At 37.8% G+C, this 131,935-nt stretch overlaps 8 protein-coding genes across 14 annotated transcripts in view; 3 read left to right on the forward strand and 5 right to left on the reverse strand.

Annotated features, from left to right (window-relative positions):
- Nucleotides 1-56,225: 56,225 nt before the first annotated feature.
- trip10a (thyroid hormone receptor interactor 10a) lies at nt 56,226-79,545 on the reverse strand. 4 transcript variants are annotated; one of them, XM_038287887.1, is made up of 16 exons: nt 79,220-79,545; nt 74,849-74,964; nt 74,264-74,320; nt 73,860-74,007; nt 70,840-70,902; nt 68,841-68,945; nt 68,629-68,757; nt 67,658-67,804; nt 67,323-67,508; nt 61,458-61,622; nt 61,170-61,193; nt 59,632-59,741; nt 59,284-59,416; nt 59,056-59,144; nt 58,835-58,968; nt 56,226-57,294 (listed from the first exon to the last, which is right to left on the reverse strand). In XM_038287887.1, the coding sequence occupies exons 1-16, from the start codon at nt 79,241-79,243 to the stop codon at nt 57,143-57,145; spliced, it is 1,782 nt and encodes a 593-aa protein (XP_038143815.1). In that variant the 5' UTR covers nt 79,244-79,545; the 3' UTR covers nt 56,226-57,142. The 4 variants fall into 4 exon arrangements, with proteins under 4 accessions (XP_038143815.1, XP_038143817.1, XP_038143816.1 ...); XM_038287889.1 differs by lacking the exon at nt 61,458-61,622; XM_038287888.1 differs by lacking the exon at nt 61,170-61,193 and having other exon boundaries at nt 79,220-79,544.
- Nucleotides 79,546-80,651: 1,106 nt separating this feature from the next.
- On the reverse strand, nt 80,652-85,042 carry icam5 (intercellular adhesion molecule 5). The gene is made up of 10 exons (XM_038287970.1): nt 84,778-85,042; nt 83,783-84,046; nt 83,399-83,701; nt 83,010-83,285; nt 82,665-82,916; nt 82,196-82,546; nt 81,896-82,126; nt 81,584-81,808; nt 81,210-81,467; nt 80,652-81,097 (listed from the first exon to the last, which is right to left on the reverse strand). Exons 1-10 carry the CDS (start codon nt 84,812-84,814, stop codon nt 80,892-80,894), a joined length of 2,403 nt encoding a protein of 800 aa, XP_038143898.1. The 5' UTR covers nt 84,815-85,042; the 3' UTR covers nt 80,652-80,891.
- A 404-nt stretch (nt 85,043-85,446) lies between these two features.
- angptl6 (angiopoietin-like 6) lies at nt 85,447-90,041 on the reverse strand. Its single transcript, XM_038287800.1, has 7 exons — nt 89,790-90,041; nt 88,321-88,815; nt 88,090-88,227; nt 87,775-87,985; nt 86,725-86,918; nt 86,273-86,543; nt 85,447-86,179 (listed from the first exon to the last, which is right to left on the reverse strand). The coding sequence occupies exons 2-7, from the start codon at nt 88,783-88,785 to the stop codon at nt 85,995-85,997; spliced, it is 1,464 nt and encodes a 487-aa protein (XP_038143728.1). The 5' UTR covers nt 88,786-88,815; nt 89,790-90,041; the 3' UTR covers nt 85,447-85,994.
- Nucleotides 90,042-91,782: 1,741 nt separating this feature from the next.
- Nucleotides 91,783-96,275, forward strand: ppan (peter pan homolog). The gene is made up of 12 exons (XM_038287977.1): nt 91,783-91,999; nt 92,275-92,445; nt 93,457-93,558; nt 93,648-93,698; nt 93,888-94,058; nt 94,253-94,329; nt 94,515-94,622; nt 94,726-94,849; nt 94,931-95,009; nt 95,205-95,334; nt 95,416-95,570; nt 95,655-96,275. The coding sequence occupies exons 1-12, from the start codon at nt 91,985-91,987 to the stop codon at nt 96,074-96,076; spliced, it is 1,605 nt and encodes a 534-aa protein (XP_038143905.1). The 5' UTR covers nt 91,783-91,984; the 3' UTR covers nt 96,077-96,275.
- A 1,421-nt stretch (nt 96,276-97,696) lies between these two features.
- p2ry11 (purinergic receptor P2Y11) lies at nt 97,697-99,058 on the forward strand. The gene is made up of 2 exons (XM_038287978.1): nt 97,697-97,833; nt 97,927-99,058. The coding sequence occupies exon 2, from the start codon at nt 97,950-97,952 to the stop codon at nt 98,868-98,870; it is 921 nt and encodes a 306-aa protein (XP_038143906.1). The 5' UTR covers nt 97,697-97,833; nt 97,927-97,949; the 3' UTR covers nt 98,871-99,058.
- Nucleotides 99,059-100,364: 1,306 nt separating this feature from the next.
- Nucleotides 100,365-103,034, forward strand: eif3g (eukaryotic translation initiation factor 3, subunit G). The gene is made up of 10 exons (XM_038287801.1): nt 100,365-100,476; nt 100,566-100,609; nt 101,113-101,204; nt 101,396-101,455; nt 101,546-101,650; nt 101,980-102,175; nt 102,297-102,407; nt 102,476-102,612; nt 102,759-102,865; nt 102,942-103,034. The coding sequence occupies exons 1-10, from the start codon at nt 100,454-100,456 to the stop codon at nt 102,955-102,957; spliced, it is 891 nt and encodes a 296-aa protein (XP_038143729.1). The 5' UTR covers nt 100,365-100,453; the 3' UTR covers nt 102,958-103,034.
- A 1,064-nt stretch (nt 103,035-104,098) lies between these two features.
- On the reverse strand, nt 104,099-119,115 carry dnmt1 (DNA (cytosine-5-)-methyltransferase 1). Of its 2 annotated transcripts, XM_038287895.1 has the most exons (35): nt 118,887-119,115; nt 118,464-118,500; nt 118,256-118,363; nt 114,656-114,890; nt 114,447-114,519; nt 114,261-114,342; nt 114,135-114,175; nt 114,009-114,063; nt 113,826-113,909; nt 113,631-113,740; nt 113,431-113,549; nt 113,260-113,352; nt 113,029-113,180; nt 112,762-112,949; nt 112,607-112,621; nt 111,647-111,827; nt 111,451-111,548; nt 111,179-111,326; nt 109,277-109,392; nt 108,998-109,199; nt 108,787-108,920; nt 108,336-108,515; nt 107,274-107,498; nt 106,993-107,185; nt 106,807-106,897; nt 106,583-106,717; nt 106,219-106,501; nt 105,994-106,135; nt 105,739-105,905; nt 105,488-105,665; nt 105,212-105,407; nt 104,954-105,117; nt 104,669-104,785; nt 104,436-104,532; nt 104,099-104,346 (listed from the first exon to the last, which is right to left on the reverse strand). In XM_038287895.1, exons 1-35 carry the CDS (start codon nt 118,931-118,933, stop codon nt 104,312-104,314), a joined length of 4,521 nt encoding a protein of 1,506 aa, XP_038143823.1. In that variant the 5' UTR covers nt 118,934-119,115; the 3' UTR covers nt 104,099-104,311. The 2 variants fall into 2 exon arrangements, with proteins under 2 accessions (XP_038143823.1, XP_038143824.1); XM_038287896.1 differs by lacking the exon at nt 112,607-112,621 and having other exon boundaries at nt 118,887-119,114.
- Nucleotides 119,116-125,240: 6,125 nt separating this feature from the next.
- The window catches only part of s1pr2 (sphingosine-1-phosphate receptor 2), an 18,114-nt gene continuing 11,419 nt past the window's right edge, over nt 125,241-131,935 (reverse strand). For all 3 annotated transcript variants that reach the window (XM_038287880.1, XM_038287881.1, XM_038287882.1), the window contains exon 2: nt 125,241-128,374. In XM_038287880.1, coding sequence (XP_038143808.1) covers nt 127,107-128,222 — 1,116 coding nt within the window. In that variant the 5' untranslated portion in view covers nt 128,223-128,374 and the 3' untranslated portion in view covers nt 125,241-127,106. The remainder of the gene's footprint in view (nt 128,375-131,935) is intronic.

Below are 131,935 nucleotides of genomic sequence, written 5' to 3' on the forward strand. Positions count from 1 at the left end.
TGAGAGGTCATCTGCCTCGGCAGATTATGTGTTATTCAAGGTCATTGGGCTGGTAGGGCGGTGCCCTAGCGTCCTCTATTGGCCAGCCGCCACTGTTGAGGAGTATACAGAAGCAACTTAAGGTCAAGATAAGAAAAAGCAAGGAGGAATACAGGAAGTCTATGGAAAGCAAGCTCCAGCAAAACTAAATCAGAGAGGTGTGGTTAGGGATAAATAAGATAAAACACTTCAAGCTAAGACAGGATAAAATGGCTGAAGGAGTGGAAAGAGCCAATTAATTGAACACATTGTTTAACAGATTCAGTTAAGGAACAAGCTAAACATCCTTCTCTCCTGCCCACAGTTAAACCAAAATTCTGGCCTTATTTGACCGAAAGCTTCCCTCTCACACAAACAAATGTTTAATCTTTTACCTTTACTTTGGATGTTTACCTTTTTTTAACCAAATCGAAGATTGTGCTGTCCCCCAACTGTCTGTCTCTAGAAGTCAAGTGAAGAGGCAACTGGAGAGATGGAATCATAATACCCCTTTCCCACTGTCTGAAAAACCAGTTTAAACCTGGGAACAATCAGAATTTAGTGGCAGTGGGAACGGCTAACTGATGCGTCTAGTGGAGACGCATGTCCTGTCAAGGCCGCGCTGCCGGCATTTAACAATAAAAGCACAGGTGAAACTTAACATCAAGACTGATGCTAAATTGTTCCTTATGATAAACTTTTGAATAGCTTTGGGGAGACCACCAGGTTGGGTAACTACCCGGAACAAACGACTCGACAAGTGTCCTGTGTTAAAATCACCTTGGCTGTGATCGGCATCTTTTGGGAACACCAGAGCCGGGTTGACCCGGTCAATGTTACATACGGACATCAGCACATCGCACCAGTTGCTTCTGATCTAACAAGCTAAAACAACTCTGGTTACATTTGTTAAACATGCTGCAGCACTGGTGAGAGAGATTTGGAAAGATACTAGAGTGAAACAATAAAGCACACTTACTACGTCTTGGCTTCCTTACATGTTGCTCTCCATTGATTACTTTCCTGATTTATGTTGCACTGGTGACATCAACAATGCTAACAGAGCATGATGGTGTCACCAGATACACAGCGAGGGGTCAGACCCAGCTTTTTTGTCAATGGGAAGGGAGCCAAATGCTGACTGTTAGACCCATGTTTGATAAACATGTGTAAACCTGGTATTTTCAGTTGGAAAGAGCTATAGTTATCCTGTTCAGATGGTGTCAGCCACAGAGCTCTACAAGCCTGTGTAGAACAACTCTATAAGATTCTACAGCACCTGTGAAGGTATGTTAATACCAAACGCGTATTGGGTATAAAAGCATCTGATTTATTTGCAAAGGTCTATGGGGGCCACCTTCAAACAGTGTCGAAAGGTCCCGCGCCATGTCCGAGCATCAGGAAGAGCAGACCTGGCGTCACAGTGTCGAAGTGTCTGAGCGTTCGACTCTAGAGTTCAGAAATCTGAACTTTTGCAGCCTGACATGGAGCATCAACAAATCTGAAAAAAGGTAATATAGGAGCATTTTGGGAGACAGACACTGTAAGTAGGCTGTAATCACTTCTGTAGAGCTGTCTGCATATGAAAATTAATAAATATAAGGAGTTGAACTCTACAAGTTTCAAAGAAAAGAATGCAGGGAGAATGAATTATGTAGGAAAAGAGAGCGAGCTCTGATCATTCTTTCTCCACTAAAACTTTTTTTTTTTTTTACATAACCTGTAGGGAAAAGTTTATAAATACGTAAATTTACAAAAATGTTAAAACCTGCCATAGATTAAGAGCCAACCTGGTATTCTGGTACTTGCAGTTTTTACTACAAACCTTAAAAACACTTCATATTCACTTAATCTGGAAATCCACAACAGCCTGACCAGCTTTAACAAGCTTTCACTGGGGAGTCCCAGTTTCGTTGCACACTGGTGTGCAGGGGATCTACCACTCCAAACAAGAAACGCCTATTTTAGTTGGATCATAATCCTGATGAACTGACTGCACAAATTATGTTTTGAGGTGTACTTTCTTGTTAAATACTTGTTAAATGTATTTTTCCAAGTCATCAAAGTAAATAAAGACAAGCTCTCTTGCTTGTGACGATATAACAGAGCAGATAAACAACCACAGCACAGAGCATCCAAAATGTTGAAGTGCCAAAGCATCTTGATCCACATTTTACTTAGTGTCCAAATTTTGGCTTTAAAGCATTTTTGGCAATATACATTACGATGTGAACGCACCATTGGCCTGACCCAGAAACCATTCCAGTGTTTTAGAATTCTTATATCTTGTTACAATACCAAAAAAGGCTCAGCTAACAATCCTCAGTGACTATAGACCTGTTGCCCTGATATCCCACGTCATCAAGCCCTAGAGAGACTCCCGTTGGTTCTAACATAGCAAAAAGCAAGCATCTATAGGGACCCCCTGCAATTTGCTAATCATAGTGGAGTTGGAGTTGATTATTCCATCATTCACCTGCTTCGAAAAACCCACTGTCATTTAGAAAAGGTAGACAGCACTGTGAGGATCATGTTCTTTGATTTCTCCATTGCATTTAATACAATTCAGCCTAATTTACTTTGTGAGAAACTTCAGAAGACCCGGGTGAACCCATCAACCTTTACATGGATGAAAGCCCTCCTGACAAACACACCATAGTTAGACTGAATGGTGAGCCTGTCTAATCAAGTAGTCAGAACCACAGGAGACAGTACTCTCACCATTGTTTTTCACTATGTATACCTTTGACTTCCAGTACCAGACAGAGTCCTGTACTGCAGAATTACTAAGATGACTCTGCAGTCATTGGGTGCATCAAAGATCGACAAGAAGTTGAGTACAGGGAGCTGGTGAACCGCTTTGTGGCATGGTGTGGAAACAATCATCTGATCATTAACGTCAACAATACCAGGGAGATTATTGTAGATTTTAGAAGTTACAGGAACTTTCCTGTTCACATCAAAGGAGAAGAAGTGGGGGTGGTTGGGGACTATAAATACCTTAGTTATCGCCTGGACAACAAACTAGACAGGAGATGCGACAGGAGAAGCGATCTACAAGAAGGGACAGAGCAGATTGTACTTCCAAAGGAAGCTTAGGTCATTGGGCATTTGCGGAAACATGCTACATATATTTTATAAATCTATTGTGGAGACTGAGATTATTTCACAAAGGAGAATTCCTCAGAAAGTGAAAAACCTTATAGACAACAGTGAGCATCCTCTTCAGCTGATTTTTAAACAGAGTGCCTTCAGTGATAAGAGGCTTCTCCAGATCTGGTGCAAGACAGGGCAATCCAGAGGTTCCTTCCTTCCTACAGCTATCAACACCCACAACACAATACCTGGATAAAAAATAACCTATGAGTTACTGCAACATTTAATTTCCCTTTTTGTTAATGCAGTATTTTTTTCATTTAATTTAATTAAATTGAATTGAATATGTCCTATAATCTCTCTCTCTTTTTTTGTTTTTCATGGAGGTCAGAAGGTTTCTCTATTGTCAAATTGGAGTCCAAGATAAAATAGTGAGAAATCCTTTCAATAAATAGGCAAAGTTTTATTTGGAGGATGCACCGATCTTTTGAAAATACTCAGCCATTACAGACTTCATTAATTCAAAGCAGAATCCCAAGAGAAACAAGTGACAATTTAGTGTCTTTATCAAGTTGATTTACTCAAAGTGGCCATGGACATGCATTAAAAGTTCAGAAGGACTGGTGGAGTGCAGGTGAAATCAATAGAACTGCTTTAATGGAGTGTGCTGGCTTTATATTAGATTTAAATATAGATAGCAGCTTAAAAAAATAATAAGTAAACCCAGTTTGCATTTTAATGCTGGAGCTATCCTCTTTAGGAGAACATTATCGCGATGGGCATGTCGGTGGGGTGCAATCTTTCAAGTATTATTTCTTTATATGGTTTTGCATCATTCAAAGAAACATAATTTACTTGTCAGTGTCCTTCCAAGGATCTCATGTCTGATTTGAAAATGCTCTATCTTGGACAGTGTTGATACTAATGAGTTAACCAAAAGCAACATAAGAATAAGAATACGGTGATGACAATATGCCTACAATCGCTTCAACGTCTTCCAATTGGCTATACTCCCACTATTTTGGTTAAGTCACCAAAATGGAGAAGTGCATTAAAGCAAGATACACCTTGTGTACTGGTGGACAGGCTAAAGAATGGTCTACTGCTTAAAAATAGCCAAAGAATCCTCAAGAAACACCTGGAGAGAGTACACAGCAACCTAAAGCTAGAGGCTAACGACCTCTTACAGCGAAGAAGTCGGAAGACGATGAAGTGAGCAAATCTAAACAACGAAAGCTGGATTTCTCCAGACAAAAGGTGAAGATGTTTGACCCAGGAGAGGTGAGAAGGCTGGTGGCTGAGTATGTTGTAGAGGATGCACTACCTCTTTCTACAGCTGAGTCAACAACATTTCAAAAGCTTGTTAAAGAATCACTGTTCGACAGAGTGACACGGTAAGATAATCTCTAATCTAGTCTTTAAAAGTATAAACATGCATCTATGTGTACTTCATTTAATTAAAAATATATTCTTTAAGTTGTTGCCAAACTAAAGTGTCATGTTGTGTTAAGGTTGTTGTTGTTTAATTATTCTTTATAATTACATTTTTGTGATATGGCTATTCATGAAAAAAATATTTTGACATATATTGGTAATATTGTAAAGACATATATTACGTTCTGGCAAAGGTTCAGTTGTGACATGAAATACATTACACTTTGGAAGTAACTTTCCCATTTCTGCTATCCATTGAGAATATCTGGTAAGAACCATTGTAGGCAAGGTACGAAATGCAAACTCTATGCAGAAAGACCTAAGGTCGGAAGCAAAAAACCAAAAGCTTACTTTCTGTTATGCTTTAGTATTTGCTATTCTATTTCTAATTTTCTGTACCTTTTTGCATCACTTTCCTCATTAATTGCGGCCTCCCAGCACTTTTTTTTGCACAATACTTCCTGTTCTTCTGATTCACAATAGAGCATCTTTTCTCCCTACCCCTTGAGGTGAAATAGCACTGCATGGAAGGCTTTGAATTGTTTCCTCATGATTAAACATAACTTACTTTTTCCCTAAGATAATTGATATTCATGTTAAAACTCAAAAGAGCTGTGAAGGATGCTGAAATTGAATCACAAGTTTGCAAAAAGACATTTACTCAGCATGTCGGGGAACCTTGCTTATTAACTGCTTCCTTAATTATATTTTGAACCTTTAGTCATTCGTCCTTCGCATCTTTAATCTCTTTGTTGTTTAGAGCCCAACAGTAAACCTGTTCTTGGCTCCAGTCATGGGTAATGGCATTTTGTAACCCCAATGTCCAGAATTTGCACGCCTCACTGATGCAGTGGTGATTTACCAGGAAGCTCTAAACTGAGTGCTTTCTTGGAACCTTCTCTATCCTGTTAGTGCTGTAAGATACCAAAGGAGTAAATAGATGATGTTTCACTTGTGGTGTGGCTGTAGATAAAAGGCTCCGGAAACATAAAACAAACATTAAATTCTCAAAAAAACAAAAAAGAAAAGTGCAATAGCCATCTAAGTCAATAGACCAAACACTTTGAGAGAAACTCCTAACCGTGCCGTGCAGTACAGGAAACTGCACAGGCACTTGGATTAGTTGTTCCTTTAATATTTGCTAGTAATTCAGGTCCTTAAACACCAAAACATATACTGATTATCATACAACCATTACCATGTTTGACTGTTTGTTATGTGCTCTTTTTCTAAATAGAGACATGTCTTTTTAAAAAAGTTTCCTTTTCATCTCATCAGTAGGCATTGCCCTTATTGTCCAGTTCCGGTCTTGCTCTTGAATTTCAAACTCACCTCTGATGAGGCAAGTAAGGTCTATGTTGTTGTTGTTGTTTTTTTTTTTGTTCTGGATTCTTTCATTAACCCATGAGTGAATTGATCCATTCTTGAACAAGTTTTAAAGATCATTGACTCCTGGTAAGGCTCACAACTGCTTTCTCATTTTTTGTCTAATGACTTTCATTGTGACTTGCTGCAGTCTGAATATCTAGTAATGGTTTTTTAAAACTCTTTCCAGTTTACTTTTTTTGTGAATTTCTGCATATTGGATCAGAATCTTGTAGTGCTTTTGAAGATAACATTATGCTGTCAGAGATTGATTTTTATGTGATTCTTAATGCTTTGGGTTTGCCAGTAATCAGGTCTGGATGTACTGTAGCTTGTGAAATTGAATTTTGTTTTCTGAAGAAATAAAACAAGAGTAATCACAATTGTGTATGATAGGAGCAACTGATTATAAAAGTAAATTAATCAAGTTTGTGGACAGACTCAAGAAAATCAATGTTTTTTCTAGAATCGGAGGAGGATTCCAGGGTGACTCCGAGAAAGAGATGTCAATTGTTGAAGGAAATGACTTCAGATGACTCATGCGGAATGTAGAGAAGAGCTGCAATCTTACTGCTGTTGCAGGGATATAAATTCTAGGGAGAAGCTGAGAGGTAAAGGTCACCAGGTTGGCCAGTGCTGCATAGCTTCATAATGAAGTTTGTGCTGCTTTCTAGGCAAGACAGAGATGACGGTCGACCCACAGGTAAGTGATAATCCTGGATTGTGGACATGTCCACACAGTGGATTTGGAGGAGTGGTCAGAAGACTGTACTGTAGAGAAGATTTGTGTCGGGATTCCTGTAATGAGTTTTCCAGTGAACTTGAGAGAAGAGGAGGTAGAAGCCTGGATATGTGGAAATATATGTTTTCAGTAATGGCTCCTTGATAGCAGAACAACACCAAGGCAAGCATGTAACATAACAAAAAATGTAATCACAAGTAACGAGGAGGCTAGCTCAGCCCTTAATAAATTTCAAGAACAATCAGGCATCTGCCTCAGGGGATCTGCTCCTCTACAAGCTTCTCCTGATTGAACCATAACAAGCGTAAACTGTAAGGATGCACCTGCACATCACAGCCTGTAATAACAAGTGCCAATGTGTATCTGCACACACAAACAAACCTGTATACAGCCCTGTGGAGATGATACTGTTAGTTTACTAAAGGTGTGTAATCTTAGAATCTAGAACCTCTTCCTGTTGCAAACATCAAGTTTATTTTCATTTAGGTCCAAAGTACAAGAAATTGCCCTGTATTTCACCTCTTAACTAAAAGATACATTGGTTTAAGGTGAAGTACATTTAGCAATTTTTTTGTGAGCACAGTCTCTGCAAATGTCTGGAGGGACCTGCACACAATCAATACAACTCTTTACTGCCAAAGGTAATTCCTCAAAGTCAGAGTCTGCTGAGTCTATGATGGCAGGAGCCTACTGACAGCAGCAAATCTGAATGACTGTAACTCAGACTTAATGCCAAATTAAAATAAAGTGCCAATTTCTTAAAAGGAATAAACTTCATATGACTCAAAGTGACCTAAAATCTAAATCATTTAGAATTGGTAAAGGTGAACACAAGGTGGATTAAATATAAGGAAAGTAATGCTTTCCTGGGACTGATTTAAAATTAAGCCTAGTAAAATAATGAATCACCTTTTTTGCAAATGAGACATCCTCTCACTACTCTCAGCTGGATGAGAAAAATGCTGCAAAAGCTTCATTAGTCTTACAAAGTTTTTTGCTCTTTTTTACAGTATATTGTGCATGATCAAAAGAAAGGCAGTTCACACTTTTAAAGAAGTAAATTTTCAAAGAAGATGCATAAGAGGTTGATGCTTGGAATCAACATTCTCTTGGATGAGTAACTTTGGAAAAGCCTGGATGCTGGTGGTGGAATAAGCCAGATGGGCCAGAGGTGGGTGAAAGTCTGCTGGCATGTGGGAGGGAAGCTTGGCCAGGAGCTAAACAAAGGGGATCTTGAAAGATGATTGGCTTCGGAAGGGGTGCGATCCCGACGTTTATTGGCTGAGGCTTGAACAAGGGACATCACAGGTGGTCTATGTGAAGTTGATAAGAGTCTTCCAGATAGAATGTTCGCTTAAGATTCATTAAGGAGCAAAGGTGTTTTTTTTTATTTAAAAAACTGTTTATGTTGTCAATATACAGGTGCTGGTCATAAAATTAGAATATCATGAAAAAGTAGATTGATTTCAGTAATTCCATTTAAAAAGTGAAACTTGTATATTATATTCATACATTAGATACAAACTCATATATTTCAGATGTTTATTTTGTTTAATTTTGATGATTACAAATGACAACAAATGAAAATCTCAAATTCATCATATCAGAAAATTAGAATATTACTGAAGACCAATAAAAACAAAGGATTTATAGAAATGTTGGCCAACTGAAAAGTATGAACATGAAAAGTATGAGCATGTACAGCACTCAGTATTTAGTTGGGCCTCCTTTGGCCTGTATTACTGCAGCAATGCGGCGTGGCATGGAGTCGATCAGTCTGTGGCACTGCTCAGGTGTTATGATAGCCCAGGTTGCTCTAATAGTGGCTTTTAGCTCTTCTGAATTGTTGGGTCTGGTGTATTGCATCTTCTTCTTCACAATACCCCATAGATTTTCTATGGGGTTAAGGTCAGGAGAGTTTGCTGGCCAATTAAGAACAGGGATACCATGGTCCTTCAACCAGGTACTGGTAGCTTTGGCACTGTGTGCAGGTGCCAAGTCCTGTTGGAAAATGAAATCTGCATCTCCAAAAAGTTGGTCAGCTGCAGGAAGCATGAAGTGCTCTAAAACTTCCTGGTATGTGGCTGCGTTGACCCTGGACCTCAGAAAACACAATGGACCAACACCAGCAGATGACATGGCACCCCCAACCATCACTGACTGTGGAAACTTTACACTGGACTTCAAGCAACGTGGATGAAGTGCCTCTCTTCTTTTCCTCCAGACTCTGGGACCTTGATTTCCAAAGGAAATGCAAAATTTACTTTCGTCAGAGAACATGACTTTGGACCACTCACCAGCAGTCCAGTTCTGTTTCTCTTTAGCCCAGGCAAGACGCTTCTGACGCTGTCTGTGGTTCAAGAGTGGCTTGACACAAGGAATGCGACAGCAGAAACCCATGTCTTTCATACGTCTGTGTGTGGTGGTTCTTGAAGCACTCACTCCAGCTGCAGTCCACTCTTTGTGAATCTCCCCCACATTTTTGAATGGGTTTTGTTTCACAATCCTCTCCAGGGTGCGGTTATCTCTCTTGCTTGTACACTTTTTTCGACCACATCTTTTCCTTCCCTTCGCCTCTCTATTAATGTGCTTGGACACTGAGCTCTGTGAACAGCCAGCCTCTTTAGCGATGACCTTTTGTGTCTTGCCCTCCTTGTGCAAGGTGTCGATGGTCGTCTTTTGGACAACTGTCAAGTCAGCAGTCTTCCCCATGATTGTGTAGCCTATAGAACTAGACTGAAAGACCATTTAAAGGCTTTTGCAGGTGGTTTGAGTTAATTAGCTGATTAGAGTGTGGCACCAGGGGCCATCAATTTTGAACCTTTTCACAATATTCTAATTTTCTGATATGATGAATTTGAGATTTTCATTTGTTGTCATTTGTAATCATCAAAATTAAACAAAATAAACATCTGAAATATATGAGTTTGTATGTAATGTATGAATATAATATACAAGTTTCACTTTTTAAATTGAATTACTGAAATCAATCTACTTTTTCATGATATTCTAATTTTATGACCAGCACCTGTATGTTTTATGAATAAAATGTGTTTATTTGCAATTGATTAATTACAGATCGATCAGAAATTTGAATCAAGTTCCACCACTAATTGTAATACGTATCTCCCCTATGTCTTTTGAGTATTTCGGTCATCAATTCAATAGTTTCACAAGGTTTTGTTGTATTATACTACCAACCAGTCTTTCTGTTGTTGTTTGTTCTGTTTTACCAAAACCTATGCATGTAAATAAATCCAAGTGGTTAATGTCTTGAAACAGTTTCCTTGCCTCTTGTGGCTTGGCACTAAAAGAATAATCTCATGTGGGGGCACTGACCAATTATGTTTTTCAGGTTGTTGTTTCCCTCCAGAATAAGTGTTCTCATGGATGAGACATTTGAATGAATTGATAATGAAGGTATTCGCAACAATATGTTGTGGGATGATTCTAAAGTTGGCATATCTCCAATGTGCTCCTTCTTACAAAAATCTTAACAGACTTAGAAGTACCGAACACTTAAATATAAGGCAGAAAAGAAAAGTTTCCTTAAGTGTAAATAACTTAATGAGTTTTCTTACAAGCTATGGTTCTTTAAACAGCGATTTAGCAAACACTATAGTCCCTCAACCTTGAGCATTTACAGTTAAATTGCAAAATATTTTGGAATTAAATGAGTAAATAAGGTCCTCAGAAAAAAATAGTTCAACTGGGAGGAATTCATGATTTATAATAGATAGGGTTTTCTAAAAATGGGGAAATGACTATAGGCTCCACTGTTAAGGTGGAAGACCTGTTATTTGATGAGCAAGCTTTAGGGCAAATGTATCAAAAGAACAGTTAAATTAGAAAAGGTAAATTAGAAAAAGAGCTCCCAGATATTACATTACTTGCAGACAATGAAGGGGATTTACAAAAAAATGCTAAATACTTTGAGTGCATGACGTTAAAAATGGAGACTACATCTTAATGACAACCACAAGTGCACAAAGCACCAGGATTAACTTGATGTGTGAACAGATTTATTCAGCATAATGCAGAACCTGAGGCAGAAATGATTTCTTGTAGATTTAAGTCCTAATTTTAACATCCAAGGAACATGGGAACCAGAACAGAGTTAACAGGACATGAGTGACCGGAACTGATGAAGACATGACATAATGCCAATGATCCAGCAAAGACAAACTGCAGAGGAAGGGTATATATACACTGAGGAGGAGACTAACAGCACAAAGATTGGAGTAATGATCTGAGGAACAGGTGTGCAGAGAAAGAACTAGAAGAAACCCAATGGGAAGGAAAGGTGACACTAGGGGGCAATGAAGAGTAACTGGGATATATACCCTTAAGATACCTGTAAACAATGAATGACAAAAATAAAACTTGAGCAAAGACTATGAAATGCTGAGGAGGAGTTACTAAAGGAACTCCCAACAGGATCAGTAAGACTAACGTATAATTTAAAAAAGATATAACTCCTAACAGCATTAATCCAAGCCTAACTGAAAACACAAAGTAAAAACTAAACAGAACCAAAAATCCTAAAATGGCAGATCAAAACAAACATAAGTTCTTAGAAATACCTAATGAATTCATGTGCTTTACCTGAGGGAAAGGAAACATCTATTGAAATCAGCTGGCAGAGCTCTGGGATCCATAAAGTGTAAAATAAATAATCTTTTTCTAGAGCTTTTCTGTTTTTACAAAGCTTTTCTATAGTCAGTTCTATCCAATTATATGCTGTTGGGATATGAAGACATCAAACATATCAAGCTCTCAGAGCCTCACCATTAGTTCAGTTCTGCTAAACTAGTTCCCTCTTAAACTAGGTGTTGAGTGTAATATTGGTTGGGAGCCTTGCATCATAAAGCAAAGAGAGAAGATGCTGCATTTATCGTTCCACCTTTCTCAACTGCCAGATGGTGTAAGGCGTCAGAATGAGGACCCAAAATTCAAACAGACAGAGTGGTAGGCGGTTAAATTATTCATTTACTGAGCCCTTCTGGAAAAGCAGGGAACTTATCAGCAACAGGTGCAGGAACCTCTTGAGAGGAGAGATCAGGCTAGTAACTGTCCTTAGGTTTCAATGGATCAATAAGAAAATAAGCCACTAACCTTCTCAATGTCCCAAGGGAGGAAAGGGGATTAGATATGGGCTCCTCTGTTAGTCAGAGAGAGGCTTTTTCCGGCGGTGATGTCACAGTGAGGTTGGATCCCTTTGAGAGAAAAAGTAACAATATTCAGAGGAAACTGAAGCTCAGAGACTCACTCAATAAAAGGTTAGCTGACCTATTGTCATCTTGTCTGTTGAGTGTCTGCCTCCTTGTGCGCTTGTGCTTTCCCTGCCCTCACTGGCTTCTTATCAGCTTCTGTTTCTGTGTCTGCTTCTGACGTGTACGGCTTCTGCCTGCCACCAGCCTGTTCAGTCTTCATCCACCTTCTGAAGCCTGCCACAAGCCTGTTAACCCACCAGCCAGCTCCACCATCATTCACCTTTTTAAGCCTGCTACCAGCCTGTTCTATTTGCAAACATCCTGTTCCAACTACCACCAGCCTGTCTGCCTCCATCTCCAGTTGAGTATAATGTCTCCCTGGCATTGAGTCTAATTCTTTTAGCACAACAAAGTGTCTGGCTGAATTAATAGGTTATCTCACAGATTCAGATTAGTAATGGAAATTGTGCTAACATAAAAAAAAAAAAAAGTTTAGTTACTGCTCAAACATTTCCTTAGTTTCCGGAGGAAGTCTTCGAAAGGGATCAATAAAATACTGTCTAAGACTAAGTCTAACAAGCTCAAAGAAGAATGCTATTCAGTTCTTTAATCTGCTTTTTTGTCCAGGTGCAGTGCTGATTTGTGACAAACCTGTACGGGACAACCCTGGCCAGGTATGTTTTTCTTTGCCACTGTGTCTTTTCTTCCTTTCTAATTTTTAATTTTCTCGTCAAATTGCTTCATAGTTCAGACCAAGACTGACCAGTACTCTACCTTGGTGGAGACAATGCAGGCACAGTTATGTAAATTGCAAGCAGACTGCTCAGCCCTGTTAACCCCAAACAGATGTAAATGAAAAGCCTTAATCTGATCCACTTTTGCGTTTTATTGGATGTTACATCAGAATGGTGTGTGTTGGGGTTACAGCCTTGTTCCTGTTAACTGAAATTAGTTTTGCCTGAGCACCTACGTGCACCACAACATTGGGTTTTTTGGGGAACTGAAGGAATGAGGAAACTCTGGTAATACCAAATGCAAAGGCAAGCTGTGTTCTTAATTGAATAATGTGTTTGGAGCTTTTTGAGTGCAATTACTATAAGTCTCATGATTTGACTTTTATGTCTATCCACTGACTTCTTACTCATCATGAAAGTTGATTTTATCTAAAGCACTAAGTAAGGAATACATTATATATATATATATATATATATATATATATATATATATATATATATATATATATATATTCCTTAAGTATATATACTTCAGGAAACTGAAAATCTGATAATTTACTCTTTAGTTTCATCAAAGGTTCTAAATTGAAACTTATAAATATGTGATGAAGGCTTGAAAATTTTGTGAATTGCACTTTTACAATTCTTTATTTGCATTTTCATTGCTGTATGGTTGCAAAACTGTAACTTTGTAACTTGTATTTGAAAACTCAGAACTTCTATTTTCACAGACAAAATATATAATTTCACATGAATATATGATTCAAAAACAAGTATCAAGTGAAAAACTTAAATATGCTTATATTTGTGACTAACATTTAAACAGTGAGACATTGATGAAAATTTTTCATTAGTTAAAAAATGTATTTAGCCTTTTTTTTTTTGATTTTGTAATGTTGGTTTGCACCTCCTGGCTACCGTGGCTCAGATGGTGAATGCATCAGCCAAATTAGAAAATGACTATGTCTCAAAAAACAAAGCAGTATAAACAATTGCTTTGCCTACAAAAAACTGCATTAATGTAGCACTAACCATTCAGTCTATTTGGTGAGTTTTTTTCACATGAGTGGGGTGTCAGCTTCACGTACTTCAAGCTCCTCCTATTTGAAAGAGTTCACAATGTAAACACAGTACATCTGAAATGCACAGTTGTGAACTCCCCGTGTTGCTCACTGAAATCACTGCATACAACGCATTTTGGTGTAAATGCACCTTACGTCTTCCTGTTACTTTTCTAAAGTTTCTTTTTGATTACTAAAAGCCATCATTATAGATTTTAAACATTTTTTAAAATCATTTCTTTATATTTATGCCATTTTGTTGCTTAGCTCACATTCATTAACATTGAATATTGAATACAAATCAACAGAATCACTGCATATTAATCTGTCTAGGGAATCACTTAAGTTTTGGTCTCTGGCTTTATAAGATTTTCACACCTCAAATTTAAACATAGCCAGGTGTTTGTTAGTTTTTTATTTATTTTTTGTAATAGCATGCCGTTGCTGCAGAACTGGAGATCTATAAATAAGTTCCAGATTTTTTGTAACCTTCCAATCTTAACACCTTCCGAACAGTTTCACATTCTCAGCTGTGACTCAGATACCTTCCGAAGCTCCTACAGTTATTTTTCCACTTTGATGCCTCTGCTTGTTACTTTCTCTCGCTTGCTCCAAACTAAGGTGAATGTACACTCGGAATGCAACAAAAAAGATGTTGCATATACTGTTTTAAACATCATGCTAACACATTCAATAAAAATGTTTCCGATGTGTTGCACATATCATGAAATGAGCAAGTTTGACACTTGAACTGTTTAAATGAAATATGTGTAGATCTGTATTGCATATATTTTATTGTAATATGCATTAGGTAGAAAACGTTTCAAAGAAAGGCTAAGTCAAAACATTAAACACATTAAAACCCTGGCATCACCTGGTGCAACCACAATATTGGGGGGAAAAAGCCCCCGCCCTGACACTTACTGAGTAGCACTAAGTAAAGATAATTAAAAAACAGTCGCCTCAGCCCCACTAGTCCATAAACATTGCAGGCTGTGCTCACCGTGCCACATTAACATGCAAATTGGTGCAAGTGCTGCGATCAGGACGCCTCACACATCCAGTTATTAAATTAATTTTCCCCAAAACAAGCAGCAGGAGCTGCTGAGGTAGTCAATAGTTTTCCCCTTTATCTGTGCATATTAATAGCTCTTTATCAATTTTGAATTCATCACTGCAAGGGAGATCGAGGAGGTGGGGGTGCAAGATGACACCGGCTCCCCTGTGGCAGGCCACCCGGCTCTGCAGTCACAGGGTCATCCATCACCACAGCAGCGCCAACACGCAGGGGAGCCAGGATCTTTATATCATCCCTCTACCTTGCTGTCGCAATGTGTCTGAAGCTTCACACCAAGATGTTATGATTGAGTTTCGCTGTGACGGCAACAGGTGATGTCACACAGCAGCCCAGTGCTGCAGTCTCAGAGGAGCAGCTCTGTCACAGCACTAAATTTCTTGATAGCAGCAGATATATCCACAGCTTGCTGTATGTGAAAGGACACTGACACACTCAGGAGGAAAATAGGTCTCAGAGCTGGGACGTCTTGCAAAACAAAATAAAAAGAGACAGGCTGCTGCTGTAGTTTGTTGTTTTTTCTGGCACGTATACACAAAGACACACAAAAATGTCGACATCAAAACAGTTTCCTTCAAAATGACAACATATTTTTTTTCTTCCAATTAAATCAGTAAAGAAAAGAACCAGGGAAATAATGTTTTGCTCTAGAGAGATGAGCAAGAACAACTGGGTTGCTGATTTTATTTGCTTGCTTTTGTTTGTATCCAAAGTAACCTTGGGCACAGAATCAAAAAGGGGAACATTAGCAAACCAGCTAGCATCATTATAGGAATTACTTGGAAATCGAAGGGCCACAGGGAGCAATTATGAGCTTTATGTTTACAATCTAACATGGAAGAGAAGTGGAAGAAAAAGCTGGAGAATGAGCAGTGAAGAAAATGAGCTGCAGGCAAGTTGGAGGAAGTGGAGCAAGAGAGTAGGTAGGATAAGGAGATGATGAGAGAGAGGAGCCAGCAGATGAAAAGACCAGCAGCCAGGTGTGTGAGAGGAGAGCAGGAAGGAAGTGGCTTTGAAAGGAAGAAAAGTGGAGTCAAGATTAATCAAGTGAATAATAGCAAGAAACCATTGTGGGGAAAAAAGTCTGTATGCAAAAACGTTGATTTCTAATGCAGCAGTGTGGTTCTCCGAGGCATGTGTTTAAATGCTTTTATGTCTGGACCATTGTTGTTCAGACTGGGACATGAAGTCAGAGAAAAACTGGCCTGCCAGCATGGCCAGACTGAGTCTGGGCCTCAGCTGATAGGAAAAAGGTGACAAAGGTCAATGAGCTCACTGCATCGAGGTACAACTGCTGGTCAATTCAATTTCCTTAAGGACACAGATGTCCAAACCACAATCAAGACATCATATTACTCAAAGGATCCTTTTGACCTTTTCCAAATCCCTAGAAGATGAAATCAGGAGTAAGGTTGAAATGAGAGTAGAAGGCCTAACAATAGAGAAGGAAAGTGTCAAAAGATAATTGTGATTAGGGTTGGAAAAACTGCAGAGGTCGTTGCCGTGATGCAGAAAATCTAAATTTTCTTTCAAAGTTATTGTTACGAGTGATTAAACCCTAGCTGATCTCGAGGGGGGAAAGATGAGTGAAAGCATATGACAGATTCAGTAAAGCAGTAGAGCTCAAACAAACTGGCTATCACTGCGGGGAGGTCAGATTCAGTAGAAGAAAAGAAATCATTCTCTCTGTGGCTCTTTAATAATTCATATCAGTGTGTTCTTGGATTTCACATGAGAGAAGGAACAGTATACATACAGGCCACCAGAAAGATCAAACATAACAAGTGTTGGACAGAATCTAGCAGAAAAGACATCAAACTGCCCTCTGATACAGAAAAAAATATTGGTGGAATTATAGAGTCAATAACAAGAGAATATAAGATTGACATGAATATGTAAATATTTAAAACCTTAGAGAAAAAATACACTCTTAGCTCTCAAGTGAATTAACTTAGCAATCTTTGTCCTAGAAATTATATTATCAAAAAGTTAAAAACTCTATTTAATGAATTAACAAACACCTCTCATACACACACCTCTCACACACACACACCCACACACAAACACCTCTCACACACACACACACACACACACACACACACATACACTGTACCAGAGATTGCACCTTACCTGCACTACCTCAGCCTGGAATAAACTATTGCTGCTGTTTTATTGCTTTTATTGTAATGTCTATACTTTATATTTATCTTATCACTGTTACCTGTCATGTCCAGCACTTTATGTCAGTTTTTAAATGTCAGTCTTTTATATTTCTTGTATATTTGTATATTTCTAGAGAGTAAACGTAATTTCATTTCCCTTGTATGTAAGAAAAAAAAAGTCAAAATTACATTAAAACAACAGCAGCTGTTGTTGGCAGCAAATTACCATTAGAAAAAGGGGAATCTGTACAAAACAAAAAAGTCCATTGTTTTGGCAACCTTAAATTTTACAGTTGAAACCTTTTTTTTTTTTTTTTTTTTTTTTTTACCATAAACCCTTAAACTGTAATGTCCTGTGAAAAAATAGCCCTTTCCATAGTTTTACATTTAGCTGCTGTAAAACTTTAGATACGTTACAGTTCTTTTTACAGTGATTTCTTGTTTATTTTACAATGGGGAATAAACACTATTACGGTAAAAAGTCTTTTAAAACAACTAAAATGTGGTAAACCTTTTTAAAGGCTAAGTTTAAAAAAAAAAACACAGTAAAGTTGGAAAACATTTTATTTTGACCAGGTAAATTTCACGGTAAATTCCTGGCAACCACAGCTATCAGTATTTTACGGCTAAAAATAAAGTACAATACAAATTGAATTTCATTGCTTTAAATACTATGTTTTACTAATGTAATTTCAGTATTATTTTATTTCTTTTCCTGTGTCATGTATTTGGGTGTACCTGGGAATAGCCCCTGGGTGCTATTCCCAGGTTTTTCTAGAACATCAAGTTAAATTATTTAAAGTCTAATGAGTTTAATGAAGCATTTATGAGCAAGCAGGATATCATTAACTATTTCAAATGGTGTTACGTAACACTGCTTCAGCCAAAAGTGTAATTTCAAACGTTTAACCCAATGTTACAAGTAGGTCAGTGAATCTGTGATGATTACCTACTTCTTCATGGACCCTGATATGCGACATAAAAACAGGAAACTAGTAAACCTATCAACAAAATCATCACCCTGTGCAGGGGAATAGATTCAATGTTTGCACTCTGCAGCATTGTTCAGTGACAACAGTGTAAATAATTTACAATCTACCCAGTAAATGCTTTACCAACAGCTATGATCTCAGCAAAAAGATTTTTCATAAGGAACATCACATCATCATTATCGTCATATTGCAAAGTTTTGGAGAGCATGAAAATCGACAGATTGCAGGATTTTACAGGCAGTGCAGATGAGCTGTTTTCAAAAGTGGATGGCTCAGAATTAAAGCTGCAATAAAGAAACCAGATGCCAAATAAAGTGCAAACAAGGCCTTTGTTGTAGCAGAGAATTCATCAGCATTGGAAATGCAGAGTTAAGTTGAGAGGGGGATGAAGAGGTTCTAATGAGCAGCTGAGCAAAAGAAGAGAGGCTGATGAAATTATTAAGAGATTTGAGAAGCATAAAAGGCAGGAAAAAACAGGAGCATAATGTTTACCCAAAGAGCCAAATGTGCATTTAGTCATAATTTTTGTACATTTTTTGTATTTTACTCAGCTTTTGGTGGGAAACATTCAGATGTTTCCTAGTAATGGGAAAGTTCAAACCTTTCCTCAACTTTGCTTCAAATAGATGTTCTTCAACAGAATACTACAGCAACATTTAATATCAAAACCATTTAGGGGGAGAGAAGCTGTGCTTCACAGTACTACAGAAATGTCAGAAATATAACCTGCCTGTGAAACAAAAAGGTTTAACACAAATTAGGTTTAAAATGTATTTCCTAGCACATTATAAACAGTAATGTTTTGGTGTATTTCAGGCTTTTGTCAAGAACAATGTTAAGGCACTGTGAGGTGAATCTCTAGAGCTCTATTACTATTTTTTTTAAAAGCAACATTCAACCATTGTACAAAAAAAACTGATTGTGCAGGTTATTGTCGTCCAATTTTCCTTCTCCTACTCGACCGAGCTACCTGCTCTATTCTTATCTTATGCTATATGTGACTCCCTACACCCCATTTCATCTCGGATTTGCCTATCCTGAAAAGTCTGACAGCCTTATTTGTTCTCCAGTGTTGTCAGCAAAGCACCAACCCCTGTGTGGGTCACAGCCTCATGGTTGAACTTCTGCTTCACTGTCTGGCTGTCAGAGAAAAGGGGGCCGGAACAGAAAGCATAGAAAGAAATGGTGGCCTTTTTCATGCTCAACAAAAAAAATAGTCAGAGGAGGCACAGAGGTGGAAGAACTGGAGGAAGTCTTATAGCCCTTTACTGTTTCTAGGTCTGTGCAAGAAAGAAGTCAATACAGCCAGCTGTGGAATAATCATGCACTTCCACAGCAGGTTCCCCACTCTTTCCCAAACATCAGTCTCACTAAAACACAGTACCTGACAGCAGCTGACAGCTTCTACATCAGGAAGCACTGCAAAGGAACACAGAACATATGTTTTCTGTGCAAATGTCTAACATGTGCACATCCATGCATAAAACAAGGCTGACAGCTAGAAACCACTGCACTAGAGCCTTTGTATAATTAGAGTCCAGGTGTAGTTGAAACTAACTTAGCATTCACGTTTGTTTAAATCTGGCTCCCAAATGCCCTTCAGTACATGCAAATCATCGTACTTTGTTGTGCTACTAAAAGAACCTGCTCAACACACTTAAAACAACCTACTTTGCACAAAATATATGATAATATAATATAACTGTAGCATGCAGGGGGTTGAATGAAAGAGTGAATGTTTTTATGATAGAAGGTTTGAGTTCATCCTGCAGCTTGATCATCACCACACTGAAAAAGTGACTTTTTGGTGCAGTAAGCTCTATTAGAGAATTTGTCATAATATATACTCTGTATTTTAAGCTTCAGTAAAAACTAGAGTTTCTGAAGTAAAAATATACCTTTTTTAATGTAATACAGGAATTTTGGAGAAAGAGCAAGTTTCACTTAGATTTCCTTATACTATTTAATTTTTTAATAGCAGTATGTACATAAACCTAACAATACTACATAAACTTTGCTTTAAAAATTTAACGTTTTGAAACGCATGCACGGCGCATGCGCACTGTAGCTCACAGACTCAAAACTGGCAATGATTACCTAATATTTGTGAGTAATGTAACATAATGCAACAAAGTAAATCAATATATAAAAATAATTAATATGTACTTAAACACTTCATAATAGCTAATACTACAGGGATATAAGATTTACTTAAAATTTCGAGTAAAATGCTGTTTGTGCCTATGAAAAACAAGTACACTTCACTTAATTTGTTTAAATAAATCTCACTTACTACTTGGATGTAATTAAGTAAATGTTAGTTAATATCTTCTAAACTGTTATCTCTTGGGGAAAGTAAAATTCACCTTATACTGGCAATTGAGTGTTACTTGATAATGCAGCATTGTCAACAATCGGTGGTTAGGTTGCTTAAGGACCCAGATGCAGAGCCGAGTGAAGCAAAGATAGTTCTGACAGGTTTAATTGAAGACCAAAGGTAGCAGAGGCAGAAATCCCAAAATCCAACTTAAAATATTAACCAAACCAAAACCATGGAGACATCAGGGGAAAAACGAGTCTGAAGAGCCGGGGAGAGATGAGCAGATTAGACAATACAGCAACGAGAAGGAACCAGCACTGAGTGACTGCAGAGGTGGAGTATTTAAGGGGAACAAAACAAAGGATGGACTAACGAGCTGGATGAGGAGCAGGTGTCGGTGGAACTGGCAAGAGGGAATCCAAGGGGAAAGAAAACAATCACAAGGGGGCAACAGAGAGTAACTAAAGAATGCTAGAATATTATGGAAAATAAAAACAAAACAACTGATAACAGAAAACTCAGAGTCACAACAAATGAGAACCATAACAAGCATTACATTTTACTAATATCATTGGTGTGCAAATACTTACACTATATTTTTTAAGTAAATCTTATGAGTTGTTTTTTTCATTGCAAGATGGAGAAAAAGAACATCAGTGAGAAAGGGAAACAGGCTATTTATAACCACTCTATATTTTGCATACGTTCCAAAACTGTCGGCATTATCAGAATAAAAATTCATCAGTGTACGCAAACACCACCCTGTTTATAATAGGTACTTCTGAATAATCAAAGGAAAATCTTTGGTGTATAAATTTAAATGTTTTTGAATTTCACTTTTCTTCATCTTTTGTTTCAGTTAAATAACTGTAAAATGTCGTTGACCAATAATGATGAATCACAAACCTCTAAACAATTGAGATCCACTGCAATAGATCACAATATAGTCATATTCAATAAATATGAATATTACTGAAAAAGGTTTATCTAGGTCAGCTACTCAATTCACTGGCTTCATTCATTGTTTTAATTAAACAAGGAATTTTGTTTTTGCACTTCTGTCTCTGTTAATTATGAGGATTCCCTGCTTATACTGAAAATTTAAGATTGGAATATAATATATGAGAGCAATTCAATGTAGACTCAATTAAAAATATGTCTCACATCTGCTTAAATGTTATTTTCAAAAGCTAATTTTTACCTGCAGGGGAAGGATGTAAACAATATAGCCATTACTAAAATATGACCAATAAATGGAGGAATGGAGTCCAGTGTCTTCTACAACAATTTTTACTTGATCCATTTATCACAATCCAACTGAATGTTTAAGTAGAATAATAAACAGTAGAATAATCTATTTACATATGTGCACCCGGTACTTTTGTCTTTTGGTTACTTTGTCAAAGCAACGTTTGGTCAGCTTGATTGACTTTTTTTTTTCTAAATTACATTTCGATAGCTGCATAAATGAAAAGTTGTTAAAATGTCAAAGGAAAGAACAGACTGATTATGTTAAGAAACATATGGGCTTGCACAAGCTGCAAGGCTCTCTGATATAAAGTAGGCCATTTCAAATGCAAAGCTGTTGGATAAAGAGGATTTATGCATGTGCAGACTAGAGTAGTTGTTTGAAGGAACCTGAGCAGAAATTCCATTCAGCTAAATGCTGTAAGATTTTAAGCATTTCTGTATTTCGTGTTTTTGCCATATGAAATTTGGTTATTTCCCAATTTTGTAATTTACAGACACGCTGCGCTTGCCACAGTGAGATTTTAGATAAAGTACTGTTTAGTCTCCAAGCTTTGCTCTCAGAAATTTCTGCAGGTTGCCTTCTTAATAAATGAAACCACAAATAAGTCTTTGTGTTATAAACTCAAATTTGTGAATGTTTCTAAAACTATGTTTGTCTGGGGTCTACCTCATATTATGTTCAATTTCTAATTAAATGAAGCATCATCACTCTTCAGCGTGAGTGTTCTTAGCTACACCGTGCTTACTCTTTTTCACACATTTAGATATCTGTTTATTTGGTCTAAGAAAAGAATCTTTTGAATACATGTGTGTACCACATTTAATTGATATAACTATTGTTATAAAAAAAAAAAAAAGGATTGTTTCTATAGCTATCTTAAGCTACAAGCCTAAAACAGTTGAAAAATGTTAAGTGATAAAAAAAAAAAATGAAATAACCATAAAAAAAACTATGAAACATTAACCAGAAACTCGTAGTTGTCCTCCAGGGTAACAGCTCAACACTAAGTCTAACATAAAGAGCCTATTTTAAGGCTTGCCTGTTCTTTTCTGACAGCACTTTATTTGGTATACATTTTCCAGACAATAATTAAAGCTGTATTTCACCACACCACTTGCATAACTATTTAGTATTCCATTTTTAGTGTGCCAGTGCAATCTCATATTGCTAATTTTAGACTCTTTTGATTAACATGGCCCCTTTGCAGGTTTCGGCCTACTTTTTTACTCATATAAGGCTGCTTAGCAAGTAAGATTATAGAAACTTATAGATATATGGAAAGCAGACTAGCAGAGAGACAGAAGCTAAATACATAAAAAAAATTGCGATAAAATAGGTTTCCTTTATTGTGATCGAAGAGCCAGCCCGTATGAGTAAAAATTGGCTTGTGATATATGTTGTTTAATAAACAAATATGTACCTCTGTAAATGTAATGGGAGGAGGTTTAATTCTTGCATTTAAATCAAAAGCCATTTGTACTGGAATTAGCAATGAGGTAATACCAAGATAATAGAGCAAATTACTCCTCTAAATGTTTAAACAAGAAGCCAATATAAATGTTAGGTTCCACTTTATCTTATCTTGTGTAATGTTTGTTCTAGAAGCGACGACAACATGATATGACAGACTAATATAGTGTGCTTCAGTACCACTGCAGCTTATTTGAATTTCAATTTGGCGTGGAAGGAGGCAATAAGAAACAAAAGGGAGATGGTTGGTGGGGAGGGGATGTGAGACAATGTAGAGAAATGCAGCCACAAGTCCAATCACTCATAGATTATAGTCATTTGTCTCAGTCTAAGGTGCTGTTGTTCAGTTGTTTTTCAGCTGTTTGTGTAAGAGCAAGAAATCTTTTCTCTTAACAGCAGATAAAAGGAAAACCTTTGTAATACAAGACTATTGTTTTTTATAGTCTATGTTTCATAGATGCTGCTTTTATTCTAAATGTTAGTTAAAAAAAAATAAAAGATACACATTCCGAAAGCTTAAGATAGACTTTCTAAATCGAGCGAGCCAAATTTGAACAATCGACCCTAATACAGAGAAAGGGCTGCATGAAATGAGCAGTCAGAGCAAAAAAGCACAAACTAACTGCCTTTAAACAAGAGCCATTACAGTAGTACAGAGCTTATATAAAAAAATAACTGTTCATCCTTTTAGTTTACAAGATGTGGGGCAAATAACAGGTGAACACTTGATATAAAGCAGCAAAATAAAGGATTCGGATTCCCTGGGGCTGCAAAGCTCTGCTGCTTGGAGGTTTGTTCAGCAGGACGCCTATTTGTCCACAAAATGAGTCATGCCATTAAGGCTGCAGACGACAAAAAAGAACATTGTTATGATACATTTTCCAAAAGGGACTTTTACTTCCTGCACATAGCAGATTCCAGATGTGTTTTTCAGATGTTATTGAAAGAAACTCAGGTGTGAAAATACCCACATGAGAAGGAAATAAAAGAAAAGAAAAAAGACACAAGTCAGCAAGAAAATCAGATTTAAAACAGTATACATTTTTGTTGTAAGTGCAAAGCTTAATTAAGCCACAGGAATGTTTGGTAAAAATCTCCATATTTAGAATATCAACTATCAAGATGATTCAGCTAGAGATATAGAAAGAAACATTGACCTTTATCAAGTATTAGAAGACGATTTGTTTTACGGATTTAATGGATGCTTATTCTGCTTTTTCTTTTCTTGCTTTTTTCATAATGCATTGCCTTTAGTCAGAACTCTGGTCTAAGCAACCTTAAATGCTCATTTCTTCTGCTAGTATGAGTTAAGTGATTTTTCTCAAACGGAAAAGCAAAACTTGCTGTTAATGCTCAACCACGTAATAATTTCTGGATTTTAGGTATGTTTATGCTTAAAAAAAGATGGCTAATAAAATCAGATATACACAGTAAATTGATGGGAATTTAGTTGACCTTTTTGTAAATGACAGCAAGATACTTTAAAGGAAAAGCTAGTCCTAGTTTACATCATTACTTTATTTAAAGAGGCCTAGTCACATTCTATGATCTAAAAAAACAGTTAAACATATAAAACAATATCTGCCAACCGTTTGTCCTGTTAGTGTTTACTTAGTTCTCTTAGAGCCTAAATGATCGTTGCACCCTGCATAGTCAGAAGACATAAAAAATTGCTGTGTGCTTTCACCATCTGATCGCAGTACTTATTCCCTCATCCGTCAGCTTGGTGGCTTCAGCAGCTTTAGATTCAGCTTTAATGGACCCTGACATTCATATTGTAATCTAAGTACTACTTGGCTCTTTTCCTTCTTTGCATTCAATCTTTTCTTGCACTTTTTTAAACTTTGCCTCTTTCTATTCACATCTCCGTGAAGGAAATACTGAATTGCTTCGCTCCATTACTTCCATGTTTACCCATTGCATGCATGTGCAACATTATACCCAGAGGTTTCAGTAACTGAAAATAACTACTTAGATATTATATTTAAGTCCCTTTTTTGTTATCACTTCAGTACTTTTTCTGAGTACTTTTTACTTTCACTCCCTACATTTAAACACAAAAATCTGTACTTTCTACTTTTTTCTTTTTCAATATTGTGTTGTTACTACTATAGATATTGATACATGATGGAACACGTACAACAAATTAAGGGGGAAATCAAGAGTGCAGTGCATCAGTGCATCGACTGCCTTATCAGGCAGGGGCCCGGTCTGGTCAGTCCAAACTCTTCATATATAATCTTTATGAATATTTATTTTATTGCTTTATAAAAGCCTGATAAAGAATGACTCTTATTACTATATCAATGAATATTAAAAATATACAGCATATATAATTACTATTAGTATTTCCATTTGATATTACACATTAGCAATATTATGACAATGAATGTGAGTAATGTTAATGATGAGCATCAGTTACTAGTGTCAATGAGTGCAATATAGGGCAGTTATTAAATATCTTTAGCCCTGTATGTAGGACTTAAAGTCTCTGAAAATATTTCATTATATATATATATATATATATATATATATATATATATATATATATATATATATATATATATATATATATATATATATATATATATATATATATATATATATATATATATATATATATATATATATATATATATATATATATATATATATATATATATATATATATATATATAATCCAGACTTCCTAACCAGTTGAGAAAGTAAAGTATAATTGTATTAACAGGAAGTGATCAATCTGATTATGTTAAGAGGAGGTGTCGGAATAAATCTACTTCCTTATCTAAATAGGAACAAAACTATGTCTTGACCATTGTTTGTTTCCCCCTCTCCTTTTTTAGTTTATAAGATATTTGATAAATCAAATATTTGCAAAGTAAATTTAAATATTGTTTTTATTTCATCAGATCAGGCTAAAAGCTCAGAGGACCACAACACCAATATTTCCTGTGGAAAAAAATCAAAGCTGGAGGGAATGCAATGTTAAAGCTTTTCTTCTGTTAGTGTTTTGAAGAAGGGAGTAATAAAACTGCATGTTTATATGAATTAATCAATTCCAAACAATATGCATCTAGAAAAGAGCATGGCGAAAAAACATGGGGTTTAAGTGCTTTACAAATAATACATTGTTTTGGAGCATAGTTCTTATTTTACAGTTTATGACTGGATAAAATATAGATTTAATATGGACCCACTTCAGTTCAAGAAACACAGTAACCCTAAGCACTAAGTCAGTGTTGGAGTAAATTGCCCAAGCAACAGTGCTTTATTACCAATTTGCTTTTAAATTTAAGAGGCAGACTCCACATATTGTTACTGTCACCAGAAACCTAGCCTGTGTGCAGACACCTAAGATTGAGGGAGATGTAATCTGTTAAATGAGACAAAGTTATGGGATGATACTCATTTCTATCCTTGTTGAATTTTGCTCTGTCTGCAAAAAGAAGAATTTGCAGTGGCTTCTCAGAAATTCAGGGTCATTGGTAAATAAAATAAGTTATTATCCACATTACTGTATGGTTCACGCATTCACACAAACAAATGTTTTCTAATCTTAAAGAGATCCTTTGATGTTGCAATACCTCTTTGCCCACTTGGTCCTTTATGACTCCTATAGCTCTTGGGCAGTGTGGTTAAATGAGGTACAATTCTATTTAACAGCCCATGTGCACCATAATAAAAGAAAGGTGGTTAGGGATATCTATTGCCTTAGGGGGCAACTTTGAAAGAATCTCTTCAGGACACAGTTGGTACTTCAGTTCAGAAGAGCAACTGTTAAAGTAAACCAACAAATTTCTAAATTGTACTCTGAAATATACAATTTAAAAAATCTGAAACAAATATGCCAAACTCAACTTTTAATAATTTAGTTCTTATCCATGCACTGCTTTAAACTTAAGAAGGAAAATAACAATCATTCCAATAACTACCAAAAGGAAAGTAATTAATTATTAAATCTTAATAAATAAATAGACAAGAATCAAGTTTGTAAAAGCGAGAAAATGTCATTGGAAATAAAAAAAAAAAAAAGCGGGTGGCTACCACTCCAGGGACAGCACCCTGCTGTGGGGACAATGCCCCAAAGAATATAACATTTAGTTTATGTACTTTCAAGCTACAACATTTATCAGACTCTAGTCTCACATAGAACCAAGCACATGCCAGTATTAGTTTTTAACCTTGCTAGAGGTCAGCCAGACTCTCAGAATCTTACTTGGTTTCAAGCGGATGGCCTGTAATCAGCCAATTAACTTTATAAATAAAACTCTTGCTTGTAACAGGAGAACAAACTTGTTTAGAGGTCTGCAACCAAACTTTAGAAACCAGTCTTTCTCTATTTAATAACACCACTATGGCATGCTGTACATCACATCACCCACTTATCCGATTTCAAGCTAGTGGCCTGTAATCAGACACTACTTCCACATATAACTAAACGCTTACTTTTATTTTATATTCTAAAGTATACATAACACTCACAGTACACAGAAATCCCCCTATTATGGCCTAGAGACTGACATTTTTTCGGGAATCCCACGGGTCACGGGATTCCCGTGGGATTCCCGTGGGATGGGAGTCAGTATTAGTAATGATCACGGGATTGGGACGGTACAGGATTAAACATTAACGGAGCAGACGGGAGCAGGAGCAAACCAATAGTAACTTCCGCTCTGAGTTTTTCACCCGCGCTAAAAAAAACAAGAATGGGAGTGGTGCAGGAGCGGGAGTCATTCTGAGTAATTTCACCAGGAGTGGGACGGGACAGGATTTAAATTTCTACTCTGGCCCGGGATCGGGACGGGACACCATTTTTTTCTGTGGGAGTGGGACGGGACAGGAGTGAAAATCCACTCCCGTGTCAGTCTCTATTATGGCCCTGCCCTGACCTGTAATTGCTTACCCTAGGTCACACCACGGAAAGCAAAACAGTATGACCAATCACCATACAATTTACCCAGAAGCCTCACCCATCATTCTAATATGACAGCAACTGGTGTTCGCCCCGGGGCCGGATGAAAAGAACGACTGCGGACAGATACAGGCTCCACCTGTTGGCGGCCGACCTCCTGTGCGCCCTCGCGCTTTCCTGCTGGACCGTGAGAGCGTCCGATGGCCAGTGCTTCAGAGGCTTCCAGGGGGAGCATCAGGGAGTCTACTTCGGGGTGTGGCTGCCCGTGGCCATGCTCACCACTCTCAACCTGGCCTTTGCCCCACGTCTTGTCAGAGGGCGCTTGCAGGCGCGTCTACCTGGCGGAGGGCGCTCGAGCATGGAAGGCAGGATTCGCAGGATTCGCATTGCCCAGGCCAGTGATCCTCGCTTGCTGCTGGGCCGTCGTCTCCAGGCTGTCCTCCTTCTGCACACGGTTGGGCTCCGGGGGGGAGGCCTGCAAAGGATGAAGAAGGATGCAAGGACTGGTGAACTGGTCGAAAACAACGAACCAGAGTAAAAGTAATCAGTTCAGAATGGCTAAACGTCTGTAGTGGTCCCTGAACTGACCTTAGAAGTGCAGGGTCCAGAAAATAACTGTTAAGCTCAAACAATTTTCTTCAGATGATGAAGAATATTATTTAAAATACTTTTATGAGATGTGAAAAGAATTTAGATTTTTATTTCAAGTTAAACACCCATATTTAGCTTAAACTTCATCCAAGAGTTCATTGCAGCTCTTGAAATTGCTTTGTTAGTTTATCTCCCTGAAGGTCTGCCCCTAAAACTAAAACTTTAATATAACAGCATTTGCTTATTGTTGCTAGACACAAAAAGAAGAATTACTCTCCCTGGCCAAGGAGAAAATAATATTTCTTACCGGTATATTGAACATTAAAAAGATCATGGTTTCAGTTAAACATAATTTGATACAAAGTTATAATTTAAATTTTCCTTTTAAAGAAATATAATTAGTGTTGTGCCTATGCCATTCTTTGGCCCCGATACTGATACCAGATACCTGGCTGCGCAATATTGGCTGATACCGATACCATACTGATACCATCTGTTTGAAATGGATGTGTGTGTGTATATATGAAGAACTGCATAATGCTTGGATGTTAAATGATTGGCATCATGACTTTGTCAAGCTGCTGCCTACCTTTCTGAAGCTAGGAAAATGACTAATAAAAAGTGAATCCAGTAGAACTTTTTATTGCCTACCTGGAAATGGTGAGAATAGTTGAATAAACTTTTGGCTCTCAAAGTGGTATCGGTGCCCCATTTCTTGTTACTAGCCGATACCGATACCACAGTTTTAGTTCTGGATCGGGGCATCGCCTGACACTGGTATCTGTATCGGTGCAACGCTAAATATAATTCTCATATAAACAGCGGAAGACACAAGTAGGAGTGTAACAAGCTATACAAAACTAGGCGTTTTAATTTTTACCTAAAATATAACCCTTTTCAGACACTAAACTCACCTGATGGTCATGTATTTTATACTCTGGGTCTCAACGTCTAGAAAGTCTGTCTGCTTTTCATATCAAACTTCTTCATACGCTGTCCTAGTTCTCCTTTGTGTTCTCGGTGATCATCTTTGAAGGCTCTGTCTGTTTTCATGCGAACCAGATACAAGTTATCTTGGACTTGCTATCTCAAAATTAGACAAAGCAGAAACAGTGTAACAAATACTTTAAAAAACTGGTTTGGATTGTTAGATCTGGGAATGTGAGTGTTGCGGGAACAGGATCTGACTGGAAATTGAATCACTGTGGACAGAATAACAGAGTTAGTAACAAACAACAACTCAGCGGTGTGGTAGGAAAGTCACTTACCTTTTCAAAATCAGGAGACTGAGCTAGCTCTGATGATTGATCCCCGTGGTTCCAAAGGGATCACTGATTGGCTGATTAAAATCTTGTCTACAATAGACCAATAGACCAGGCTAAGACAAGACAGGGGCAGAGTCAAACAGTCGTGGGACAAGACAAAAGGCTGATGTTAAAGCTACAGTGTGTAATAATTACAGGGATATACAGTCAGATTTCAGTTCATGTCTCAACTTGCCGTAGTTACTTTCGAGCGTAATGGGCGATGTCGCATGCTAGTTTGTTGAGCTGCCCGCTCCTATTTATTTATAAATAACGAATTCTAAGGCAACGCAAATATTAAGGTTAAGAGGCTGAGCTTGTAGATGATGATAAATAACATAGTTATGTATAATATATTACATTTCTGACTGTATATCCCTGTAATTTTTACACACTGTAGCTTTAAAAACGAAACTTAAACAGAACCAAAACCATGACAGGGAGGGCACCTCTGAGCTGCAACAACTCCCAGTAATAGGGGCTACCACAGGTGTAATGGCCCAGCCTTCATTGGCAGGGCAGCAGACGGAGCAGGGAACAACATCATGGTACTGCACACAGCAGCTACCCAGGGAGCAACAGACAGGAATCTTTACCCAGATTTAAAGTTTCTACATAAGAGTTCTCCTCTTTATTTTAATCATCTCTGGTTAAATTTCTTTTAAACATGCACATTATCTTAAGGTGTGCATTCTTTCTTTCATAATTTTTTGCCAACCATAACCATTTGAGCTGGCATATGTGTTATGACAAGAAAAGAAAAGGTTACTCAAATTCAGAGATCTACCAGTCTTTTTTTTAATAGAAATTCAGACAAACATGTTTTAAAAGAAGGTCATGGGGGTGTGTGTTGGTGGGGTTGCCTTGGTAACAAATTTTAAGGCGAAAAAAAAATCTAAGGTGAACCTTTAGAGTACATCTCCTGGAAATGATGCAACTCAAAGTAAAGCCCTCTGAGGCCAGATCACTAGGAATGTAGATGTGTGTGAATGTGCATGTGTGTGTCCACATGGATAGGAAGATGAAAATAATAATAAAAGTAAAATGGATCTTGAAAGGAGACGCATGAAACAGGAATTTTTGTCACCAGCTTATATGATCTGAAGTATTACCGGTAGTGTCAAAGAAGAGAGTGTGCCGCTTGCTGCACCATGATAAACGGTTACATTAAACTGAGCAGATGAAGAAAATAAATATTTAGATTATTAGTTTATTTCATAAAAAATGTGGGATGAACTTTGATGAAACAGGGGTCTGTTTAATTGATGTCAAGAGGCTTTGTAGATATGCTACAACAATTCAAGTGGTTTTAGAAGAACCTTTAAGGCAGGAGTCCCACTTTTTCTGTCATCTGTGTTTTTGCAGGAACAGGATAATCACAGAAGCCAGTGTAAGTTCAGATGTAAGAAAAAAAAAAGAAAAATGGAGAAAAAAAACAAGGTCATAGAAAATTTGATGAGTTGAAAACTTAAAACATTTTTGAAAACATTACATACTAATTTGTATTCCTTTTATTCTAATTTTTCCTGATATTATTTATTTAATCTTTAGTGGAACAAATAGCGAAGGCTAATGCAAATGATGACTGCTTTAAGCCCTGAACACAATTTTGCGTCCGATTTTCTGCAAAGGAGATGCACAGTGCTGATCAAGACTATTTAAAAAAAAGCTACAATGTCATAGGTATGACAGCAAGAGAGACACTGACACAAAGTAAAACGCATCTGCTTTGGGGCAATATAAGATAAATTGCTCAATGACAGGGAAAACATTTAGGTTTGTCATGCCTGGATTCACATAGAGCCCAGGCAGGGGCAGACTGAGGCATACAAAAATCAATAAGACATTTTAATAAACAGTATACATGTCATCATCGCAGTCCTGGTGGCTGATCTAATTACTCACTTCATCCACCTGCCGTACCCTCCCGGTTCTTTAGTTATCAATGATCGTATTCACCTGCTCCCTTGCTATATATACAGTTCAGCCCAGCTATCAGGGCCAGATCATTTTTCCTTAGTTTATTCGTGCATTCTTAGTTTCTTCATGTTATGTTGTTGCATCAGTACTCATGCTTGTTATATGAGTTTTATTTAAGTTCCTGATTAATGTTCCCGTCCCCGGAGGCCAGTGGATTTAGAGGCTTTATTGTTTGTCTCCTGATCGTGTCCCGACTCTTCTCCGCTGCCCTCAGGGTTTTAATTCGGCGTGAAGGGGAGCGAAGGTTTTGGTCCTTCTCCGTGGAGCCCTCAAGGTTTTGCTCGGAACATGGGAGAAATCAGTTTTAGTCCCGTAAGGCTGGCTCTTAGGAGGAGACCAGTTTAATGTTCAGCATTTATCCTGGTACCATGTCTTGTCTTTGTCCTTCAGCCACTGAGGCCGCCTGTCTCCATCTGAGCATGTCTGTCTGAGCACGATGCTTGACTCATAGAACTTTGAACCTGCCTTCAGGCTATGAGGATTCCTAGAAGCAGCAGACACAGCACGTCTGAGCAGCTGAAGCAGCATGTTGGGAGTGTTTAAGCATCTGACGCGAGCGCCGCAAACACGCAGCTGCTTGAGATGGAAAAATTGAGCTTTTGCTGCTTGACACGCCGCATCAACCAATCAGAGAAGCTGATCTGGGAGCTAACAGGGAGACATACACATCACTGATGATACATATGACTAGGATCACTCCTCTGAATCAGTTTATTAATGCCTAAATTAACTTAAATGTAGAAATCTGCCAGCAAAACATGTTCGCTTTTATTATCCTGGTGCCTGCAGTTTGGACTACTACTTGGACACTACTTTATACCCACCTATCACAGCAAATATAGCTGCAGGGTAAAAAAAGGATAGAGTAGCTCCGCCCAACGCCCGTCAGACCGACTTTTCAACCGCGCAGCCAGAGCAGCAAAGCTAGTTCAGCCACGCATCAGAACTAAACTACAAGCATCAAGAACGAAGCAGCAGAGGCGTTTTTGCTGCTCTTGCTGAGTTTGGTGTGAACGCAGCTTTAGCGTGTGTGTGACACCTCAGCTCCACTGTGATTGGAGGTGGCAGGTTGTTTTTTTTTTTATCTGTGAGTAGCTCACTATCATTGCTAAAGATGAAATTATACTTCAACTACTTCCGCAAGTACCAGCAAAGTTATAAAAGCCATTTAGGATGCATAGTAGGAGCAAGGAAAAAAGAGAGGAGTGGAAATACAAGTCATCTCTTCCGTTAGTCATTACGGACAATGTGAGATCTTTTGCAAACAAGTTATAACAGAAACTAACATTTACAACAACTCATCGAAGAAGAAGAAGAATTTTTTAATTGATTTTTAACTGAATAGTAAAAACATAAGTCTATAAGGTAAATGCATGTTGCATATTTAAATAAACAATTTACTACAGATTACAAAGTGGAAATAAGTTAAAAGCCAGGTAATCTCCTAACATCAATTTTGCTACTCTGCTGCTTCACATGCAGTTGTTTCACTGCTGTGTGCCCGAAACTCAGGCTTTGCCATCTAATGATAGCTGACATTCTTCATCTCACTGTGCTTCATCTGTCTCCAATAGTGATAGAATTATATCTTTGGAAACATCCAACTCGTCACTGTAGTCTGTGTTGTTAGCCCCTGCAGAATCAGTCAACTTATGTGTGGGGGAATCCGTTACACCTTATAAAAGAGCCAAACAAAACTGCAAAAAAATAGTCTGAAAGTGCTTTCTAGAGTTAGATTTTAACCATATTTTTCAACAACTATTTATTTCAGTTGCATGGTCTTTCAAAAATAATTTTCTACACGTGTGTGAAATTCTAATAAGAGGGGGAAGTCACAAGCACTTAATATAAATATGGTGACACTAGGCATGTGTGGATGTCTTTGTGTGTTTTAATAAATGTTTAATGTAAAATACATTCCTAATGTGGTTTTTAACATTTTGATGGACTTCTCTAGAAAAACAAAGTGACAGACACATCTAATTTCCTGCCAATGCGTAAAAGGGGATTTAGTAGATAAACACTGACATGGCTTTTCATCAACACTAAGTGTTTATGATGAACTGTCTGACACTGCAAAAAAAAACTTGACTAATGTTTGATGCAATACATAAAATATAGAAATACATGTGCTTATAATTATGTCATACACCATTTTATCCATTTTATCTGTAAGCTATCATATTCCTGATGATTTTTAGTTATAGAAGGATGGAGATAAGGTTCACACAAGGTCAACTGCCAGCCAATAACAAACTAAGTCAAAGACAATATTTTAACTTACTCCTATGATAAATTCAATTAGTTATAATAATTTTGATGTGAAAATCCCAGCCAGAAAACAATTTAAATTGGGCACTAAATGTTGGGATCCTCAGGCTTGCCCACCAGAGGGCGCCGAGGATCCTCTTCTGCTCTCTTTGTCTTTTTCTCTTAGGGCTGGAGTCACTGTCAGGTTCTGGAGATTACCCTCTGCCTCCAGCAGAGTGCGCCGTGGGTCCTCCTGAGCTGAGCCTCTCACACACCAGTGGCTGATCTACTCATCAGGAGGACCACAGTATTTAAGCTGCCTCCAGACCTAGATTCCACGCCGCAGTGTTGATCTTAGTTGGTTAGCTTCCTGAGCCTCTGTTACAGAAGATTCTTTGTTATCTCTAGTGTGAGATCAGAATCTAATTCTTCCTTGTCTCTGCCTCACAGGAATCCTGTCTCTTCGTGAAAGCTCTTGATGAGCTTAACCTCCTGTCCCCTCGTGAAAGCTCTGGATGAGCTTAACCACCTGTCTCCTCGTGAAAGCTCCGGATGAGCTTAACCACCTGTCTCCTCGTGAAAGCTCTGGATGAGCTTAACCACCTGTCTCCTCGTGAAAGCTCCGGATGAGCTTAACCCCCTGTCTCCTCGTGAAAGCTCTGGGCGAGCTTAACCACCTGTCTCCTCGTGAAAGCTCTGGATGAGCTTAACCACCCGTCTCCTTGTGAAAGCTCAGGATGAGCTTAACCTCCTGTTTCCCTGTGAAGCTCTGAAGAACTGACTCTCTGGCAACCTGTCTCTGGCCTGCAGCTCTAGGAGAGTTGCATCATAGGAAGCCAGTCCCACGCCTGACGCTCTAGGAAAGCTAACCTGCTAATCTGCCCTGGTGAGCCAACCCAAAGATTCCTACGTGGATTTCCCCTGTTGTTCCCTACGGTGAGCTGGAAGCTCAGCCTGAAAGACTCTCCGTGTTTTCCCCTGCAGTGAGCTGGAAGCTCCAACCCAGGACTGCCATTCTAACCCTAAGTTAGCTATGCTTAGCCTCACATGAACTCTGTTACCTACCATCTCCCTTTTCCAGCTCAGACCCCAGTGAACCAGCCCCCCTGCCTGAATCAGTTCCAGTATTCATGTGCTTGTGTTCTAAATAAACTCTTTTGGACTTTTACCCAGTTCTCCCGTGTGTGTTCTGCATCTTGGGCTTACTCTCTGTGACACCCATCATGACACTAAAAGCTTCAAGATGAATAACTTGATACTATCCTTAGCTCTTTGGTTATGGTTCCCACTTTGTTTTACTGTTTTCTAGTATTTCGCTTTTGCTTAATACGTACCTTACTTGCTGAATATTCTGACATTTTCACAATTTAGTGTTTTCCTTTTAGTTCCTTTTCTTTAATTTCTTACTGGAGTGTTCTGGTTTCTTTTTTTCTTCTTCTGTTTTGCAGTTGCTGCTTTTTGTTTTTCTTTTGGGGATCTGTTTTTTGTGTTTGTATTATGTAAGGTTTCTTCTCTGGTTTCTTTCTAGTCCTCATCTGCTTCATTTTCCTCCTCTCCATAGCTCATTATCTTAACACTCCTTAGCAGTTGTCCATTTCTCACCTGATTGCTCACATCTGTTTGCTTTGCCTTTTCCCCTTCACTATCCCAGTATTTAAGTGGGGGGGGGGGGGGGGGTTTCCATCGTTTTCACAAGAATTTTACATTAGTTTGCGCCCTGTCTCCATGCTGGGTTTCTTTGTTCTTCTTCTAGTTTCCTCTATGTTTATTCTGAGTTCCTCATTTTCTTTTGTTTGCCACAACATGCATTTAGGTCCTCTCACAACATGATCATGACACAACTGGCTTAACCATTGCTTTAACAACTGAAATAAAATTTTACAACATGTTACAAAAATGTCAAATACTTTAAATTATGAGAGAGAAAGATCAAAAGACTATTTTTCATAGAATAGAATTTATTTCCATATGATATTTAAAATTCATTGAATTACATAGCTTTTGCTTACAGCCAAAAAATCAGCAGGGGGCTCCAAAGACCCTTTATCATACATCATGGTTGTACCAGAGGAGTACAATCTCATATTAAACATAAGGTTTCTTGTAAATAAGGACTTCAAAGATGGGGGAGTGCCAGTCATATCATTAGACCAAAGGCAATGAGGTAAGCAAAAATGGTACGAGATGGATGTCAGAAGGATCTGAAGAGGAGAAAATATAGCTGGCAAAAAGTGGAATAGAAATACCCTTTAATGTGCCACTGTGGAAAAATGTGTCAGTGGCAAAGCAAATGAGCAAATGAAAGCATATAGGTACATGCAGCTGAACAACAACAAAAATTAAACCAAGTTTAAAAAGTCTTTAAAAGGTAATAATAAAGCATATCTCAGAAAAGAAAAATGTGTTGATTTATTTAAAGAATAACAAGCCCAGATTGAACAAAACATTTTCAACATTAAGTTTTAAAAAGCAGCTTATTTACAGACAAAAATTAAAAAAAACTGCAAATTTAAGCATTGGTGTATAAAAAAAAACCTTACTGAGCAGATAAACACTAAACTGGGCTTTAATTCTTGATACAATAAAACGCTGCAACTTGCAGCATGCTTGTTCACACTTACTGGGCCTTTTTTGGAGCTGCTGGGAGGACAAATCTGTGACAGTACTCCATTGGACATGCATACATGCAGTGGAAGACATCTGCATAAAATAGTGCTAATTTAGTTAGCATATCCAGGGGACATCCTAGGACAGAGCTGGTCTTCTTAATGAGCTTATCCAAGCACTTCCTCTCCCCTGGAGATAAACGGCTGTTCCAACATACCACACATTCAAAGATGGCTGATGCCACCACATAGTGAAAGAAGGTTTTCAGGACTGTTCCCTACATTTCAAAAAGTGTCTGTGTCAATTCAGTTTATTTCTATAGCACCAATTCACAACATATTTAATCTTAAGACCCTTTACAGAGACAATTCCATCAGATCATACTGTCAGATTGGTTCAAAGTTTTCTATCTAAGAAAAACCAGCTGATTGCATCGACTTGTTAACCCAAATGCAGTCCCTCACACCAAGCATGCATGTAGCGGCAGCGTAGAGGAAAACTCCTTTTTAACAAGAAGAAACCTCCAGCAGAACTAGGCTCAGTGTGAGCGGCCATCTACCGAGGCTGACCGTGGTTCAAGAAGACAGAAGAAGACAAACAAAAAGGTAACTGTCAACCAGCTCCACAGGCGTCCCCATCCAAGACACACACAGCCAGGCAGACGAACTCCGACCCATATCAGAGGATGAAAGAGAGCACATACAGATAGTCACTGTCAGAGAAACAGGACTGTTTGTGCATTTACCAGATGCTTGTGTCCAAAGTTACTTGCAAAGTAAATACAATGTTACAGTTATCATCAATGTGACAACAAGTTCTCTAGAGGAAAATCCCTTGTCACAATCAATAGTGACACCAAAGAGATATAGGGAAGTATAGAAAGAGTATTAGAGAACTACACTGAAAAACAGGCCAGGCTCCAATATTTATAAACAAAGTTGTTGATGGCAGCAGCACAGCTGTTATTTCTCACCAGGAAGGTGTTAAAGCAAAACAGGAACAGACCAGATGAAGCTAATATGAGAAAAAGCAGAGAGAGCATAACGTTAGGGATTGAACTAACGGAGAAGAGAGATAGAATGAAGCCGATTTGAAAAAGGGCACCTACGTCCTCCAGCAGTCTTATCATAATTATAGAGAACACTGGGTAACCCTAGCCACTCTGGATTTAACAGGAAGCCAATGAAGAGAAGGGTAGGAGAGATATGATCTCTCTTAATAATTTTCATCAGAACCCTGGATTCAGCATTTTGGATCAGCTCATGGTCTTTAACTACATTTTGTGGACTTCCTGATAGTAAAAAAATTACAATAGTCCAGCCTTGAAGTAACAAATGCATGGACTCTCTTTTAAGATCACCAGTGTTGCTATTTAGGTCAATTTTTTTGTTAAGGTAAATACTTTGTCCACTATCTTAACATCAGTTTTCTAGATATTCACCGGAACCAGTGTGGTTGATTTGTTCTTGTTAAAGTCTACCAGTTCCTTTGTTTTTCTATTACATAAGGAGGGTGTTTGGATGCCACCAGTCCACTATGTTCTCACATGAGATGAGGTTCAATACGGCAGAGTTGTCAGAGAACTTTTGAAGGTGGCAGACAAACAGTTTATGGGGATCTGCTCAACTTTTTTAAGCTGTTGAACTGTCATGTACAAGCCTGACCTATTTTGTCAGTGAGCATATAATCTGCAAATTTGTGCAATGACAGGATCTTAGCAGTTAAAACACAGAGATAGTCACATTTAGTATTGAGATGCCTGCAAAAAGGTTTGAGCAGAGAGTCCTAAACCCAAAAATACAGCCAACTCCTCTCCTACCTTCTCTTGTCAGTTCAAACAGCTCTTCAATCAATTATCGGCACAAAAATGAAACACCCCCATTTCCTCCTCCTCTTGGCACTGCATGTTCTATCCATGCATCAGAAATAAAACACCCACTTATATACACTCAAACATTTCGAAGAGGCTAAAAAAAAAAAAAGGCTGTCCGTTTCAAGTGTGTGTGGATTGTAGTTGTTGTGATCAGAGGAAGCCATTTATCCTCAGACAAAAGCAGTGGGCATACTGGAAGCAAATTGGAGAGCTTTCTGAAGCTGTTGAGAAGGACCCAAGCTGGGACACAAATTGCTCTCCTCTTTTCCTGTGCTCACCCGTAAGATGGCTGAAGCTATATATCAATTACCAGTCACCTCAGTAGAACATCTTTGCCACTGCGGTACCTTTTCTGGTCTAATGCCAAATGAGTGCAGCGTGTACTCCAGATATCAAGCTGCCCGAATGGAGAGGGCAAGTTTATAATAAATCCTGTTTCCATCTAGGGGAACTAATTAGATACTGACTGCCCCCATCTTACATTATGACAAAGAAAGCTGACAAAGGTCTGATAGCTTGAGTGGGAAGCAGCTTATAGATTTAACACTCTGCCCTGTACCAATATGTTTTCCGTTTTGTTCAGCATCCTGCTTTCAGAGCAGTAGGTGTTTTATGACTGTACTGTGTTCTCAAACAGAAGAGACCTAATACCTCCCTCCTTGCTTTGAACAAGCGTGTTTTACTCCAAACCCTCAGGGGCTGTAATAACTTAGTTCTGGGCAGTTGTCCATCAAAATAGAGCCATTTTGTCCTGCTTGCTTCTTCCAAAGCCCTTATCACATTCTTGGTTTCCTGCCAGGCAAACCAGCAGCCACCCTAGACACATGCTGGTCTGTCCTTCACAGCACTTAGACTTGAATAATGTCTGAGTGCACCATCATGACAGTAAACTATGTATAAGCAAATCATATTAGTGACACAGTTGTGACTCCTTCAGTATATAAACATCAAAATTGGACATATTACACATTCATATTGTATGAGAAAAGTGGAGCTAAGGAAGTTAATGATTGATGACTCATGCATCGTTTTATACTCACCCAAAGGCGTTATCATGGAAGAGCAGTTGGTCTGGGGCTTTAACCAGACATTTATAATACATGCTGACAGAAAAGCCAGTTATCGGTTTCAGCCGTTGCTTGTTGAAGCGGCACAATCCTGAAGCCTGTGTGAAAATACAAATGTGAGGTTGTCAGATGCAGAGTGCTTTATAAATCCCTTCACACCTGCTTTAAGGACAAGGCACCAATATAATTTTTAAAAGGTTCTACGAAGCAGAAATAACAGTCAGAGGTTTCCCAAAGAGACACCTGGAGTCTGAGCCAGTGTCTGTAGAATGGGACACAATTTATACTCAGGATAGATCAGGCTTCTCCACAAGAGGCTTGTGTTTAATTGCTGTTCGCATGGGAGCTTGCTCAGGCCTTTGGCAAATGAGAAGTGTTCACAAAATTTGTCAGGCACACAGAAAATGAAAATCCTCATACTATGATTAATTGAGCTTGCCAGCTGTCTTTCAGCACCCAAGTTTCAGAAAAGCAAAACCAAAGCTAAAATGATTTCCTGTAATCCAACCATTGATTGATGTGTGTGTGACTTTCTTCTCTTCAGTGATGTACTGTTAGTGTATGGTAGAGAGGAATTGAGACTGGAGAAAATGAACTGTGCCTGAAATACAGTGAAGCCTGCAAACAAAGAAACCAGGAGGTTACTGTGTCCAGAGCAGTGGTCAAAAGTGTGTTTAAGTAGCGATAGTATGTCTGGGACTTCTTGTCTTTTAATGTTGAAAAAAATACTTTTCATCTTGGTATTTTGCACCGCACAGTAGGTTTAACACATTTTTTAGTGAAGTTTCTATTGTAAATGCTTAAATCAAGTTTCCCTCATACTAAAGTCCTTTTTTAAGCTGCACCAGACAAAGTAAAGCCTTAGTAGTTGAGAGTCTCAGCTGAGTGATCCAATGCCTGAAGCTTGTCTTAACTCGTCCGTGTAGTATTATCTCAGGCTTTTGGCTCTGTCAGTCATTACGTCTGTTAAATCATCTTCCACTACCAAAACATGATGTTCTTCCGAGCGTGGTGCATGCACTAATTTGTCTGTCCATTTCTGGCATGAGTAGATTCACTATAGCCTCAGTGAGAGTGCATTTGCTCTGGTGCTGACATCTAAACCATGGCAATTTATCACAAATACGTTCCACCTTAGTGCTATATTACTTCAGAGCAAAACCCGTGGCGCAGACAGAACAAATCATGTTATTTTTTTTCTTTTATTGGTTTTGTTCGCTGTGCATGGGGGCTGTTTGTGTTGCATAAAGCTGTGATATGGAAATCTTATCATTTGCATAAAAAAGAAGGATGATCATAAAGGCTGCCACTGTTCTCACCTTTTAATGGATACATGGAAGCCAGCCAGCTTTACTGTTAAGCAGAGACCCAATAATGGATCCCTCTACAACCTAAGGAGGAAACAGGCTCTACAAAGTTTGCTGTGATAAAATTAGATAATCAAACAAGGCCAGGGCAGATCATGTATTTCATTTTTATGATTCAGCTCACAGCTACTGGCCAAAGTATATGCTTTTATAATGCTAAACCTGTCAGACAAAATTTTTCACTGGTATCAATATCTATATTTTAAAACATCCATTTGATCTCTTGTGATATTAAAAATACAGCAAAGATAATTCTGTCACTTGATGCATGCTGCCTGTGCCTTACTGTGATTGATTTTCAGTTAACTCTCTCCAGGAAGATGATCCAGTGTGCCCCACAAGGCAGCATGCAGTGTTTTTTCTCTGATACAAGATTATTTCAGGTCAAGGTAGCTTTCGAGCTGTCAAAGACTAATAAAAAAATCACCAAATTATTTCATATAAGCCAAAGATACCTGATGAGAAGATGTCAGCTACGAGACGAACAACATCTAAGGTCCTTTGCTGGATATATTCATCAGGTCATTTCCCCTAAATTTTTATCCACAGACAAGGACCAATCCTTAATATTATCAGCTACACATACAAATACTTCCATGTTTCTCATATTTAAGCTAGAGATTATATCCTGACCTAAATCTCTGCTCTCAAATTGAAGTCAAGGAAAATATGAATTTCCCTTCATTGTAAGTCCAAAATAAATTGTTATATAATGAAACATTGCAAAGATATTTGGTATAATGCACGTAAAAACAAAAAGGTCAAGAGACATATTTAGCTTGTATCTCTGCTCGTTGTATTAGCCCTTCCCTGATCCATCTCTTCACTCCCCCTCATAGCTTCAGGCTCTCTGAGGCTCATGACCCATCAGTCCCACCAAGACCTCTAAGGGGCTATCCATCACCAGAGCAGCATTGTAACCCGGGGATAGATTTCCTCTGCCCTTGCCCAATCATCAATCACCAGGGGCCACTGTGAATACCCAAGGAGGCTGCAGACAGCTAGAGAGGCCAGGCAATGTTATACCCTTATCTCAGAAGTAAGCTATACCATCAAAGAAACATGAATAGTTTAAGCACTAAAACAAAATTTAGCTTAAACATTTTTAGTGGGAATAAAAGAATTGTCTCAAGATGGATTTTTTAATATATAAACATATAGCCCTTTCCTTGGTATACTGACCACTCAAATCATTTTATGGTACAGCCACAATTATCCAGTCACACTCACTAACTTGTACATATTCTTGCACTGATAAGCAGATCGGTAGGCAAGTTTGGTTTAAGCATTTGATATAGGAGGCTGTCATGATCTTGGAGCTGATGTCTGGTCTGATTACTCATTCCACTCACCTGCTTATCTCAACACAGTTCTAATTACCGCTCACATGATCCACCTGCATTAGTCTCTATTTAACCAGCCTTTAGACCAGTCTTCAGTGCCAGATTATTCAAGCCTGTGGTGAGAGTTCTCTCTAGCGTACCTGTGTTTTCTGATTGCCTGATCCTGGACCTCTGAACCTGGCTGTCCCTGTTCTGATCAGATTGCCCGACCTGTCTTCGGACTCCTGCCCAATTTCTGCCTGTCTGTGAACCAAATCTGTAGCTGTTTCCACACTCCGCCCTGGATTTCCCTGCGGCACCTCTGATCTCCTGGCTCTGACTACGGAGCACATCTTTGACACCGGCTTTGGCTTCGCCCTCTGGATTATCCTGCCTACCTTTGTCTGTTCGGTTCTGATCTTCTGCCTGTCCTCCACCCTCCAGGACTTCAGTGTCTAGGGCTCTCTGGGCGGCACCCACCATGCATGTTGGCAGCTGAATGGCTGGAACCAGTGACTCACAAGTTCATTATCATCCTCTGCCAGATAGACATGGTCACTAACCTGTAATCTCCTCCTGCAGAAGTCCCTGCCTTAGACACCAATGCTAATCCCTACAGTTCTGTTTTTAATGAACTCTCTGAGTAATCTGTCTGTCTGCCTCGAATACTTGGTCCTATTGTTCTGAGCCTGACAGCAGCTGGATCGGAAATGGAAATATTATTGCAGGATGACTACTTTTTCCACTGAACTACAGTTGCTCACAGAAAGAAACCAATAGCTTTTTATTGTGATGTAAATCACCAACAAGACTTGAAAAACATTCCAGGAATTAATAGAGGGGTCATATGGTATTAATATGGTTTTTGCATTAAAAATATAGGATAAACACAAAATTTGACTTTGACACCACAAAACTTTTAATCACTGCCTGATTTAGTAGATGTATGAAAAAAACACAAATGTTTTTGTATGATTCCTATGTTGTATTTTTGCTATTCACATGTTCCAATGAACCCTTCCTAAAGAAAACAAGTTAAGGACTATAGGAAGAAGAAGGGGTATTATTAAATTGAAGATGCAACCTTCCATTTTTTTCCCAACCTAAATAGATATCGATTAATGGAATGAGCGTATTGGCCGATATCTCGACCAACCCAATACTAGTGTTAGATGAATTAACGATGTACCTTGCCAACAGTAGTAAAAAGTATAAAAAATAAATTAAATCATCACTAGCTGCTGTGTGCTCTCTGCACAATGACATAATCAGCAATGCTGTCATAAAATTCCAATAACTATATTACTGTAACTGTATTTCTGTGAATGAAAACAAGGAAAATGGAAATAGATCAAAGTAATTCGTCTGATATTCGATTCAGGTAATTAGTTAATATGAGAGGTGATATCTGATCTGAGTATCATTAAAGAGATATTATGTAAGTTTTTACTGAAAAACATCTTTAAAATAACCTTTTTGTTTGTGATTTTACGTCTAAAACTTCATTTGACGAGAAGACTAACACCTCAGCAGTTCAGCACTGAATCATCTATAAGTCTATAGCATATTTTCCTGAAATTACTTGGGGTTGGAAGTTCCCACGCTGTTCAGCAGATGTGACGTCCAGCACGTCCATGGGGATTGAGTCTAATGTGGATAGAAAACAATTGAAGCATTTTATTTAAGACAGATTTAGTGAATACGCAGAAGGTGAAAAAGTTTTTTTTTTAAAGCAGGGAATGCTGCACTTCTTAGTTTGGCCACAGGTCACAGTATCTTTCAAAAATTCTTTAATGCATCTTTAAATGTCATTGAAGTCTTATTGTTTTATTTAAATTGAATCAGTATTGAATTTTCCATTATTTCAAATGTACACAAGAGTCACTGATTGACTGATGACTTAAATTTATTTGTTTTCTCACAGCAAAAACACTAGAATTGGTCTTTGTAAGAAAAATAAGTTATGTTGTGTAATTTCCTTAGATTTATTGACATCTTCTTTACAGATATATACTATGAAGGCAAAATATATTAAATCAATTCTGTTGAAAGATGTTAACTAAACTGTGAATAATTTGGGGGGGGGCAGCCATCCAAAGCTTTCATAAATGTAACATAACATTAATTATTTATATTCTGGCTTCATAGATTTAGGAAGAACAACAACAAATAACTGACAATGTTTTTTTTTCACAAGCAGAGAAAAAAAAACAATCACTGTGTTGAGATCCAGCTAAACAATAGGAAACAACCTGTGATTATTTTCCTCATTGTTCTTGTTAAGCTTTATCAAACGCTTTTAAGCCTGTGAACATGAAATGAGCTATTTTGGTAGTAACATTAGAATGAAGGGGACTGAAATCATTCTTTGTTTTTTTTTAAGGACATAATATAGGAGAACCTCTACAGTGATGCAAAACCATGCAAGGAACAATGGCAGAGATTCAGAAGAGTTGGGAATAAATAAGGTGCCAATTATTCAAACTACAGAAGAAATAAGCTATGATGCAACTGAGCAGAAACAGCAGCAAAAGAAAGAGACTGAAAGAAATGATAAGCAACAGTTTTGGAACAGGGGGGCTGGTATCAACAGGACAATGTGTCCTCTGTCGTCAAAATCTACAAGGGGAAGATAGCAAAGAAGCAGAAGATTCTGTCTAGTCAATGTAACGGAGGCTGAGCTCAGCGGCTGGTGGCACTGAGTCAGACAACACCAGGTGTCCTTTTGACGTCTGAAATCCACTAAACAACCTGGTGAAATAAAAGAGAGTAGCACTCCCACCAACACCCTTCCAATTATAAGCAACAGTAAATCAGTGCTATATTATGTCTACATATCTCCAGAAAACAGTGTAATACACAAGAAAACAAACTAAACAAAATCTAGCTACCTGTTCTGCAGAGGTGTCAAAATTATTCATACCTATTACTCAAGTAGAAGTATAAATCTTACTGTTTAAAAACACTTTTGTAGAAGCTAGAGTATCAACTTCAGCTTTTTACTCAGTTAAAAGTGTAAAACTACCATTTTTAAAACGACCTAAAGTAAAAAATGTAAAGTAATGCAAGAAAAAGTGTTAAGAACAGATGCTTCAAACTTTATACTAGCTGAAATGAAACAAATTAACAAGTCTATTTTTAAAATGTAAGGACTAGAAAGTAGAGATAATTGCAAAAAAAATCTAAGAAGTACAAGTAAAAAGTTGTCTTTAGGGGTGTATAAAATTCGGGTGTGGGGGTGTGGTTGGGGACAGGGGGGTTGTTGGGCATTGCTCCCCCTCGGATGATTTACTTCTCATAGCACCAGCTCCTGTACTGTACAGAGGTGGAAAGAGTACAAAAATAATTCAATCAAGTAAAAGCACAGTAACTTAAATAAAAAAAATACTCAAATAAAAGTAAAGTTATCAGTGCAAAATGCTTTTCAAATGGTACCCCGCCTCTCGCCCATTGACTGCTGGAGATAGGCACCAGCACCCCTCGCAACCCCACTCGAGACAAGCGTGTTAAGAAAATGGATGGATGGATGGAATGCTTTTCAAATGACAGTATAAATTAAATAGGCAAAAATAAATCTGTCTGGTCCATTTCATAAAGGAAAAAATGTTACATTGGCCTAAAAATGTGGATCAATTATTACAGAAGCACTTTTATGAAAGAAAATGCAGCACAAAATAAAAAAAAAATGTTAACTAATTTATTTATATAGAACTAATTTACAACACCTGTTTTCTCAAGGTAATTCTCTTATGGCTTTATACATTTCTGGGAGGTATTATATGTAGCTGCTGTCTTTAGGGTTCTCTGACTGATTATTTCTCCCAATTCAGCATCATTCTCTCATAACAAACCCTCTATGTAGCCTCTGTGTGGTCTTCCCTCTAATGAGAATCTGGTGATTATCATCTTCATCCGATTGTTTGTCTAATATACCTACCATCCCTCATATCAATTAATTTTTAGATAATACCCCCCCAATTAAAGGCCTAATCCACTGTTTCTGGTTTCAGCCAATATCAATTATAATCCCAACAGCAGATAAGACTAATATTATTATTTATATTTGCTGTTAAAATATGATTAAGCATGTTTACATGGTCATACTCATAAATGTAACCAGTTACTCTCCATCCCTGATGCAAAGTAATTAAAATGGTTGTAATCAATCAACCTAACTATAGGAAGAGCTTTATTGTGTATATTAGTAAATAAGAGAGAATGAGTATCATCAATCAAAAACTGAAGAAAGAGTGGCTGGAAAGATGAAAATTAGGGAAAAATGATTTTTATAGGATCAAAAAGACAATAGGAGAGATAATTACAGAGAAGAACAGAAGGAGATTTAGGCATTAAGAGCTTAATTCTTAACTTTTCAAAATACTAAATACATAATACAGGAAAGAGAGACCAAAGTGGGGAAAATTAGGAAAAATTCTAGGAGATTTTATATAAAAACTGTAAAGACATTCACATCCTGAAAGATGCCATGTTGTGTTTTAGAATCTTTTTGTTTTTTCGTTGTTTTTAAATAATGAATTACAGAGAAAAATCTCCTTTGTGTCTAAAGTTCACATATATATATATTTACTATTTTTCGAAAATCCAAATGACCCGAGAAACAAATTCATTCTCATCTCATTTCTAAACTCTTTGGCATAGCCTTTTCCCCCTCAAAATAATAAAAAATCCAGAACCAGAGCTGGCTGCTGTTTTCTAAAGAGCTACTCTGCAGCTGTCAGATAAAAAAAAATATACAAAAACAAATGCCTCCAATGGTCACACTATCTGTATTTCTTTTCAAAATAATTTCTCCCTGTGTACATTTTAAAGAGGATGTGTACGGGGAGAAACGGGGCTTTTTGCCCTGTTGGTCACTAAAATCCTCCTCCACTGTGCAGTGCCTGTGCCATCTTTGTTATCAGTCGCAGCTGTCGAATAGCGACAGCCTCTGGCGACAGCGGGCCGCTGTGGCAGCATATCCCATAGTGCTTTGCGAGGAGAGCTCTCCGTGCAAAGCATTCTGGGATATATCTGCCTCTTCTGGTGCCTTTCTTTTCTTCTCATACACTTCGTAGACACTTTTTCTCTTACGAGCCACGGCCGTTGTCAGAGAACCACGGTGAGAAATGTATTTTAAGCCTTTGTTTCTTTATATTTTTAGATTATAACATAAAAAATACAATAACTCAAAATTCAAAATCCCTTGAAACCATAATATTGTAAAAAAAATAGTGCAATCCTATCCTATTACATCCTAATCACTCAATTAACTCAATGTGCCTTCAAAGGTTCATAAAAAGTCTCTCCCTGGATCAGTAGCTAACAAACATGGGGAAGACTGCTGACTTGACAGCAGTTGACACCATTCACAAGGAGGGTTAGCCACATTAGGCCACAATAGGTCATTGTTAAAGAAGCTGTGCCTAAGCATTTACATAGATAGTTGAGTAGCAGAAAAACTGTGGTGCAAAAAGGTGCCCCAGCAACAATATTGACAGAACCTCTTCGGAGTATCAAGCAAAATCAATTGAAGACTTTATGAGGAGCTTCACAAGGGTTTGACTGACACTGAAGTCAGTACATGGAGTGATCCTGCACACAGTCAAATTAGATACCATGACTAGAAATGTTGCATTCCTCTCGTCAATAAGCCCCTCCTGAACCAAATACTGGACTCTTTTTTCAAAATTCAAAGTCCTTTTTTCAGACATAGGGGTAAAATTAGCATTGTATTTGGAAATCAAGGACTCATAATCTAAAGAAAGATTGGAAAGGCACAAAATTATCTCTCGTTTCCATTTTCTTCCATGTAAAGATTGGATAAAATTGATGACACGGGAGATCCCATTGAACAACCATGCTTTTGTCTATAAATATTATCCCTGAATCTTGAAATAGGTTGTGAAAAGGCAAAGGTCCAGTAGGGTGCAGATCTGTTCCGGAATGAAATTAGTCCTGTTGTTTAGGTCACTGCCTTGTTGAAGATGTTTCCTGACTATTTCCACTGCCTCTGATATAGGTATGCACATCTTTTAATGTTTGACTTTGTTAGCAACGTCTTTGGAGTTTTCTATGTGATGGTGTGTTTCCCACCAAGGGGGTTAATACTATTTATAATATTTTTTTTTGTAATGAGTATAAATACATTGGTTTCCTCTGTAAAACAAACTAGACCAAAGGAAGTGCTGTGAATCTGTCTAAAATAGGGACAGAACAGACTGTACTCCTTAAGGAAGCTTTAGCCCTTCATTGTTTGAGCGATATGCTGCATAACTTCTCTAAGTCTGTGGAAAGTGTGATCTCTTCAGCCATTATCTAATATGAAGTGGTTCTGTTCTATTAACTCATCTAGAATCCCAGGAAATAATTTAACATTTCTTCGGAAACTGAGGGGGAAAAAATTATGCTCTTCCTCTGACTGTCGTTGACAACAAAGTGCCTTTATTCATAGGCTTCTTAAAATCCCCTGTAAAGGCACATTCACACCAAACTCAAAAATTGCTAATCTTCTGTGTGAGTTGCCCGACATTTCAGCTTACTGCTCTGGACGACGGATCATCAAATATGAGAAGTTTCTATCCGTTTTCTAGTGTAACACGATAATCTGTTCCCCATGGATCACAATATATGATGGGGCACGGAATATGGTGTAACACTGGTTCCTGTTGGCTGTTCAAACCACAATAGCTGAAATCAAGTCGTTATATGTAACATCACCCCCCTCAAGTCGCTATATGCAATAGTCAACTAACAATGTCAGCATCCAGGAAAAAGCATCAGGAGCTTCTCTGCTGCTGCAGGTGGACCAATCAGCTGGCTCTGGTAACTTTTTGACTGAAAAAAGTATTGTCTTCCCTGTACTATTAACCACCTGTTACAACCGCACCCAGTCCCTGCCCGACGGAGAAGTCTGGGTTTTTTTACAAGTTCTTTGCAATTTATTTTACCAGTTCACTCTGAACACACAATAAATACATTTTGCTTTGCTCAAAATATGTAATTTGCATCACCCACCATTTAGTTGCTTCTGGATGCGTCTCTACAAAGGAATAATTTGGACATATCTCACTACCTTTGCATTCGGTGTGGATGTAGACTACAGCAGCAGATCCTTCCTGTCTGCAAACATCCACATTAAAAACAACAATTGGAAGAAACTCCTATATGTGTTACAATATTTGAATTGTATTTTTGAATTGAATTGTGCTATATAAGAGTTGAATCAAGACACAGATAACTGAGACATATAGATAAGATAATGAGAAGAGGGTGAAACATCCATCCATCCATCCATTATCTGACATGCTTGTCCCAATTGGGGTCGCGAGGGGTGCCGCTGCCTATTTCCAGCTGTCTACGGGTGAGAGGTGGGGTACACCGTGGACAGGTCGCCAGTCCATCGCAGGAGAGTGAAACAATACATACTAATAAATAGTGAAGCAAATCCTACCTAAGACCAACAGAATTAAAAAATGTAATTATAAAATTGGGTCTTGGATTTTGGGCATATGTTTTTCTATTTGAAATGTCCTCTATCCATGCTTGCACACTGACTTTCTTTCATTTAAAGAACTGCATATATACACTTCTATGTGTTTCTGCTTCAACTGTTTACCCATTTGTGTCTGCAGTGTTTGTTTTATTACTCAATGTGACATGTTGGTTTCGAAGGGTCAGCCAAACACAAAAGTTATTTATATTTAACCTGGTAAACATAAATACTGTGTTTTCATTGTTCAAAGTGCACAGCAAGTGATTAGCAACAAAGGTTAAACAAAAGTAAAGGTTTAAAAAAAAAAGGAAAATATATGATATTCACTGATCTTAGTTTTGGGAGAACTGGCCTATTTCAGAGTCTGTATTCCTATTCTTACATGTGCAGCTCATCCTGGTCCAGACTTTCTAGCAATACAGTGGGGGACACATTTTGGCAGTCTGCATTTTCTTCCGGTGAAAAGAGCTCATTAGTATCTCTTGCCCTCAATTGAGCTTCTCAGATGCAGCCTCCCCTGAAGCTGAATACAAATCTTACCTCTTAATTTCAGACTGAGTTTTCCAAATCGCAACCATGGAGGGAACCCTGGGAATCAAACCCTGTTCAAAGATGGAATCATCTGATGTGTCAAATATTTAGGTAAAACTGCATAGAGACAAATTATACTTTTAATCCCTGACAATATGTCATACATTCATATATATCATTAGTAAAATTCCTCTCATCAGTTATTCAAACCTAAGAACATCAAAAGAAATGCTCATACCTGTCTTCAATTAAACTTATGATTTGTCTTCTATTGTCCAATCATATAAAATCTGAAATTTTTTTACAGCTAATATTTTTCTCAAACCAAGTAGTAATTCCAAATTCTTATATATTTAATGGGCTCTCTTTATTCTATAAATTTGATCTCTCTTGATAATGCAGCACATTTTTTTATGTAATAAAAATATTTTCTGCAGAAATGGCAACAAATAGGAAGCAGCAGTATGACACATCAGATCCGTTTTCTTTTGGATTGTTGTTTGTACAACATTATGAGGTCGTATCAGAGCTGGATCAGACACTGGAAATGTATTGCCTGAAACGGCAAGACAGAAAAAAAATTGCATCACCGTATTTGTCAAGCAACATTTAAAGAGCTCTAATCAAAGCAGGAAAACATTGTGACATCTTATTTGAAACCGACGTGTATTTAAAGATCAAGTGAGAGATGATGGATGTGTTTATATTCCATAAACCCCCAGTGGAATAAGAGCTAGACTTTCCTAGAGAAACAGGACTAAAGTCAACCTTTTTCACATTACTTTCTTCTGTTTGCTTGATTTTTGTTTTTGTTTTGTTTTTTATGCATTACTGAAAAGCATGCTTTGTTTCTTGTAGCTACAGGGTAAAATAGGTTCCACTATTGCACTATTAAGAGTATAAAACTCATGCTATCTTCAACCTTTTAATATCTATATAGCTGTCAGCAAAATTCTGATGGGTATATTCCTGCAGATGAACTTGAAAAATACATAACCTTTGTCTAGATTTATAAATTATACGGGGGTTAAAAAACAATTTACTCACATGTAAGCTTTGTTTCTCTGGTGAAAGCTGTCAATTTGTTTATCAACTGATAAACTTGTCAAAGTCCAATCAATAAAAAATGTCTTCTGAGTCCAGAAGATCTACAAAACAATTGTTTCTGTAAAACCAACTAAATGAATTAACATGAGGAAGTTAGATTGGTGATTAGTAGTATTTCATGTTTTGCTGGGTATATCCTGCCTTCTGCATCTTATACTTAAGTTTCAAAAAAACACAAATCTGTATTAGAAAGAAACTGTAAGCAAGTGAAATAATACTGTTCAACCAGTCTGCATTTTGCAGTTTTTACCCTGTGTTGATATAAGCCAAAAACAGTAAAAATTATCTTTTTTGTGTGTATTTTAGACTTTGAGCCAAATTCACCACCCAGTATTTTATTTTTTTTTACAGGAAAAATTATACTTTGATTTAGCACCAAATATGAATTGAATCAGATACAAACTTCATTACTGCACTACAATGAACATTTAGAAAATAAGACTTAGACAGACTTTATTGTCATTTTGTACACACAGAGAGTAAAAGCTATTCATTTTTTTAAAGTGGAGCAGTGATAACTGTAAACATGCGACTGTATATGAGTTAGTGTCCAAACAGTAGGGTTCTTTCTTTTAGTCTAAAGTCTAAATACATCGGATATTTAGAAAAAAAGATGGTATAACTCATTTCAGACAGAGCAGATAGATGAACTTTCCCACCAACTTCCCAATATATATATATATTTATAGATTATCTGAGAAATATTTTGAAAATGTATTTTTCCTTAAGGTACAGTTAATTCTCTTCTCGGCTCCACTGAGGCGCAAAAACCTAAAGACTTTGTGCACAATCTCTCCTTCTACAGCAACAGCTGGAAGATTTATTCTAAGCTCCTCAATCACCTCTGGCTCTGGTGCAGTAGGCAGAGAATTAATTGCTTATTTTGTAACATCGCCCCTCTCAATAAAGGTGTTCCGGTACTTAGTATAGAGACAGAGTTGGTAAATTTCTGCCTGAAAATTGTTTACAGACGCTTTTATGTCTATATTAGCTCAATATTAGAATGGGCTAAAAGCATTGCTAATTATCACCGAATAGCAGTCAATTTATCAAACAGTAACAAAAGGAATTAAGTGGAAGGTGTGGACCATTAGTTGTTTATTATTGAATTGCTTGTTATTGAAATGTATGATTATTGTTTCCAGAGAATCATGGAGTCGCACAAAAACAACCAAATTTATTATTCTACTAAACTCCACTCAAATGTCACATTTATCCACAAGAGACCTTTTCAGTGTATAAAATAATGGAAAGTGATTGTTTAAATGTTATAGCTCAGGATAACATTTATAATTTGACCTTAAACATAAAATCTTATTTGCCTAATTTGTGATATATATTCATATGTGAAAATTGGTATTTTCTATTTAACAGTTTCTATAATGTTCCTATATTTGTGCTAAACTGTTTTTTCTTAAAGGAAACGTTTTAATATTATTGATGGGTACAAGAAAGCCTATGGACCACTTAAAAATAAGCCTTTGCCGTCCCTATTTCGTTAATCTGGATGTGATCATTTTGAAGTTTCTTGATAATAACCCCACAAGGCTGGGTCGTGATGCCAGGATGCAGCATTACCTCCCTGCTGCAAGCAGGTGCAAGATATCAGCTTAGGGAAAAGCTGACCTTTAATGTCTCTAAAGGGTTAAGGCTTTGCATACAAATGTTGATCTGATTCCTCAGTCATCTGGCTGGAAATTCACTTGCACAGAATGTTACCACTGGATTCTCCCTTTCCTCAGTAAATGGATGGATTCTATTCTCTTTACAAAATATGAAGGAATGTTTGATTTAAAATTTTGTTTCAATTCATTTTTGTTTTGCTTTTTATGGATCAGCTTTTATCAAATTATGAATGTTTATTCACTGCTCAGATGAGTTTTTTTTTTTATTCTTTGTGGTGTATTTAATTGTTGAAGCATCTTTTCTTAGTGTATGATGTCCAATATATATTTCCCTGTGGAGACTATAATGCATCTATCTATCTATCTATCTATCTATCTATCTATCTATCTATCTATCTATATATCTATGCAATTCTCTTCTCTTTGCTTTCACTGTGAGTAAGATACCAATAGAGTGGCAGCTTGTGAACTTTGGATCATTTAATTACTAATTAAAAGTGTATGAACCCAATCCAATTCAATCACAAATGCAATCTTATGGAACTAGAAAAGGAAAAAAAAAAGGGGGGGGAAGAAGGAATTATGCAATATTGCCACCTAATGGCAATAAAATGTAAGACCTTTCATACCAACTCACTTCTAAGAAGTAATATTCTGCAACATTGTTGAATCTAACTCTGGATTCTGGAGATTTATCAAACATATGTTGGGCTCAGTTTTTTTTACTGGAGCTGTTAATATAGATGTGATGTCTAGACTTAAATAATGATGGCTCGAAGATAAAAAGAACACATAAAAATACTATTCATGGGATATACTGTCTTAAGAAAAACACACTATTTCTGTGTCTCTGAGTTAAATTTCCAATATGTGATGCATTTCGACCAGAGCACAAATTAACTATGGCAAATTCACGATATATAGTCTCTCCTAAAAGCAATCATATCCTTGAAATTTTTACACATTAAAACTAAAACCTTTATATTTTATTGGAGGGGGAAAAATATGATTTTCAATTTGTTTGGGTTTTTTTTTACAAATTAAAATGAAAAAAAATTGTGACTTACTTATCTATTAAGACCTATTTAACCTAATCCAGAACAATTGATCGTCTTAAAATCTGAACAAACTAGTAACTGGAGTAAAGCTGTTTCTAAATTCTCTTCAAATCTGGCTGTTTAATGAAGGCCTAATTTTTTTATTTTTTTGTTTATTTATTTTTTCTTTAACATTAATGAACAAACAGCATCATGAAGATTGTGGGGGAAAAAAGACAGGTCATTAATTTTGTGAAATAGAAATGTGAAAAAGTTTTAATCAAGTTCATGTTATAAAATATCAATATCCCCAAACGTTCTGAAACTCTCACACTCTTAAATTCATCATGTACAAATGTAAATAGTGTGACACAACTCCAAAGCTTCTAAGATATGTCTCCTAAATCGAATGGTGGGGCGATAGAACAATTTCTATTAAAGAGCCATCCAAAAAGGTCTGGAGGAGCAGTAGGAATGCACAACTGAGGCAGGTGAATCTTTTTGCTATTTGACCTAAATTCCAAAAATTTGGTCTCTATGTAAGAGTGGCAAATTTCTGGAAAGATGTCCAGAAGAAGTTAAGTCTATATGTTTTTCACAATGTATAGTACACAGCAAATGTGGAAAAAGGTATGTTGGTTATAGGAGATCAAAATAAATCCTTTAAACATGCAAAAACACTACAGGTGGCAGAAATTCACAAACCTCAAATACTATCTGCATGGCAAAACATGGTGGTGGCAGCATCATCCTGTGGAAATGTTTATTAAGAGTAGAGAGAAAAAGACAAGGGAATGGTTTAGATCAAAGCATTGACTTGGTCTAAATATAAAAATAATTTTTTACCATCACTCGATCTGCTGTCTGATTGAGCCACTTCATTTTGATTGTTAGTGAGCCATGTATGTGGGCCTTAGTCCTCAACACAGCCATCCGGGGTTCGAATCCAGCCTGTAGTCCTTTGTGGCATGTCTCTTCCCCTCTCTCATACCCGCTTTCTTTTTAGCCTACGGTCAGAAAAACGGGGCCACTAGTGCCGTAAAAACTCAAAAAATAAATAAAGAGCAAGGGTTTTCAGCGTTCAATCATGTTTTAATTCATTTGCAGTTATTAAGTGTAATATTGCCCCCTAGAAGACACTTACTGTACATCTCCAGGCTTATTCTTAGATTTTTTTCTGAAGTTATCATTCTTTAAATAACACTTTTTACTATAGCAAATGACTCCTAAACAGGAATTCAAACTTAAACACGATTTAATCCAAGTTTAGGTGGGAAATGGTATGCAGAGTTGCAGTGTCGTGGCTCATGTCTTCAGCAGCAAAGGTATGAAGATGAGAACTGAAAAACAGTTCAGACGTGTTCTTATACCTCAGTAAGATCTATCAACTATCTTTCACACCCATTTGATGTCTCTCTGATAGGCAGCGTCATTATATGATGTTGTAACTGCCATGACTACAGACATTTCAACCTTATTCAATACAATTTAAGTTCTATTCAGTTTAAAAATACTTTATTAATCACAAAAGTAAATTATATAAATGTAACAAACCTGGCACTTGAGAAGAATAACTACTACTAATACCTGTATGGGCTATTAAATCTATATAGGCTGCCCTATATCTTCTCATTCTTTCCTCTTAAGCTGGTGACTCAATGAAGATTTTAACTTTTATCCTGACATAATGAATCTCAGATGCTACTAATCCATCCAACTTTTGAGAGAGATAAAATAAATTATTAGAATTTATATATCATACTATTGGTAGAAAAAATATACTATATGGAGAGGCATTTGCTATTATATTCAACAACCTTGGTATCTTAGCATATTCTGTAAGTATTCTGTTAAAGATTTTTCCCATGAAAGAATAATCAAGTGCGGAAAACTTTCAAGAAGCATTAATCATTTTATAAGTGACCATGAAGTAATACTCACTTTACGCCATTATTTTATGTTTCACTAGTTTATTTTTCAAGTTCAAAGTGAACATAATGACTTCTACTGTTGAAATGTGTTTTACAATTAAGTGTTTTAAAAAAAGACAAAAAAAAAAGACCTCAACAGGTTTTTACACAATGCTTTCATCTGAAAGGCACCAAAGAGACAATAATTTTAAGCAGGTAAGTAATGATCTTTGCTACAGAAAAAAAAAATCTTGGACCATCCTGTGAACTTTTAGTAAATAAAAAGTATAAAGCAAAAATATCAAAACTTACTGTGTTTTTTATGACAAAACATTTTTATTTGTATAGTTAAAAAGCTAATAAGACAATAGTGGTGTTGTGATAGCTAAAATATATATTATATAAATACAATATTCTTAATGTAACATTTTGTGTGTACATTTTTCCTCCCTTTTGTGGCTACAGTCTGTCCCACTCTTTGTGCAAGGAGAAAAAAAAATAAACATCAGAATATCCTAAATACAAAGGTTTTCTTTTTTTTTTCCAAATATAAACATTTTTACTCAAACACACTTGAAATAAATTATCTCTAGTACAATATTTATTAAAAGAAAACAGCAGCAGGTTTCTATCAGCTGCTGTAAGAAAATAACATCTGCTGTATTTTCTTTGCTACTGATGCATGACTGAATATAGATGAGAATATGAATGTGATTGTCTGTATAGTTTAAACAGTTCCTGTATAGATTATTTCCATTTTATCTATTTTTATTTTTTTTACATGAGACAAATTTCCGAAAGTTAAATGTTGAAGATTCTTGCACCAATCTTGAGTAGGCAAAATGGATCCAAACGGACACTCTTGAGGCGGATGAGAACTGAAGGAGGTAAAACATAATCTGGATTCTACATCATGGATCAGTTTTTCACACAAAAAATGAAAATAAAACTATTTGTTCTTCCTAACCAAGAAAAGTGTTAATAAGAATATTTGCCCAAAGAGGTGAGCAAGAATGTTATAGTGAATTTATACTAAGGATTATGTAGTGGGTAAACTGGATCACAGCAGTATGAACTGCATGTATAGGACGCCTCGCTGTACACGAAAAAAAATATTAAAAAAATAGCACTTTTGGATGTACTGTTCATTGATGATATGGCTTAGTGATTGTAATTGTTCCAACCAGTGGTGGAAACAGCTTTGAAATGATTGTCCAATTTTCTCCTTCTCCCTCATTTGTTTAGTGTGATGGTGACGTAAGAAGTAGGTATGTAGCCCTCATCTCCATTTTGCCTCCGGACGCGGGTCCAGCCATCCCCTTTATCTTCTTCCACTACAGCAAGCACCTCTCCCTCCTCCATTGAAATTGTTCCTTCACTAGCACCTGAAACACAAAATGCATTTTTTTTTTATTATTATAGTCCAATTTAATGTTAGACAGTGAAAAACAAACCATTGTCCTCTATACGGTCTAACTACATGGATAGCATGCTTAACCCCTGCACTACTAGTACAAACTACTTTTAAAAACAGACTTAAAACTTTCCCTTTTCATACAGCTTAGAGTAAGAAGATCTTGAGTTATTTTGTACCTCTGCTAATAAAAAAAATGTTCATCACTCTCAACCTTTTACTGAAACTACTTTCTTCAAATAGTAGATTTTATATTTTTTATTTACATTTTAGTCAATATAATTTTCTAGCAAATTTGCTAAATAATTTGTAGAGAAATCAGGCAGACTTTAGAAGAAACAAGCATGTCATATTTATCTGTTCAAATAATTCTATGCAAAAATATGCCATGTGAATGTCCAGCATTGAGACTTTACAGGTATAGGGCAAGTTGTACCTGTAAAGCAGTGTTTTCCAACATTTTTTGACTGTGTTCCCCTTTGGGCATTTTTTCTTACCATGAGTATCTCTCTCATTTAAAAGTATTAATGATTGTCCAAAAGTGGAACGTACAATTATAAAATGATTATGAAATGAAAACTATTTTACTTAATCTTTTAATTTCAGCATTTAATTCATAGGTATTTTATTATTTCCAACTCAAATAAAAAAACAACAAATATGTTGCCTGGAAGTTAGTAAGGAATCGAAATAAATACAAATTAAAATTATAATCTAAACCTGAATTTATAAAACTGGAGCTCCCTTATAATAACATTTAAACTTGAGGAATTGGGAATAAAGTACAGAACAAAAATTATAGTCAGACTGAATTAATTTGTTTTACTTCATTTTCATCAAGACACATGAGCAGCTTTGAAGAGCTCTGATAGCTCAGTATGAAAAACAGCTGATACCACACTGTTCTTTACATCCAGTCTGTTCCTCTGCTTGGTGAACTCAAGAAAAAATTTACTTTTTGGTTGATAAAAGTTTGTTATATTTTCCATACATATATATATACATTTTATTTTTTTATTTTAATTTTCTATTTTAATTTTAATCTTTTATTTTAATTTGTAACCTAAGAAATTAAATACTTTCATGTACCCCTTGCAATGCACCACTAGGGATACGAGCACTCCTGGTTGGGAATCACTAAGGTAAAGTATCAACATTGCATTTGTACTTGCATTTACCTTAGAACCAATGCCTAAGATGCTCGATGAAGGTTGTAAGAGAGGGTGAGTAACCCAATGAAAGAAGTGGATGGACATGGACTAAAATGCTACTCTTGAGAAAAGGCAGCTGTTGCTACAAAAAATATATATACTTTTTTAGGACAATGTCCACTGGTCTATTGACAGCCTGTTGTTGGTTATAATGAGGGTAAGGAAGCCTATTGCCATTCCAATGAAAAAACACATCCTGGAAAAAGAAGTGAATAATAAAAAATAAGAAGAAGAACAAGAAGAATTAAACATAAAATGAAAAGAACAATTATAGATATTATGAAATAAAATGGGACATACCAGGGAAGTTATACATTGCTGTGCATTTTCCAATAGGACTTGCTGGCTCCTCATCCTCAAAGTCATCATCAAACTCTGCATATATAGCTTGTGAGGCATCAGGCGTGCTTTCATCAGAATGAGCTCCATCAGGACTGGAAAAGAAAAACCAAATCAAATACGAAATCGAACAACAACACTTTTTTTTAAATGCATATCTAATGAAAGAAAATTTCCCTTACCTAAGCACTTCATGAGCTCCGTTATTGTTAACAGAGTGAGCTCTATATCGTAGTGTGTCCCCCCGAACCCCTGCCTCAGACAGCCAAGTCTAATAAAAGGAGAAACATCCTTATTGTTAAGTTTCACTTATATGGCTGATTTACATCGTCTCACAATACAGCAGCCTAGATATAAATTAGTAAGAGGAAACTTCTGTCTAATGAATAAAGAACAGGGCAGAGAATTACCTCATACTTATTAAGCTCTCCTCTGAGCCGCTCTATATTCTGTGATGTCTGACTGATCTGGGTTGTAAGAATAGCTGGATCTCCCATTTGAGGATTTTTCTCATAAACATCTTTCATCTTTCCGAGTGCCTCACTGTGAAGGAAAACAAGGAAGAGGAAAAGAACGAGGGGGGAAGCGGAAGCAAAGTGACTTCTGGTGAAAATCATATCGCCCTTGTCTGTATCACACAAGCGACTAAGACTTAGTTACACTGCATGGATATCTAATTTGTCCTTTCAGCAGGTTTAAACAACAATGATTACGAGTGGGCAAAAAGTTGTAGTGTACATGCAGATGTACCCACACACCTCTGATCTGCTTCCTTCTGCAGTTCTTTGGAAATCTCCTCTAGTTTCTGCTGTAACCTCTTCCTGCGCTGCTCTGGGGGGAGATGGCTAAAGTCCTCTGTCACTGTAGGCTGCCAAAAAAAAGTCACAGGAAGGGTGGGTTAGCGCTGAACTCCGACCCACATTTCACACCTTCATAAACTTTCCATCCCTGTTAAAAATGGAAACAAACGAGTGAGAAGGAATGCCGCGCCTATGGTTACAGTTTAGCACAACGTTTAGGTCAATTATTGAGATCATTCCAGAGGTGTCAAAAGTATTAAAGTTTATTACTCAAGTATTATTATAAATTCTAGTGTTTAAAAATACTTTTGTAGAAGTTAGACTATCAACTTAAGCTTTTTAGTCAAGTAAAAGTGTATAAGTACCTTTTTTAAAACTATGTACTAAGTATTAAAAAAAAAGTCAAGCAGGAAAAAATGTTTAGGAGAGAAGCTCAAAAAATTATACTGGTTACTGCACTAACCTATTAAAGAACCATTTTTCTACAATTCCGAAACATAATTTTGTAAGTTTTCATTTTATTAAGTATGCCTATTAGCTGTTGCCATGGCAAACAGCTACTCTTCCTGGGTCCTGATTAAAAACATACAATACAAAGCACCAATACTGCATTTCCAAAAAATGTAATTTCTCAACACATAGTTTAGAAATGATAAGAGAATGCACAAAGGTACAAGTAAAACTATAAATTCCATGTACTTAATTTTCTTAGTTTTATAGCTAATGGTAACAGTGTCAAATTTAACTTTGCATCATCTTGATAAACTATTTATTTTAGTATGTGATGAAGAACAACTTGGTGCAGCACAGAGTCCAACCACAGAGAATTTGTCTAGATTAAAAAATGTTTAATACCTACTGGCCATAACGATAATGACCTTAAATGAAATAAAACTTACAAGTCTATTTTTAAAATGTAAGGAGTAGAAAGTAGAGATAATTGCAAAAAAAAATAGAAGGAGTAGAGGTAAAAAGTTGTCTAAAAAAAAATTACTGCAGTAAAGTAAAGATAACCAAAACTTCTGCTTAAGTATTTGTACTTTGTTACCTGACACCTCTGGATAATTTACACTTCAATTTGAAAAAAAAAAAGCCCATTACTGAGCTTGACATGAATCCACTCCCCATTTACCAACAATAACACAGTTGCACCGAGCGTGATGTGACTTTTTTTAGACAAAAAAAATGCAAAGAACAAAATAACTTGATTAAAAGAAGCAAAACACAGACATGACCAAAATGTAAAGTGACTGCTGCATTTTAAACCTGAGCCAACAAGCGTCACCACATTCCTCCACCAGATGGCCACCTTTTCAACACGACCTCCAATAAAAAAAAATGTTCCCTCATATTAGGATCACCATTAGGCACAAATACATTTTTAGTAAAGAGAAACACTTTTGTGATAAAATTGTCGTCAAGAAAAAGTGGCCACGTGTTTCAGGTGTTAAACAACAGAGACCCCCACACCAGGTTTGATGACATTGTTACAGTACCATGGTCCTGTCTGGGGTAAATTTCTGGGGGGAAAGAAAAAGAAACAGCACATCTGTAGTGAAAGCCTCACAGTAACCTTAATTGTTTCCCTGTTTAAGTATCCTCAAAAACGGTTGTATGATGTCAGGAATTCCTTTAAACAAATACAAGCAATATACTCTATGAGACATGCCTAAACTCTGTTAGTGATAAAGAATCTCTTGTTGAAGCAAAGAGCAAAGGTTTATGGCAAAATCATTAGAAGTGCTGGATGCTTTACACCCCAATCATCTCCTCTTGTCACTCACCGATCTCCTGAGTGTCCGGAATGAAGAGATTCTGGGTTTGACTGTCTTATTGATCTCCTTCAAACAGTACGACAGAGGATCCCGGCCAAACTTGGGGGAAGGGGCTCCGTTTGGAGGTGAAGGGGCAGGGGGTGTGGAAAAAGGAGTGTGTGTTGAGGGGGAGAGCTGAGGGTCAGGCAAGACCGAATGAACCAGCACCCAAAAATAAGGTGTGCAGGTATTTAATGGTGTAAAAGGGAGGAAGGGGGTAAAAGAGGATAAAACAGATGTGGGAGAGGGCAGGGAGGACAAACACACACAAAAATGGTGACAAAGGAAAGAAAAAGACACCGTCAACACCTTACAGCACACCACAATGCTTGGCAGACATTACAAACCCTGCACACAAGCCCAAAAAGCATGAAAGCATGAACATACATCGTTGGTTCTAATCAAATAAGACATTCCATGCCAACTCACTGTCGTTTCAGCAAGATAATCAATCAGGAAAACTCTAGAAACTTAAAAAAAAAAAAAACAAAGCTGTCTGGAGCTGTAAAGCATTGAAGTTTTTGAATATGTAATAACAAGAGCCTGATCATGTCTGGTTTGTGCCACATGACCAAGTCTCAGAGCTTAGTGATGTAATAGCTTGTTCTGCAATAGTCTAGTTCTGCAAAAGTGGCTGTAAACTCCGGGTAAATGAAACCCGTTTACCAAATTTTCATGTAGCTTTTCATTCCCAGATAGTTCATTTTCTGCCTTCATTTTGAATCTATAAATAAACCATTTACTCACTCATGTAGTTAACCATTTCATATCGACATACATTTGTTTTGTTTTTTTGTTTTTTCTTCCAACTATGAAAATAAATAAATATAAAACACAATTCCAGAAGTCTATGCTTTACACCGTCTCCCATCGTTTGTGGTTCTGATCCCAGTTGTGCAAGCTGATTCTAATGCAAAAAAAAGATAATGTTCTGGGTGAACCAAAACAACAGAGTAGCCTCCTGCTTTTTAAAGTGATAGAAACACAATGCCTTTAATTTGTAGTGCAGGGCTAATATAAAGAAAATCACTTTAGGCTGTTGAGCTGAAATCCAGTGGAAAAAAGGCTTGTCTAGCACCTAAAAGGCAGGGGAAAAAAGAACAAAACTGCAAAGTTAAGTGGAGAAAATAGTTAATAACAAGCATACAAGCTTGTCATCAAAGATATTGCTTAAGAAAATAAAGAATATATACCATATAAGCCATATCAAGCATAGATTGCAATAAATTGAAAAATAAGGAAGATATATCATTATTTGCAATATTTGTTCCTCCTGAAATATACTGTAAAAGCCGTTTTAACTGTTATTGTATTCAGTCAGAACAGGGGACAGGATTTCCACTTCTTAAAAATGTCTGAATCTAAAAATTTATGGGAATCCATAAATAGAGAGTACTGCAGTAAATGTGGATTTGACGAACTGCGAATTTGCATGGAATGACCAGAAGCACAAAAATGACACAGTAAGAAACCAGCGATGCCTCCACACTGGTGCTACTCTAGCCCAACACTGGTAACAAACCCCAGGTGAGGCTGCAGGGCGGAGCGAGTCCCAGTGAGGATCATGGGGCGGGTCACTGAGACTAAACCTCTGCGTTGTCACAGATTTCAAGGCCAACATTTCAGTGTCTTTATTTGCCGCTTTGTGATGAAACCGCTTACAGCTGTTTATTTACATGACAGCTTTCTCAGAGTTTGGAAGTCTGTAATTTTAATGAAAAGATTTTTAATGAAAAGTGACAAATACTGAAAAAGTAAACAGCTGGTTAACAAGGTGCAGAGTTACAACAAAAAAACAAGTATAAATGTAGGTCCTCTAGAAAATGACCTACATAAATAAAAACCAGCTTGTAAAACAGTTCAGTGGTTATAAATAGCTGACTTAATTACCACAGTGGTATGGCACATATAGATTTTAGAGGCAGAGCAAATGCCCTTTGTGAGAGAGAGGTTAAACTGATGACCTGGCAGGAGTGAACTACAAACCTCAACATCTAAGCTGAAAGGAGGTGGGGTGGGGTCCATTAGCTAAATTACACAGTATGCTGATGGCTTCTAGTCTTCAAACAGGCCTAAACTGCCCTGCGACAAGATCCCAAGAGTAAACACAGAAATCCAGAAGCAAAGGACTGTTATTATGCGAATGTCTGCTTCTTTGGTGCTATATTTCTTGAAGTTATAGAGCTTTAACTACTGGAGCTCTGTTATTAGAATAACTTAAGTCCCAGATATAAAACAAGAGCTTATTCGAACCAGTACACCCAATCTCCTATTCACACTTTAAAGGTCTAATTGGGAGGGCATGACTGATGACACAGAGCTCTGTGCCTCACACATACACAGGACAGGAAGAGTGCAAAGCAAAGCACAGCCACTAAGACATGCAGAGAAAAGAAGAGGTGCTGAACAAGCAAAACGCTGCGGGGAAGAAGGAAGGGAGCATTCAGTTTTGGGACTGGAGGAGGGGGGCCATTAGCTGGTTAGCAGTCAGCCAACCATTGCACCAGTATGGAATATTACAGCTTACTGTTTCATAGCAGTGTAAATTGCTCAGTGCTCCAAATAGATTCTTAAAGACAAATGTAACTATGTAAAAACATAAATTGATTGAGTTTTCATATCATAACAAACTGAGCTTCATTGTGACGTTGGCACATAGCATTTTTTGTGATGCACATAATGCCAGGTTCTGGGCAGGATAATAGAGCCAGTGTGTTTGTAGAGGCCCAGGGAGGAGAATTCAATGTAGTTTGGGTCTCGTGTTTATGAAACCACAAGCACAGCAAAATGCTGACTGCAAATTGACCTATAGGAAGCCAGAATGTAGAGTTACGTGTGTGTGTGCGTCGGTGGGTGGGTGTGGGTGTGTGTATGTGTGGTCGGATGGTCGAAGTTTATTCACTCACAGCCAGGGATAGAATCATGCAAAAAGGCATTTTCTAGAAGTGCTGGAGTGTTTATGCATATTCATAATGAGACAAAAGAGACTCATGCATTCATATACTGAGCTTTTGAGTTGAGAAAGTATTCACATTTTTTAGCCGCAATGTGTGTGTGTGTGTGTGTGTTGCCATAACTACAGGTTCACTAAACATGCTGTTGGGAGGATTTCCTGGTTCTGGCAAGCCAGAAGTCAACTATTATCCTAAAATAGCAACATTACCATTTTGAGTTTGTTTATTATTCCCAACAAGTATTCTGACTCAGGTTATGAAAAGCTGGAAACAGGTTCTGTATCAATGTGAAAAACAATTTTCCTGTAGAAATAAAGGCTGTGAATGTGCTCAAAGGCGTTCCATTTGCAAAGACATTTAGAACACAACAGTTTTGGCAACATTTTTACATCTGCCCAGTCATAAAACTGATGTACATAGTCTCCAAAGTCAGAAGCCTAAATCTGTAATTTCATACCTTAAACAAACTCTATAGGAACAACCGAGTCACAAATTAATCTGTCAGTTCATTAGAAATTATTTGCCTGATTTATATCCAGGGGTTCAACCACATATTTTACTTTACTAAACATTCACCTTTGTCTGTAGAAAAGGGGGGAAGTGAGAGGGAAGCAATGCAGCTGCTGTTTTCATGCTTGTTGAACCTCTAAGGCCTTATTAAAAGTTCTGGTTTTGCTTCATTGGAGATCAGGACATTTTCATAGTTTCTGAAGTCGGCTACAATATTAAAACACTCAAAAGATGAAGTCATCCTGTGTAGTCATATAAACTGCAGAACCTTGCAGAAGCTTTCATTTACATCAAAATATCAAATATTCATGTTTTCTTTTTTTTTCTTTTTCTTAGACCAATATAATGAATAAATCATCATTATTGTTCAGAAGGGAATTTGTCTTCAGTAGAAGTACTGGCTACCCTTAAAAATCAAGATTCTTACTTACATCCATTTCTTTACCGCATCTCAAAGCTAATCCAATTACAGTTATATTAACAATAAATAAATACAATAATTGGCAATAGCAATAAGGTAGGGGTAATTCTGAAGTAGATTGAAAAGAATTTGTGGTTTTTGAGTTATTGGTCTCCAAAATATGTATGTTTAACCACCTTTCACTGCAGTTTGATCTTCAAGTCTTTTAGAGACTTGCAGAAACTGCAAAAACTGCAGAATAAAAGATTGACATCTGTGCTAATTAGTGCAAAATAAATATGCATTTATCTCAAACTCTTTTAGGTTGGATGTTGAATTTCTGTGAACATCAATTTGGAAACAGTTGGATTTAGAGCTGGACTTTGACTAGGCCAGTCTAACGCAATAATATGCTTTGGGCTCTTGTCCCTCTTAAAACACAAATCTCTATCAGTTACTTTGATGATTGCCATTTATTTAGCTTCATTTATCACCCAATTAACACCAACCATTTCACCCTGCTAAAGGAAAGTGACTGTGAGCCAGGTTTTCCACCCCATACTGTTTTGCATGGGGATGTAGCTTGTGGCATACTGAAGAGGAAACTTCTTATGTTTTTTTTCCCCCCACAATGGCCCCCTTCTTGTCACTATTCTATAAATATCAATTTGCTGAATGTAGTGCTAACAGTTGTCCTCTCAACAGGTTTTCTTCTATGAAGAGATCTCTGTGACTCTTTTAGTTAACATGAGCCTCTGTTTGTAATGAACAGTTCTCTGTCAGATGTTTAAAGCTTGGGATGTGATTAAACCTTCTCAAAAACTTTTAGCTGTCAGATGTCTGATGTGTTTAATGGACTCCAAGATTCTGTTAGTTCACTCATCTCTAACAAACCTATGTGGCCTTAACATAAAAGCTGCATTTGCTTGTTTACTTGGTATATTTTAATAGCCTTTCGTTGCAACAGATATCATGAATATTGAGAAATATTGAATTAAAATGGATTCATACATACAGTCGAATTTTGAAATGATGTGTATTGTTTTCTTTCAGCTTCCCTACTGTTCAATACTTTTATTTAATGAGAAACAATACAATTTAAAATGTGATGATTTGATCTAACGAAATGCGAATAAGTTTAAGAACCATGAATGCTGCAGCAGTGCTCGGTGAATAGGAATCCCCGTTAAAAGCCTAAACTCAGCACTTAACTGTCTAAATGCAAGTAAATAATGGAGGGAAAGGGGATTTATTGACTTACACAAACAGAGTGCTGACAAAGGAGACAGTCCTAAAGTCTGAGCATAAATCCACAACATAAAAAGAGCTGCGAACAAAACTAGATGGGAACCTACAACACAATATCAGCTGTAAATTCTGCAGGGAACAAAGGAGTTTTGCAGCACACATACAGTAATGTGTGGTGGGTGAATGAGAAAACAAGTGATGACGCAGCGATGAGAAATCAAAGGTCTTGACAGAAAATAGAAGAAAACTAGACAACCTCAGACTCATATCGATCATAGTCCAAAAGTACAAACTCACACAGCAAAGTGAGGCAAACACTAAAATCCAGTGAGTGTAAAGCAGATCTTAAAAAGAAAAAGAGCGACAGTTTATTCCTTTTATGCAGCAGACGTTTTCTCCCCTTTCTCAGATCAGAAATTTTAACAACCTTGTGTCAAACAGCTGAAATCAGCCATCAAAGCCTCTTCATAGTTAAAGGCAAAAACAGAATAAAGAAAGTTCTTTGATTTGACATTTGGAGCTATGACTGAGTTCTTATAACCCATCAGTTTAAGTAACAGAAACTCACCTTTGAAACCATGCATTGATAATGGAAGACATCGATACATTTTTTTTTTTTTTGTGTGTGTTTTTAAATTAAAGATTGAAGGGAATATAAAACTAATTCAAATCTTACAAAGTCAGATCATATCACTGCCAGCTTGTAAGAATAAAATGTCCTACCTTACTCCTCTTGAAAAGCCAAAAGTTTTTACTTTTGTTCTTCCCCAGTAGGTCCAGAGGGCCTTTAGGTGTACTGAGGCTGCTGTCAGAAGAGGCTCGATTAATGCCCTGGCTGTAATCTTCAAACTCCAGATCTCCAGGACGTTCAAATCCCGACTTATTCTGCTCTATTATAACCATTGTGTCCTGCAGTAAACGAGGTTATGGAGAGAAGCTGGATTAATGCTTATTTATGGAAGAAAGCTCAATTCATTATGAATAATAATTTCCAAGAACTAACTACTGAATGGATGCATCCTGCTGAATAAAAAGGTCAGTGTCTAAAACCAACTCACATTTTTCTCATTAACATTAGTGCCAGCTTTAGTAATGCCTTCTAGGCACTTGCCAATGATAGGCATCACATGCTTTTCTGTCTCTGAGAACAAGATGTAGCCTTGTCCTAACTTCTGTATTCGCCTCTCATCCAAATCCTGCAATTTCTAGAAAATACAACAAAAAAAGAAATAATAAAACCATTACTTGAGATACAATATTTATATTGGAACACAATCTTCAACCTTTTTCAGAACCTTTAAATGGGTTCAGGTAATTTTTTGTCTTCCCTTTCACACCAGAAGCACAAATATTTATTTAGATACTTGGACAATATTTAGCACACACAAGCAATATTATAGCTTCTAAAAGATGAAATGTAGAAAGGCAAAAGAATCGGAGAAAATGGGTTAATAGAAATGTCTCTTCCACAGCTTAGTCCATATCATAAAAGGTGAATAAATACATTAAAAATACCCGCTATTATTTGACTAAAGTTGAACTTTTGATGCTTCCCATTTTCTCAAATCAAACTCTCAATAGTAGGACCTTTATGTTACTGTTGATTTTCATAAGACTAAGCAAAATATAAGCACAAAACCTAGTTTTCTAGTTAATATGATGCATACATAGTAATTAAAAATTTCAGCACATTGAATCTATCTTAAAATAAATGAGACACATTTCTTTTATCAAAGTCATTTATACACAATGGACTGTTATCTGGAAATTCAAGAAAATACCTGTCACTTATTTAAAGTGACAGGTATATATATTTATATATATGCACAGGGAGTGCATATATATCTAAAAAAAAAAAACTTTCAACGAAACACTTCCAAGTTAAAACCAAGTTTTTGTATCTGTTATACATTTGATTCAATTGCAGTTTTTCTCAGATCTGGCTACCCAATCCTCACTTATTTCTCCACAGTTATGCTAAAACTCCAAAGGAACTGATGTCAGCTCTGTGTGCAGCAGATCTACTTACATTGAAAATAATTGGCATATCATTAAAATAAAACTGGTTCTGCTCTTTGTTGTACTTTTGAAGGTGGGCAGCGTAGTCATTCTTGCATTCCTCTGCTACACATGCTCTCATGTGAGCTTGCTGTTTGGCCTAAAAAGCACAGATGAAGCTAGACAGGTTATAAAGTGCAACTTTAATTATGTTTAAACATAGTATTTTACAGTCGTTCTTACTTTTTCAACGTCGGCTTTAGTGGCATTGATGTCTTGATCTGTCTTCTCTGCATACTGTGCCGCACGCTCTGCTTCTCTCCACTCTCTCTCAAAGCGCTTTTTACTCTGTAGATAAGATTAAACAAACAAAAATCTTTACTTTCTGCACAAAGGTGCGATGATATCTTCCTGTTTTTGAATAAACAGCTATTTGTCCTTTATTATAATCAGGAGAAATGTTCACTGTATGTAATTATTTCAAATGTAATTTTTTTGGATAGATTGCATTAGAATGAACAGGGATTTGAAAATAAGTCACCACCTACTATTCTTGAATTGCAGTTATGATGCCCCCACCAAACACCTAAAACTAAACCTACATTTAAACATGTTGCTGTATTTCTTTGTTCATGTTCACACATAGATGATCTTAATGATGAACTGCTATTCTTAATCCCTGAGCTGTGTCACTCCATCATATGTAGCTTCAACTACACTGAGAAATGTGTTTTTTCCATGTGTGTCGGTGTTACTTTGGGAATTTTTGATAAGACATCAATGTGGGACGAGAATGCCTGCTTCACATTCTCCATTCAAATTCATCCCAAAGGTATTTTGTAGCTTTGAGGTCAAAGTGGGAAGGCTATCCATGTTCAGCCTATTTAGGTTTTAATGGATCTTCTTTTGTCCAGTGGCGAGTCGTGTAAAAATCAGAAAGAGTTAATCTCCAACCTGTCCCTACAAGGTTAGGAGCATAAAATGGTTCTAAATGTGTTGCAGTATTGTGAGGAATTAAGTCTCTCTTTTACTCTTAAAATAAAAAAAAAATAAAAAACATTCTGAAATGATCATCCCCATTGCATCAAACTTCACAGTTCTCCTAGGAATTGCAAAGCCCAAACAGAATTGTTTGACAGTGAGTTTGGATTTGTCAGTCCATTGAACATGTCTGTAAAGCTTTTCGAGGCCTGTGGCAGTGGAATTTTGATCATCTATGATATGCGAATGTTTTTGAATGTTGCGATAATGATAGGACTTGTGATAAACAAGCAAATATTTTAAAAGTATCATTATCCTTCTGCCTTAGGCTAATAGCATACATAGACATAAAACACAAAATGTATTATTTCCATCTCAGAGCGGTTGGTTGTGGCAGACAATTGCTGTTTTAACAAGAAAATCTGCTTACATGTAGTATTTTGGGAAGTTTCTATACCAAACTACTACCTTTTTGTGCTGAAGTACACAAAAGCGTATCATTAAATATATTACAGACATACAGAGCAGGGCTGTATAGTCGCTGAATAATTGGTGATTACAGTACAGACTATAGAGCTGGATGAATTCCTTGAAATACAAAACATTTAAAAAAAAATCTGGTATAGCTTAGATATGGATCTAAAGTAGATTTCCAAATAAAAAAGAATAAATGATTACTAGACGTAAAATGAACATTCATACACAGCAAGACAGATGGTGTGCAAAGAAAAATAGTTAAAGATCATTTTTACTTTTCTGGCCCAGGAATTAAAAATATAAAACAAAAAAACAAGCTGTCTGACTGACAAAACACACATAACTAATCAATAGCAGCATGGGTGCAAGAAGCGGGGGCACCAGTCCTTTAAAAAAGTTTTTTAATACAAGTGAATAACAAGTACTTACAGGGAACTTTATTTCATTTCCCTAAATGTTGAATTCTTGATTGTTAACTTTTTGACTGTGAGATTAGGCTGCTTTACTAAAACAAATGATTTCACAGATGTTTACCAGAGTTACTGATTAATATGAAGGAGTGCTGTGGCGCTACGCAGGAGTTGGATTGATAGTACAAATATGAGAACTTAAAATAAGGCTGCTTCCCACTCTGCCTGTTTTGACTATAAACAAATAAGGTCACCTGCCTGACCGGGCTGCTTGTCCAGCCACTCACTCACAAGATTGTGCTTGTCTTTGCTTTTAACCCCGAGGCCACAGTTACATTCATCAGAAGATTTTTCAATATTAAAACTACACTTACATTGTCAAGCTGCTTGTAGGTGCTCTCCAAACTCTGCTGGGCCTTCTTGGCCTCCAAAAGATACTGCAAACATTTAAAAAAATAAATAAATAAAAAGATAGAGATATGGAGGAGAGCACAGAATAAACAATAACATAAAAAAGCCACACAGCATAACAGACAAGAAAACAAATACCAGTGTGTCTGCGGGAGGCAACTTTAGCGATTGTCTGTTTGTGGCAATACTGAGCAGTCTAACGTGACAAAGAGAGCATTTCTCATTGAGAAATGGAACACCACGGCACAGACCATATCTCCCTTAGGAGACGCTTGAACTCCTTTCCTGCAGCAGCAATGAAACCTCCACACATCGACTTTCTCTAATCCTCCCTCATGCTTTGTATTCCAGACCAACAGTGTGTTATAAAACCCTTTTGACGGTTTGTCAAAATACTTCTTAATATGGTCATGAGGGCACACACCACTATGTCTGGACAGTATATAGTAAACATATTTCTATTCAACTTACAGGCAAGAATAGCTTAGCAAACTGACTGTGATTAGGAATAAGTGAGCTGTTTGAGAAGGCCTGTGTTCAGGTAAAACCAGATTTAACTGGCCACTACAAATATGCACTGATTTATGGGAAATAAAACAAAATTAACCACTTTTAACTTTATTATCCCACATTACCAACAAAATGTGGGGACTTTAAAGTAAAATGCCTTATGTGCAAACTGTGTGTAAAAACTATAACCTTGCAGGGCTTTCATGCACAACTTTGCCACATATGAAAATGAATGTTGCGTAAACATGTGCTGTAATCCTCACAAATATTTCTGCCTTAAAAAGGGGTGACACTCACAAAAACGTATTCAATGAACACAGCCTTAAAGTCCAAAAACCCATCTAAACACAATGAAATATCACTACATTTAACACAATGTGGATCGTAGTCAAAGTTTTATTCATGCATTTAACTCCTAAACCTCACTGACAACACTGACTCACATTTTGTTGTACAGTAACAGAATGCAAAAATGATACCAAAGATCTTAGTCAGATGTAAAGTTCACATGCATCTCTCCTCCTGTCACATGCATTTGGAAACGCACATCAGTCTGTGCACCAACATCCATAAAATGCATGTACATTTTCAAAGGAGCCCCATTCTTTGTAGACCAATCACACATGTTCATAAATAGCTGAACAGAGGAACATACATTTGCAGGGTGCTGACAGCCTCAGTACTGCTGCAGGATGTGGCCAATAGAAGAATTCAGATAGAACATGTGCTTAGTGATCCTACTGACCTAGTGGCACATGATGATGGATGCCTTATTAACCAGTTAAAATTGCTCAGGGCAATCATCTTGAAACTGGCCACAGTGATACAGGAACTAGGAGTGGCCATGTGTCATCGGTGTCGGTTCAAGTGCTTACCAAGCTGCATTCTTTGCCACCTAAGCTTTTCACAGGGGGCTGACTTATAGGTCGGCTGTTTCACAGTCATCCCTTTCCAGCCATATGGAACGGCCTCATCTATATTTTGCTCATATATATAAAAAATTCCCCTTAACTATGCCTCTCCTATACAGCGTGGTGCTGATTTCCAAATGAAATCCAGAACTATGGCTGAATCAAGCCTAGTGAAAAAAAAAAGCAGGTTTTATGTTATTAACGTTCCATCCATTTATGATGTGCAATATAAAAAAGTGGGACTTTGGCAGTTTATCAAAGGACTCCTGTATATTATTATTATTATTATGATGATGATGATGATGATGATGATGATGATGATGATGATGATGATGATGATGATGCTGGGAACATAATTTAAGCAATCGCCATGAGCAATGACTCCTGCAAGGTTTTTTTATTAAGAAACATCCCAGAATTGCTTTAAAGATTTAAAGTGCATCATATTGTGTGTGATGGTCACAGTCTTCCTAATATAAATATGGGAGCCATATCCACATCTTTACATCAATTTCTTATATATTGCAATGATCAGCATTATGCTTTGAGCTCAATGCAAAGCTAAAAAGCACAGTTTGGATTTAAAATGGATGGAACGGAAATGATCTAACATTTTATTTATCTTTAGAGGGATTTGAGTCACTGAAGAAGTTGTTGGGTTACCCTCATGGTCTGCAGACAAAGTCTCCATTGTCATTGGTATTTGGACACATTGTGACTTAAATTTATTTATAACAGAAACGGTGTACAAAATGCATGAATCTTAAAAGAAGATATGTCTTGTACCAAAGTTAGCTAGTTTCCATCCGTAGTCCCTGGGTAAATAATTTGCAAACTTATTTATGTATGGATGTATGGAGCAGAGGTATGTGGTTACATGTGTACACACATCTTTTTTGAACAGCATGTGAATGTATGCATTTCTCCCGACTGCCAACTTTTAGAATGAAATCAGTGGCCTTAACCACTTAACAGTGGCAGCATCATGCTGTGGGGTGACATTTACTCAGATGAAGGCTGAACAGTTCTGTTCAAACTCCAAACCTCAAGGTGTTTAATTGAGTTCAAGCATAGGTTTACAAAATGATACAGAGTTGAGATATGGGGACTGACAGACCTCTTTCAAGGACAAGTCCGGCAAAAGGCCTTTGATAGGGTGCCGGTCAAAGTTCATTTTAAAATTAAAAGGGACCACTTCACTTAATCTGCATGTTTCTGGACAATGGGGGGGGGGGGGGGACACAAAATTGGAGCACTGAAAGAAAACTAACATATGCACAGATGAGACTATGCAAACTTTATTCAGAAAGAACTCTGCATCAAGCAATATAAAGACCAGAACGTCTTTCTTACTGCAAAGCAACAGCACCAATAACAGCACTGCCTTACAGACGAATTGTACAGAATTAATGTCACATAACAGGGGGATTATACTCTCAGATTATATCTCTCCTTTTTTTTTAATCCTGCATTTTCACAGGACTGTGTAGATATTCTAAATTCATAATCTGAAATGACTAAATATCTGAACTTTTAATTTTTACTTTGTATATCAAGCTCACCGTCTTTCGCTCCTGCTTGAGCTCCTGCAGGTACTTGGTAAGATCAATGCAAATGTTCATGATCATGTTCTCGGCTATTAGCTCCCTCTGCCCTGCATAGTCGTTCATCTCATTCAGGATGTCCAAAAAAGACTGGTAGCTGGATAGCCTGTTATGTGGGAGAAAGGAAAGGGTGGAGAGATGAGGACATGCAGATGGGACCACTGATAGTGGTAATTGCAAAAGACTCTGCAGGCAAGCTAAGTTATGATAAGGAGCTTGTTACTTCCTTATTCCTGTTTCCTTCTGAGGGCATTTAAAGTGTCACAAGCGTTGGTCCATAACAATCTTCTGAAGAGCACTGGTAACGGGGTAACTCCTCATAAAGATTTGACAGAAAGTAAAAGGACTTTTAATGAAATTACCTGCAGTCTGGCTCATCTTTGCTGCTTCGTTTTTGGTTATACTTCTTAGAAAGATTCCTGAAGGTGTGGATATAAAAGGAAAACCAAGTTATTCAACAAACTTAATGGGATATGACTAAAAAAAGATAGAAGACACTCTTATGCTACCACTGTAATTGTTTAACAGAACTGTATTCAAAACAAAGATATATTATGAATAATTGCTGCTTTTCCTTCTTTCACTATCCTTTTAACCACATCCACTCTATCATGCGCCAGTCTGCTCCCACTTCCTCCCCTCTCCAGCAGAGCTCAGCACTACAACAGATGTGGGCTTGTGTGTGTATGTGTGTGTGTGAGGAAACAACTGGGTGAGAAAGTGCCGAGAATAAGGAGAGAAAGAGAGACGGGAGGCAGAAAGCATGCAGCAGCTGGAGAATTGGGCTAGTGTTTCAGGGACAAGCTAGAATCTGTCCCAGAGCAGTCATAAGACCAACAAGCATTTCATAAACAAGCTTCTAACATGCAAACATTTAAACACAAACACAAGTTGCTTTGAGCTGCATACAAAAATGTGAGATGGTCAGTATGAGAGAGAAGGGGTACCTCAGTTGTTTGGCATAGCTTTGCTCAATCTCCGTCCTCTCCTTGACAAACTTCACATACTTCTCCACCAGCTCCAGACCAGACTGCGTGTGCTTCTCTATGATGTCATATTGGTCCTAAGAAAAGGAGCGGGAAGACAAATACGAAAAAGAACGTTTCAGAGTTGAGCTGAAATTCAGACCACAGCTGTTATGTTTCTCAAAGACTTAGAGCAACAAGAACAGGGCTGCCCAAGTCCAGTCAGTCGAAGCCCACTATTCTGCCGCTTCTAGATGCATCCCTTCTTCAGTGCCCCTCATTAGTAGGTTTTTGCTGTTCTGAATAAATGCTGAGAAAATTCAACGGTTAGATTCAGGATTGCTCAAGGACTGGACTGGGGCAGCCCTGACCTAGAAGAATCTGGAATGGGAGGGAATAGACTAAACCCGACAAGCATTTTGTCTGCATGTTATTGTTTTGAATGCTCTTAAAATGGGGAAGAGCAGTCAGGTATGATGAACAATTTTCTATCATTTACAGCACCATTCTTTCCTGCTGTTCCATCATATAAGATGGCGGATGATTTCTTTTCATTCTCTGCTTCACCTTGTAAGAGATGCTACGACCCCTTCAAGCTCAGGCAAGTTATAAAATGTTGAGAGATGATCGTCTTTCCTCACTGTACGGCTTCCCCCGCAGCTGACTTTTAGATTGAGCTCAGGGCCTGTTAAAAACGGATTCCTTACATGTCAGGCCTTGTTCTCTATTGGTAAAACAAATTAGACTGGTCCTCAAATAACAGATATTTGAGCTAATAATACATGCAGTTAAAAAGGGCTGAGATCAATCTATCAATATATGGTCACAAATGCCAACTAAAAACAGGCCTTACTGTTCCCTTCCTGTACAGACTTTAATTTTTCTACCAGATCTGTTTCATTTTATTTTTTCAAACTTGCTAAATCTTTAGCTTGAGGGAAATTTAAATAAAATTAAATCTCCTCCTCAGGAAAACTGCTAAATAATTTATGCTAATTATTTAACTACTATCTATTATCACTAAAAAAGATAAGAATTTTTAGGAGAACTATAAAGCTAATTAATGGGCTATTAAAAGGGTCAAGCTTTGTACACTTTATGCTCACTAAATTGAAATTTATGTTTATTTAGTTTCTGGTTTTTCATTTAATGATTTATTTCTTTTGAATATGTTTAAAATCACAAGTTTGTAAGTAATCAGCAATTATATTTTTACCTTACAATAGCCACATATATTCACAGCTTTTAAGTCAAAGCTACAATAAAATGCAAAAGGCATTAAAAAAAATTCCCAAAAAGAATATGTTTTCTATGCTTATTAAAATGCTGAAAATTGTTTAACGGGCCTTTAATTTTTTCAACTCTTTTTCTTTGCAAAGAGTCTTCTGATGCCTTTTATTTTACATTATTTGAATAATTGCCCATCGCTTACATATTTTTTTTATCTGTGCAGAATCTCCAGCATTTCTGTTAAATATGACAAAACCAGATCTTCAGGCTTCTTAAATTTAGACGATTTATTGAAAAGATTAAATGTGAATCTAATAAAGTAAATAATAAATCATGTTATCTTTAGCTTTAAGTTTAGAAATAAATAATTGTAATTTGTTATACGCTTTATTTTTCAGACAGGAACACCCAAACATTTTTTTCCTTCGTATCAATATAGAACCTGTTCTCCCTAAACGTGTCCTTTAAAGCTTGCAATAAAATAAGTAGAATGATGTTTGTGAGTATTTGGATTTTACTGCAAGCGTAAATATTTTGAGACTCAAATGAAAACAGTTTATTAAGTTTAAGTGGCTCATGTCATCTAGTTAAATCAGTAAACCAATAAGTTTGTAAAACATTTCAAATAATGCTATTCCCACCTCCATGCCAGAGATGAGGGAAGCGTCACATTTACAATTCAAAGAAAAAAGCTGAATGTGGCTCTAATTTTCCTGCTTGATTCTCGGGTATATCTTGAAATACGACATTTATTGATACTTATGAGTTACCCTCATTCACCACAACAACAAAAGTGCAGATTAAAAGTTGTATACTGTTGGTTAATCCTGAAACAAGTAGTTTGCATGACTTAGGATATTGTTTGCATATTGGATTTCTGACTTGGGTTCAGTTTGTGCTACAACATAAATTAGAGAGTGAAAAGGAAGTAGAAAACTGTCCTGGATGAAGATGGAGTGTGTGCCTATAGACCTTAAACCCTCTTATGTTTCTGCCTTGTTACATATTTACATACAAAAGCAAAACAGTTTCACAAAACAAACCTGATAAGAGTAATCACATTTGAGGAATCTAACCTAGATAAACAGGCACCTCAGCATGGAGAGAACACCCCTACCCCCAACTTTAAAGCTCTGCAAATCTAACATGAGCAACTGCATATTTGATTTCAGGCTTCCAACCATGTTTTTTGTCTCTCATTCTAAATTGACACTTGTCATTTGTACCATTGATCGATTTTCACTTTACATGGCTGCTAATGTAAACTCTAACAAATATTCTAAGGAAATATTCTTTGACCCAAGGAAGTACAAAGGAGGTTTTTTTTCTTTGTTAGAGACTTTTTACATTATGGAAGAAAACAGCAGTTTTACTAGATGTTTTTCCACTCCCCTTCTTTGGCCCCAACAGCACAAACAGCATTCCCAAAACATTTCAAAGGAATCCAAACAATTAAAGTAGCCTACAAGTAATGACCTGGATTCTCTTTAATAAAATAGGAATACCATCTCTATATACAACTTTTTTTCCTTGATTAATCCAAACTTTAAAAAGGAAGGTTTATTCATAGACGCATAATTCAAAATACTATTGTTATGTTTAGAAAAAAAAGGTAAAGGCACCTAATTGGTGTCTTTTAAAACCACAGCACTCAGAATATTGTTTGCATCCCAAAGCCGCAGTCAAAACTATCTTTAAAGGCCTTTGCTTGGGTGGTTAGAGCTTTTTTAAAATTCAGAAATGATTGTGTAAAGCAACTTTAACAGGTTTTGTTTGTAGTGTTCGCATTTTAGTTTAAATGAAATATTTTTGTTAGGCTCCAGATACTTTCTGAATTCTTATTGTTACGCCAAGGCATTATGCAGCAGGTGATCATCTTCTCTCTAATGCAACTGTTGCCACTATGTTCCTGAACCAAAACAAATATCTAATTAGCATCAAAGCCATTCAATGCTGAGAGGAGCCATGTTTCTTTCTTAAAGCTTCTACAAATATTTCAGGCTTGAATCATTCATTCCTGCAGAAAATCAGGGGCATGGCCCAGCTAGACCTGAAGCACAGGAGCTGCACTCACTAACAACTACAGCTCAGACCCTGCACCAACTAGTACCTTAAAATAGCCACCGGATTAACAACAATCAGGAAGACAGATGCCAGACGGCTGATTGGACCTGCGCTTTGACTCTGCAGCCAAACAGTAACAAAACCAATGATGATCAGGCAGACATAGTTGCACCCACATTAAACAATATATGTTTTTTTCTAAGTTTGCATGAAATATCAACCTTTTCCTTTAGATATTATGTGCAGAATAAACTTAAAGCACCTGCAGAAACTTTCTGCCGTGTAACAGGACTATGTTTGAATTTTTCAAAGTAGGGCATAACTAATTAGGCTGTTTGCACCATTGCATGGGATGAAAAAGAGAGTGCATACCCGGAGGGAGACAGTAATGAGGCCAAAACCTCCTTTCCCTCCTCTTTGCAATGCTCCACTTCTAGGCTCCCTAACAACATAAGTGTCAAAGCTTGTTTTGTTCAGGTGCCAATCCGTTCACTTCTTCTAAGAAAATGACTTAATATCCAACACAAAGCTGCACTACCTTTGTTTGGTTTAACCTTGCGCAAAGCTCTTTTAAGTGCAGATCCCCCCTTAGTATATTGAAATCATGTCACTCAGGTAGGGGCACCTTATCAGTGATGTGTGTTGTTGCCAAGCCACATCACAGCAGCTGATTTCATCTCTATGGAAGCCAAGTGTGACAAAATGTAAACAAAGAAAATACACATCCCTTATACGGTTTAAGCACCCGCATGCAGGACAAAATGAGTTTTGACACTGTAGGAAATCAATCTTCATGCTTTGCCCCAAACCGTGAACACGACCTTAAATGTCTTATGACTGAAATAATCAAAGCAATGCAGTAGGCCTACTTTTATTGAAGATCTGCAAAAAAAAAAAAAAAAACAAGAAGAAAGGGGGGGTTGCTTTTATGGGCTTTATTTTGCAAAGATTTTGACTCATTGATTAAACTTTATTCTACTGCAAATTCATCAGGGTGAGAGAAAAAGACCCAACTGTGCATTTTTATCATCCTGATTATAGTTTTCATTATGAACTCACCCAAAGTTCTGTTCCCCAGTCCATGATCTCCACCAGGCTGTTTGTTGAATACAAAGAAGTTCTTCCAAAGTTATCCCAGCAGCAGCAGATCAGAGGACCGACGGCCCGCAAACAAACAATCCCGACTTGATCAATCAGTAAATCACCAGAAAGATCCGCTGGCGCTTCTTCTAATGACGCATCTGAATCGGCTTCATAACTAACCAATCGATTTTAACTTGTGCTGGCAGACGCTGTTCTTGTTAATCCAAATATTTTTCATAGCGAAGAAAACAGAGGGACAAAGTAGCTCACGTATGCGCGTCACTCCCAAATCCCAGGGTTAGCGCGCTCTTAAAGGGCCAGCACACACATGGAACCCCCCTGCTTGGACACTTCAGCCATGTCCTCATCTTGCAGCTTTACACCAGATATCAGGATGCTGAATGAATCTTTTTAGAGATGCATTAAAATCCTCCTTATCATATATAAAGCCTTAAGTGGCCAAGCTCCATCTTATATCAGAGATCTGATTGTTCCTTATGTTCCTAACAGAGTACTTCGCTTCCAATCTGCAGGTTTACTAGTGGTTCCTAGAATTTCTAAAAGTAGAATGGGAGACAGATCTTTTAGATATCAGGTTCCTCTCCTGTGGAACCAACTATCAATTTTAGTCCATGAGGTAGACACCCTGTCTACTTTTAAGCGTAGGCTTAAAACTTTCTTTTTTGATAAAGCTTACAGGTTATCCTGAGCTATCTCTATAGTTATGCTGTCATGGCTTTAGACTTCTCGAGAACATAGGGGCCCCTATTTCATCATTTTGCTTCATTCTATCTCTATTCTTCCACTCTGCAAAATCTGTTAGTTTAATCTCTGACATTATCCTCTCGCTGCCTTTTCTCATAGTAGCTTCACCTCATCTGTTCCTGTTTGGCTGTGACACCACCCTGGAGAGAAATATCAGCTGTGCTGCTGCCATCAACACCTTTGTTTATAGATGTTGGAGATCGGCCTGTTTTTCCGTTGTCCTGTTTCTCTGACCGTGACTGGTTGGATGAGCTCTCTTCATCCTCTGACATGGAAGCTGGCTCTGAGCTCGTCTGCCTGGCTGTTGCTTTTAGTACCTCTGCTTCTGTCTCCTTGAACTCCAGTCAGCCTCGGCAGCTGGCCACTCACACTGAGCCTGGTTCTGCTGGAGGTTTAAAAGGGAGTTTTTCCTCTCCACTGTCGCTACAATATGCTTAGTGTAAGTGATTGCATCCTAGTCAATGAGTTGATGCAATCAACTGGATTTCCTTAGGTAGAAAACTTTGAATCAATTTGACTGTATAATCTGGTGAACTGTAAAGTGCCTTAATTTGTTCTGATTTGGCGTTATATAAATAAACTGAATTGAATCGAATATACGAACAGTAAGAATAAGTAAAAAGTTACTCAGTTATCTCACATCAGAAATTTTTTTTAATAAAGATTCCAGATTTTGCACGCATTCATTTTGTACACAGTCAATAATGCAAGAAAAAATATACAATATGATATAAAAAGAGACAAAAATAACAATAAAAGCAGCCACCTTGATTTGTCTGACCAATTTGACAAATATCTCTTATACTTGAATCATTTTGCACAAAAGTACTTTTTTCCCCAACTGCTTCAAAATGTGCACTTACAGGCTGTTTCTTCCTCAACTTTAGCTCTGACCATTCGCTGATTTTACTCCATTCTCTACAGCAGATCTGTTTTGCATAGCTATATTTGTGTCATTGGTAGCAACAAAGTTATATTCCCCATGTATTCTGGTCCTCCGATAAAAACAAACCAGAAAAATTATTAGAAGAAAAATTAGTAGCACCACTAGGATAATCCACCAGAACTGGAAGTGGTCAGTGGATTTATCTGCAAGAGGAAAAAAAAAAATTTAACTGAAATAATTACTCTCAGCTTTTAGTGTGTAGGCACATTACTGTTTTATTTGCATTAGTCTTTTGCACAGAGTCCGTAATAATACCTTTTAGCTGGATTGTTCTTGTCACACTCCCAAATTCATTCGTGGCAACACAGATGTAAGAACCAGCATTAGTAGACGTGGCTGCTGTGATGGTTATGATCTTCTGGCGCCCCTTAGTGGTCTTCTGTACATTATCTGCAAACGGGTAGCTCCAATCGGTCAAAGGCTCAGGGTTGCCTTCAGCTTTGCAAACAAAACTGACATTTTTGCCTGCAACAAGAATCTCGGTTGCATTTGTTTCTGTGAACACAGGGGGGTCTGTTGGAAGACAGAGAATAAAGAGCTTTGAAATAGTTTTGTCTCTACTTCTATTACTTGCAGCTGCGATTACCACAAAAAAAGAGTGAGATTGTGACTTAGAGTTGATGACTTACATAAAATATCCAGATAAAACTGGTGCTCAACTTCCCCGTGTTTGTTGGACGCTCTAAGTGAATACCACCCACTCTCGTTTTTCTTCCAATAATGTGGAACGATCTCAGTACCATTTTTGAACCAACGGAGGTTGGGAGAGGGTACACCATCCGGTTCACACAAAATATTTGCTTTCTCGTTCACTTTAACCGTATAATTCCTCTCACAAGAAAACATGGGTTTGTCTGCAAAGAAAATACAAACAAAATTCAAATCAATCCTCCATTTTAGCGCTACTCTGGTGAGATATGAAAGATGTCTTGTTGACCCACATTCAACTGTGATAACAACATCAGTGCTATCCTCGCCCATTGAATTATACACTTTAGCTTTGTAGGTCCCAGAGTCAGTCCTTTCCAGGAGCTTGAATTCATCGATCCGTGTACCATTGTACTGCCACTCAATAGCAGGTGGAGGGTTCCCATCAATTTCACAAGGCACATCATGCAGTCTGAAGCTATCTTCCACACCAGAAAACATGCATTTTTTGATGGTTGGTTTATCTATGAGAGGAAATAAGGATTAAGGTATTTGTTATGCATGATATTAGACATGTGAAGGAAAAAACTTACATTCCACGACAGCAGTATAAGGTGCTGAAGCCACAGAGGGCAGCGGCCCTTCAGGTCCAAACTTTAACTCAGCCGTGCATGTGAAAAATGCTGCATTGTCACTTTTATTAGGGATAAATGTGTAGTTAGATGAGACATCACAGGGGTGTACGGCTGAGTTTTTAAAGCATTCTGTGTGTGGGACCAAGTCTAAGCTTTCAAAATTAGCTGTGTGGACATTTCTACCGTCTTTATACCATGTCACCTGGAGCTTATTAGCAGGGGCAACGTTGAAAATATCACACCGCAGCGTATGCTCTTCACCCTCTTTCATTTTAACCATGCCAGAGACTGCCACCAAATCTGGAGGCTCTATAGACAAATCAAAACAGTGAAATGAATAATTCACATCCACTTCTATTTCCCTATAAAGAAATCATTTTCTGGTTTTAAACAGTTTGTGCCAGAAGGCACGATGATGCATACTCACTATAAAGAGTGATCTCTGGCTTTTTAATGCACTGTGTATCATCAAGCAGAGTGACAAAGCAAAACGGCTTCACGGTGAAGTCCTCTAGTTTCTCAACTCTCCAAGTTACATTAGGAGGTGTTCCAAAGTTTTTCCCGACGGCAGTCTCCCAGGCCATTTTAGCCAAATCTGTGCTGGCTGTATAGCAATCAATGGAAGCTGGATTACCATATTTCACATAAAGGTAAGAGGGGGTCAGGGTCAATCCACAATCTGTCAATCAAAAACAACCATTTGAATCAATACTTTGATTTGGTGCACAATAGATAGCAAATTTTTCAATTTAACATTAAGATGAATATATACTTTCAAGTTTCTCTGCCTCAGTCTTCACTTCTTCAACATCAACATGGATTTTCACAGTTATTTTACCCAGAACATTGCTAGCTGTGCAGCTGTAGATTATGCTGCTATTAACCTGATCAATTTCCAACCATTTTGTGGTTTGAAAAATAGGGTTTCCATCTATAGCCCACACATATTCAGGAGGAGGGTTCCCCTCTACATCACAATGCAGGGTTACATTTCCGCCATTGGGCACAGTGATGGTTTCACTAGAATTCATCCTGAGCTCAGGAGCATCTAAAAAAGCAAGCACAGTAATGTTACTCATTGCTATCTTAATTGAGACCATCAGAGCAGAGAATTAAAAGGTATTCAAGAAAACATTATCTTCAGACAGCCTGCTTACTCACAGCGTGCTGAGACATTTTGTGTTGTAGAAATAACAGGTCTGGTTTCTATTTGCTCCAGTTCCAGTTGAACTTCACATCTAAACTGAGCAAACTTCTCCTCCCTGCTGATGTTGAAGGCCAGTATGGAGGAATCTTTTTTTTCTTGCTCTCCAATGATGAACTCTGTCTCTATGGATTCATTGTTTTTGAACCATGTGACAGAATAGTTTTGAGCAGGGATATCACTCAAGACATCACACTGGAGTGTGTAATCTTCTTGCTCATCACTTCCATTCTTCACAGACAGCCTGACCTCTGGGTTTTCTATTAAAACAAAATGAATAGAAATTAAACTCTATTGTATTTAGATATTGCTCTAAAAAGCTTCCTTGAAAGTAAACTTACGGTATACGATTAAATCAGTCGCATTCATGCATTCGGTGCCATTTAGCCTTAGCCTGCATTCTACCTTCATCTTAAAGTCTAACACCGGTGCAGCACATGTAACCACAGAATTGTTTTCTGGATTTGTACAGCTTGTGTTTCCAAGCCGTAGGGTCAGCTCATCAAAGTCATCTCTGGTGGTGGAGCAGTTTGCTTCTAAATCTGTTCCATATCCTACAACTGAAGGAGTATTTAGGATCCCCGGGATGCATGAGTCGTCAGCACCTGTTGACACAGAAATACAGGGGTGAGCTGTTATGCTGTCCTCTGGTGTTGATAATGTTGCATGTGCATGTTGGTGAATTTCAAAGGTTTCCTGAAACTATGTGGTTTAAACGACACAGACATGCACTTTATGCCTGTTTAATGTACACATTGACTCACAAAATAAGTATCCTGAAACCATATAGTAGAGGAAAGGCTAATTATCTGGCATGTCGGTGGATTTGACCTTTTTTATAGATATTGATTTCTTGCAAACATTAGTTCAAGAATTCAAGAATTTGTTTTCTGTGACATCGGTCGTGAATCAGCTGTGGTTTTGCAATTCTTGTGAAATAAACTTTATCACCACACCCAGTTTTTACAGACATCCCAAATTATATATTTAGATTTAGATGATTAGCAAAGTAACACCGACCCCTCCCACCTAGAAGCAGCTTATTGTGCTGATTACCCCCAAATCTTTATTTGACATTATCGTTTTAATATTAACTTAAGCCCTGGACTTTCAACTATCAAATGCCTATTAGAAAAGGTATAAAGCATCTTTTTATTTTTATTATAATTTTCCATTTGAAAGTGTTTTTAACTTAACTCACCAAGATCAGCTGAAAAAAATTATCACAGGAATAATCTACCTCACTGATATTTTATTTACATCTCTAAAAACAATAATAAACAAAAAGAAATATTACAAAGCAATACTATAGCATCACTGCATAGTTTCCACTCACCGCAGGGTACCAGACAGAAGAGGAGAAGTGCCAACATCCTGAGGGAACACGTGCCAAACAGGCACGTTGATAAAGGAAGGCTGTCGAGGGAGGTAATACGTTTTTCAGAAATATCCAAATGATGATGGGCTGTCTACCTGCATTTAATAATTTTCATTAATAGCTGGCCTGTAGAGGTGATTCAAGGTTGGCAGTTAAACAAGTACTGGGAGGAAAATGAAACTATAGCTGCAATGTGAATCAAACGCCCTATTGCACAGGAAACAGGAAACAGTGGTGAAACCGTTGTCAATTCCCTCCACCCAATCGAGAAGCTACTGTTTTGGGTATTTTCAATAAATGTGTGATAAATGAGGTAATGTGCAATAAGAACTCTCCTAAGAGTAGGACAAAAACACATTTGATGAATAAGTTGGGCAAGTTTAAACCTTTGGTCTATTGTTATTAGATTTGTTGAAACAAGTACAGTGCAGCTATTGTTCAGCGTTTCCTTCGTAGGAAAAAAGTTAAACAAGCAAACATGTCAAAGGTTTGTGGTTTTCTTCAAAAGAAAAATTCAATTGTTAAGGGTTTTTTTTTTTTACATTTTTTGCTTTAACACTGAAGTATTTCTTGTCGTGATTTTTCGAGGAGAAGGATTGAAATGTAAAAGAGACATCAGTAGGTGAATGATGGTTAAGGAGTATTTAATGATAAAAATAACAAACATGGTACAACAAAAAACACAAGGAACCAGGAACCAGGTGGTATTGGGATGACAAGATAGGAGCGGGCAATGGGAAATGAAAGGCAGGGGCTTAAATAACACAGGGGGAAACTAAACAAAAAACTGTGTGTAAAATCCCCTGAAAATACAAACAGGTGTGGATCATTGGTTTCCATCAAAGATGTGAGAAAGATTCTCCTGACATGGAAATATTGTAAGCAGATTCACATCACTGAGAGATAATGACCAACAGTGTAAAACTCAGGAAACTGCAGCGTAATCTGAGCATGAGAAAGAAACGCCCAGTCTCACAAACAACCATTTTCCCTTTTTGGAATTTGAAGATTTGAACAGAGTTAGAGGAAACATCGTCCTTAAGGGTTTATGTAAATAATAATATGTCCATTAAATTTTTTTTAGAATAATGTATTTTGTTTCAAACCTCTAAATTTCTTTTTTATTGTGTTCTGTTTCCTTGTAATGAAATCCTGTGTTATCTGCAGCAATGCAGTTAAGTGGGTTTGATCATCATGGAAACCCTTTTCAGACTGTAGGATCCTCCATGGAACTCGGCCCAGTAGACCCCATCTTGGAAGCGGCTTCGATAGTGTCCGCCCCGATACCACACACCGTTCAGATTGGAGTGTGCGCAAGTGTGATACCACCAGCCTCCTTTCTGATAATGAGCACAGTTACCTAATGACACAAGTGAAGGAATTAAGCAATTATTGACACATAGAGTCAAGTCATGTCAGAGAACTGCTGAGCAGAGGTATGACGGAAGCAGACCTGCGTAGCTGTCCTTGTCTCGATCCAGAGTAGTGAAGGCCTTGTTGTTGTGCCATGAGAGAGAGTCTCCTGCGTTTCCATGGTACCGTCCCAAGCGCAGGCGGTACCAGTCGTTCTCTGGCTCCAGGTGGAAGCTGTCATATTCAGCAAACACCTGCCGGCCCTGCCAGTCTTCAAGGACAACCCTGAGTTTGTACTTGGCCTGCTGCGCCAACCAGTAGAGGTGTTCTAGACCAAGCCAGTACTCTCCATTTAGGTTTCCAAATCCTTGCTGCAACAATGCAAAAATAGCAGCTTTAGCAATTTCTGAATGATTAACTTTTTGTATATATCCAAATATCTATTATAACTCAAAACTGCAATCACTGACTTTTACTTAGCATGTTTTTACTTTTCTTTCTAAATTCCAGTACTTCTCAGCCTTTCCTGACTTTAAATTTGCTTGAAATCACCTTATACTGCTCCCATGTCCTGAAGAAGTTGACAGAACCATCCTGTCTCCTCTGGATGACGGTCCAGCCACCCTGAGCCTGACTCTGCTCACACCATGCCTGCAAGAGTAGGTTGGCGCTCTGAAGACGAAGCAGGTAGATCCCACTGCTGGTCTCGCCTGAATCTAGAACATGCTGGCAGTCTCTCCACGGCCCTGGAGGAGATGAAAATAGGCAACCAACATCGTATGCTATATGTGTATTTCTGCTTCTTGTAAATGTATTTATGATGTTGGGATTTTATGTGACAACAAAAACAAAGATTTTCATTTTAAGCTTTGTGATATATCTCATACATGAACAGTAACAAAGAATAATCTTACCTTTACATTTTTATTTGTACAAAAAACCTCTCTTTTATTCAGATAGCTATGCTATTTAATATCCATGAATTTTGATTATTTAAAAACTGATGATGAAAGTTTAGTTGCAGGTAGGTGTGGATTTTATTTATGCCTGCCATGCAGCTCTTGCACATACTTTAAACAATCAGTGCTGGTTTCTTTAGAGTGAACTGGAGTACATGTTTGGCGTCTGAAAGATTAGCTTCTATTTATCTCTTTGGACATGAAGAATTGGATAAGGTCAACATAGGAATCTGCATGGCCAGAATGTACAGACTAAGAAGCATCTCCCACAATAATGAATATAGATGAGCTGCCATGACAAGCACTTTTACATAAGCTGGATGTAACTAACGCTCTTGCATCACATGGTCGCTTTTTTCAGAAAGCTGCCTATTTCTTCCTCTTTATTAACCGCATAAGTTTTTGCTGGTGTGTTAATAAAAAGTGAGCGCCTGATCATTAGAGAGGCGATGCTCTGAGAGACGCTGGCTGTGTTTGACATTGTTTAGGTTTTCCCAAGAAGATAAAACCTCTATCAGCAGGTCAGTGACACCACCAGCTTCTGCTGCTTATCAGACACAATAAATATGTCTGACACAAGCAAGACTCATCTATAGACAAAGTTTGGAGTCTTATCAAATGCTCTGAAATGTGTTTTGGATACCTGGAGATTTTGTTACAGGGAAGCCAACAAAAGGCAATTCAGTAGGGGGGCTGATTGTAGAGGTAGGAAGGGAATGATCGACGACTGTTTTCACTTGAAGCTGATGTAAAGGAGCACTCTGGTCCCTCTGAACATCATTTGTCATTATGCTTGCTTCAATGCTGTGGTTATGGTGCTCAGTATCACTGCTTTTGGGGGGTTCCGTCATTGTCTGTTCAGAGCAACATAAAACAACACAGGCTCATTTGCAGGCCGCAGTTAGCATCAGTATCAAATCTAAAAATGAATAAATAAAAAGATCTGCATGCTTCCTACTTGAAAGGTCTGGCTGGAATGCCTACATTGGCACTGCTTTTCAAGTTTGGCTATGAATTGGTTCTGGGAACTTATCGTGGAGGTGAGGGCTCCATATTTCTTCTCCAGTTCCCTGTAACTACTGGACACCTGCAAAGCCTGTAGTTCCCCCACCAAAAAGAGAAAACATAAGCCAAGATCCATATCTCACCCAATCATGAGAAGCTGTGATATGGGGGAATCCATGCTTACCTGTGTTGTAGCATTGAGGAGGAGGCTCTCCAACCTTTGGTGCTCCACAGCCTGCTCCTTTTTTTGGATGACTTCACGCAGCAGCTGGTTATAAAGTTGGGCAATACGAGAATTCATGCTGTTGCTTTCTTTGCGCAGGGCTCTTACCTCTGTGGCAAGAGACCCTTCATCCTCCAGTTGTTTCTGCAGCTTCTCCAGCTGTTCCTGCTGCTGTTTAAACCCCAACTGCAGAGCTGCAACCTCTGATTTGTTGGGCATTGGGGAGTGTGTGTTCAAACACAGAGCTCCTGAAATTTTTTGCTGTGGGACAATAAAGGTGTAGGAGCAACGGCCTGCTTTCAGATCTGAGGAACGTGGTGATTGTTTGTACCCTCCATTGGTTCCCAACATTTGCCCTCCAACTTTTTGAGTAGGAACACAAAGGATGAAGAAAAGGGTCAGAGCTGTTTCCAGTGTCTTATCCATTAATCAGTCGAGTGTTTCAGGAAAATCATCCTAGCAAAAAATATTAAAAAAATAAAAATGTTATATTTAAGATCTTTAATGTAGATGGTTGTAGTGTTTTGGGGAATATTTAGATAGTGTTAAATGTAACTTGTACAATTAGATGTGAGTTCCCCCTTCAATACAATGGGACTTTTAAAGTAACTTAAGTTGGGGTGTTCTGCTCTGAATTGTTTTAGGGAATCCAAACTATGTTATATTATTATATTACTAAAATCATATATATTACAGGCAATCCAGAAATGTATTTCTTTTTTACTTGGAAAATTGATTCTTAAAAATGGATGAAGATTTTTATTCTTCATCCTCTGTGAAAATACATTTCTTTTTTCTGTGTTGTCCCACAATGTTTTTGTTGTTTTTTTATTTGTTCTTTTGGTAGGGAATAGTTTTACTTTAATGTTGGCTTCGTTTAACATCAGCCACTCAGATAAACTGCAAAATAAAGTTCAAACTATCACATATTAATGTAACATATCTATACATGTTATGTCTCATAACAGAGTCTCCCCATTGTGCGCTGTGAGTGTAATCATGCGGATGAAGATTCTGAGTCATCCAGGTCATAGTCATTCCGTAAAAGTAAAAAAAAAAAAATCCACTGGACTTGGTTTCCAAGATTTGAAGACGTTTCACTACCTTTTCAGGAAGCTTTCTCAATTCAAATATCTTGATTGTAATAATCTTGAGTTAATCAGTCAACACAGACCAGCCAGAACCAACACCCATCAATCTACTCAGCAACGCCATGATCTTATGCACACATTTCACCATAAAATAAAAGTCAATTAAATATGCAGCTTCATTTATTTCAGTTTGTTTATATGCTGACAATCAGTGCGGTCACCAGACATTTTTTTTTTCCTAACGAGACAACTGTTATTACTACTTCACTCAATTTTACCTTAATTTTAAGTACAATAAATGCAAGGTTTGTATAAAAGTGGTAATCTTTAATAACTTACCGTGGCAGATCAAAGAGGTTTACATGCGTCCTTTGTGTTGAGAAGCAGAAGGTTTCAGAGACTGATCATGCAAAATCAAAATGGCATGAAAAAAAAATGGCAGAAGCTATAAATTGAGTGAAAACCTGTGATGCCTGCAAATCTAATCAGAAAGCAAAAAGGTTTGGGTTAGAACAACAGTCAACTTTGTCAGAAGCTGCGTTTGCTCATGATCTGCTGGTTTCTTGTGTCGGGATCTCTTAAGGAAAGAGGGTAGCTAATCACAAACTATCCAACTGTGGCCTCCCTTTACTGATTGGGTTGTAGACTCAGGAGTTTGGATGTCTCCTCCCTCTCCCATCAGTCTGTGATCCTGTCTGTCATGGACTCACAATCACAACAAATGTGCTATGGTGAAATTGCCATTGTTCAGATTTCAGTTTTTGCATTGGATTTGTTGTAAGTAATGCTTAAAAGTAGATGGTTAACCAGTTAATAGGTTTATAGTTTGTAATGCCACTATTATTGCTGCAGATGAGACTAAAACCTTTCGAAGCAGACAAAGATCTCTCATGCGTTTACTCCATTTAACCATGAAGTGGAAACTAGGTTTCAATGACAATTTCAGCAAGGATATCGCCAAAAAATAGTTTTGCTTGTGTGTATCTGTGTTTTAGACGGAAAGAGAAAGAGACAAAGAAAAAGAAAGAAAAAGTGAAACAATATTTTGTCCACCAATTTATAAAGCAAAAAATATATATTTTTTTTGCTCCTATACTTTCTATTCTTTTTAATTTATATTGTGCTCTTATCCAACTGTCCCCTCTCTTAGGACAGACCACGCCTAAACTAGAAGATTCAGGAGTTTTTATTCCACAAGCCATCACTCTAATGAACAGGGTCAGGAAAAACTGTTGAACAATAACCCAGTAACTCACTTCTCTCCAGCACCTGCTTACTAATAACCACTTATTATTCAGTACTGTGTTGTTTACCTTTGCAACCGCACCACTGCTCTACAATTTGGATCTTCCCATTTTGTTTATAGTATTTGTATACCGTATGTGCTCATCATCATGAGCGTTGTACAATTTAGAGTCAAAAATCCTCTTATGTGTACACATACCTGGCAAATAGAACTGATTAAAAACTAAATTAAGATGCATTATTACAAATTTTTATTTATTCGGTTACAATATGTACTTATTTGTAGGGTTTTTTTCTTAAAACTTAATAACCATTATTTGGATCTAAACAAATGAATGAATGAATTGCCTAAGCTGTATCATGTGTTCCTGTCTTCTGCCCACCAACATAATGGTATTTAAATCTTTCGTTGCGTGCCTATCTACTGACCTCTTGTGGTCAAAAGTATAACCTACCAACCGCAATATCTAGGAACCAGCCAGACTTGTTCCTACCTTTTAAAACAAGTAAATCGGAGGGAAAGAGTATTATTAAAGAAAATTGATGGGAAAATGGCAAAAAAAAGAGAGAAAGGTGGGATGAAGGAAGATGGCTTTATAAAATTCAGAAGATAGTAGGAAAAAGAAGAAATGGAAGAGAAATAGGAGGAGAGAGTGATGACAAGGTTAAGATTTGGGCATACAGGACTTAATTATACACTTTTCAAAATTCAACAGCATACTACTGGCAAATGTGATTACTGTGGAAAATATGAAACAATAGAACATGTTATACTAAATATGAAAGCGAGAGATGATATATGGGGAGAGAGTTTAAATGTATTAAGGAAAAGATTAATCAATAGATTTTAAAGAAAACTAAATTATTTCATAGAATTTTATTATAGAGAGGGTGAATGTGTGTATGATGTAGACGGGTAGAATAAAAAACTTATGTATAAGTATATAGTTTTTATTTATTTTTTTTTATTAGAAATTAGTCCATCACGAACCACACTCAATACCAGTAAATGGCAGTAATGCTACCAAATGTTTGTTGCAAACCCCCAATAAATCGACGAAGAGGAAGAAAAAGTTCCTACCTTCTAGTGAGGAACACGGACATATTAGGGTGTAACACGCCGAGAAACCATGTGGATAGAGGAGATCCTTCGTAGCAGAGGGTTTCTACTTTAATGCTTTGAGACATTTTACTGAGGCACTTGAAGCATGGTTTACTTAAATATACTTTAGCATCATTTAAAGAGGTTTTGTTTTTGTTAAATAAACCTACAGACTTCTAAATCAAGCATGGGGAAATCGAAGGTACGTGCCTGGCCTAGCATATTAGCTAATGTTTTATAAGCACTGATATAGACGGTAGTTATCAAGGAGGAAATTGTAGGATTCGTTTACGAATATGATATGCGTTTTCTTTTACAGTTATTTACATAATTAAACATTTCTGGAAAAGCGTTGTTGTGAGCCCGGTCTGGACGTTGTTATACGGTTTAGGGTTGTGTTACGCTTAGGGTTTTTTTCCAGCGTTGATATTTATCTATGTTATTGCTTCCTGTGCCTGATGTTTCCACAATTGTTAGACCAAAAACCAGAAGAAGGCCCGAGCCCAAGCTGTCCATGTGGCGGAGGATGCCTACAGAACTATCCCCCACTCCTTTGTGTTCCATCGGGGTCAAATTGGGAAAAACGTGGGTCAGCTCGTCCAGGACATGAGGAAAGTCATGCAGCCGTACACCGCCGAGTCTCTGAAGGTATGAATCCCTCTGAAAACAGGGCCACATGTTCAGATGATTGAAAGTACGAAATGTTCTGATTCCTTTATTACACAGTAATAACAAAAATGCATCTTTTCACTCTGAAAAAGTCACAAGTCATGTTTTGGAAGTCATATCTGGACATTTAAGACTTTTAAGCTGTGCAGTTTAATCACAATATAAGTAAAATAACCTTAAGTTTAACAGGAGTTTGAAACATTGAGAAAAATTGCAGTGATAACCCCCTAAGACCTGTTAAAACAAAGGACCTATATTACTTTTCAGGTTTACAATTTGAATTACATTTTATTCTAGGACAATTCATGATTATTTACAAAAATAATCATGCGAGTAGTTTCTAATAGGCTAGATAAAGTTGCTTTATGTGAGTTTTTCCCCCTAGAATTTGGACTAGGTGAAACAAAAGGATATTTCCTTTTGATTTATTAAAGCTATAAGTTTGATGTCCTCTAGCAAATGCCATGTTCTGGAGTCACTTAATTGATCGATGAATTAATGCTTCGACCTTAATTTATCTTCAACTCTCAGAAATGCCTATGTGTAATTATTTTTCAAGAGCTAAACACTAAAGAGGATCTGGGTTAATTGGGATGAATCATTTCAGAAAGACATGTCAGTTCCTTAAAAATATTGCTTAAAAGACACTATAGTTCCAATTAAATCAATATATGACTAAACCCTCTACAGGTATAACCTATGATTAAAATGTTTCCGTTGATTTTAAATGATCTACAGTGACATGATGGTGGTTTTATTTTTGATGGTGGCTCCTGGATATAAAAAATATCTGTTGGGATAATTTAACAATAGTTTTATAAAATATGCATGTCTTTCTCTATTTTTATTTATTTTTTTCCAAAGGACTCTGTCTTGGAGGTCGCCTCTCTAAATACAGCTTCCCCCAGATGTTAGCATCGCTTACTTTAACAAATTTACACAATTTATAAAATATAGTTTCCCTCTCATGCCTTTGTCTTTTAAAACCAGGTACGGAAAAAGAATCTCCTGAAGGATTTTGTGTCCATAGCGGGGCCTCTGGGAGTGACCCACTTCATTATCTTTGGCAAAACCAGCGACAGCATCAACATGGTGAGATTAAAGGCATATCTGGTTTTACTTTTTCTTATGTAAGATGCTCTGTTATCCATTCAGCTTCTTCTTTTTTTTCTCCTCCTTAGAGACTGGCTCGTCTTCCTAAAGGCCCCATGCTTTATTTTAAAGTTGTAAAGGTACACTTCATAATTTGCTAGTTAATATGTCAGGTTCATGTGATGATGCATAAAAAACTTGATTGTTAAGTGATGTTTTCAAAGTAAACGCACTGATGAACCCTAGCAGCCAAGTCATGCAACCTTTATTATCTTTCTTTATTTAATCCATATTTATAAGGACTTTTCTATTTCATGTTTCATCCACAGTATTCCCTTATAAAAGATGTGGTTTCGTCTTTGAAGAAGCACAGGATGCATGAGCAGCAGTTCACCCATCATCCACTTCTCATCCTCAGTAACTTTGGAGTGGATGGCATGCATGTGAAGCTCATGGCCACCATGTTCCAGAATATGTTTCCCTCAATAAATGTCCAAAAGGTGAGAAAACAAACCCTTTTGTAAGAATTCTAATTTGTAAATAATGTTATGATATGATGAAAGTATAGTCTTCTGATTAAATGTGAAGAATTTTCAAAAGTAAACGCTTTCTGATTCATCCATGAAGTAGACCTTTTTAATCTCATAAAAAGTAGTTTAAGCTTTGGCCTAATGACATTTTTTTATTTTTTTAGGTAAATCTCAACAGTATCAAGAGGTGTGTGCTGTTTAGTTTTGACCCAGAGACTCAGGAAATTCAGTTTCGACACTAGTAAGTATTGTGATAAAATAAACAGGTCTTCTAAATGGTGGGCTCAGATGATGACCAAACACGACTTGACTCTGTCATGATGCATGTCCAAAGTAAACGCACTGATGGGCCTTTATAGAATGTCTGTTACTTTTTTTGTTTTCCCTCATTAATTGAGGTCAAATATTTTTATTCCCAATCTGCAGCAGCCTGAAAGTCGTCCCTGTGGGGATGAGCCGAGGAGTAAAGAAGCTGATGCAGGAGAAGTTCCCCAATATGAGCAAGTTCGAGGATATTGCCGAGCTGCTGGTGAAGTAAGGATCTATGTTTGCAGCAATTAAAAAGAACGTGAACCACTGTTATATTTTAGAAATGGAAATCAGATGGAAGGCTTTGTTTTCTCTAACAACTCTTTAGGGGAGCGAACTTGTCTGAAAGCGAAGCCGAGCAGGACGGTGAACACAATATAACTGAACTGCCACAGATGTATGCTGGAAGAGGCAACATGCCATCCCAGCAGAGCGCTGTCCGTTTGACAGAAGTGAGTCAAAAACGTCTATATCTGAAACACCCGATTGACGTTTGGATATCAGCTCAACCTGTTCCACTTTGCTCTCCATAGATCGGCCCTCGAATGACTCTGCAGCTGGTAAAGATCCAGGAAGGGATGGGTGACGGGAACATCATCTACCACTCCATGAGTTAGTCCATCTGTTTCCTAAATTCTTTCTGTTTGAGCTGTTTGGATGAACTTGATGAAAATAACAATATGATTCCTATGATTTTTCTCCTAAAAGTAAACGCTTACTGATTCATCCTGAGCATTGTTTAGATTTTATGCTCATGAGACACAAACTGTTTCTTAATTTGTTTTTTTGGTCTTTTTCTCCTTGCAGTATCTAAGACAGAGGAAGAGATTCAGGAAATCCTGAAGAGAAAGGAGGCCAAGATGAAGGAAAAGGAGAACCGAAGGAAAACACAGGAAGAGAATGTGGCCAAGAAGAAAGAGAAACGAGAAGAAAACAAGTAATTTAGACCTAAACGTATCAGGCAGATTTCTTTTATTTTCATAAATGTTTGTCTATAAAAAATTGTGTTACTTTCAAGGAAAAAGAGTCTAGAAGGCATCAAGAAAAAACGAGCTGAAGCTGAGGAGGACAGTGAAGTGGAGGATCCAGGGATGCAAGATCAGGCTGCTGCTGTTGAATCTGATGATGATGTGGAGTACTACAGACAGGCTGTGGGGGAGGAGCCAGATGAAGGTAATACTAATATTTAACTGCTTTACACCCTTGGTTACACTATTTCTTTAAAATCTTTTAAAAATGCATTATTCTTTTTCCCAGATATGTTCCCTGGTGCTAAGAAGAGGAGACGCTCTGACAAATCTCAGGAACGTCCCAGGAAGAGAAAACTGTCCGCTGGTAAAACCTCCAGAGATCCAGATTCTAAATCACCAAAAAGAAAAAAAGCAGTAGGACAGCAGAGGGACAAAGCAGGAACCGCTCTACAGGGAAAAGGAAAAGCTTGGAAAAAGTCTAAAGATGGAGAGAAAGCATTCGGTAAGAAAAAATGGCCTCCGGGGAAAGCATTTGGTTCCAAGAAATCTGGAGAGAGAGAAAACAAATTTGGAAGGAAAAACTTTGATGGAAAGAAAAACAAGGACAAGCATTTTTCTTCAAAGGGACACAAAAGCAAACCTGGCTTCAAGAATAAGAAGGGCGCAGGTGAAAAACAAGGTTTCAAACGGACTAAAGGGAAACGTTGAACTTTGGTTGCAGTACCTTATAGAGGCAGCAGGGGGCAGCAAATCTTTGCTCTGACTGCTTCAACATTTAAGCACTCAATTTGAGTGGATGTTGTTGGAACAATTTCAAAACAATGATTGTTTGGAAAAGTTATTTTGTATCATTTGTGTTATCCCCAGTTCTTAAATAAACTTTTTTTTTGTAAATATGACACTCTAATATTCTTGTGTTCTGTCATTTCTTTCCACTTATTGAAGTTCATGAATACGTTAAAATGTTTTGCTACAAAACTATAAATTAGTTAAGCTATAAATAGTTTGGAATTGAATTTTATTGAGTTACAATTTACCTAGTGAAGAAACATGGTTAATGGTAGGTGATGGTTTGCAAAAGGTCTTTTAAAAAGGGTGGTAAACGGAGATCATGAGGTTTTTGGCAGCAGTAGCTCAGCTGGTGCCCACTCTGGAAGGTGTCTGAATAAAATATCAGATGGGGCTTCTATAAATAGAAAAAAAGGTAAAAACTGCAAATAATTGGAAATTGAGAAGCAGGGTGGATGGTGATTATGTCCTCCAACGGCCTAATGGCAAAACTAGCTCAGGATCAGGATAGTCCAAGTTATTGTAAGCTTTATTAAAGCTTTAAAGTTGGTCTTAAAAGAAGATGGTGAGTCTCATTCTGTCTTTTATTTTTTATGTGGCCAATTTATTCCCACCCATGATCATTTTCTCATCTTCAAATAGAAAAACGTATTTTCTATCCTACGATAGCAGAAGTTTGCCTTTGGCTTGCTCACACACAATCTTCTGATTCTTTTCTACCTTCAGATATTTTTCTAAAAGTCAGGAATATTGAAAAAAACTGAAGAGATTTCCCTGAAATTTGTTTTGAATTTGCTTCTCAAGGGTGGGATGCTCTGTCAGATGTCATTTAAAAACTGGTCAGCCAGGACAAGGTTATTAGGAAATACTGTTATTTCTTCACCAGAAGTCACAACAAAGCAAAGACAAACCTGTATAGGTACAAAAGGTTTTTAGAGTGTGCATTTTTAAACTAATTTTTATTTATTTGAATTAGGAAAATGCACATTTATTAACATATCAGCTTAAAGCATCAATATAAATATGCTTTAACAGGTCATTTGCATCCGATTTCCTAAGGCAGGTAAGAACAGTGAACGTTAAACATGACACTATGGGAGACAGCAGAGTGAACACAAACGGATAAGATGCCAATAATATGAAATCACAATAAAATTAGGTTAACGACCCCAAGGAAACGGATCAATTCACCTGTGAGTGTGGGTCTGGCTATTTTTCAACCAATGTTTCAATAAGATTTTAAAACTTTTGTAGGTTGCAGAGCCCCTAACATGAGCTGGCAGTTTGTTCCATAACTGTTCCTTTGATGGATGCAACCATTTGGCCAAATTTGGGCCTAAGCTGAACATTACAGTCTCCTCTGGTTATAGCCCTGGTTGCTGCTAGAATTTTCATTATAAATAAGTACTTTTCATCTATTGTGCCTCTAGTTCTATTTCAAACAGTGTTTTTTTTTCATAGCAATATTTTCAGATTGATGCTTCTGGTGTCGTCACTGCAGTTTTCCTTCTGCATTTCTAACAACACAAGCAGGGGCACAAGGAAATGACTCTGCTGTTCTTCTGTCACTCAGATCAGCATTGGACGACTAAGGAGCGACTTCTACCCTCAACCTTCTCATCAATGAATTAGTAAATCAAAGCTTTACTTTGGCATATTTGCATGTCTGCATCTGGGTAAGCTGCAGCTCATTGTATTGCTTCTAGGCTCTAGCAAAGAACATCGGTAGGGACTTTTTTTAACTCCTGTTTTTTTATTTTTTATTAAAGGGTTGTGTTGAGCTGAAAGCAGGATGTCGGTCAACTTCTCTGACTGTGAGAAGTTTCAGATTAGCCTGCTGCCTACCATGTATGGGATTGAGTTTGTTGTGGCCTTTGCAGGAAATCTGTTTGCCTTGTGTCTGCTGTTTGTCAGAGAAAGGCGCGACTGGCACTCGGGTGTCGTCCTCTCCTGCAACCTGGCCATCAGTGACCTGCTGTACATCCTCACTCTGCCTCTGCTGATCGTCTACTACGCCCTGGGGAAACACTGGATTTTTGGCGAGGCTGTGTGTAAAATGGAGAGGTTTCTTTTCACCTGCAACTTATATGTGAGCATCTTCTTCATCATGGCCATAAGTGTGAACCGCTGTGTGGCTATCGCATGGCCCTTCTTCACTCGCTCCTACCTGGAACCATCCCATATTAAAGCCGTTAGTGTAATCATATGGATCATTGTAGGAGTCATCTCCTCCCCTATGCTGAAATTTGCATCTCTTTGTAAACACAGTTACAATAACAACACTTTATGTGTGGCCTTCTGTCACCAAACGTCTGACCCCAAGTCTGACTTTATTTACAAAGTATTCCTTGCTGTGTTTGGCTGTCTTGTTCCTTTCATAGTAACTTTTACTTCTTACTGTGTAGTGACTCGGGTTGTGTGGAAAAATGCCAACATAACAACGCTTGAAAAGCGTAAAGTTGCCTTGTTAGTCTTATCAGTAATTGTCCTCTATGCTGTTTCCTTTGTGCCCTATCATGTCTACCAAGTCTATCATCTGTATTTAAGGATATATCCCCAACACACTCTTTGTTGGGTCTACAACATGTACCAAGTATCCAAAGGTCTGGCAACATTGAACATGTGTATCCATCCCATCCTCTACATGGCTGTGTTTGACAGTATTAGACTGGTATGCTGTGGACAGAGCTTAGAAGACAACAGAGCTGGATGAGGAAGTAGAGGTGCCGCTTGGTTGCTCTTGCATGAAGCACATCCTTGTTTTAGACTGAAAATAGCTTTGCTAGAAGGATCTTTGCAGAACTTCTACATTACACAGTTTTGTACTTTTTGACCAATCATGTTTGTAAAAACAGATAATCTTATAATTTTCCTAATAAAATAAAAAAAAGTGTTGCATTCTGTATTACCATCCCATCTAATTTATATGATGTTAAGAAAAAGTGTTTTTTTTTTTTTTTTTTTTTTTTTTGCTGTTTGGTTGAACTGGAATGTTTCTGAGCATGAAAAACTTTGTATCAGATATAACAAAACTAAATGCAAAAGGAAGTTTTAGGGTGATTTCATTTATTGAAAGAAAATGGCTACCTTCCCTACAGAATCAAAAAAAAAAAAAAAACAACAACAAACACTTAATTACAATGTGTTTTAAAAATGAAGTAGATTTAAAGAAAGCAACCCCTCATTTTCAACCTAAACAAAATATAGAACATTTGAAGAAAAACATTTCACTAAATTCTCTAAAGAATCTCAATAATGTCCATGCAGTCTCTCGTATATTGTTAGATTAGATAAGGTGACAGACAGAGAACAAGAAGAGAAACCAGACTTCCCCTGCACCTCTCCAGCATCTATTTATGCCAAAAGGGACGGTTCCTCCAGCTAAATCTGGATCTGGGTCCTGCTCAATGTGATGGGCCTGGAAACCCTCCAAACAAAGCATCCTGATCTGATGCCCTGAAACACTTAATTATGCATTCATTTCTGGTCTCTTTCAGCCCTTACCTTGAAAGCCAGATTTCTGCACTGTTCTCTTAATACCCTGCCACAGAATGCAACCACGAAGTCTGGGTTTCAATATCTGTATTCGTTCTGTTTTTTCAAACATGTTATTAAAGATTAATCACATGGGCAGTTCAAAGCAAGGGCCAACAGGGGCCAGTGCCCCTGTCAGACTAGTGCTGGCCCCTGTACTGCGTTTAAATCTAATTAATAAAATCGATTGTTTTGTTTTAAGAGCAAAAATATTATTTCCCTTGGCCCTCATTTTTTATTTGCCTGTTCAAATTAGGGGAAATGGAATTATTTTATTTATTTACTTTTTTAGATGCATTTACAGCCAGCTTCAAGGTGCATCAAGATAAGATCATAGTTTTAATCTGTTAGATTGGGTATTTGCAAACTTGGCTTTGTGCTTCTCTTAATACACAAAAAGATTTTAGCCCTTATTTTCTGGAATGTCTTTTTTTTTCAGGGTCCCCCATGACAAAAAAATTCCCCACCATCGCCCCTCTGATAAACTTACTTTTTCTGTGTAAGACGGATCTTGAAAAAAAATCTACTTCAATGTAGAATAACAGGGACCTAGAGCGTCAAAAGAGCCAAAATCTTTAATCCACCGTCATGCTAGTGTTATTGTGTCCGCTTTTATTGTGACAAAACTATGTAAAAAAAAAAAAAAAAAAAAAAAAAAAAGAAAAACTTGGGTCACGTCTTGCTTTTATTTTGAAGTGTAAATAGCGGAAGTGAGTTCTGCTGCTTCGCGGTGATCCTCTTGAAGCTAAGCTAACGGAGAGGATGCCGTCGATTGATTACGACGAGTAAGTTTCATTCAGAATTTTACACTGTTCCTATCTGTGTTTACGGTTTTATTAGGAATATAACCCCGAATTTCCTTTCTTTCTTCCAGCTCAAAGCCCAGCTGGGCCGATCAGGTCGAAGAAGAAGGAGACGGTTGGGAGGATTTTTTTTTTTTTAGCGTTAGCATAGCTCCGATATTAAGGCCCGGCTAGTCGGCTTCCATTTCCACGTGTTGTTTTTTTTTTTTTTTTTGACAGTCGGTTACTGGAATTACTATTCTGACTGTTCTGGACACATAGCTTTACAATTGTATTTGTTATTGAATTTTAGTGAGTAGTTTAAAGGGGTGTTTAGTTTCTTTTACTTGGCGATTAGAGAGCGGCTCTGGTGATGGAGGAAGCGTTTTCTAGCGCTTAAAAAATGCAGAAAGCTGCTTCTACAAGACTTTTAACATTAATTACAAACATGTTAATGAAGTCAACTGACTTTTACAATATTTTTTGATTGTTTTAGGTTGGGTCCGGGATAAAAGAATAGGAAATGTAACAACAGATGGGAAACTTGAGCAGTTTTATCAAAAATTTTAACTGATAACTAATGATCATATTGTTTTCTATATGCTTATGTGTCATGTTCATTTCCCCCTGTTTTACTAGACACACTCCCATCTCCGAAGGAAACCATCAAAGGAAACATAAAAACTGTCACCGAATATAAAATAGATGAAGATGATGAGAAAAAATACAAGGTGATTAATTTGATGATTAAACAGAACACTTTTCTAGGTTTATTTTTCTGCGATATATTTCAAAGTATCTGTTGGTTTTTATATCCCAGGCGCTTTGATATAAGTTGATTTCTTTTAACCGATGCTACCAGGTCATCATGTTGTTGAGAACCAATGCAATGCTCTTAATCTCTTAAATGATTTTTGTCTAGATTGTGCGGACCTTTAAAATCGAGACAAGGAAGGCATCCAAAGCTGTTGCAAGAAGAAAGGTCTGTATACATCACCTGAGGTGTGAGGGGCATTTAACTACCCAATGATTTTGGTGTTGTGAACTTTTCCTGTGATGAAATATTTTGCAGAACTGGAAGAAATTCGGAAACTCTGAGCGTGATCCACCGGGTCCCAATGTTGCTACCACTACAGTCAGCGACGATGTCTTCATGACATTTATCTCCAGCAAAGATGTGAGAATCTGTTGCATTTATTTTAATTCTCGCCAAGTTTTCTCAGACAGATTCTTGCACATGAAAACCCAGTGATAGTAAAGTTAAAGTTTGATTAATGAAGCCAATAATTTCTCAGAAATTAAGTTTTTGCCTCCATCCTCTTCTGAACACTATAGTGAGTTAGTTTAAAGTTTCCAGTTGCTTTCCTTTCAATTTGAAAATCAGTCTAGAAACTTTCTCTGCTGTATTGCTTAGCAAAGGAGTAAGAGAAAGAATTGCTATGCAGTGCAGAATCACTGGTCTCAGAGTTGTGTACCTTTTGCCTGAGATGCTATTCCTTTTTGCAGGACTTGAATGCCCAAGACCAGGAGGAAGACCCCATGAACAAACTTAAAAACCAGAAGATTGTGTCGTGTCGAATTTGTAAAGGCGACCACTGGACGACCCGCTGTCCGTACAAGGACACCCTGGGCCCTATGCAAAAGGAACTGGCTGAGCAGCTTGGCCTTTCCACTGCAGACAAGGACAAGGCTCCTGGTTCTGGTACCAGTTGTTTGCTTTTTTTTTTTTTTATTTATAATCTTATGGTCTTTGTGCAGTGTTCTTTTTTTTTTTTGCTATTTGATTTGTGTTGTCAAAATATATATATATATATTTTTATTAGCTGAACCAGAACCTGTGCAGCCTGCACAAAGCAAGACTGGCAAATATATTCCCCCAAGCCTGAGGGATGGAGGTACCCGAAGAGGGGAGTCTATGCAGCCGAACCGCAGAGGTGAGAAGAAGTTAAAGTGTGTCAGTTGCTACAGCTTTGATCAAACACTAAATGACTTCTCCTTCCAGCTGATGACAACGCTACAATCCGTGTGACCAACCTGTCTGAGGACACCCGTGAGACTGACTTGCAGGAGCTTTTCAGACCATTTGGCTCCATCTCAAGGATTTACCTGGCAAAGGACAAGAATACAGGACAGTCCAAGGTTGGTACTCACTTTCTGCATGTTCTGTCTCTATTAGATCCTCACAAATGAGCTGATTACCATTCAGCAGTGTCTGTTAGAATTAGATGGACAACCATTGAAAAGAAAAGCTCCAGTTTTCTAATCTAGCATCTTCTTTGCTGCAGGGATTTGCTTTCATCAGTTTCCACCGCAGGGAGGATGCAGCCAGAGCCATTGCAGGAGTGTCCGGCTTTGGATACGATCATCTTATTCTCAATGTTGAATGGGCCAAGTGAGTTGATAACCATTGTTGCATATTATGTTAGCAGTATGGTTTTCTAGTGTTAACTTTAAATGTTTCTTTTCAGACCTTCCAACAACTGAGGAATTCATCTACTTTCCAAATGCCAGATTTTCACTGTAAATGTGGCTGTTACCTAAATAAAGATAGTAAATTGTCACTTTTTGTTGTTTGGATTTTTCTTTGGATTGTATATCTAAAATATTCAAAGCTTCAGTTTTAGTTATTACAGTTATAAAAAACTTAGAAAATTGTCACAACCTGCATCCACTAGCTATTTATAAAAATAGGCTGCCGTTACATTTCCTGTATTGAAAGATGTCAGGTCTTTTACTTTGAGGGAGTAAAAATAACTAGGCAGTAGTTCAGTGGTCCAAAGTTGAGACTCAAGTCATCTAATCATTTTGAAATCAGACTGGAGTTTAAGGGGCAGAATCCAAGTTGCTTAAGGTCCAGTTTTAAGTTTCCAATTTGGGGTTCCATGTCTTGTTGGTCCAGTTTTATGAAGTCCAAATTCGTTTAAGCCATCTACCAGAAACCTAAAGCATTTCATTTCTACTGGTGCTGAAAAACCTGACAAATTCTGAACTTCATTTTAGCATAACCTCAAGTTCTCCTTTTTGGGCTTTGGGCTGTTATCCAAATTTATTTTGTGTTTAGGATTCAAATTTAATTAAATAATAAATTCTGGATTCAACCTGCCAGTTTCTTTTGGCTGCTGAGCTGGATGTGTAGGAGGAAAGCGGATATCCTGTAGAGCAGAGTTCACCGCTTTTGTTGCCTAAGTCTCTAGCAGGAAAAAAAGTCACTAGATTTGGCACTAGATGCTTTTTGACATAAGTACTAGAGGGGTCTGAAAAGTCACTTAAATATAGCGACCAAAGCACTAAGTTGGCAACACTGCTATTCGCATAGTTTGTTTTCAAATGGTTTGCTGCTGTCTGGACCTTTCTGAACATGTGCAGCAAATGGACTGATCCAGTAACACCAAAATTTACTTTGAGATCAATTTAATCCCTTCCAAATGAAGTGACTAATCAGCTTCTGTTTAAAAGACTGGTCCAAAAACTATAACAGGAATCCTATGTAAAAAAAAAAAAAAAAAAGTTGGTTACACGAGCATACCTTCAAACTACTCTAATTAGATTTTCGGCCAAGCTAAATCTACAAATCCTTATTTTCAAGTACAAAGCTGCAATACCATCACGTCAATTGAACCACAAATACAATTTCAGAAGAACTTTATTTGAAATATTACATATAAAATCTACATACAATTTACTCCACATTGAACAATTAACAGCATAATAAAAACAAGACTCAATATGGAATGATTACTACATAGAACATAGTGGCCGCTTGGTGACAGCTGAAAGTCAAATCACTTAAGTATTCCGTCATCAGTATTAAAACCTTTAAAATGTGGACAAGGGGAAATTAATCAGAGACGTCCATTTTTTCTTGTTTGATGTCTGCAATAAAAAAAAAAAAAAAAGAATCGAGTTAAAACTGTAAATGTGAGATCAACAGGAAAAAGCAGAAGGGAAATTCTCCCTAGTACCTGCTGTAGCCTGTTCCTCCTTCATCCTTTCAAAGACGCATTTCTTGATCTCCAGCCCGATGGCTCTAGAGAGCGGGGGAGGAACAGCATTTCCAACCTGGGTGAAATAAAGTAATAAGAAAACAAAGACTAAGCTGACGAAGAACCTGAAACGATTCATATGTCACAAGCTTGACAAACTAAACCGATTGTGAAACCATGTCAGTTTGTGGTAAACTCGAACTGGTTCTTACCTGTCTGTGTTTGTCCAGAACGTTTCCGAAGAAGCGGTAGGTGTCAGGGAAACCCTGAGAGCGAGCACACTCCCTCACACTGACAACTCTGTGCTGCTCGGGGTGCAGAACGCGGCCCTGAGATTACACAAATAGATTAAGATTCACAGGAATTACATTTCAGGTTTATTTATCGGGAGCGACCAAATCTCAGATTTTACTTTGAACATAGCCTTCGTGAGCCATAGAATAAACTTCTGATCTTTTTCCCAACATTCAGGCATAAAACTGGAAAACATGATATACCTGCTTGCCCATGGGTTCAGGGTTGGTTACAGTTGTACTGAAGAAGCCGTCCCACTCCAATCTGCCATAGAGCCCGGCCCAGTGGTTATGGCGGTTCCCGGTGTGGGGCAGACACCACGGGATTAGGGTGTTAAACTGCCTGTCGGCAGAGTCACAGGTTTTCCCTAAAACAAAGAAGAGCATTTCATCAGCTTGGAATCTAAGTTTAACCATTTTATTTTAGTTTTTTCAGAGATCCGATAATTGAGCCTCATGTACCTGCAGCGCAGGAGCAGACGCCTCTGAGAGCACCAGTGCTGCTGCGGCCATTTTTCTTATCATGGTGCGTGTAACGTAGTTTCTTTGTCATGGTGCCATCTTTTAACCGGACTTCAATGTTGGGCAGATCTCTCCAGTCTGAGCCTGGAGCCAGAGGAATGTGACGCATCCTGGCCTCCACTAATGCACTCATGTCCTGAGATTAAAAGTCATAAAAACAATAATTAATACTAGTAATTAGTGATGCATTTTTGTAAAAATGTTAATATTGCTTACCTTGCAGATGTGGTCTCTGAGAATAGGCTGATATTGTGTGCCTCTGATCTGCCTCTGGAACCAAGACTGAGGTTCTCCGTTGTAGGAAATCTCCAAGGCAGAAGCACCATTACGAATCTCAGGCAGATCAGACATGGTGTCCCTGACTGTGATGGTTCTATAGATGCCACCGTTACCTCTGTTGGAAAATAGAAAAGGTTCAGTAAAGTTTGCAGAACAATAAGTGCTACTCAGGTCGGGGTTTCCATTACCGTGTCACATTGCTGACATATTTTTTCTCATCCACTGCCACTGTAAGCGAGCACGCTCTGGGAGCAAACACATGCAGGGGTTCAGGGTAGCGAGGCAGCTTCTCTCCTGGAGCAGCAGCCAGGATGATAGCTCTGCGGCGAGTCTGAGCAACACCGTACTGACCGGCCTGAGAAGCAGCAAAGGAAAGAAATCCTTAGAGAACATTTTTCCCCCCACAAAACTCAATAGAATGGATAATAAGCCGTCATTCCCACCTGCAGGACTCCAAACGTACACTGGTAGCCCATCCGCACCAGACAGCGCAGAGTCAGCTTCAGGACCATGGAGTTTTTGAATGATACAAAGTTCCTCACGTTTTCCAGCAAGAAGAACTTTGGTCGATAATAGTCACAGTAACTGCAAAAGAAAAGGATCCGAACCAATCAGTGACTCAGTCCGATTACCTGCTCTGATATACAGCCAGTCTTGTAGACACTCACCTAAGATATGAAACCACGAGTGAGTTTTTGAATTTGGAATAAGTGCGAGAATTGAAGCGGTTCATCCCACTGAAACCTTGGCAGGGAGGCCCACCACACAGCATTTCCACATCGCCCTTCTGAGGCAGCTTTTGGCCGAGAGAATTAGTCTTCTCTCCAGACATGACCAGTTTCAGGAGGACATTACAGTCCTCAGTGAACACCGTGGTGCCGGGATTGTTAAGGCGGAACGCCTGTGCAGCTGGCTCCCACATCTCAATAGCCCAGAGCGTCTCAGAAATACCTGAAGGCAGTAAGTGGAAACTAAGCAAAACGGTTATCAATTTGATAACATTCTAGTGCCTGAAATGGAAGAGGAACTTACCAGCCTGGTGGAAGCCTTCAGAAAGTCCACCACACCCAGAAAACACATCAAGAGTCCGATATTTCTGTACTTTCGGTGCCTGGGGCTCCGAGCAAGGCTCCTGAGACTCTTGTGACGCCTTACCTTTACCCTTACCTGATAAAAGTGAAGTTAAACATGAGTCAGCAATGAGTTTTAGATTAATACAACTCTGCATGTAGGCCATCTTTTTTTAGAAAACAAACCTTTTCCTTTGCCCTTTCCTTTTCCTTTATGAGCACAAGAGCGTGCGTGGTTGGGAGGATCTTCAAAGCTCTTTGATTTAGCATTGTACGCCTGTAGGACAGAACTAGGTTCATCTCTAGACTTAAGTGATGTTCAATTATGTAAACATGAGACCACAGCAGGAAAACAGCAGTGAGAACTTATACCTCCAGGAAATAAAAGCGGTCCGGTGCACCACTGGAGTAATCCTGCACAGATTCATTCAGGTCCTCTGCGTACTCTACTTGACAGCGACCGAGAACTTCCGACATGCTGACCGTCACTTCTTCATCACTCCAGTAGAGCTGATTGATGTCTGTGTGGTAACTGGCTTTGACACCTCTGTGTGTGTTCTCAGGCCTGGTTGTTGACCAAGAATTATGTAAATGTTTGACTTTCTTTCAAGCAAAAACTAATTGACCTTGGAAAGGAATAAAAATGCATCTACCTGTAGAACTTGTAGAGTCTCAGTTTGACGTCCGCTGTGTCAGCTTTCCCATTGCTGCGGCGATGACAGAAGATTTCTTTGATGCGGCCAACACGGAAAGGCTCTGGAGCATCCAGGTTTGAGCCCTTAATGTAGTCTGAAGATTTCCTGTAATACTCAGGATACAGATCTTCATCCACATCCTCCTTCCTGTGGGAGCGTTTCACTGGACTGGCCGGTTTCACACTGATGACCAGAAATAAATTGATAAAAGGTGATAATTAGGGTATCAGTCTGGAAAGGTTGGCCGACTGTGACCATATTTGGACGCTAGTAATCCAATATAAAGCATAAAATATCAGGGGGTTCCTCAGGGCTGTTTTAAAACCTCGTCAATTCAATATGTACATGCACCAAAATGATAAAACAACAGCTTCTAGTGTTAAAAAGCACATTTAGAGATGAACACCTCAATAAACTAAACTGAAATCCTTTAATTTATCAGTAGGTTAAATAATAGTCTTGTTATCAAATCTGGTAACTACATCTTATTCGAATACTGCAGCCCGAGTAAAATCTGCACGGTGAATCTTATCATACACGTTCTCCAATCATTGCACTGGTTCCCTGTTACTAAAATAATGAATGTATATAGCTTATGGTCTATAAAGAAGTAAATGCTGTTGGATCTTACAGTCTTTCAGATCTGCTTGTAAGGCATCAGAAGTTAGTTCCCAGAACCAGAAGTAAACGAGCTGCAAAAATTGACTTCAAAATAGACACTAAATACATTGTTTTCTAATGAGTTTTAATGATATTGTGCTCATTTGTTTAAAAATGATCTCATGTAAAAAGAGTAATGTAATATTTACACATGAAGCACTAGTATGAGTTAAACTAATCAAGATAGGTTGAGACCTTTATTTATACACAAAAGAAATCATGCTGGTCAATGATTGGTCGATCAGGTTCATCATTGTCTGAATATTTTACCACTGATCCCAACATGTACAAAGCATCCCAATTATTACTCCACAAAACTACATAAAAAACAAATGACAAATACACAAATTACATTCTTACCTAAAGCTGAAGGCTTCAGGAGGCAGGTAGACGCCGTCTCCAACCCTGAATTGTTCTCCCTTGAAGCAGGCTAATGCATACTGAGCCTTGTTGTCATTGTTCTCATTCTCCAGAGGCTCAAATGCTCGAGGTGTTGCCTGCTCATCTCGCTGTTTAATACAGGCGCAGCTGCCGCAGAATCTAAAGGAAAAATACAGAGTTAATGTAAAAAATCCTTCCAACTTTTCCTTCATCCTGTTCACATTACCAGGTGATTCGCTCCCAGTGTGTTGTAGAGCTAGATTTGCAAATGATTGGAACTAATCTCTGTACAGGCTTTTTACACTCTGGACCTAGATTACCAACCTCTGCAGAGATCATAAAAATATATATACATCCTTGATTTATAATGTGCAAAACTGAAAACAGGTTTGACTTTTAAGTATCTGATAAACAGATAGATGTTTTTTACCTGAACTTGCAGTCTTCTGATTGTTCAATCTTGGGGGGAGTCTCAAATCGGGCAAACTCCACATCGTACCAGAACTGATAGAAGAAACTCTTTCCATCATCTTCAATCACCTTGAGGTCAACATCAACCCCGCCCTGAAACATCAAAAATATTTTCTCAATTAAAAGCTCAAAATAAAAAGACAACAAGGTGCAGTAAAACTATAATCTACCTCCATGGACCAGTTGTTTGATGGCGCTTTGTACATTACGTTGACTTTTCCCTGGACGTAGCTGAGCAGCATGTCTTCACAATCGTCAACAATGACGAGCTCCAGTGGATCAGAGGACTCTCCAAGCACAGTGTGGATGCCTCGAAGGAACCAATGGGCATGAAACATCTTCCCATTATTGTCCTCCCATAGAGACGTGATCCTGAGAAAGGAGCAGCTCATTAAACAGAGACAGCTTAGACTGAACAAAATGTCAGAGCAGTTTAGGAAATGTCATACCTTGCTAGATACAGAGGAATGGATGGATCTTCTGATGAAACAGAGACACAGTCTCCCACTTCCAGCACTTCATCATTCAAAGAGACCTTCTTGTAGTAGTGCCTCTTTCCCACAGTCTGCAGAGAGATCAGTTTAATTAAGCTTCTTTGCAGATATGCAGGTTTTTGAAGAATGTTTCCCCAAAGAAAAAAAAAGGTTAATTTAAGAATTATAACTTTTTTCTTGCATAAAAAAGACATTTTAAGTAATCTCATGAGCTTTTTCCATTAGAATCACCAAGTTTTTTTTCTTTTTTTAAAGGAGTTTCAACAAATCTGTCCGACTTCCCCAATTGAACCTTAAAACACCAGCTGCAGATAAGTGGAGGGAAACCCTAAAAGGCAAACATTTTGCAACAACCTTCCTCCTCTGAGTCTTGTTGGAGGATGGACTGCCATGTTAAAGCTGCCCTCTGCTGGAAAACAGAGGCAGAACAGCATATGTTTGAAAGGAACTCTGCTAACCTTGCCTGGAAGCTGAATTCTGGTGGTATTTGTCCATTTACAAACAGAAACCATTTTGTCCCACTCCTGCCTAAACTGTCTGAGAACTGCAAACCAGCTTTGCAAATTATGTTGCAGAATGTGACATACAGCAGTGATGAAAGAGAGAAGCTCTTTGTTAGGGCTGCAACAACGAATCGATAAAAATCGACTTTTAAAAGCGTTGGCAACGAATTTCATCATCGATTAGTTGTGTCGCGCGATTAATGCGTCATCCGCCGCCATCATCGCTGCCACTTGACTGAAACGGGGGAAGAAAAAAATTACGGCAGAGCAAGCCAGCGCCCGCAGTGTTGCCAACTCAGCGACTTTGTCGCTATATTTAGCGACTTTTCAGACCCCTCCAGCGAATGTTTTTCAATAAAACGACTAGCGACAAATCTGGCGACTTTTTACGGTGTCACTGGCGGCTTTTGGAGACTCTTACGTGAAAGCATGTATCGTTCCTAATCTTGTCCTCCAGCGGCAGCTGCTGCTGTGAGGCGCCTTCCCCATCCCAACCCCGTTCCCAACCCTAGTTCTCTCATTTTTATTCCAAATACAATTTATAATTTGAATCACAGGGCTATTTTTATCTCTATGGTTAAGTATTTTCTCAAGTAGCAACTTTAACTGCTATACTTTCCTGTCTTAAAAGGCAGAACTCTTCTAGTCTAAAAAAACCTCATTTGTTGAAATCGGGGGACGTATTGTTTGAACCCCTTAGGGGCTTTTTAAAAACAAAAATGCCTGTCTTTTTTTGCGCTTTATGAAACAAAGTACCCTATATTTTGTGGATGTACACCTACATTTCTCATGTAAGTTTGCGTAGTTTTAACACAAACATTTATTTTTCATATTGCACTAGTACAGTTAATTAGCAACCTGTACTTGTGTGCTTGTTTGTTCTGTCTAAAATGTTTATTTTGGAATAAAGAGGTTAATATAAAAAATATTTTTTGTCCGATTCATCGATTAATCGAAAAAATAATCAGCCGATTCATCGATTTTTAAAATAATCGTTAGTTGCAGCCCTACTCTTTGTACAATTTTTGGACTGAAAGGTGTGCCTTTTTACTTCCCGATATGATAAAAAATTAAACTTTGGTATGCCAACACTAGATATCATTTTTTCCCCTCAATCAGGTTGGAAAGAGCTGCTGAACGTCCAACGTTCTATTGAACTGATGGTAACTGTGAATACTGTGAAGAAAGAGTGCTCCACATGGTGAATATGGCTTTTGTCACCAGACACTTCAGAAGCAGGTCTCTCCAAAAAAAAAAAAAAAAATGGCTTCTCTCAGGTCTGCTCTTATGCAGATTAAACCGTTGGACTATAAATGTAACCTCATTAAGCAATAAAAGAAACCTATAAACCTACCTCCACAGGCTCACCGATCCATGCAAGTTTGGACTGGGTTTGTCTCTTTTTCTTCGTTTGGAGAACCTTTTTGGGCTTCTCTGGTGGAGCATCTTCCTCTTCAACATTCTCATCATCCTCAGCCTCCTTCACAGCAAGGTTTGGACATCTAACAATCAAATGCACCCATAGTTTAGCTCCAAATGTATCCTCATCTTCATACCAAAACTTTAAACAATGAAGCCACACGGCATGTACAGTTGTTTTAGTTTAACCTGCTTTGACAGCCTCACCTTCTCTGCTTACAAGCTTGCTTGCTTTTGCCACTTCCTCCAAACTTGATCATGTCCTTGCAGGCTGTGCACTTACCACAATCGGGAGACTGGCACACCTAGACAAGAGTGAAGGAAATTCAAAGCATGTCATTAGTTTAGCAGCACATAAAAGGTTCACCTGGCCTGGTTTTAAACGAGAGCTTCAGCAACTTGCCTCGCAGACTCCACAGCGCTGCCGTTTGGCTCCTCCCTCTTTATCATTCTGCTCGATTTGGTCAGCAAAGAAGGCATCGAAAATCTGGTAGACCAGCTTGGTGGTGGTGGCCTTGGTCGGTCCTTTGTTGTCCTTCTCTATCTTGGTTGGGTGGCGGATGGCCTGTCGTCTGGCGGCTCTCCTGTCAACAGCACACAGTTTTTCCATTTAGAGAAGCTCATTCAGTTTTGTCTGATCACATTTGGAGCGGTGGCATTATGAAGCCATGCAACGCGTCAAGCAAGAAAAAGAAAAGATAAAAACACCCAGGATGGAAAATGCACTTAATGAAAGTAGCTGAGCAGCCTGACCCTTATATAAAATCAGCTACATTTTTCCTACTGCAGATACAATAAAGTTGAATTCTATTCTAGGATGCCCTTCTCTCTAATGAATGTTTGTGCACTGGCTTAAGTGACTTAAAATGATATAAAAAAAAAAACTAGCTAATGTACTAAAATAACAAATACTAGTCAAGAGACACAAAAGTGTTTTTTATAATGAATATTTAAATGGCATTTTTAAGACAGAATGAAAGCATCAAATATGTTTTCAGAGCAATTTCTCTTAATTAGCTTGGAAATGATGCATTTAATCATTTCTCATGTTTACACATCAAATAATACCCTATAAAACAAAACCTGTGCTTCATCTTTATGAATAATTTTATAATTTTGTTTCAAAGTCTAAAAATACATATAGACTGTAGTTCAAGACTGCAACAGATTTCACCAATTTATGCAGCTGATATATTTCAAATTTACCAGGAAAATAAGTTTGACTATAAAGAAACCCTGTTTGGATAAAAAAAAAGAAATAAAATATTGGCACATACTATGGTATGAATCTTATTCTGAGCATGTTTCACATCAACACACCAACAGACAAGCTAAATATGCAGTCACAGTATGGCCTACCTACCAGTACAGCTGCATGCTGCATTAGGAAATGTTAAAGGAATATTAGACATCGAGGAGATGGGGAGTAAGGAGCATAAATACAGGATTAGAAAAACACGTTCAATTCAAAGTGTTTATTAGAGGTTGTCGTCTTCAGCTGATGAGCACAGATCGTACCTCTTTCCTAGAGTGACTCCTGCCAGTTTGATCAGATCTCTCATGCAGGGGGTAACAATAATGGGCTGCTCATCAGAGTCGCCGGCCTCATCATAGCTTTCCACCTGCTCCACCACAAACTGGGCATGGCGCAGCAGCGTGTCCTCAGTGAAGCAGTTAAAGTTCAGTCCTGCAGGTGGGACAGCAGTCTGCGGACAGCAGGGAGAGCTGGTCTATATGTTGCAGAGCGAGACACTGAAACGGATCAAACTTCACACCAGAGCTCACCTCGATCTTGTTGAGGAGGTCCTCATAGGTGGCGTCCGGATTTTTCTGGAGGAATTCAACCACAATCTTGCTCATGTAGATCTTCTCCTGCATCAGGGCGAAAATGGGGGCGTACTCGTCGCTGGGGTCCATCAGGATGTAGTCAGCAAAAGCTGGAGAGGCGGGGGAGATGATATTAGCAGGTGGCATACACAGCACTGAGTATCTAGTGGGAACAGGAGCGCTACTTACATGTTGTGAAACCGATTAAAGCCTTTTCCCCTCCATCAAAACCAGTTATCCACCAGGCATTGATGGGTCCAAGCTTTCTGGCAAAAACACCATCTAAGTCAAATTTAGATGAGAGCATATTTAGTAGAAGCCAACAACATATGGTTTACATATTAAAGGTAACAGTCGTACTGGTTAAGCCTGGGCTGTCATCATAGATGGGTTTTACATAGCAGCTGAAGTAAAGCTCCACGTTCTTCTCAATCAGCCCCGAGTCAAAAGGGCAAAGATGGCCGCGTTTGTCATACACGCTGCAAAGACAGCACACCAGGGTTAGCCTGACAACAGCTCACAATCCATACAGCAGCTGGGATACAGAGCGCATCGCCAACCTGAAGTTAGTGATGCGGTGCTGCGGCAGATGGTCGTAGCTCTCAAATCCATCCTCATTTGACTCAAACAGTGACAGAGTCTCGTGAGTTAACATCTCTGGCTCTTCAAGCTGAGGGGGCAAGCAGAGCAGAGTCAGGTTTGCAATGAAACAACATAGTGCTGTAATGGGGCGAGTAAAAATGCGACGGCCTCACCGCGTTATCGGGATCCCCTTGAAACAACTTCAGATCTGGGTCATCCAGATACTGCCTGCAGTCAGGACATTTAGGAGGTGGAGTCTGGAGAGACACAGAAAGGTCAATAATGTTACAGCTGTTGAAACTACTGCAGTAAAACTATTTGTCAAAAAACAAAAGCAAAAAAACCAACATTGATACCTTTGCAGTAAGTCCAGTTTTAGTCGTTTTGGATTTCGACTCCTCTGTAGCAGGTCTGCAAACACCAAATACAGAGTTAGCTTCACATTCACTCTAGGAGTAAAAATCTAGGTGCATAGGACTTACTTTTCATCCGAATCCACCTTGAGGCGTTTCTCCTCCTGGATCTGCAACAATGTTATATTATCAAACACAGGAAGTCTCACCCTGAGCAGGTATTTATTTTTTCAACTGGACGATTACTAATATCACCTCCTCAGTGTCGTCTTCCTGCTTTGGTTCAATTGTTCCATTAACAGCTTCTCCACTCAGATCCTCTGATTTGCGCTTTTGACTGTAAAAAAAAAAAGAATAATTCAAACACCAGCCGCTTCCTGAGAGAAACATATTTTGTCTCTTGAAGGAAACCAACTGAATTGAATTGGGGCTTATACGCACACTTTGGAGAACATGGACACAATGGTTGGTTGTTTCCCGCTGTTTCTTGTTACTCTAGTACTGCTTGGGGATTCTAGAAAAACATTTTAGGAGGAAAATAAAAAAAGAACAATAAATTCTGATTAACTGAAACAGTCAGAGATTTTGTGAATTGAGTCTCTTTAAAACCACGATTTGTTGAACAAATGCCAAACAGGTCCCAGACTAACTTTTAGTTTCAGAGTTTGCCTTGCTCCTGCGTCCACCCTTCCCTTTGGGAGCTGCTGGCGACTTGGTTTCAGTTTCATCCTGTTCTGTCGCCACATTTACATCTTCATCCTCTTTATGGGAGCCATTTGCAAAGCCGTTCGCCTTTCCGTTCTGCTCAGCGCCGTCCACGAGAGAGCCGTTCTCAAGATGAAGCTCTTTACCCAGCAACACCTTCACTTTGGAGATGTAAACCTCCTGAGGAAAAAAGGTTACAGAGGAGGTTAGAGGTTCACCTCTAGGAATTAGAAGATTATCCAGAACAACTTCACCATAAAAATGACGGAAAGACAAACTGAAACATTTCAAGCAATGTGCTAATGGTTATAATGGTTTGCAGCCATTTAAAATCAATAAATCAGCTTGAAGAAATTGTTATTTCACCAAAAAAGATATTTTTTTAAATACAAGAATGTTTTCACCAATGCCATCATGCTGGTCGTTGACGTTTCCATGTATAATCATTGGAAAGTTTAGTGGAAGGAACACGCCACAAGGTTATATTAGCCTCATCAGTAAAGTAAAGCGGATGTAAGAGTTTTGCACAAAAGTAAACTGCTGCTGAAGTCAAAGCTACAAAATCCCCACATTCACTTCTATCCAAGTATATAAACTAAAGCAGTCATCCTTTTTAAGTTCAGCCAATCCTGATCGAAGAACAATCTATGCGTCTGCATTAACCACCCAATTGAGCAAATTGCAATAACGAAACATGTATTTGTGAAATTGAAACAATGCAGTAAAAAAAAAACAATTTTGATTTAATTATCTGTGAAAAGTTTTTATGTTTCAATTAAGTTGTTTTTCTGGTTGCATTGAAATTCTTATATTTCACAAAAATGCAATGGAAAAAGCTTTTTCGCATTATATCAGTCCCTGGACCTACTGCCTTGAAAAGACAAAGAAGAAGAGCAACAATGAACTAGAGCCATGGCTGATATGGATACATCTCATATGTTTACATCAGGCACTGCCATGTTGTTTTTAAGAGATATGAGCAAATGTACACTGGGGTTTTTTATTCCATTTCTTATTTTACGAAAATATCACAGCAGAATAATTAAAAGATATGCACATTTTTGTAATGGAAACAAAACTAATGACAGGAGTGGTTTATCCTGCCAATAAAGGAGAAAACAAGAGGGGTGTTGCTCAATGGACAAAAGTCATCTTAAAATTAGTGAATTCGTCATTTTATGTGGAAATCAAAGACTGCAGTGTCTGTGTAGTGACGATACAGACTCTAGGTTGTTTAAGGTACTGTTGGAAGTCGACAGTTGGCAATGATTTAGGGAGTAATGTCATTTCTATAGCTGGAGCACAGAAAGTTTAGCCTGACGTAGTCCGACTCAATTCTAGTCAGAATATGAGTCTGATACTGCTCCATAGAGCTGTGATTATGGGGCGTGTTTTGAACGAACCAGGAAAAAAATGCCTCTGTACTCAATTGGATAGATCTACAACCAATAAGAGCAACGGAGTGCGTGACGTATCTTAAGCGAGGCATAGTTGTTGTCTACAAAAATCAAAGCGTGCAGTTTCACGCCTAGAATAAGAAGATGAGACTTGATCGCGTTTCTCTGTTCCTCTTTTAAAATTAATTTGCTGTCGATATCTTCTAGAACAGACCTAATAGCAGAATCTACTCACCCAAACTCTCCAGCGGCAGCCATTATTGTTGTCACCCAAGCGCGCTTTGGTCACGTGGTTGATAACGTTACTGTTGATCATCTGTCCATCATCGTATAAAGCCCGCCCTGACAATTTGATTGGATCGCCTGACAGTGGGCGATAATACTCGCGCTACTATGGAGCAGAGCCAGACCGAACTTCCCCGAACTCAAACCTTGTGGGCGGGACTAAGTTCGGACTGGCACCCAGGCTACAGAAAGTTCTTATTTCTCCCTAAATTCAAAGAGAACGCAGACATATACCCTGCAATCTTAAAGCATTACATGTTTCCATAAGCTAACAAACTTTGAGATGCTGATCTCATTTTCCGGCAGAATTACTTTTATTCATATTGTCATAATCTTGCACATAAACCAGTTCCATGGGCATATAAGACAAGGATGAATAAACACCAGGACCAACAAAGCAAACAAGCTTGAGGTTACTACTGAAGATATCTGGTTTCTTTGAACCTTAACAGTGTGACACTGCAGTAATTCATGCAAACAAAGCACAAAGAATAAAGCGGTAGGTGGATGCACTGTATATTAAATGGACCTACATTTCTTTATTAACCCTCCCATAGAAAGTTCGCACCAGACCCGAAAAACAAGTGACTCAGAAACGTGGCGTGTTGATAGGATACTGGTAGATCAGATTACATAAACAGCATTATGATCGGCATCACAAAGGCCTTTATTCGTTAGTTATTTTTCCTTTAGTAGCTTTGTTTGAAAGTATCCTCTCTAAATGAAGTGATCCAAGCAATATCCAGCTGTAATAATATCAAGTTGTATTAGATAGCTTGTTTTTTTTTTCTGGATATCAGGCAACTATGCTCATCATTTCTTATTTGTATAGTTTGCTCATATTCACCTCAATTGATTCTGCCTTTTTAACCAAAAAATATCTTTACTTTTTAAGCTGATTTGTTTTACATCAAATATGGCTCCTTCACCAAGAACAGAGCTACGATCTGGCTTACTGTACTATAGGGTTGTCAAAAGTATCGAAACTCAAAAAAGTATCGATACTGAAATGTTGTATCCGGATACAATACTTGTTTTTAAAAGTATCGATACAGTGCCACCACCAGTGGCACCTAAGCAGTCATTCATCTAAAGTGCAGAATAGAGGAAAATGCACATTCAGAAAACTGTGTGATTGAATAATTCTACGCACTTTTCAGTTTCAGACTTTTTTTTGTAAGCGGTGCAGCTGCTGAGAATTATTTTTGTTTCTTAACCTTTTTGGCTAGCGTCATTGTTATGTGTGCAAAGGATAGCCAAGGAAGGAACACTTCATTTTAATTTTATAATTTTTTTATCAAGCTTGCTTAATATTGTGCACAGCATACAACCTTTATTGTATTTATTTATTGTATTTTATTTATTAATGAAAATATTTCTGTAGAATTTTGGAGTCTTTGTTTTTATCCTTGTGGTATCGAAAATGGTATCGAGTATCGAATATTTTCCTTAGTATCGGTATCGAGTTGAAAAGTTTAGTATCGTGACAACCCTACTGTGCTATCATGACGGTGCAGTTTTGCTGCAACGCAGGAGACATGTGGGAACTATCAATAACAGGGCCAGTATCCTGCAACTTTTTGATGCGTCCTCGGCCCAGTACTAAAGCAAAGGAACCAGATACCCACCGCTGCTCCATCAATCTAATCAAATTTAAAATATCTGCTCCAAGAGACAGAATGTCGAGTGATAAAATGTGAGACCTCATCCAAATTAACAGAAAACTTTAAATACGGTCTTGGCTCTCTAAAACTGAATCAAAATGTTCTATTAAATGTTGTAATAAATCTCATATGATGTACCTTAGCATGTAGCTAAGCAGCAACAAAAACACATGCATGGGGATCTTTAGCAACCACTGACCTTTGAGATTTCAGAGCTCTTCATTTTTTCCTCAAGTCTTGTCAGTTGGTCTTGAGCATCATCCTGTAGAAAATCATGCACCAACCGCAGCTTTTCTTTAAGCTGATCCTGAAATACATTTTATTAGGAATGTTAGATTATAGCACAAACTCAAACTGGAAAGCTGGGTTGCATACATGCAGCTTTATGAGGTGCAAACTTTCCTAACCTCCTCTGTAGATCCATCTTCACCCAGCATCAGCAGCCTGTATCCAAAACACGTTAAAATTAAGTTACATTACAAAACAGCAGGAGTCTAAAGTATAAAGGCAAAATGGCTTTTATGTTGCAACATTAAACGGCCATAAACATACATAAATAGGAAAACTTCCTGAGAGGCGCCAAATCTCACATTGAAGCGCATCCATCATGAAGCTAACCATGCTAGCAGCTAATAGCGTCTGAACTACCAGCTGAACGAGAACAAGCTAACGCTAGCTCTGTTGCTAGCTTTGGTAAAGAAAGCTGTGAAATTCAACAGGCTTTAACAGAGCGATGTGTGACACATTTTCAGGCATGCTAGTGTTAAACATGAAATGTTATAAAGTACATAATTATCTTAATATTAGCATTTTTTTAAATAATACCATACCTCTTCTTTACGTCTTCGGGCAAAGACAAGGACGTTTTTGTTGGCATCGCAAACAGCGACTTAAAGGGGAAACACACGCGCGATAGAACTGCTTTAAAAACTGTAAAAACAACTCGGTCGGCCCGCTGTCATTCACCACAGCACGGCTCCACAGTCACCCGCCAGTATGTAATGCTTCCTAACGTGGAAGCTAAATGCAGTTCGGGCGCGCGGGCCGTGTTTTCGCGCGGAATCTTGTTGTGGGATTTTTGTTTGCTTTCCGGGAGCCAGATCTTCTGGCTTGAAATACGCATTCTTTCAACTATCAAATGATTTGCGTTGTTCTTCATTTGAATTACTTCAATATTTAGATAATAACTGTAATTGCAATCATATTCTAACGTATCACTTATATATATGCTTCACAAAGTAACAAGGCTATTTTAAGTGTTATAGAGAATGTCAAAGAAGAAATTTTCAATGAAATAATTTATTTAGTCTAAATATATATATATATATATATATATATATATATATATATATATATATATATATATATATATATATATATATATATATATATAGCATTCTGTAAATATTTTGGAGATTATTTTTAGCAATGACCCAAGCATATTCTGCATGTCTTTGTACTGCAGAATGGTATGAAAAGACAGGAACAAACTCCAGGATGTATTGGAAGGATACGGGATGGATGTGCAAGGTTGTTATGGGACAAACTAGTTCACCTTCAGTCACGCATGCACCATTTCCCTGTTTCAGTAATTACCAAATTAATTGCAGAAGTAGCTCTCGTCTGTTTATTTTTCTTGGATCTCTCTAAAGTTAAGTTAAAATCTTAATTTATTTTATATTCTTATCTTAAAGACAAAATAAACAAACCTAAATATTAGAAAGGTAACTTGGATGGTAGCAGGTGTCGATTGTTCACACAAATGAGCTGGTAAAGCAAGCAGGCTCGGTAACGGTCGACACATCGGTAACGGAAACCCAGGCGTTTCAGACAATACCACTACAGCGACCTATGGATGAAGTACCGTCTATATATGATACACAATATCCATGTTTTTAGAACACAGGGAAATTTCATTTATCATATATGGAACATATATATAGAACAAAGATTATCATATGGCTAAATTGCCCAGCCTTCCATGTTTATGAATTAACGAAAAGTATCGTCGCCCCCCATATTGTTTCACACTTGTTGAAGTCCATCAAAGGAGGATCAGTAGGTGTGGCGGCGTGGAGGAAGCGTGTAAACGTGTAAAAGAAGGCGGGATGATTTGAAATGGTCGTAATGGTAGTAATGGTATGTAGTAAATAGTTGAGAACCCAGTAATATTTTCTAAACCCATCACATGCTTTGCATACCTACAAAAATAGGGCTCATTGCAAATGAATGTAAAGAAAAAAGTAAGGTGTCCTAGATTTGGAGGTCCACATGAATTTGGTAAATGGGATAAAGATGCAAAAATTGAATGTAGCTGTGAAGGAGAACATAATGCAGCATATAGTGGTTGTATTGTAAAGAGAATAAAAAAAAATATAAGAATCAAAATTATAGAAAAGATAATATTTGCTGAAGCTCTAAAAAGGGTAAGAAACAAAGCAGGAAGAATCCAATCAAATAACTCGGAACAACAAACATAGGTCAGAACATCCAGAGGCAAATCCTATAGTCAACAAACTAAAATAATCAATGTCCACATGAATGTAGATCAGTGGAAATTACAATGATGGAGAAAAAAAGAAAACTTTGTTACATTTATGTGGCATTTTTTTTTATAAATGTTACAATGCAAATGAAGAAGAAAAGTGACAATATAAAGGCAACTGTAGCAGCCGCATGAATATTTTTGGATATTAAAGAAAAGCAAACTGATCAAATTCATTTAATCTTGAATGCCACTGAAAAAAAACCCAGAATATTTTCAAGAATAGAATTTACAATGCTCCTATATATTCTTCAAACAAATACCAGATGTTTAATAGTCAATGGACAGGAATTCTAAAAATGTTTTTATGATTTAGAAATAGTTCCAGATATATATGTCCAATTGACATGGTTAAAACTTTAAGTTATAGTACAGAAAGACAGGACAGCATTTATAGCTGTGGAGGAGGATGTGCCACAACACCCAAAGAACTTGAAAATTAATAAACATAGAAATATATAGGAAATACAGAAATATTAAGATAATAAATTATTATAATCCATGTAAAAATATAGATATAGAAATGTTTAAAGGGGATTGAAATTGTGTGGTGATTTCAACACCCATAATAGGGGAATAGGAGTAGCAAGATCACTAATCAAAATGGAAGTATAGTAAAAGATACGATGGATGAAAGATCTTTAGCTTGCATCAATAATGGTCAGAGGTACGAGAGTCAACTTACATAAAGGTACAGCTTCATGTCTAGACATTACATTAATACCCGATCATGCTCCAAGTACATGTGAATGGGATGTCAGGAAAGATTCTACTTTAGGGAGCGATCATTTTCCATTAAGTAGACTAATAAATTATTACATATGACATGAACTATCTATTAACAAGATGGTGTTTTAACAAAGCTAACCGCTTATATTTTAAATAAATTGTGAGAAAACCAGTCAGTTTCTTACATTAGAAGGTAATATAGAAGAATATACCAATCAGATAACGGAACATATGGGGAAAAAAAGGTGGGATGAAGATGAAAAAGGAAGGTTCTTATGCATATAACGTTCAAAAATCAATATTAGTTAAAATATTAATGAGAACAATTGAATGGAATAATAATAGAGTATGTCATACCTATCTTAATGACATTTTTTATATAACTGGTTAGAAAAATACGGATAAATGTGAGGGATGTGGAAGGAAAAAAAAATTAGAACATGTATAGATGAAGTTTAAAATATATGAGTCATAAAGGATGAGATTAAGGACAATAGTAGAAAGGCAAAACAGGAATAGAGTCTTAAAGGATTACTGGGAACAGAAAGGAAGCATAAATGACATTTATTCAGTAAAATAATGAATTATTTTCTTCATAATACAACATTAAAATAAAATAGAATGTAGAGGATGTGAGTATAGGTTACTGCAAACTCATGTACAGTAGGTGGCGGTATGCACCTGAAAGTGACTTGTGATCCGCCATTAAATAAAAGAAGAAGAAGATGACCGCCAAAGAGAGCAAAGCTGAACTAATGTTGTTTACTAAAAGGGTTAAAATGTTGAATAGGCTTGTTTCTTTTACTTTGTAGATAAATAATACGGACCTTGCTGTTAAACCTCTCTGTTTAATATCCGAATTTAGATTATTGCAAAAACCCCAGCTTATTTATTTATTTATTTATTTATTTATTTATTTATTTATTTATTTATTGTCTCGGTTAAAAGGTTTTTGAAAAAAATTCTTACTTTCACGATCTGATGTTGCAATTGTATAAACATTTCCTCTCCACTTACTTCTCTACATTGCTTTATTTTTGCATACAGTGTAAAGGAGGCTTATAGTTTTAGGTCATGTCCTGGAAATGTTTTCTAAGGTGAAAATGTTGTTTGTATCCCTTTGTGAGCTTGTCTGCTCATTTTTTTATTTTTATTTTTTACATGTTTTATTTTTTTCTATATAAAAATGAAGCAGAAAAATAGATGTAAAATTTCCATTCAAGTTTTTCCAATTTACATAAAACCCATAAAAAAGTCCAGATTTCCCTTGATGACTTCCAGATTATTCAGGTTTTAAAACAGAACATCGGAGAGGGAATTTTACTACTGGACGTCACTTTTCTGTCTTACTGACTAACAGAGAGGTAGAACTACAATAATCCTCATAAACATAATTAATTCCACCTTTGAAGAACATGTAGAAATTTTAAACATGAGACTCTCCACTTGCTGTAGTTTAGCTTTCAGGTACCCAAATTATTCTCAACAAGCTCAAAGATACTCTGCTTATGTAGAAAGCAGGTCAGAGGTGGGCACTAACTAGTTATATTTACTCAGTTACAGTTACTTGAGTACATTTTTGAACACAATATACTTTTAGGAGTCATTTTACTGCACCATACGTTTACTTGAGTAATAGTTTAAATATAGTGTTCGATATCCCATCCATAGTGAGTAACTTTACTGGATAATGAACCAGCTTGTTTTTCTGGTTTTTGTTTTGTTTTCCAGATAAAGGCCCCCAGAAAGAGTTTAATGTCTACATATGTTTTTTGAGGTCAACGTGATATAGAGTAAGGGGTGAATTGTGTCACAGGAGGTACTGGTTTCATAAGTTTTATATATAAAATCAAATGGTTTGTGAAATATTTCTTCTGCCAGGAATAAAAGAAAAAACACAATAATTTTCAATTATTTAAATTGGAATTGAATGTATTTTTCAGACATATTATTTGTTTGGCTTGAAACTATTATATTATGCTCTTTTGAACTCAAGAGTTTTTAAAAAGGTTTGCTTTTATTTCATAATCATTATAAATATCAGAAGTTATGATGAGTTACTCAGTACTTGAGTATCCTTTGTCCCAAATATTCTTTAACTTTCTTTCTTGGATGGGTACTTTTCACTGTTACTCAAATATAAATATGATGAATCAGGTTTACTCTTTTTTTGAGAAGAGTTTTGGCTACTCTACCCACCTCTGGAAGGGATTTAGAGGTATATTCCATAGCTAACTGCCAGTTTTATGCGGCATTTACAATCGGCTAGGATTCCATCAGAAACCAGAAATTCATATATAATTCTCATGGTATTTTTAAGGCCATCAATTCTAACAGTTTTTTCTGTTACTGTTAGCTGTTTATTTTTTCTTTAAACTGTTATTTCTGAACTACTTAAAGCACTGAACTACTTAAACTAACATCTATGTGAAAAAAACATCACAATTCGTATATTTAGAGAAACAATTTGCGGAAACTCTCTCAGTATTAAGTCACCTGTCTTTGTAAAAACTCCCCAAAATTGTCCTGTTGTGCCGAAAATGCTTTATATAAAACCTAAATTTTACTCAGGGTTAACCAAGGGCTGATTTAAAAAAAAAAATCATATTTAACATTAATTTAAATGTGATTAAAACCTCTAATCGCAGCCACATCCTGGCTTAATTCCTATAAAAGGGAACAGATTTCAACGAGCTCCAACTTACTGTACGTAAAATACAATGATAGTCTGGTCTTTTACATTACATTACATTACAGTTTAGACTGGAATTCACAATACTTTTATTTTACTTATATTGGTCTTATGAAATCCTTATCTAAATGTTTAGCATTTTCTTGTTTGTGGATAATTTTCTGTTCATGGATTTCTTTTTTGTGTGTGAATAATAAAAAAGGATTGATATCATTAACATGTAAATATTCTATATTTCACGTATTGATTTGAATTAAGGAAATAATCAACTCCTTAATAACAATCTAGACAGTCTCTTTACAACTTTCATAAATATCAATTTGCTTCTCCTGCCACAAGATGGCACTGTTGAGTCACTTATTCTGGGGCGTCATTCTGTTGTTTTGTGTTTGCTTTCAGGTGTCTAATGAGTGATTGGAATATTTAACATATGGACACAGATGTTTATCACATTCTGATCTGATTTAGTTGGATCTGGAGGGCGTTTTATTAGTGCTGGACAGATACATAATTAGCTTATTTGTGATAATTTGTTCTGAAGATAATTTCCTAAATAATTACAAATACGTATAAATACAGGAATAATTCACAGAGGTCTTTACTCTGCTAAAACCTCAGCTACAAGTATCTAAATCTGGTTTCTATATCTATAAAGAAGCTGGAAAGAATTGGCAGGCTGCCCAACAGAACAGCCTCCCGGGATTGATTCAGGCTGAGTTCCCACCCAGGAATTCTGGATGTCTGACGGGAAACAGGCCCAGCTCTCCCAAGGCCATTATAAGTCAGTCTCTCCCTTCACCCTAAGACTCCTCCGCCCCCTCAAAAATAAGAAGAAATAAAAAACCTCCAGGGGCTTTATGTTGTGCTTCATGTGGACAACCTATCTTCCAGACAGTTTTCTTCACCACACTCCACCCCACTTCATCATCCCTGCCCATCTTCCCATCATTGCCCGGTCTTGCTTTAGCCTTTAAGCAACTGAATAATTTTATTAGGTAAGAGAGCCATGATTAATGCCCACGCAGCATCTGCACGCAGCTTTTCAGGCTTTCATGTTGAAGGTAGTGCTCCTCTAACCTTGTCAGAGCATGTTTGGATTTAATGCTGCATTTTAAATACTTTGCAGATCAAGGCACAGCAACCAAACAACTCTGGGCCTGCAGCGAGGCTTCATCTGAATTTCTTCATCAGCCTTGAAATTAATCTCAAGGACATAGATTTGGTTTCAGTATTTCATTTATTACAAAAACAAAAAAACTGGAATGCATTTAACAAAAGGTTTATGTACCTCCATTAGTGTTTGGGATTGTACCAATTTAACACAGGCAGCGTGCTAGAAAACACACAAAGCTATTGCACACAAGACATTTCATACCACACAAAGTCATACATACTGTACAGAGATATATAATTACTAACATACATAGCTATTCATAACATGTCATACAAAACCATGGACATACACTTAAGTCATACACAGATTAAAACACTGTTCAACCCAAAAGGGGAAAAATAGGGAATATTTAAACATCACGGAAGCTGCCAAAGTGCTTTTCACCATTTCTACTTGGCTGTCTAAATGAAACTGTGACTCTTATAAAAAAAGAAATTATATTAACTCTAACGGAAAGGAAGAGTTGTCATGGTCTGTCTCCAGGAAAGTTAGTGTAACCCTGAACAACAGGAAATAGACAGTTGAAAACAGGACTTCCTATGGCTGGAGGAAGTTGCATGTTTAATGTCCGAGAATGAAGAAACATTTCTTCCAGGAGGGCAAGACCCTCCTGTGCGTTTGAAACCGGATCTTTTCCCATCATGCAGAGATGGCGAGGAGCTGGGTGGGGTCTTTTCAGAAAGATGAGAGGTGTTTACACTGTAAGTCGGACAAGCATATGGCTAGCAAGATAAACCAGCGTGTTCACAATTCATTTCTTGTTCTTGGCGGAAGAAGAGTTCACAGTGAGGGTGACCTACCCTGTTCGTCCCACTCTCTGCTCATCAGTGACTTGGCATGTCAAAATCCTGATCAATAATACTGTCTATATTGGAGCCTATGCCCCCAACACTTCATTCATACATTCAGCCTTTTTCTCTCAGAGGAAGGCACAAACAGAAATTGGCACATGGCTGCTACATGGCTACAACACTGTCTGGGCACCCATTTCATTAATTATAGTCGACAAAGCTGTTAACGGGAAAAATTTATCAGCGCCAAAAAGCCTAATGTGCTCTCTGGATTGGCCTTCCTCACTGGAAACAATTAGGATTTAGAAAACAACAGTAATAGCAGGAGAGGAACAGTTAAAGACGGGACATGGAAGAAGGGTTACTAGTGATGGAAGTTGGAATATATAATAAAAACATTAGCTCTTACAAATGCATTACACTTTATCTCATGCACTAAATAAAGCAGAATATGTACTTTTGTTGTGGTTATTCAAATTGGTTAAGCAAGGTTATATAGGAAATATATATTCCTTATTTGGTGAAGGAACAATCGGTGTGGTAGAGGTTTGGAGTGCTAATTGTTGCCAACTGCTTTCTCTTGTTTTAATAAAAATGTGTGAAGAATCTTTTCCTGCCTCTACAACGAGGATCCATGCAGTCAAAATTTAGACAGGACCATCTGCATTCTACTGGATAAAAGTGCAACTCTGCAAGCTATGCATTGATACAGCTTTAACCTATAAGGATATAATGCATGTTCTGTCCCTACTTTTACTTTTTAATATGGGGTTACATGTTTAAAAAGAAGCACATAAATGAAAATGGTATGCTCCACATTTTACTGATAAAAGTACCTAGCTAAAAAGCCTTTTTCACATTTATCTTTTTTATCAATTGATCCTGTCTTATAATCTTTTCACAACATTTTCAGGAAGAGTGCAACTCTTAAAAGCTGATTGTAGAGTCACTGTGTTTTATGTGAAAAACAATCTGCACTGAGTAAATGTGTCCAAACAGTGAGCTGTATCCCAACCGCGCAGAGGTCTATTCCCAGTAAGTAACATCTGTCCACCTCATCATGATGTTTTTTCCCTCTTGTGCACACAAAAATAAGCCATCTAATGTGTTTGCAGCAAGTCAGACACAGGTGGTACACGTTTGCATGATGGGCGTGGTCTGGTGTTCGAATTTGTTGGTGCAATGTTCCAAAGAACTGGAGCTCTTCAAATTGACCAGGCAGCGCTCAGAAGGCCGGCCGCTCGGCAGCACACCCCAGCAGCACAGCACGCGCAGAAACTCCCTCCTCATGTCCTTGCTGCGCAGCACGTATATCATGGGGTTAAGAGCAGAGTTCACAGTGGCAAAAGCAAAAAACACCTTCGCGTGATCGAGCACAGGGCAGCCCTGCATGCTGCACGACGAATCCAGGAGCAGCACGGTAAAAGCTGGCAGCCAACACACGATGAAGACACCAAGCACTATTGTAACTGTTTTCAAAAGGGAATATGCTTGGGTGTTCGTTGCTTCCCGGTGACTGGAGCGAACAATCAAATAGATCCTCACATAGAGGATGACGATAGAGAGCAGTATGAGGGTGAAAATGGAGACAACAAAAAGTATGTACTGCTTAGAGTAGAGTGGCAGCACAGCTGAGCAGTCAGGGAGGTTGCAGATGCAGTTCCAGCCTAGGATGGGAAGTCCTCCGAGCAGAATTGAAGTGACCCAACATGCTCCTATCAGCAGGAACATGCGGCACGTTTTGTTTGAGCCATATACTTTGACTTTGGTGATGGCAATGAAGCGCTCTATAGCTATCGCCAACAAGCTGAAGACGGATGCAGCCAGAGCGATAAATGCCGTTCCTTCTCTGATGAACCATTGCAACGGCAAGAGTTCCAGGGTCATTGATCCTGAGAGTAATACATTGGCTATGTAGGCAGAACCAGCCAGCAAGTCGGAGAACGCCAGGTTGCCGATGAAGAAGAACATGGCTGAGTGGAACTTCTTGTTGCGGAGGACAGCAAGTAGGACCAGGAGGTTCTCGACGATGATGATTGTGCAGAGGATTACGATGACAATATTAGTAACAGTGAACTGCTCTTTTACCTTATAGTCATTAAATGTATCATTAATGGTCTTGTTTTTAGCCTGGGCATAGTGGCATATGATAAGCTCCTTTTTGTAGTAGTGGGAGAACTTGCACTCCATGGTGCCAGAGTGGCCGACCCCAGTGGCTTTACAGCAAAGCTCCATATAAACGTCAAGTTGTGCAAAGAGTCCAGGGCATTAATGGCTGTCTCTGTTGGAAGGACAGGAAAACACCTTTAGGGAGTGTGTCTGTAGGGGGGGGTGAGGGGTGGAACTACAGTCCAACAGTCATGTCTCCACATCTGTAAAAGGGTCACCTGCAATGCAAAGACAGAGAGAAGACCTGGATTAGTTTGGTTTCAACAAAAAGGAAATCAGCATTTAAATAAACAGAGACAGAGCCAACAGATTATTTTAGCAACTGAAGGGCAAAGCCTCTTTATATAGAGGATTTCAAACGCAGAGTTTTCAAACAGATGTTAGCACGCAATGAGAATCTGAAGTTTGAATTTACAATTTCCAGCCAAACAATCCAAGTTGAAGCCCTGCTCACATTTTTAATCTTATCACAGAAAAGCATATTTAGATTTTCCTAATGCAATAATACAATGTTTACTTTTGTCATTTTCATGGTGACCCTGTGAAATCGGACGTCATTCTCCAGGTGAAAGAAAGAATTCTCTCCGAGCATGGAGACAAAGGGCTGCTCTCTCAGTCTGAAGGGGACATTCCTCTAACCCTGTCCGAGCACCCGGCTGTCAACACACCGCATTGTTGTGCGGAGTGAGCCATTCCACTCCAGTGAGCTACCTCTTGAAACTTTAGCATAGCTGGTGGATCAGCCAGACCTCCTCGCCCTGACCTGCCCAACCACCCACTTCCAGCCAGCGGCGAAAAGCCAGAAGCAAATCAAACAGATCCCTGCTAGGAAGCAGTGGGGGCTTCTCCAACTTGCACAAAAAAAAAAAAAAAAAATACTTGTTAAGACTTGATTGTGTGCCGTAGTATTACTTTCTCTTTTGCATATTACTGGTGAAAAAGACGCTCACAGCAGTAATATGACAGATTAAAATTTCCCCCAAGTGAAGCACCTGTAAAAATAAATAATATCTAAGGTGGAAACATCTCTGACCTTTTAAGTTTAATAATGAGTCTGAAGACATGAAAAAGCAAAAAGAACTTCCACTACCGCCGTCATGGTTTCCCATCACTTTTTTGTAGCAACAGCCTCCTCCCAAATGTCAGAAAATAAAAGAATATATGAGAGAGAGATGCTTTAGGACTGAGCACACAGTATGTCTAAGCTCTGGAAATCTAATTAGAGGTGAAGCTGGTGTCTAAAACCTGTCAAAAGTAACACGATCCCTCTATAGACCAGCTCCTAGAGTAATTCAAGACTGATGATTCCTTCCACAGCCTGAATTTGCTCTCCTGGACGGCAGCAAACCAGTTTTTTTTTTTTTTTTTCTAAATAAATGGATGGAAACTACGCCTGGACCGGCTGACGGTTTTACTGGGCTTTGAATCAGAACCTTGGAAGGCAGATAGAGACAAAACGAGACAAAAGCAGACGAAGATCAGGCATGTGGAACAGCATCTGGACACAAAGGCAACACCACTGTGATGTACGCACATGCAGGAACAGAAAAACCTGCTCCAAACCTTTTTTCCAGAAACAGAGAAATATTACTTCACACACAAAGTTAATCATGACCAACTGATCACTAGGGCAAAATATCCTCCTGTTTACAGGAAGGTTAAGTATACAGCTGCTGTCGGCTGCCAAGTAGAACAAGAACATTGTTTCCTTAAGCAAGAGCAAAGAACAATAGGCTCCTTCAGAGTGGCTAGCCTTGGCCTTTGGTCTTTATAAAGAAGCAGCACATCCCTTTAGCTGCTGACACTTGATCATAGTAGGGATATATTCACCAAGCACTCTGTTATCGAACTGCCATCTCAGGAGGTCTGTCTTCTCCCCATCCTTTTCAGCTCCATTTATAGACATAAATAGGAGACTTGAGCTTAAGCACATGTGCCTGCTGCAGCAGGGTTATTACATTAGGTTGCATTATTGGAGCATAATGATTTTATTCATGGAGAACTGCTGCATCTCCACAGATTTCTGTCTACTAAGTAAGGCCACAGACTTTCCTTTGTTTTTTTTTCTTGGTCCAGTTTTTGCAGGACAGCGTCTATCTTCGTTTGCTGTGTATGGACAACTTAATGTCCCCTAGTCAGCGTGGAGTCTTTGTTTTCTGTCATTAAGGGATTTTGCTACATGTGGGGCAACCTGACAGACTGGTTTGCTTGCTGCGCTGACTCGTGTTTGGCCAAGCCCTTCTACCTAACGTGTCATTCAGAGGCTTTCTTCCGGTGATTGGTCAGCCGCAGTACAAGCTTCCTGCAACGTGAACCACCCCCCACCGCCAGCATCACTTCACACAACTCATTGTCAAAGTTGTGCCCTATGTTCAACCCAGACACAAAGGTTTTGAAAAAAATCCTGTTTTACAATTTTTTTCTTGAAATGGCTTAAAAAAAAAACAACCAAAAAAAAAACTGGGTTGTAGAGCAGCCCAGGTTACAAAAGAGGCTTATGTTCGAAACTCTCTGTAGGTCACACAGTTTCAGATCTTCAAACAGAAATGAATAATATACAACGAATCCTACGTAATACTAAAGATGGTTTTCTAATTGTGATTTCATTTAATGGCCGACAAAAGCTAACCAAACCAACCTAGGAAAAAATGTATCTTATCTTTCTATGAATAACTGAAAGTCTTTACTGATCATGCAATGTAGTAAAGGGGAATCTAATAAAATTTTTTATTAAATATTTGGTAAATGTTGTGCATAAAAATATACATTTTAAACACACTTTCTGGCTTCCAATGCTAAACCTGATACTGAAAGTCAGCTGGTTTTATTGTAAGAAGAATTATTTTGATTTGTAAAGTGATTCATAATGTCTTTGGCATATGGCCATTGGGGGGAAAAACATATTTCATAATTACTAGGATTTTTTTTTTTTACAAGCACATTAAAACTTTGTCATTTTTGAGCTCTAAATGTTAAAGTAAAAACATTTTTAGCTGTTTAGGTTTAGCTGTTAAGTAGAATATTGTTTATATCCAGCCTGAGTTTGCAGGTGCAGTGGTGGATGCACCTCTTTACCAAATAAGATGATTACAGTCTGCACAGACAGCTGGTTGTTTACCAGTTATCAACCATTTTTGGGAACGTAGGGTGGAAGTGTACTTCCCCAACCCCGTGAGGGACAATTTGAAGAAAACAACAAGAAAGGATTTTATTTAACTGAAATAAAAAAGCCTATATAATTCTTCACAAGTGTTTTTTTGTGAAGCTATCCTGGGCCTAGGACAACTAAACTGTTGTCCCTCCTTCATGTTGACAGGCACGTCTTCACCTAATGGTTTGCTATCCCACGCTTGGCAGCAGTGAATGCCATTAGAAACTGGAGATGAGGGGATATTTTTAAATCCAAAGGAATTTTGTCCCACTGTTCAGTTTGAGATAACGCCATGGAATCTCAGATTCATGTTTAGAGTCACATTTTTTGTTCCAAGTCATTAGGAGCTGAATGTGCTTCACATAACTGGCCTGAATGTGTTTGGCTTTAAGGTCTTGAACTGATGGTCTAAATTCCACTTCAAGATTTTCTTTTTTTTTATGTGGTCAATATTCATGGCTCTGTTTATGGCGAAAATTCTGTGTTGGCTCTCAGCAAGATTTACTGGAATGCACACCTTCTAAACATGCTTTTGTTTCATCGTTCATCTTTCAGAAAGAGCCAGCGATCAGCAAGATGTTAATGAAAAAATAAGAGATGTGCTGCTTTTGTTCAGCACAGTTTTTAC

Source organism: Cyprinodon tularosa, unplaced genomic scaffold, assembly GCF_016077235.1.
Source record: "Cyprinodon tularosa strain WSP-4 unplaced genomic scaffold, ASM1607723v1 ctg246, whole genome shotgun sequence".
NCBI lineage: Eukaryota > Metazoa > Chordata > Actinopteri > Cyprinodontiformes > Cyprinodontidae > Cyprinodon > Cyprinodon tularosa.

Excerpts from the sequence above, each read along its gene's own strand:
- angptl6 (XM_038287800.1), bottom strand. The coding sequence starts at position 88,785 with ATGGATAAGACACTGGAAACAGCTCTGACCCTTTTCTTCATCCTTTGT. Across the intron at positions 87,986-88,089 it reads ATTCCAGCCAGACCTTTCAA|ACAATGACGGAACCCCCCAA; the intron begins GTAGGAAGCATG and ends TGCTCTGAACAG. Across the intron at positions 86,544-86,724 it reads GGACATGGGAGCAGTATAAG|CAAGGATTTGGAAACCTAAA; the intron begins GTGATTTCAAGC and ends GCATTGTTGCAG.
- eif3g (XM_038287801.1), top strand. The coding sequence starts at position 100,454 with ATGCCGTCGATTGATTACGACGA. Across the intron at positions 101,205-101,395 it reads ATGATGAGAAAAAATACAAG|ATTGTGCGGACCTTTAAAAT; the intron begins GTGATTAATTTG and ends ATTTTTGTCTAG. Across the intron at positions 101,456-101,545 it reads AAGCTGTTGCAAGAAGAAAG|AACTGGAAGAAATTCGGAAA; the intron begins GTCTGTATACAT and ends AATATTTTGCAG.
- ppan (XM_038287977.1), top strand. Across the intron at positions 94,059-94,252 it reads CCTCAATAAATGTCCAAAAG|GTAAATCTCAACAGTATCAA; the intron begins GTGAGAAAACAA and ends TTATTTTTTTAG. Across the intron at positions 95,010-95,204 it reads CATCATCTACCACTCCATGA|TATCTAAGACAGAGGAAGAG; the intron begins GTTAGTCCATCT and ends TTCTCCTTGCAG.
- trip10a (XM_038287887.1), bottom strand. The coding sequence starts at position 79,243 with ATGGACTGGGGAACAGAACTTTGG. Across the intron at positions 61,194-61,457 it reads TCCGGACACTCAGGAGATCG|AAATTTACCCCAGACAGGAC; the intron begins GTGAGTGACAAG and ends CTTTCCCCCCAG. Across the intron at positions 59,417-59,631 it reads CAGAAGGAAGCAGATCAGAG|TGAGGCACTCGGAAAGATGA; the intron begins GTGTGTGGGTAC and ends TTTCCTTCACAG.
- icam5 (XM_038287970.1), bottom strand. The coding sequence starts at position 84,814 with ATGTTGGCACTTCTCCTCTTCTGTCTGGTACCCTGCG. Across the intron at positions 84,047-84,777 it reads CTTCTGTCTGGTACCCTGCG|GTGCTGACGACTCATGCATC; the intron begins GTGAGTGGAAAC and ends CTGTGTCAACAG. Across the intron at positions 82,127-82,195 it reads TTATACTGCTGTCGTGGAAT|ATAAACCAACCATCAAAAAA; the intron begins GTAAGTTTTTTC and ends TTCCTCTCATAG.
- p2ry11 (XM_038287978.1), top strand. The coding sequence starts at position 97,950 with ATGTCGGTCAACTTCTCTGACTGTGAGAAGTTTCAGATTAGCCTGCTG.
- dnmt1 (XM_038287895.1), bottom strand. The coding sequence starts at position 118,933 with ATGCCAACAAAAACGTCCTTGTCTTTGCCCGAAGACGTAAAGAAGAG. Across the intron at positions 106,718-106,806 it reads AGGAAAGGGCAAAGGAAAAG|GTAAGGGTAAAGGTAAGGCG; the intron begins GTTTGTTTTCTA and ends CACTTTTATCAG. Across the intron at positions 105,906-105,993 it reads GTACGTTTGGAGTCCTGCAG|GCCGGTCAGTACGGTGTTGC; the intron begins GTGGGAATGACG and ends GCTGCTTCTCAG.